General features: G+C 45.6%; 4 protein-coding genes and 1 pseudogene across 5 annotated transcripts; 4 read left to right on the top strand and 1 right to left on the bottom strand.

Annotated features, from left to right (window-relative positions):
* Positions 1–5,620: 5,620 nt before the first annotated feature.
* On the bottom strand, positions 5,621–33,846 carry ZNF398 (zinc finger protein 398). Of its 2 annotated transcripts, none has more exons than XM_060156438.1 (6): positions 33,726–33,846; positions 30,144–30,539; positions 23,642–23,768; positions 22,981–23,094; positions 12,921–13,034; positions 5,621–11,519 (listed from the first exon to the last, which is right to left on the bottom strand). In XM_060156438.1, the coding sequence occupies exons 1-6, from the start codon at positions 33,747–33,749 to the stop codon at positions 10,375–10,377; spliced, it is 1,920 nt and encodes a 639-aa protein (XP_060012421.1). In that variant the 5' UTR covers positions 33,750–33,846; the 3' UTR covers positions 5,621–10,374. The 2 variants fall into 2 exon arrangements, with proteins under 2 accessions (XP_060012421.1, XP_060012419.1); XM_060156436.1 differs by having other exon boundaries at positions 33,699–33,846.
* Positions 33,847–49,368: 15,522 nt separating this feature from the next.
* On the top strand, positions 49,369–61,835 carry ZNF425 (zinc finger protein 425). The gene is given in 5 exon segments (XM_060155927.1): positions 49,369–49,497; positions 53,293–53,419; positions 56,571–56,681; positions 58,908–59,261; positions 59,264–61,835. Coding segments are annotated over 5 exon segments (2,148 nt in total). The 5' UTR covers positions 49,369–49,479; the 3' UTR covers positions 60,802–61,835.
* A 6,428-nt stretch (positions 61,836–68,263) lies between these two features.
* Positions 68,264–86,993, top strand: ZNF786 (zinc finger protein 786). Its single transcript, XM_060156439.1, has 4 exons — positions 68,264–68,400; positions 77,158–77,284; positions 81,698–81,850; positions 83,248–86,993. The coding sequence occupies exons 1-4, from the start codon at positions 68,383–68,385 to the stop codon at positions 85,068–85,070; spliced, it is 2,121 nt and encodes a 706-aa protein (XP_060012422.1). The 5' UTR covers positions 68,264–68,382; the 3' UTR covers positions 85,071–86,993.
* A 7,744-nt stretch (positions 86,994–94,737) lies between these two features.
* Positions 94,738–99,296, top strand: LOC132524080 (activator of 90 kDa heat shock protein ATPase homolog 2-like; annotated as a pseudogene).
* Positions 99,297–106,127: 6,831 nt separating this feature from the next.
* Positions 106,128–124,957, top strand: PDIA4 (protein disulfide isomerase family A member 4). The gene is made up of 10 exons (XM_060156440.1): positions 106,128–106,539; positions 112,321–112,504; positions 113,703–113,908; positions 115,652–115,790; positions 116,764–116,969; positions 117,094–117,252; positions 119,998–120,149; positions 122,106–122,262; positions 122,559–122,792; positions 123,738–124,957. The coding sequence occupies exons 1-10, from the start codon at positions 106,452–106,454 to the stop codon at positions 124,151–124,153; spliced, it is 1,941 nt and encodes a 646-aa protein (XP_060012423.1). The 5' UTR covers positions 106,128–106,451; the 3' UTR covers positions 124,154–124,957.
* Positions 124,958–143,385: the final 18,428 nt, after the last annotated feature.

A 143,385-nucleotide genomic window follows, 5' to 3' on the forward strand; every position in this document is an offset into this window, starting at 1 on the left:
CACCTACTATGTGCCAGCTGCTGCTTGGGCAGCGGGTGGGCTTTGCAGTTTGACATACCTGAGTTTAAATTCCAAAATCACCACTCATTAGCTGTAACTGTGAGCAATTTCACTTCTCTGAGCTTCACTTGGTCTCTTTATATATAAATGAAGAAAATAATGTCTATTCCACAGTTACAAATCAAGTGAGAACAGTGCTTATAGGCACCCAACAAAAGTAATTACCTCCAAAAGGTAAGTCCTTGTAATTATCCTCAAAATAGTGTCTGTCTTCCTAAATGACTAGTCCCTATCTTGTTAGGACAGAGATCTCCAAGGCTGATTATCGCCCTGGGTAGAGGCAGACCTTCCAGAGGGCCACCCCCGACTAGTACTCTTTTGTTCCACTGCATTTAGTATATGAAAGGGCATTATTGGTCCAAGTGAGACATGTACTTAGAGCACCGTACTCAGAAGGACAGTCATCAAGTACTTTCTCTGCTAGGCATACTTCCAGGATAAAGAATGAGTATCTCACAGACTTAATACTATTCTCAAGGAGCTTACAGGTTAGCAAAGGTTATGTTCCCAGAAGCCAGTGATTTTCTTCCCTCTGTTCCTTGGCCATAGGCTGCCCCCGATTGTAAATATCATGTCACTATTATTAGAGGAAACTGGCAAGTAAAAGCTCTGAAAAGCTCCAAGTAAACTCATTTCCACCAGTGAGACACATTTCAGAGCACACATTCTGACCTATACATCAACATCTTCCCTTGTTCCTAGAGGTGGAAGAGAAGCTAGGTTAGTCCCAAGCGTTTAAGCTATCTTTTCAATATAAAGTAGTTAAAATTACTTCCCTTCCTAAGCATTAAACTACTTATAACTACTTCTCTTTTTACACAATAAGATACCACATAGTATATCCACTTTACGTTTCTCCTTCACAGAGGGTGAATTTTGCACACACAGAGCCATCGTACTTTCACCCCTGGCAGCCAGAGTTCAGTTCACTGTCATGAGATATGAGCAAAGCTACTCAGCTCAAACAGGATTTAAATGCACAGGCTTCGTGGTACTAGCATTATCTTATAACTGCCAACCCTAGCAACCACAGGTCACAAAAACCAGTAGTGGATACAGCAGATGCATGGTGACTGGGGGGATTGGGGGACACTTCCCAGAAGGAAAACAAGAAGGGCACGAGGAGGGGGCTGCTGTCCATGGACCATGGACTCCAGTGACCAACAGGCTGATGGGGCTGAGAGATGCGAGGGTGGGAGAGACCCTCACTGGGAGAGGTGTCCAGTCCTCAGACTTGTTTCTGTGAGTTACTGAGTAACTATGAGGCAGTTATCTAACTTTCTGAGGAGGAGAAAGCAACTGGATGAAGTGGATTATAGATGTCAAGTATCATTGTTAATAAACATTTCTCGTAGGGGAAGGACCCAGGGCTGGGCCCTCAGTCTCTCAGGCGGGAATGGGCTTCTTCTCATCTCCTCACCTAGGAATTAGATAGCTTCTGCTCAGGACAGGGTATTGGACTAAAGGAGAGGCCAAAGGAGAGGGCATTCAAAAATGCCAGAACATTTATGTGTTGTGATGGTTGATTTTATGCATGAACTTGACTGAGCCACGAGATGCCCAGAGAGCTGGTGAAATGTTACTTCTGGGTGTCTGTGAGGGCGTTTCCCGAAGAAATTAGCATTTAATCCAAGACTGATTAGAGAAGATGCCCTCACCAGCGTGGATGGGCATCATCCAATCCGCTGAGGGCGTGAGTGGAACAAAAAGGCAGAGGGAGAGCAAATTTGCTCCTCCTTTGAGCGGTCACAGCCATCGCCTTCTGCCCTCGGATATCGCTGCTCCTGGTTTTGGGGCTTTGGACTCGGAATGAATTACGCCACTGCTTTCCTGGCTTTCCAGCCTGCAGCTGGCAGATCATAGGACTTCTTGGCCTCCATAATTGCATGAGTTAATTCCTCTGATAAATCTCTTCTTATATATCTCAATATATCCTTTTGGTTCTGTTTCTCTGGGGAGCGCTAACACACGTGTCTGCCACTCCCTAATTCCTGGTGTTCCCTGTGCACTCCGTGTCCTTTCAACAACTACAAGCTTTATTTGAGGAAGAAATCCTCTAGATTCACGCTTAGCTAAGTGAAGAGGGTAACCAGATCTGCACTTCTACCTCAGTGTCGCTCCTTGCTTAGTTTAAAAAGCAGGCTTAAGGACTGCAATGTAATCCTCAAGCTCTCCTCACCCACTGACATGTCCATGGTTACAACTTCCTTATCTTCACTTTAGGATGCTTTATGCCAACCTCCAAGGAAGGATAACACCTTAGGTTTCAGAGTCATTGACATCCTAAGTATAACTAAAAATCAGAGGCAAGACTATGTGAAGGGGAGGGTCGCTGGGGGTAAGGTGATAAAGCTCCAGGACTACTTAGAAGAGGCAGAAAGTGTTCATGTGGGGAACACAGTCAGATATTTTGTATTATACAGTTTTAAGGTCAATTTGCTCTTGCTAATGAGCTTTCAATATCCTTGCCTTTTTCAGATCCACCTTCTGCCAACATTTTAATTCAAACTTAAATGCCCAAACACACACACACGTATTTTTTTTCCCTCTTTCCCTCTCCCTCTCTTTCTCAGTGACTTCTGAAAATTTCTGCTTTATACCTATGCAAAGTTTGGAGAAAATACTACTTTTTCGCTCTTGAATTTATTCTCAGCCTACTTCAAATAGGCATTCTATCTTTGCAAGTCTTTGCAAGTCTCGACACAGTAGATGAGTGAAGTTCTCTTCAGTTCTTAATGACTCTCTGGCACTTTCCTTGACATGTGACGGCTTGGTGACTGAGTAAGCTACTCGACAGTCCTAAACACAGGCACCAGGGCTCAGAAACCCTTTATGCAGAAGACATGTTTTATGTTGGCGATAACTGCAGTACATCCTCTCCAATCTTCTCAGTGGGCAACCCTTCAACATTTAAGTGTGGGGTGACTAGATATTTTGTTTTGTTTTGTTTGTTTTGGGTTTTTTTTTTCGTTTGTTTGACGTGGACCATTTTTAAAGTCTTTATTGAATTTGTTACAATACTGTTTCAGCTTTATGTTTTGGTTTTTGGCCGCGAGGAATGTGGGATCTTAGCTCCCCGACCAGGGATCGAACCCGCACCCCCTGGATTGGAAGGCGAAGTCTTAACCACTGGACCGCCAGGGAAGTCCCTGGGCTGATTATTAAAATAATCAGTGACGTCAGTGACTGTGACGTCACCACAGTCCCTTTCGGTTCTTCAGCAAACTGCCCTTACACAGAGGTGCTGGCCTCACCACGATGGAGGTTAGGGAGGACGGCGGTGCAGGCACTGGTGCTGTTCCCACCTGTGCTCGTGCAGCGTCCTGTCCATACCAGGTCTCTGGACAGAGCCTGCAGTGGGCACAGCTGAAATGCATGCTGCCTCTGGAGCTCCTAACTTAACTACTGAGATCAGTCAGAACTTTTTCAACAACCATTCCCATAGCCTTATTTCCTTCCGAGTCCTGCCTCTAGAATCAAATTATGTCTTCCCATTGTGGATTCAAAAATCCTTTTTTTCATCTTCAATCCACAGCTCCCTGTTCTGGGAAAGCAGGCTAACTGGTCATTTCCAGTCCAATAATTCACGTTCTCCTTCTATGATCTTCTAAACTTGCAGGCACTTTAGAATCACTTGGGGGAACTTTAAAAAACAAAACATCAAAAAAAACAAAAAACAAAAAAACATCTGGGCTTCCCTGGTGGCGCAGTGGTTGAGAGTCCGCCTGCCGATGCAGGGGACGTGGGCTTGTGCCCCGGTCCGGGAGGATCCCACATGCCGCAGAGCGGCTGGGCCCATGAGCCATGGCTGCTGGGCCTGCGCGTCTGGAGCCTGTGCTCCACAACGGAAGAGGCCACAACAGTGAGAGGCCCGCGTACCGCAAAAAAAAAAAAAAACAAAAACAAAAAAAAACGACAAAACAAAACATCTAGGCCCCATCCCAGATGAATCAAATCATGCCAGGGTGAGCCCCGACATAAATATTTTTTTTAGCTCCCCAGGTTATTGTAATGACCGGCCAAGAACAAAGTAGCATAAGAAGGGCTCCCTGCTGTTCCTCAGATCCTTGTCTGAGCCCCACAAATCTCCCTGGGGGCATAAACATCCCAAATTATTACTTACTAATAATAAAAAATGATTGACTTAACTATTCTTGTTGTTTTATTCTGCTGTTTACTCATTGAGGTTGGCTTGCAGATATTGTTTTTCTTGTATAATTTTTTTAAAACTATAACCTCAAAGCCAAGAACTGATTTGATGTACATAGCTTTACATACATCCTTAATTTTGAATTCTGTTTAAACCAATCTCTCCAGGAATGTGCCTGCCTTTCCAATTTGTTATAATTCCTCATATACATAAAACTGGTTATCTCGCCTGAGTTGCTGATAGAAGTCAGCACATTATATAGGTCACATTATATATGTCACCCTGATATTTTCTGCATCAAACTTTTTTTCGGTCTCTGCCCACACGTACTTCTGTTCTCTCACTGCTTCCCAAATTGCAGTCTCAGGCTAGCTTCCCCCCAGCACAGGCAAGCAAACTGGAAGTGAAGAAACAGCCACTGCCCAGTCTTGACTGAAGAGAAGCATCATTTAAGTAACATCCAGGAAACTGTTTAACTGATCAACAAGTAATTCTCCTGCACCTACTACATCAACACTTTCTTCTTAGGCTTGCAGTATGTTTCAAAGCACTTTTTAAGACCTTCCCTCATTTGAGCCTCACCACACCTCAGGTAAACTTGGTAAAGTGTATACTAGCCTCACACTGCGAGTGAGAAAACCAAAGCAAGAGGCTCCCTGACTTCCTTTTCAGGACCTCTTTCATTACGATAATCCTTATTCTTATAAAAGCATTAGAAGTGCTATATACAAAACGTTTTACATTATACAAAATATACAGGAAAAAGTAACCACTGAATGACCCCAGCACCCTAGAACAACTATTACTTTGGTGTGTCTTCCTATGCTTAAAAGTGCAGTCAAACACATGCTGTGTATTAAAACGAAATTGTATAGTTTTGCTAGAATTTTGTCAGTTTGTGTGGTTTTGGAGTAATCATAATATGGTTAGAATGAGACTCTTTAATCTGTAATAACGCATACCTCTCCAAGGTGTTGATTCTGCTGTGTCAAAGGAATCACTCAATAGGGCAGAATCTGGGGAGAAACCAGACAAGGAAAACAGGACCAGGAAGTAAAATCTTAAGTTCTATGATTTTAGAGTTGGAAGGGACCTTCTACTACCACCTTGTTCAGTCTGCCCATTAGAATTAGGAAAATGAGATCTACACAGTCTAAGTGGCTTGCTCTGTACCAAGCAGGTAGAGAATGTTAAGCTACAACCAGAATCATTTGTAATCCCTTCGCAGGTGGTCTTCCCACTGCACGATCATTCATCGAGCATCCACGTCCCTGACAGCACGTGACACCAGAAGGAATACAAAAGAAGACATGGCCCCAGTTCTTGGGAAGCTTAATTTTTAGACCAGCTTCAAGATTTTACAGTAAATACTGGCTTTGCTAATAGCAGACACAAAGCCACGTAGCCCAATGAGGTTTTACCAAATATTTTATTTGAAATGTAACCTGGCAATTTTAAGAGCATTGCAGCGCAGTACTTTCGAGGCCTCTCTGATTGACTGTATCTCTCTGCGTTCTTCAGTGGGCAGTTGGTCTTAAGGGGCAGAATTATGTTTTGTTTTGAAGAGGCAATTTGACCAAGCTGACAGAAGTCATTGTGTATGTGTGTATAAATAGAATTATGGCCAGAGTTACATATTTAAAAAGAAAGTGGAGCTGGGACAGAAAGGAGGAATAACACCCTAGAAAGTAACAAATTACTTCTTTTGCAAGATACAGAAACAGCACCTTCCAGGTCCTTTTATGCAGGGGCCATGAGCTCTGGTCTAGGATGTGCTGATGAAGCAGAAGCCTTTCAAGCAAGCCTGATACAGGTGAAACAGAGTTTTCCTCTCCTCGCAGTACTAGGAATGCCCCACTGTGCCACCGTTTGCCCATTCCCATGTCAGTCTACCAGGCCCACAGATCCTGGGATCTGGGACCTTCCCGCCTGACTACAGCTGACTGAACCAAGATGAGCATGTAACCCAAGGGCAGCCAGTCCAAGGGTCGGCTGGAGACTTCTGTGGCCTGGTATTGAAAGAGGAGCTGGGCCAGATCCCACATGTTAGAACGTGAACTAAGAAAAGTCAAGAGAATCAGAACCACCTGGTGTCATGGCGCACACAAACTTTTGGGAGCCAGGAGATACAGAAAACAAAGAGTAAACGAACAGGCTAAATGGAAGCAAAAGATGGAAGGCGTAAGCTATGTCATCAAGCAATCACGTGCTTTTGCAGAGCGACCTCAGTTCTCTGCACCTTCCCCTCTCCGGTTGGGCCTGCACCTTTCCTGATGGCTGCCCCCTGACACCTCCGTGTGCCAGGCTCTGTGCTAAGCACTTTCACAGGTTCCCCCCAAACCCTGACACCTCCAAGACATAGCACCATTCTATTTTACATTTAAGGAAACTAGGCTTAGGATGGCTAAATAATGTTATGTTACTTCTTATGATGTCAGGACTTGAACCTAGGTCTGAATCTAGTCCCTGCTTTAAGCCATTAAGCTGTACTAACCCACATGGCATGTCCTTACAAGGCCCAAGCACTCCCTACTCCCATCTCCCACCAAGTTGCCCTAACTTGAGGATCTTTTGCTTGTAAGAGCCTGACACTTCCCAAGTCAAAGAATGTCCTCTGTGTAAAACCCTGCGAGAAGACTGCTTCCTTTGTCGAGTGAAGGGAACAGGGTCAAAGGTGTCCACCGAGCACACAGAAAGAACATATCTCTGATGATAACAGAGTCCCTGGTCTGTGAGAACCTTTCGGGGAGACTTGCTTTTCCTCATCGCTCCTCAGCAGCCCTCAGGCAGCTGAGGAGGATGCTTTTTATTGTCTAAGAAGCTACAATGTGGGATGTGGCTGTGGGACAGCATGCCCGGCCCCTCCTCAAGAGGAAATCGGAGCAGAAATTTGGGTTCTCCATCCCATTCGGAATGAACAGATAAAGGAACTCGGGCCCTCTTTCATCATCAACAAGACCGTTGCCAACTGAGACAGTGAACGTTTATTACTCCCTAGTAAGCCATAAGGTCTGGTCCTGGTTGAGATAGGCATGGACACCCAAATATTTAAAAATGCTCCAAAGAGAAGCCCAGCAGAGTCCCCCAACAGAAAGTCCGCAGACTGTTACTAATGATGAGGGAAGTTATGTAAAGCACTGCTGGGAAGTTACGTAAAGTAGCTAGAGCCCAGCCATGGTGTTCCAGTAACAAATATCCAGCAGAAAAGGTCAGAGTCTTCTTTCACTTTCTGGACAATCAACTCCATTTATGTTCACATCTGTGGCTGAGCCAGAGGTTCATCTTACGGTGATAATGAAAAATCTAGTAAGCAAAGAGTGACTCTGGTTACAGTCAACAGCTGGATCCACTCCAAGGAGATGCTGCCTATTTATGTGATAGTACAGACTTCCCAGCCCAGCGGGCAGACTGATGAAGGGCACGTTTCTAGGTTTTCCTCTTTCCCACTGTGTCTGGTCAGGAAGACCAATCCTCAGTTACTGTTAAGTGTATGGTTTGTCTCAGGAGCCCTTGATGGACCACGTTCCTCCACACACTGGAACCCCTCTGTTGGACTTATCTTTTCCACTGGTCTATTTTACTTATCCACTTTTGAATCTTAAGCAAACAAACTCGAATTAAGAGCTGGCCTGGAGTTCTACCTGGTAGAGGACTGGTGGAGGGAAAGGAGACCAGAATGTACAGTAGCTGAACCCCAAGTTTGTTCAAGGGCTGAGGACTGGATAACATCTACTTCCATCTTTCTGGCATGATGCTGCCCATTCTTTCCTCTCATTCAGCTTCACGGCTCTTGCCTCACTGGTATTTGAACTCTGTTCACTTCTTGCCAAAGTGCGGGCCCCTGCTGGCTACAGTTCCTTGCAAAAGGGACTGTGGGACCTATCTGCAGCATTTTAATCCACAGGTCTCTTTCATTAATAAGCTCTGTGTCCTCAGTAAACCTCTGAGTAAAGAATTTCCATCTCATCCGTCATCACACCTAGTGTAGGAGTGCCTTCTCCAGCAAACCCTGGCGAATGCTCAAATCCATCTGTTCAGAAAAGGGACCTCACCACATAGAGATCTGACTCTTCTTCCTTTTCATTAGGAAGATCAGGATACAAACCAGAGCTGGATCTCACACTCAGGTTCCTAGTGGGTCACCAGTAAAGCTGGAACTCTGGTTTTGGGACCCCCAGAACCCCCCAATTTCCCATGGTATGGGTCCAGATTCTAGCTAGAAAACTTAGTCCCATATGCCAGGGTTCTGTTTATCATCTCTCTTGGTTTGTCCCACACCCTTGCCTTTAGACTATAAGTTATAACAGTGGAATAGGTCTCATACACATTTCTTAGGCCTCCCATGATGCTTGGTGTTGAGAATGTCACAGATGTTCTGTAAATGTGATTATCCTAAGGAGCAGCATGTTCAGACAGAGCATTCCCAGGAGCAAAGCTAGCTGGGGGTGACACTTTTTTCCTAGTGTAGTTACACATAACTAGGCAGGGTGAGGTTTGGGCTGGGTGATAAGGGAAAAAATGGGTCCTTCCCTTATCATTTCATCAAGAAAGTGTCTTGTCTAAATACTCGCAGACCCTGTCACAGCCATCTCAGGAAGATTCAGGGGAAACAGGAGAGTACAGGTACAAACAACTTTTCTGCCCAAGACTTAGGACTTCTGCATTCTCTGTCTTCTACCTCAGTCTCCAAGCAAGAGTAAAACAACAAATCAAACTGATTTCAGTCAAGTTTCAGCAAGAATGTCGCTTTGATTTTGCTGTCTTATTTTGCTTTGCCTGGATAAAAGCCAGAGATAGAGATAGGATTTTGGCAGGAGAAGGAATGTACAAAATTTTTTTTTTTAATTCTAAAGGTTCACTTTTTTTCCTTTCACCAGCCTCATTTTGCAGATGAAAATCTGAGATCTGTAAAGGGAAAGGGGCCCAACTGCAAAGCCACTTGGGAATGGGACCAGGCTCAGATGCTCCCAGGTGACTGACTGACCCTGACAAAAGAACACACGGCAGCCAAGGTCCCCAGAAGCAAAACCAGCAGGAAGAGGCTGTCCTCACCCACGCCTCGTGCTTAGCTCTCAGGGGCCTACGAAGTCCCTCAATCTGCCCATCGCCGGGGGGGAGAACAGACACTCTGCTGGCTCAAGAAAGCGGCATTGCAACTATCATCTCACTCATGAGGAAGTGAAAGGTGACAGTCCATTGGCACTTTCCAAAACTCTGTAATGCTTCTGGAAAGTGCTGTGACCTTTCCTGCTGATGACTGTCAGAATATCAGACACTGGGAATGGAAAAGCCAGCTTGCTTGCTTGGAAACAATAAGGAAGAATATGACATAAGTGACTCTAAGAAACATGGTTCAGGCACAAACTCTAGGCTCTTCTGTCACTTCTCGGGGATCTCTAGCTTTTAAAGCTGGGGCTGAGAATCCTGCTCCCAAATTTTTAACCAGGACCCCGGCAAAGTTTCTAGCAGTTTAAATGACAGTAAAAGCCTGAATGCTTCAAATTAAGCTAGTGAAAGAACTGTTCTCCTTAAGAAGGTTTTAAAGTCAAATTTTTTGCTCATCCAGTATTAAACAAAATATATTAGAAGAATTAATCTAGGAGACCTAGGAAGGCAGTCTTGAGTCATCATTTCGGGAGAGACAGTACCCAAGCACGCGAGCCAACTGGAGCCACTGTCTGGGAGGGACAGGAGTGGTGCCCAGGCTTGGGCACTTCTTCCAGAACCATCCTACCATCAAGGAGGTGATGAAAGGCTCAGTTAAACATTCTCTGCCGCAGAATGGGCTTCAAGCCTTGGAGGCTCTTCCACGCACCTGACTCTACCTACTGATGGATCACCAGAGGCCGAATTACCCTGTGATGGACCACCAGAGGCCGAATCTTGCTTTCCAACCTCTCTGCAACATTCTTATAACTTCTGCTTAGGTAATGTTTTTGAAAAGATGAGGAAGCTGGGCTCTCCTCCAGGTCTTCCTGGGTTTCACAATGTGCTGCTCTTGTGAAGTTCCGAAACTCAAGCACGCCTCTAGTCAAGTGCACAGGACCCCAAATTCACTGACGTGCCAGGCAGGCATTACCACCGGGTTAGCGGGGTGCAGGGGCTTCTGGGCTTGCCTCTTGCCCCGCTGCCAGCACGGCTAACCCTGAAAGGAGAGAGATTTACTAAACCCCGCCTCCAGTCCCTTCCCCATACCACTGATTGGCCTCTAGACCTTCGGTGTTAACGCCCAGGCCAGCGGTTTCGAGCCCAGTTAGGAGGGGGCCCGGGGGGTCCGGCGGCTGTCCAGAGGGGTCACTATGCCCACCACAGCCGCCACCGTGGCCCGAGCGCAGGTGGTCCTTGAGCGTCTGCTTGTAGCGGAAGCTCCTGCCGCACTCGGCGCAGGGGTAGGGCCGCTCGCCCGTGTGGATGCGCTGGTGCTTCATGAGGTGGTGCTTGCGGATGAAGCTCTTGCCGCAGTGCGCGCAGCTGAAGGGCCGCTCGCCCGTGTGCAGCCGCCGGTGGTTGAGCAGGTGCTCCTTGCGCATGAAGCTCTTGCTGCAGTCAGGGCAGGGGTACGGCCGCTCGCCCGTGTGGATCATCTGGTGGCGGATCAGGGCCGAGTGGCCGTTGAAGTCGATGCCACACTGAGGGCAGGAGAAGGGCCGCTCCTGCGCGTGGCCCCGCTGGTGGAGCAGCAGGCTGATCTTCAGGCTGAAGCTCCGGCCGCACTGCGCGCACCGGAAGGGCCGCTCGCTGGCGTGGGCTCGCCGGTGGCTGGCCAGGCGCGCCTGGTCGGCGAAGCGCTTGGGGCAGTCGGGGCAGGGGAAGGGGCGCTCGGTGCTGTTGTGGACCCGAAGGTGGTAGGTGAGTCTGGACGGGTGAGTAAAAGTCCTGGCGCAGTGCGGGCAGGTGGGTGGCGTCTCGCTGGCGGGCGGCTGCGGGCCGCGGTCGGCGTGCGGGGGAAAGTGCCTGGGGCACTGGGCACAGGGGGCCGGGCGCTCCCCCGCGGGGCCGCATTGGTGGGTCAGCAGCATGTCCTGGCTGAGGCTCTTGCCACAGTGGTGGCACGAGAACACCTGCTCCCCGGCCGGAGGCGGGAGGGGGTAGCTGCCCAGCTGAGTGAAAGTCACTTGTCCCTCAGAAGCTTCGGCCAGCTCGGTGGCTGGACGTCCAAACGGCGCCATGGGCGCAGACTGCGGGCTTTTGAAGGCCACGTCCGGAAACGTATCCTTAGCTGCTGCTGGTGGAGAAGAGAAGGTGACGGGCACCTCGGGGCACAGGGAGGCTCTGGCGAGGCCTTCAGCTTTGATGACAAGCTCTTCGTCTGAAAGAAAGGACTCAGAGTCACACCTGTCGACAACAGGTGTCCCAGCAACTCTCCTGTGTCCCTGCCCAGCTCTGACAGGCTGCTCTGAGCTCCCATTGGCCCAGATAAGGAAGTCAGTGGAGGGCTGAGATAATAACCAGGGTGTCTGTAGTCCCTGAGGCCAATGTCGGAGAATTTACTACCGAACCTCTTCAGCGCTTCCCGTTTGGACAGGAAGAACCCTGGCATCAATCTTCCCAGCATTACTTTCATTATGATTCACCTCTGCTCACAGGCTCTGAAATGTTCTCTGTTGCCTATTGTGATTAGGCCTAAAATCATGTATTTATCTAATCTTGTTCCTTTGTATTCTGCCAGGTAAGTCCTTCACTATAGTTAGCTGTCTCTTTACTTTCCTGGAAAATAAAGTACACATTTCTGCTCATATGTCTTTAATCATTCTGCCCTCCCTTTTGTAGAATGCATCTCCTCTCTTCCCATCTCCCCAGATTATACCCAACCACACAGTACCAATTTTCTAAGGCCAATTCTAGCTTCACATCCTAGCTTGCAGGGATCTTAGTTCCCCAACCAGGGATGGAACCCAACCAAGCCCCCTGCAGTGGAAGCGCAGAGTCCTAATCACTGGACCGCCATGGAAGTCCCTTTGCATCCTTCTTTAGGCCTTATCTAAATACCTAAACTAAAACTGATGTGATGTTCTCCGAACTTCTTATTTCTTGTATACAAGTCATCCATCCCACTCACCCTTGACATTTAATAATAGGCATGCCTAGCACTGATATGTGTGTCCCCAATATAAACTTCTTGAAGAGCAGAAACTGTCTTTTTTTTTTCCCCAGGGTCTAAGCACAGAGCATAGAAGTTAAACAGGTTGCATTAAGTTGCATAAACGATCATGTCTCTTCTGACCTTGAGATTCTCTTCTGGTTCAGATGGCAAAATATAGATGGTGCTAAATGTCTTAGAAGACGCGTGTTTCTTCTCATGTCACTGTTCTTCCTGAGGGAGAGCTCTTCATTAACATTCCCATTTGTGCCTCTCCCAAGACACTGCTGTCTCCACTGCTTGTCTCTCCCACCCCCTAGCTTTGTTCTGTCCTTTCTGCATGCTCTTCAAATGTTCTGTCCTTCCCCATCCTCATACTTCTGGTGCATCTGTATGCACTTGTTTTTCTTCCTCGGACACTTCTAATTTGTCTTTACACTTAAGAGTATGTTTTCTCACTTAAAATGTATCTTGGTTTGATTTCCGTTTCATTTCTAACTTACTTGAACATGCTTTTTTCCCCCTTTTCCTCATTCCTCACCCACTTCCTTGCATCCACAACCCGACTTCCTCTGCCGTTTCTTCTCAGTGGTCCTGGCATAAGCTGGGTCTGGGCGCCTCAGTACTCACCGGCATAGGTGCTTTTGCACACGTCACTCTCCTTGGGCTCCTGTGGGGTGCCGACCTGGGTCTCTTCCTCTTGTTTAATCCAAGACAGAATATCCGATGTTGAAATGCCAGGCTCTGTTTGTGGGGAAGAGAATGGCCTTCAGGGCTTGACTCAGAAAGTGGAAATAATCATGTTGGTTTGCTGAATATTACATTTTGCCCAAATATTTATCTCTAATTAACTATAACAACAAAATGAAACTAGCCTTTTAAAAAATGCATATAACATCTAGAGAACCAGTTCAAAATGAAACCAAATTTATGAATCTTTACATGATAGACTCACCTTGATTCACTATTTCCGGTGAGCCCATTTCAAAACAAATCAAAATTTTTATAGCAGAGATGACCCTCTGAAATAATCTAGATTCAATAGTACCTTTCATTTCATTAGCACACTTTCAAAGTATTTTCACCTTTTTCTCTCACAGCTTTTTTATGAAATAATGAAGCAGGGAATATTTTCTCCATTTAAGTAGGGGGGGCCCTCAGGGGTTAAGTAAACTGCCAGTAAGGAAGTATTTACAGTGAAAAGCTATATTATCAAAGATTTGCTTTAGGGGCTTCCCTGGTGGCACAGTGGTTGAGAGTCTGCCTGCCGATGCAGGGGACACGGGTTCGTGCCCCGGTCCGGGAGGATCGCGGCTGGGCCCGTGAGCCATGGCCGCTGGGCATGTGTGTCCGGAGCCTATGCTCCGCAACAGGAGAGGCCACAGCAGTGAGAGGCCCGCGTACCACAAAAAAAAAAAAAAAAAAAAAAAAGATTTGCTTTAAAATACACACACACACACACACACAAAAAGATGAACCGAAAACTTTAAAACAATGTTAATTTGAAAACAAATACAGGGACTTCCCTGGTGGCACAGTGGTTAAGAATCCGCCTGCCAATGCAGGGAACATGGGTTCCATCCCTGGTCTGGGAAGATCCCACATGCCACGCAGCAACTAAGCCCGTGCGCCACAACTACTGAGCCTGCGCTCTAGAGCCCACGAGCCACAACCACTGAGCCTGCATGCCACAACTGCTGAAGCCCACGCACCTACAGCCCGTGCTCCACAACAAGAAAAGCCATCACGATGAGAAGCCTGCGCGCCGCAACAAAGAGTAGCCCCCGCTCGATGCAACTAGAGAAAGCCCGTGCACAGCAACGAAGACCCAACACAACCAAAAATAAATAAATAAAATTGATCCTTTAAAAAAAAATACATTTCCAGAATTACAAAGTTAGGTTTAAGCACAGATCTGACTGCTCAGAAACATTTTTCAGGTTCCCAATTCTGGGTTCTTTCCAAGAGATCATATTACTTCTACTTATTAATGATATATAGATTATTGTTTCCTGAACACTGGGAGTGGAGAGAATAGTATTTGCAAGGCCCTCAGGCCTTGGGGATTCTTCTGGAAAGAAAAAAAGAACAGCCTCTAAAGGCTTTGCACATAACATGCCTCATTTGGTCAGTACAGAAACAGCTGTGCTTGCTATTCCAGCCGAGGTCTATATAGCCTTTTTTGGCCTAAAAGGACAAGCTGGCACGCTGCCAGGGTCCAGAGAATAAATTCAAGCTCTCTATATTATTTATGAAAAAAGCCTTGTAGGAAGGTTATGGTTTTATTCCTAGCAAATGAACAGAAGTCAGTGTTTTGTTTTTTTTTAGAACTCAGTGTTTTGCTCAATGCCTTTCAAATCTGTTAGAGACCACTGAAATCTAAAGTCACCCCCAAAGGAGAAATAAGAGGTTGGACAAGACTAAGGCCCAAAAGACTGTCAGCTTATGCAGAGAGACGGAAAAATACAGGTTTTTGCACACATGGCAGTCTGTCTTTCCAACTTCCTACTTTGAGCTACAAGGCTGAAGTGTATTAACCATAATCCAACCTTATCTTTTTTTCTCCAAGATTTTATAAACACACACATATATAAACAGGCAGTGAGAGACTGAGTGTAAGGAAGTGGATCTTTTAACAGACATCCAAATGATGAACTGTCTATTCATCAAAAATATGAGACTTTTAAAATGCTTAATTGCTTCATTTGTCAATTTTCTGAATAATGAGTTAGTGCTCTAGAACCTCCAAATGTGATTCAAGTGGTTTTGACTTTTTTCTTTAGTTTATCATTATGAACTCACAGAATGCTATACACTGGATGAGTTTCAATCCATTGCAGCCATTATTTTTTTAACCATTTTTTAAATTGAAGTACAATTAATTTACAATGTTGTGTTCGTTTCAGGTGTACAGCAAAGTGATTCAGTTATACATATATATGTATATATTTTCAGATTGTTTTCCATTATAGTTATTACTGAATATAGTTCCCTGTGCTATACAGTAGATCCCTGTTGTTTATCTGTTTTATATATAGTAGTGTGTATATGTTAATCCCAAACTCCAAATTTATCTCCTCCTCCTCTCCCCCCGCTATCCCTTTGGTAACCTTAAGTCTGTCCGTGAGTCTATTTCCATTTTGTAAATAAGTTCAAGTCATTATTCTTTTTAACGCTCAAATTGTCCCTTTTTTGGCCAGCGGGAGCCCCTTCAGATCAGTTCTGTATCTTTTCACATCATCAAACATCTAGTTTCCTTTATTTCTAGTATGACAAACTAGAGCAGGTTCATCTTGTACATTTCCTGCTCCAAGCACACAATCAATAATCTCTCTGAGAAACGGGATTTAGAGACAACAATCTGGATGATAAGGATGCTAACTGCTAATAGGTTGTCACTGCTTCTAGGTCTTTTCAATGGGCAAAGCTATAAAATACATACCTTTTAGAAAAAGGAAAGTGTCATGAGTTTATATTAATATTTATGATTCATATTTAAGATTACAGGGCTTTAATTAAATCCTTTGATTTTATGCTTGTATCTTTTCCCTCTTATCCTGAGAATCTGGGTTCCTAACGACACTACATAATCTTTGCTTTATCTGAATGTACATTTCAAAATAATACTAATATTATTAACAAAAATATGGACTCAATTTAAGATTTTTTTGTGGTATACAGTTTAGTTATTTCAGTGTGTGTTTGATTTTTACTTTTTTTAATGTAAAATATTTACAAAGTTCCAAAATCAAAACTATAAAATAAGGTACATTCAGAGAGGTCTAGCTTCCATCTCTAATCTCTCCCTCCCTGTATAGGCAGCCATTCTCATTAGTTTTTGTTTTAATCTTGCATTGTTTCTTGGAAAAATATAAGCAAACATATGTACATCTTTGTATTTTCCCTCTCCATGAGGTATACTACACAAACTGCCCTGTACCTTCATTTTTTACTTACCAATATATTGTGGACATCTGTCTGTAGCCGTATACAGAGAGCTTTCTCATTCCTTTTTGTAGCTGTACCATTGTTTATTCAAGAGTCTCCTACTGATAGGCATTTGGATTCCTTCCAATCTTTTGTTACAATATTAGTCAGCAGCCAACCATAAAAGCTATGGAGGACTAAAAGAACAAGCCAGTTCTCCAGAAATGCGAGTGGCTATTGTTATTACAGCCACTGGCTCAGTATGTCTTCACTGAAGTTGGGGAACCCCAGGAAGGTAACCCTTCTTTTTGAATAATGATGCTAAAGTTCCTCTGGTCATTTAGCTTACTAGATCAGTAAAACTAAGTAAATATTTATTTTATCAAATAATTGGGTCTTAGCACTGTTGTAACTGAATGCATGTAATATGGTTGTGTCTACTACATTTGGTGGGGGTGGTGGAGGTGTATAACTGAGGACCTTTTGGAAGTGAAATAAAAGGAGCAGGAGTACTGGAATACTCAGGTGGCCTCATGCAGTCACCTGCCTGGTGACGGTAGGGCAACTACTGGCCCAGTCACCACAACAGCACTCAGAGCACATCTGCACAGGCCTGAGGAATCCCAACAGTGGATACTTAAAGAGACACAAATGAAAGTAAAATCATTGGTTTCTGCAAGCAGCAGGCTCTGGAGAAAGCCACAGAAGAGAGAAAAACTGAAAATAGTGATCAGGTAAGAGGAAGTCGATAAATGCTGAGGTTTTAGGTTTGAGGGGTAGTTCAAATAGAAAGGCTGATCCCAAGAAAACATAAAATTTTAATATCTACACTGGTTGAATGTCATTTTAGCTATGAGGAAATCTTATTGTATGTGTGTGTGTGTGCGTATGTTTTAAACAGGTAAGGCCCCACACTGTCTGAAAAGCAGCTGGAACCTTGAGGTTCTGGGATGTATACAAAGGCATTATGAACTAAGTGAGTTAAAACAAGTGCTGAGGGACTTCCCTGGTGGCACAGTGGTTAAGAATCCACCTGCCAATGCAGGGAACATGGGTTCGAGCCCTGGTCCAGGAAGATCCCACATGCCGCAGAGCAACTAAGCCTGTGCGCCACAACTACTGAAGCCTGCACGTCTAGAGTCCATGCTCTGCAACAAGAGAAGCCACCGCAATGAGGAGCACGCTCATGGCAATGAACAGTAGCCCCCACTCACTGCAACTAGAGAAAAGCCCACGCGCAGCAACTAAGACTCAATGCAGCCAATAAATAAACAAATAAATAAAATTAAAAGAACAAAAAAAAAACTGGTGCTGAGATTTGCAGCAACATGTATGCAACCAGAGATTATTATGCTAAATGAAATAAGTCAGAAAGAGAAAGACAAATACCATATGATATCACTTATACGTGGAATCTAAAATATGGCACAAATGAACCTATCTAGAAAACAGAAACAGACTCAGACATAGAGAGCAGACTTGTGGTTGCCAGGGGTGGGGTGGGGGAGGGGTGGGGGAGGGGAAGGGGTGGGGGAGGGGAGGGGGAGGGATAGAGTGGGAGTTTGGGGTTGGTAGATGCAAACTATTACATTTAGAATGGATAAACAACAAGGTCCTACTGTATAGCACAGGAAACTATATTCAATATCCTGTGATAAACCTAATGGAAAAGGATATATAAAAAGAATGTCTGTATCTGTATAACTAAGTCACTTTGCTGTGCAACAGAGACTGGCACAACATCGTAAATCAACTATACTTCAGTTAAAACAAAAACTGGTGCTGAGATTTGAATTCTTAAGCAGAAAATAAAAATACTTGACAGGGCCTTCCCTGGTGGCGCAGTGGTTAAGAATCCACCTGCCAATGCAGGAGACACGGGTTCGAGCCCTGCTCCAGGAAGATCCCACATGCTGCGGAGCAACTAAGCCCATGAGCCACAGTTACTGAGCCTGCGCTCTAGAGCCCGTGAGCCACAACTACTGAGCCCACGAGCCACAACTACTGAAGCCCACGCGCCTAGAGCCCGTGCTCTGCAACAAGAGAAGCCACCACAATGAGAAGCCCGCGCACCGCAATGAAGACTAGCCCCCGCTCACCGCAACTAGAGAAAGCCCAAGCGCAGCAACAAAGACCCAATGCAGCCAAAAATCAATCAATCAATCAATAAAATTATGAAAAAAAATACTTGACACATGAAACTACCATTGGTAAAGATATAAAAACTTTTTTGCACCTTTTGTGAAATAGGTATAGAACTGTAACATAGCAGGTGAATATATTGAGTATTTGTGTAATAAGTTAAAACCTCTAAGTTTTATTTCCAGGATAATTCTTGTTTGCAAATAGGCTAAAATAAAATAAAATAAAAGGACTATCATATTTGGATGTGCTTTAGTCGCTGATTTTGTTTAGGAAAAGGTGGCCTTGCTGGATTAGAGTGAACGGTGATAAAGGAGATAAGGGTGATGCACCCAAAACAATGATGATCAAAGAAGTCTCCTCAGGACTACAAGGTTTGAGAATGAATTTATTTTACTTATAGGTCATTCTAGAATCTTGGCTCTAGTCCATGGCTTCCAAACTAGAAGAAGCGCTAGATAATGAGCTTTTGGTAATTATTCCATCTGAACTTCTTAGTTAAGGCTTTTCTCCAAAGAATTCTAAAATATTGGAGTTCAATATTAAAACTATCAGCAACCAAATAATGGCCACACACACACAGAGCTGGTCTGTATTCTGGCCCTAGTAACAGAGTCAAAGACGAATTTCAGAAATCTCAGGTTTAGATCTCTCTGTATTCTCCCATTCATTACTATTTTCTACTAACTGTAAGCAGTTTTATCTAAGATACTAGACAGCAATGACTGTTCCCTAGGAGGAATAATAATTTCTCTTTTCCTTCATCAGATTCAGATGATGGCGATGGAGACAGAGCATAAAATTAATTCTAAGATATCTGGACATAAAAAGGAGGGGGTGCCACATGGCACTATTGCTATCCCCGAATCTAGTCTACCTATGCATATTTTTTATTTAATTACAATGCATAGTTCTTCCTAAAGCTCTAAAATGGAATACGATAATAAATTATGGGTGTTATTTTATAAGAAATATGGATAAATCCAAACATAATTTTAGGAAATTGTTTCTAAACGTACATCAAAATTTTAATGTAAACACACTGGTCTAATAAAAATTACAAGGTGTATTAAAATTAAACAAAGATGGGGAGTTCCCTGGCGGTCCAGTGGTTAGGACTCCAAGCTTCCACTGCTGGGGGCCCAGGATCGATCCCCGGTCAGGGAACTAAGATCCTGCATGCCCCACAGACGGCCAAAAAAAAAAAAAAAAAAAAAAAAAAATTAAACAAACATGATGATGTTAAAGAAGAGAGAAGCTGCTTGCTCAAAAATGAAAAGTTTTGAATCTTTTTTTTATAATAACAAGATGTTAAAAATGATATAAACGGTTAAAGTGAAGAATAATCTATGAAAAAAATACTTTATTAGTTCTGTCACTAAAGTGGCCCAGCATTAGTATCTACCTGGCATCCGTGTGGACAGTCTGTTATGCACCTTGATGACCAGACAATTAATACTATTCTCTGCCGAAAGGAACCAAGACTTTTTTAATGTGTTGGGGGAAGGAAAATCTAAAATAAGCTCCTGTTAACACAGCAGTCCTGAGACTGCCTATCCTCAGGAGGCCTGCTTGCAAGGTTGTCGCTTGGCTGGCAAATAGCTCCCTATGCTGATATCAAACTTTCCTATATGTTGAGTGCTTCACTGGACCTAAGCTGTTTGTACAAACAGTGTGGTTTATGTTGAACATCCACTTTCCTTCTGGGAGTCTGGAATCTTGGTACATGCCAGACAGAGGGTGCCTACGTGACCAGCCTTGGGTGCTGAGTCCCCAGAGAGCTTCTCTGGGAGACAACACACTGCACGTGTTGTCACAACTCATCGCTGGAGGAATTAAGTGTGTCCTATGAGACTCTACGGAAAGGGGACTCTGGAAGCTGGCCCCTGGTTCCCTCCAGACTTTGCCCTGAGTGCCTTTAACCGTTGCTGATTTTGCTTTGTGTCCTTTCACTGTAATAAATCTCAGCCCTGAGCGTGACTATATGCCGGGTCCTGTGTGTCCTCCCAGCAAACTACTGGGCCTAGGAGAAGTCTTAGAAATCCCAACACAGCCTGGAACATATTTTTTTAAGAAAACGAGTACTGAGGCCGTACTAGAAGGACACAGGAGACACAGCAGATAGTTTAGAAGTCCTCTCACTTGTTGACAATTTGAGCAACCAGAAGAAAACAACTGAATTAAATGAATAAAAAGGCATTAAAGTATAATTAAACCTAAAAGGAGGAAAATACTAAGGGTTCTAAAGGTTAGAAACATATGAATTTTTTAAAGGCTATATATTGATCAGTCCAAATTATATGACTTCTATCCTCAAGTTCTAGTAAATATCTAGGTTGGTAATCACCAATGCAGGCTAAAACTCTAAATAATAAAACCAGAGTACTAAATAAATGCAATGCTTACACTGTTAACTCTAAATAAAAATGTATTAAAGTATAAAGGGTGACTACCCACAAATAGAGTCTTTTTTTTTTAAGATTTTTTTTTTGATGTGGACCACTTTTAAAGTCTTTATTGAAATTGTTACAATATTGCTTCTGTTTTATGTTTTGGTTTTTTGGCCCCGAGGCATGTGGGATCTCAGCTCCTCAACCAGGGATCGAACCCACACCCCTGCACTGGAAGGCAAAGTCTCAACCACTGGACCACCAAGGAAGTCCCCCACAAACAGAGTCTTAAAAACCAAGGTAAAAATAAATTGACAGGATGAAAGCTAAATCGAACTTTCATATATAACCTCAAAACCAAATTATTTATACCTTTTCCATTCATCCCCAAACAATAAAATGATACACTCATTCTTTCTCACTGAGGACTATGTCATGTACCTAACAAAGGTGACCAAGGAGCCATTTCCAATAATGAATTTTTCTGCAATCAAATAACCCACCTTTACTTGTGATATGATTTTAGACTCATTATTTATATCCATGATATAGAGATTAATAAAATTCAACCTGTTACACTGCCTAAATACAATCACCTACACATTCTTAAAAATAGTGGGTAGCAGATATATACATTCCTCAAAACTCAGAGAATGGGACTTCCCTGGTGGCACAGTGGTTAAAAAATCTGCCTGCCAATGCACGGGACACAGGTTCGAGCCCTGGTCCAGGAAGATCCCACATGCCGCGAAGCAACTAAGCCTGTGTGCCACAACTACTGAGCCTGTGTTCTAGAGCCCGCGAGCCACAACTACTGAGCCCGCAGGCCACAACTACTGAGCCTGCGCTCTAGAGCCCATGTGCCACAACTACTGAACCCCGCGTACCTAGAGCCCGTGCTCCACAACAAGATAAGCCACCACAATGAGAAGCCCACGCACCACGATGTAGAGTAGCCCCCACTCACCGCAACTAGAGGAAGCCCACGCACAGTAACGAAGACCCAACGCAGCCATAAATAAATAAATAAAATTAAAAAGAAAAATTTACATCAAAAGAAAAAATATAGGGCTTCCCTGGTGGCACAGTGGTTGAGAATCTGCCTGCCAATGCAGGGGACACGGGTTCGAGCCCTGGTCCGGGAAGATCCCACATACCGTGGAGCAACTAAGCCCGTGAGCCACAACTACTGAGCCTGCGCGTCTGGAGCCCGTGCTCCGCAACAAGAGAGGCCGCGACAGTGAGAGGCCCGCGCACCGCGATGAAGAGTGGCCCCCGCTTGCCACAAGTAGAGAAAGCCCTCGCACAGAAACGAAGACCCAACACAGCCAAAAATAAAAATAAATAAATAAATTTATTTAAAAAAAAGAAAAAATATAAACAAATATTGAACTCTAGGTAAATGATATTCATGCTGAACTAATTAGGGGGAAATGTATTGATATCTGTACTGATTTTGAAATACATGAAAAATAAGATGTATTGATGCAGGGATACAGGGATGCAGGGATGGATATATATGTTATAGGGAAGTACAGTAAAATGTTAGTGATAGAATCTAGGTGATAGGTATCTAGGTGTTCATTGTAAAATTATTTCAACTTTTCTGACTGTTTGAAAATTTTCATAATAAAATGTTAGAAAAAATAACAGTGTATGGGGCGGGGGGTGGGTTGTCAGAGAAGTTCATCTAATAGACACGTCTGGAGGATGAATTCTCTGTGAGCTTTCTATCTATCAAAGAACAAAAATTGCATGAGATTTTTCTGATAACAGAGGTGGGACTTGAGAGAAATAATACAACTGGACTTTGACTAGCAGTCTTCCCCACACAATATCAAGGAGCTGCCAACCGAAAAAACTAGGGAGAGTTAACTAATGATAGCTGGCTCCCAAATTGGGCAAAATCCACTTTGCCCAGGTGGATGCCATCAGGGTCTGCCAGTTAAGTGCGTCCCCGAGGGACCAGGCAGACTCCCAGCCCCTTAGCACTTCTGGAGAGCTGGGCACACATTCCCTCGATAGCCCTTAGGTGTGTGGTACTGATGAGCGAAGGCCTTGGACAAGGTTATCTCTAAGCTCTATTTAAATGCCTGACGACCCATTCGCAGTCTACTTGCTTTAGGACTGAGAGGCTCTAGAAGGCCCAAGCCCTGCTTACCTTAGTTCTGAGCCATCATCTCTGACCAGGAAAGGGAGACAAGGAGTGGATACTCTCTTCTCTCACTCACCTTCAGTGGGATCTGTGGGAATCTCACTTTCCTCTGGCCCTGCCTGGTCCTCTGTATTATGGTCCCCTTCTGGCTGAATCTGAGATAAGACATCAGGTTGATTCATGGCATAATCTAGGAGAGGAAAATGGGAAAGAGGGTATGACAAAGTGATAAATGAGGATGACAACTGATGGCCATAAAAGCTGAACTGAAGGCTGTGAGGTGCAGGCCCAGGGAATTTCTTTCAGAGTCTAGATCACCTCCCCCCATCCATTCACCTCCAACTATGGACGCTATCTATTAGGAAACAAGTAAGAGGAGAGGTGAGGTGTGGGAAAGGCACATGTGCTACCTGGGCACTGCCTGCTACTTCCATGCAGTAAGAGTGAGTGTGCCTCAAGGAGGAGAGGCAAGGCCCTTTCAAGGTGAGGGACACGACGGAAGCCACTGCAGCTGGCACACCCATAACCCATAACCTTGAACTCATTCTCTGTCCCGTGATTTGGCAGAAGGAGAGATCATGATTGCCTATTTAGCAAGGGTGAACTGGAAATCTTTCGCTTGGAACCAGAAGTGTGTGAGGACAGAGTGAAAATGAGGACACTGGAGGAAAAGGGACCATTCTGAGACTTCATGGAGCTGCTGTCACCTCATTCAAAAGATGCCAACTTAGCCTCACCCATGGAAATGAGCGACTCGTAGTTGCCCTTCATGATATTCTTGTAAAGTTCCTTTTGCCATTCTTCTAATTTTTCCCACTCTGGAGTGGAAAAGTAGATGGAGATGTCATCAAATGTCACAGGCACCTGAAATTACAACACTGGGGTTAGTTTCTCTCACTGCAATTTAACCATTCAATAAATCTCTACTAAATGCCTACTAGTTACAAAAAAACCTAGGTGAGATGCTGAAAGGATACAGGCAATATTTAAGACACAGATCTAACCTCCAAGAGTTGACAGTGTTTTCACTGTGATAAACTTTAGGGCTATGAGTTCTAGGAGAGTGTAAACAGTCACTCATAGAGGTAGGTACAAATGCAAAGCAGGATTTAATTCACAGAACTCTACATATTGTGAATATCCGTCAAGTACAAGGCTTATCCTAAGCACCAAGATTATAAATATATCGTTTCTGCCTAAAAGGAGCATATGACTATATTCAAATTAATGACATGGACAAGAAATTTTGGAAACAGAGCTATAATGCGGTTGGGATGAGTCTAGAAAAGATGGGACTTTGGCCAGTCCTAAAAGACAAGTAGGTTATAAACAGGCCTAATGTGAATGGGAAAAACATTTAAGCATGGAACACTGGAGAGTGCATTCAGAGAACAGTTATAGATTCTGCCTAGTTGGAGTCAAGGTTTCATGAAGGAAATGGTCATATACAGGACAGAATCCTCCCACCTTCCAGCACAATTCTGTCTAAAGCTAGGAGCTTATCCACAGGCAAATGGATATGTTTCTCTGGAAAGAAATACAAGAGTTGCCTGGGGAATTCAGGCACCAAGTATGGGCACTATCGCCTAGTGTGAAGCTCTTCTCCTTCTGCCATCGTCATAATGGCTAGCTCTTCCTTTTCCTGCCTGACAGCTTTCAGCAGTTTTATTCTTAAATATGAGCTTATTTCTAAGTATCAGTGACCATTTAGAGAAATCCTGCCACATGATCAAGAAAGACTAAAATAAAAGGAGGGAAAAAATAACTGTGGAAAAAATAGAAATACCTAGGCAACAGAATTTTTAAAAAAAACCTTAATTAGTAATCCCATAAAGAATCGAGAGATATTAAACCCATAAAATAAAAACAGGATGCTACGGGAAAAGAAATAACCAAGAGCAAGAAAGACTCCGTGTAACTAATATATACACATATACTTTTTTCCCCAAATTAAAAAATTCAATAAAAAGATACTCATCTTCATAAACTTAACATATTCTTTAAAATACAAAGGTCTGTACAATTCTATGAGGCAATTAATTTCTCTCTAATTGCTTCATTTGTGCCATCTTTTCTTCCCCAACCATAAATTTTGTTCCTTAGGAGCTAGAACCATAAATTACTCATTTTACATCCTGCTCAGCATCTAAAACCAACTGAGGCAAACGTAGATGCTCAATAGTTAATTTTTTATCTAATCTCACTACACAAAAGATTTGTGATAGCTTACAACAGAAACACATGTGATAAAATAATGACAAAAATAAAGGATTGAGATGGGCTTCTGGTTCAAGATTGTGAACTAAACACACATGTACTTCCCTTTCCACCCAGAGTTCCATTGAAATGACAGTAAATAAGAGCAGGAGGGACTCAATACCAGTACCAAGAATGAGAAGGAGAGGCCGTCACTAGATCAGAATTTCTGATGAGTTTCTCACTGAGACCTAGAGGATGCGCCTGTGCTGGGGTCTAAGGTACGAGGAAGCTGCATCTCTGACAACACACAGGAAAGGACTGCAGTAAGGAATCCAGAGAATTCCAAGCTCAAAGCTGGCAGAGATGCTGAGTAGGGGTTACTGGTTATAAACTGCAGTCTGGAGGTCGACCTCTGGAATAGCGGGGCCCCCTGCCTTGTCCTCATCAGCCCTGGGAAAGCAGCATTTACCCCAAAGCTGAAACCCAGATCTCAACTCTAAAGAAATTAAAAAACCCGCCTGGAGGGCTTCCGTGGTGGCACAGCGGTTAGGAATCCACCTGCCAATGCAGGGGACACGGGTTCGAGCCCTGGTCCGGGAAGATCCCACATGCCGCGGAGCAACTAAGCCCGTGTGCCACAAGTACTGAGCCTGCGCGTCTGGAGCCCATGAGCCACAACTACTGAAGCCCGCGCTCCTAGAACCCGTGCTCCGCAACGAGAAGCCACCGCAATGAGAAGCCTGCGCACCACAACGAAGAGTAGCCCCCGCTCGCCACAACTAGAGAAAGCCCGTGTGCAGCAAAGAAGACCCAACGCAGCCATTAAATATTTTAAAAAAAACCAAAAAAACCTGCCTGGAGACAGCACCCGGTCCCAGTGCGGTGCTGACAACTTAGAGTACCACCTTACTCCTGGCCTCTGGGCGGCCCCCCGCACTGCCTGTTTGCTCCTTGCACAGCACCTTAAAGTGAAGCCCACCTATATCGGGCACCTATGGAGAGAGCCTCTCCTGCAAAGGAAAGATCCTTTGGTTAAACAGACTTACATGGTGGCAGAGAAAACACGCCAGCTTCCTCAAATTAACCCCTTAATTAACCTACAAACAACCAAGGATTACTCGATATTGAAAAAGTAACACTAACAGCATCAAGATGAACACACGCTACAAACAATCCTAGAGAATTAAAAAAAAAAAAAAGCTCCAATACATATTCTCAGAGACATTCAAGTAGATACTGCATCCATTAAAAAAAAATTCAGGCTGCTTTAAAAAAGAAGAAAATAAATATTCTGGAAAATTAAATATATACTTGTTAAAATAAAAGGAAGGCTGGAAGGAAACGTCAGAGAACTCTAGTTTAAAAGGTGAAAAATATGAAGGAAAAGGTAAAGACACAAAGACAATAATCCATCATCTGTCAAACAGTAATTCCAGAAAGAGAACAGAAAAAAATGTGAAAGGGGGAAAAGAAAAATTATAAAAATAGAAGCACAGAAGAAAATTTTCCAGAGTGGAAAACATATCAGCCTTCTAACTGAAAGGTCACACCGAGTGCCCAACAAAAAGTTTAAAAGACCTACACCCAGACACATCCTCAACAAATTTTAGAAAAACCAAGTACAAATAGAAGATAAAATCTTCCAGAGAGGAAAAAAAAAAAAGATTTCTTACAAACGAATGAGAATTGATTTATTAAACTTTTCATCAATGGCATTTGATGTTATGGGACAAAGGACCAATGCCTTTAAAATTGTGAGAGAAATGGAATATTATTCAGCCTTAAGAAGGAAATTCTGACACCTGCTCCAACATGGATGAACCTGGGAGAGGTCATGCTCAGTGAAATAAGCCAGTCGTACGGGGACAGATGTCATACTGCATGACCCTACCTAGATGAGGACCTAGAGCAGACAGATTCACAGAGACAGAAAGCAGAAGCGGGGTTGCCAGGGGCTGGGGGAGGGGGGAATGGAGGGGTTCTGTAGGTGCAGCATTAAAGTTTTGCAAAACGAAGAAGTTCTGAAGATGGTTGGTGGTGACAGCTGCATAACAATGTGAATGTACTTAATGCCACTGAACTGTACACTTAAAATGGTAAATATTTTTTCTTTTTTTCCTCCCCCACAAAATGGTAAATTTTATGTCATATATACTTTACCACAATTTAAAAAATTAAAATTAAGAAAAAAAATTCTGAGGGAAAATTATTTTGAGTTTGGCACTCAAAAGTAAGGGCAGAATAAGAGCATTTTCAACAAATCAAGGACACAAAATTTCTACCTGTGTGGCCCATGTTTCAATCTAGTAAATCTTCGATATATTTCAATTTCATGAAAAAATCTTTGAGAGAAATCACATTATTTTATATATGACTTTGGAGTTTAAGATGGACAGTTTAGGGCTTCCCTGGTGGCGCAGTGGTTGAGAGTCCGCCTGCCGATGCGGGGGACACGGGTTCGTGCCCCGGTCCGGGAAGATCCCACATGCCAAGGAGCGGCTGGGCCCGTGAGCCATGGCCGCTGAGCCTGCGCGTCCGGAGCCTGTGCTCCGCAACGGGAGAGGCCACAACAGTGAGAGGCCCGCGTACCGCAAAAAAAAAAAAAAAAAAAAAAAAAAAAAGATGGACAGTTTCAATGTTATCCACTCATCCAGGTAAGACAGTAAGTAACTTTATGGCAAATATTATGTTTAAATTACCCAAAAACCCTTCTGGAGGTGCTCCAGATACACAAACAAAACACACTGTGGGGAAGGTTCTCTCTAAGAAGCTGACTCTGAGCCCTCCGCCGCCTGCTCACCTCTGCTCCCCGCCCCCGCCAGCCTTAAAGGAGCCTCCATCGCCTCTCTTCCCGTTCGCTCTTCAGCCTGCTCCACCCAGTCTTCTATCCCCGCCTCTGCACTAAAACAACTCTTGGAAGGTCCCCAGCGAGGCTGCGTTGCCAAGTTGTATTCACCATCCTCATCCTTCTAGCCCGCTCAGTAACACGTTAACCCACACGACCACTGTCCCTTGACCCTGTGACCCACATACTCACTGGCCACCACTCCCACTTATGGCGCTTGGTCCTTGGGCTCTTTCTGCTGCTTCTCCACATTCTCTCCCGAAGTAATCACCTCCAGCCTCATGACTTAACAATACAATCTGTACGTCAGTGATTTCCAAATATTTCTCACCTTTGAGCTTCGAAGATCACTTAACATCTCTCCTAAACGTATCCCAGTCATCTCAAACCAATGCTGCCAAAGGAGAACTAATTCTTTCCCACCCTGAAGCATCCCCACCTCTGTAAGTGCCAATACCATCCATCCAGTCCTTCAAGTCAAAAGCCTAAGAGCCCGTGGTTAAGAGCATACTCTCTGGAGCCAACTGGGTCACAGTACAACTCCAGCATTTATACTTACTGACTGTATGAGCTTGGGCAAGTTAGGAGTCTTATTAAAGCAACTAAAGCACTTACAACAGTAAGTGCTCAGTAAATTATCACAGTTAATTTACAGCTCTTGTTCTTAATTCCTCATTCCCTAATTCCCATTAGTAAGTCCTACCGTCAATTTTACCACCAAAACAGCCTGAATCTGTCCACTTGTCTCCATCTCCACTACTGCCACCCTCACTCAAGCCACGCTCGGCCCTCCTACCATTACAGCTGCCTTATTGTTTTCTCCTTGCTTCTGTTCTTACCCCCATGACCCATTCGGCCCAGAGCGGCCAAAGAGATTCTTTCAAAATACAGACCAGATATAACTCCTCATCTAAAAAATCCCCCAGTCTTCCCATTACACCCAAGATAAAGTCCACATTCCTTACCTCGGTCTCCAATGCCCTATGTCAGTGGTTCACAACCGTAGTTGCATATTAGAATTATCTATGGAGTTTTAAGATTAATGATTAGGCCCCATCCTGAACCTGTTACGTCAGAACCTCTAGATGTGATGCCCATCAAAATTTTAAAAGCCCCCCAGGTGATTCCTGTACAGCTAGGGCTGAAAAACACTGCCCTAAATGAGCTGCCCCCTGCTTCTCTAGCCGTGCTCCACTTACTCACTGCACACCAGCCAACTGGTCTTTTTCCTTCCCCTCAGTGTTTCAAGGTTGTTTGTGCCTTTGGGACATTGCACCAGGTATTCTTTACACCTGGGAAGCTCTTCCTCAGATCTTCTCCCAGTAGGTTCCTTCCTGTCATTTAGTCTCAGCCTAAAAATTAGCTACTTTATGAGAACTTCTGTGACATCCAATCTAAAAAATAAATCACCAGATAGCACTTTTATTTTTATCAAAGTACTTAAATGGATTTATTTTGTTTGTTTATATTATCTTTCCCCCTAAAATTTAAGCTCCAGGGGAGCTTACAAGAATTGTTCACTGCTGTGCCTTCAGGAAGTAGATATCAAGCAAATACTAAGGGTTCAAGAAGTATTTGTTGAATGAATGAATAAATAAACGGGCATGTTTGGAAATTAGCTGCCTCCAGGCTGTCTTCCATAGCTCAAGAATGATGTTTATTTCCTGTTGTTTTAGGGACTATTCCCTTCAGAAAGGCCGGGCCCTAGCACTGTGGCGCACTCTGTAAAGGATGCGGAAGGACAGGATCCATGTGGATCCTAGACCCACAGACAGCCCCAAACCTTATATTAACCACTTAACTCCACACCCCTTCCTCTGTCCTCTTTTTTTTTTAACCAGAATTGCCAACAAATTCAAATTGACTGATTTAAATAATATTTACTTTTGTTTCCAAACAAGACTGTAGCAGACAGGTTAATAAAGAAAAAAGTGACTTGGGGGGTAATGGGCGGGAGAAAGCAAAAGAGAAAAAAATCCATCTGCCGGATAGCCAACTTTGGATTGGGAAGAGTTTTCCAATCTGAAGTCTGACACTTCACATGATCACTAAATTGAACGTGGAATGCTTCCAAAATAGATAAAACACAAAACAACTTCTTGGTTCCTTCAGCCAAACTGATTGACCAAGACTACCCCTTGCTAATAGTCTAAGGTCTAGTGGTAGCACTGCGCACGCAGAAGTGGAGGTGTTACCTTTGGGATATCTCCTTTAATACCGGGGGGCAGCCGCAGGATCCAGAAGTTCCTGTTCCTCAGCAGGTTCTCCAAGTTCTCCAGCCGCCTCTGCAGCAGCCCGTACTCCTGCAGCAGGGTCCCCAGCACCGCCCACTTGCCCTCCAGCTGGTTCCCGAGATCAGCCACTGTCTTTTCGCAGCTGGCCAGCTTCTTTTCGGCTGTCCCTGTCCGTCCTTCCAGGTGCAGGAGTCGCCGGCTGTGGACCTCCACCTTTCTCTCGATAGCCTGCACGGCCGCCACTACTGTCCACAAGGAGATGGCCGCAGTCTGCAGGTGTGCTTCATTTGCTGCTGGGGGTGTGGGAAGAGGAAGCGCCTGCAGGGATGTAAGGCATTCGGAGTCCCATTCAGAAGTCTGTGTGCAGTGGAAAGAGGAGATGAGGCATTGAGTGTTAGGAGCCCTGATCCGAACTAAAATGAGATAAGCGCTGCTTGAGTGGCCAGCGGAGATTAATCTAAATATAGTATTAGTAGTGCCTGCATAAGCCTCATCTTTATGGAGCTCATTGACATCAAAAGCCAAGAGAATTGCTTTGGTGGTTGAGGGATGGAGTAGGTAAGACAGTGAACAGGTGAAACTGGATCAAGAAGCAGCCTGGCAGAGCCAGCCACCCAGAGGCCAGGTTGCTGCTGCATCCTCTGGCTCTGGAAAAGCTCTAAGTGCATCAGGATCTTTCCAGGTTTCAGTGAGCTCGGTGCCCTTCTGATAAACCCCTTATTTATTGACTTAGGCTCCGGCCCCATCCATCACCCTGCTGACAAGCCACAACCATATCATTCAGTAGCAGCTGAAAAAGCTGAGAATGTCAAGTGTGGAGAAAGCATGACAGCTATTTTCAAATATTTGAGGGTTATAAAACAGAAGGCAGGACAGACTTGTTTACTCCTATACTGTGTTACTCCAGAGGGCAGAACTAGAACCAACATGAAATTTTCAGGAACGTAAACTCTGGCCTATTTGAACTAGATCTTTCCAAGAACATAACAGGCTGCCTCCTCACTGAACATACCTTGGAACAAAGAGTGTATAGAAAATGAAACTCCTACAAGAAACGGGAGGTTGGGTGAGGATGACCTCTGCAAAGCCTTCTGACTCTACGAGTTTGATAACTGGCTCTTTGGCCGTAACCTCCGGTCTCTGCAGCTCTCCCACCACCTTTTTCTCCTTTCACCTGCTCTGCGATCCCACTGAACCCTTGACTGTTCCATTTGCTCCTGGTTTACCGGCCTGCTCCGGGCTTTGCTTTCTTCCTTAGGTGATCATTTCAGCTAACTTCAACCCCTTCACTCGTCTGCCTTTCTGCCTCACCTGCTCGGCTAACCTCCGGCTTTGAATCAGTTCAATTGTTCTCATTCTCTGTTCCTGGAAGCAGGCTGGTAAGCCCTACGAAATGAAGTCACACAACCAGGTAAACTGGTGTCACCACACACCCACGGTCTCTAAGCTCAGCAGGGACTCAGCACTGTCCTGTGCCCCACACTCCGCTTCCCATTCCACAGCGTGGCCACCACAAGCCCCTGGCCCTCTCCAGCTTTTAGGCTCAAACTAATGAGCCTAAGTATCATCTGGAGGCCCTGCTAAAATGCAAGACTCTGCTTCAGTAGGTCGGGTAGGAAAACTGGGAGTTTGCATTGAAAACAAGGTGATGTTGCTGTTGCTGCTTCAGGGAGCGCAGGCTGAGCGGGAAGACTCCTGTCCGCTGCGGGCCCCTCACTCTCAGGAGATGACGCGGCCTCCTACTTTGAGAAGAGGGTTAGAATTATTAGACCTCAACTCTGTCAACGTTCTCCTCTTTCTCTTCTTTTTCTTCACCCTCTTTCCCACTTCAAACTCATCAGTAGCTTAGTCCATGCTTTTTTCTTTCCTTCCCTCAGGAAAAAGGTTCATCCTATTTAAAATGAATCTCTCCACTTAATGCTCTGAATGCCACCTCCTTCCACATTTTTAGGTACACGAATCTTTCCTCTTGTTTATGGTCAATGTTTCAATCTCTCCCGGGTCTTCTCCATGGGACAGACCTGCACTGTTCAATATGGTAGCCACGTGTGGCTACTGAACACTTGAGGTGCATTTATTTCCATTGAGATGTGCCGTGAGTAAAAAATACACACCAGATTTTGAAGACTGAGTGTGGGGAGAAAATGTAAAACTTCATCGATAATTTCTTAATACTAATCACACACTGAAATATTTTGTTAGCCTTGGGTTAAATAGAACATATCATTAAAGTTCATTTCATCTATTTCTCTTTACTTCTAAAATGTGACTACTGGGAATTCCCCAGCATCCAGTGGTTAGGACTCCCCCCTTTCACTGCCGAGGGCTCAGCAGGCCACTGGGCATAAATAAATAAATAAATAAATAAATAAATAAATAAATAAATAAATAAATAAATAAAAATAATAAAATGTAACTGCTAGAAAGTTTAAGGTTATAGACGTGGCTTCTATTATGTTTCTATTGGACAGGGCTGGCATATAGACACATGATTATCTCTACCATATTGAAAAACAAGATCCAAAAGGGAAAAATAGGTCTGAGGGCACAGATGACATTCCCTCTGCTCGATCCCCCACCCCCACTGCTGCTGCTCCCTTTTTCCTCCTCTTCTTCCCCCCTCTCACTTTCGGGTCACTACTCTGTAGGCCAGTCTGGCTCCTGATCCACTACAATGACTCTCTTTGGGGTGAGCAGAGGCTTCTTAGCTGGCAAATCCAAGGCATCGTTTCCGGTCCTGTTACTTGACTAGTCCCTGCTGGTTCTGCACGGCTCTTGTGTGCAGCGACTGTCTTGGTCAGCTCTGCAGGCTTAGCAACTGCCGGAGCGGGCTTGGCACGCGGCAGGCCTGCAGTAAACATCCGCGTAACGAATAAAACACGCAGAAGGTAATCCCGCCCTCCGAACCTGCACCGCTAGTTCACTCTGCAATCCCGACAGAGGGCCTCCTGCGTGTCCGGCATCGTCACGGGCTGGGCACTGGGGATCCCTGTCCTCCGGCGGTCCTTCAACACACCTAAGTGTTGCCGTCACCACGGCATCTGTGGCTGCGCGAGGCTCACGGAGGCGGCAGCGAGGGTGACTGTGGGGTCGGCTCCCAGGGCTGGAGAATGGCTGATGAAAACCCCAAACCAAGCCAACTCCACTGCCCCGCGTCCGGCAGGCAGGAGCGGGGCTGGCACCAGGCGAGGATCGCTTCACTCATTCCTCTTCCATTGGTGTAAGAGGCTCTCTCCGCTGGAAACCTCCAAACGGGATGGGCGAGCCGGGGCCTCACACCCAGGCGCAGGGACCCAACGATGGGGGAGGGCGAGCTGTCCCAGACCCGCGCTCGGCGTCGGGGTCCCCCCCCAGGCCCCTCCCCTGCCGGCGGCACCCCGGTGGGTGTCTGTGCTCGGCCGTCCGGGCTGCGCCCCGCTCCGGGGCCCCGAGCCTGACAGGCCGGGCTCCCCGCCCTCCTCCCTTCCCTCGGGTCCGACCGCAGAGCCCGAGGCGCCCCGACCCTCCCGGGCTCACTGAGCTCGGCGCGCAGGCTGCCCTTACCGGAGCCGGGGCTGCCTCGGCCATGGTCCTGCGCTGTCCGGCCCGGGCCGGAGTCGCCGCCGCTGCCGCCGCCTCCGCGCTGCCCCACGCAGGCCGACCCCCGGCCTCTCCGTAGGCGGCACCCGCCCGGCCCTGCCTTCCCGACCCGGCTCTCGCACTGCCGTCGGGCCCGGCTGCTCGGGGCGCGGCGACGCGGCAGAGGCGCGGGGCAGCCGGCCGGTGGAACTCGGGTGGCGGGCAGGCTCAGCCGCGCTCAGCCCGCAGCGGCCCCTCAGCTGGCGCTTTGTGGGCACCGAGCGCACCCCAGGGACCGCTCGGGCCTAGACGCGCCGCCCGCCCGCCCGCCGCGGCAGCGCGCCCCCTGCCGGCCCCAGCGGCCACTTGCGCCCCACCGGCTGGCCAGGCTTCGCTCGGCTCCGCTCGCGAACGGTTTGTTCTACGGAACTAGGTGGGTCTTGTTTTCTCACAAACCCCGAGAGTGCTCAACAGATTGGTGCTTACGCCCCAGCCACAAACCAGGACTCATTCTGGGAAGCGTTTTTCTTTCTGGAGGCCCAATCAGCAGGCCCCGTCTGAAGGGAGGCGCCAGGGGGAGGGCAGCCCGATGCAGGAAGGTGGAAATGGGCGGAGTGCGAGGTCCAGGTGCCGGACAGGGCGTAGGGAGACAGTGGGTTAGAATCAGAGACCATGAGGCACAGATATGTGATGAAGACGACGTTCATCACTTGCAGAAATTGCAAATGTGGCTCCCAAGGGGAAGCGGTTCACATCCCACGTGGCCGGTGTTAGGACCAAAACTACAGTCGTCCTTATATCTCGGATTATTGAAGTTGGGGTTTGCTGGGTCTGTACTAACGGACAGCAAAGAACCAAGTGCTATCTACGGAGGTTGTGTATCTAAGGCTGACAGAGCGTATGTTACAGTAAGACAACCACATAACCCTGAGTTTCCAGCAAGGCCCTCCTTTCAAACAGGCTGAACGTGACCCAAAGTCCTCCCAAACCTGTATTTCAGCAAATGAATCGTCAATGCCCATAACAGTTAAAGAAGCTATAAATCACAAAAGTATGAGAACCGTCCTGTTGGGCCTGCTCTTGAGCCTACTAAGCTATTTTTAGACTGTAGCTACACCTGCAGTATGTAATTTGAGGTCTACCTCAAATTAATATATATTTTGGTCAAATGGTGAATGATGGTAAAAAATTGTCATTGTAAAGCAATTATACTCCAATAAAGATGTTAAAAAAATTGCTATTCTCTGAATCAGAATATCACCATAATCGAATGAACTTCTAGAAAAGAGGGGGGAAATCTGAATTTTCTTGGAAAGGAAATTCATTTTTGTAATTTTATTATTAAAAATGTAGTAATTAAAACTTTAAAAAATTTAAAGTTTGAACTTATAAGGCAAGAACAGCAACTGCTGGACACTCCTATGACCATTAAATAGAAACAATTGTATTACTAAATAAGATACTTTCAACTGAGCTTCTTGGGGCATAGGTCTAGTTCTGCCAGTATAATATGGTAACATTACCATTAAATATTCTTTCTTCTAATAGGAGCTTATTAAGGTAAAGATTTTCTCTTTTTTAATTCTTAGCCTTGAAAATTTGGGGGGATGGTGATAGCATTTCATCGAAGCAATTTTGCTGACTGAAGTTTTGTGCACTGTTTCAAGAAAATACATATTTTCAGAAGCAGATTTAAGATGGCCATCATATTTTTAATTTCTAATTCCTTTTTTTAATATCTTTTTATTTTATTTTTAATTTTTGGCTGCATTGGGTCTTCGTTGCTGTGCATGGGCTTTCTCTAGTTGCTGCGAGAGGGGGCTACTCTTCCTTGCAGTACGTGGGCTTCTCATTGTGGTGGCTTCTCTTGCTGCGGAGCACGGGGCTCCAGTAACTGTGGCGTACAGGCTTAGTTGCTCCGCGGCATGTGGGATCTTCCCGGACCAGAGCGCGAACCCGTGTCGCCTGTATTGGCAGGCGGATTCTTAACCACTGTGCCACCAGGGAAGTCCCTAATTTCTAATATTTTAGCCTGTTCTTGCCACTATACATACTCACTGGAGAAAAATTTGTTCTTAAACTTTGGATCTAGAAATGGGACAATGGAGCAATTTAACTGGTTTTCAAGTTAAGAAAATAATTGAAGTTTCCACCTGCATCTTGGCTTTCCTTGTATGCACATCAATTTCAGCATCTTCCTTAGAGTAGAATCAAAAGGAAATCTTTTTTCAGCAGCAATGATGTAGGAAATACTTGCATTCTCAAGGGACATCAATTTATTCAGCAAGTTCCAGCAAACAAACTGCTTTCCATGTAAATCACCATCGGTTATTAGTAAGTCTTGCTACGTTGGTAACGTTCTCTGGAAAATACAGAATTAAGGCCTTCTTTATTCTATAAGCCTTTGACGGATGTAATAGCTGTTGTTCTATCTTGTTGAAAAATTTTGCATATGTACACGACAAGACAATTTCAAAGGTTCTTGTTTAACAAAATTTGTTATTGGTTGAAGAAAAATTGTGGAAGTAGTCTACAATCTTTCTGCTTGAAGCCACTCATTTTCTATTACATCTTTTTAAGCTATAACCATTTTCTAAACATAGAACTGAAGGGAGTAAACAAATTATATGCTTGTACCCATAGCCTTTACCATATTTGCTCCGTAGTCAATAATTTTGTGCATTTCTCTTTACAGATTTTACATTCCATAAATGTTTCTGAAAGTCAAATTCACTATGTGTGTGAGACCCGGGAATCGTTCATCAAGTAAGGAAAGAGGAAACAGTTGAATTAATCATTAATCCTCTATGTTGTCAAACCTAAAAAGATTAAGGTTGATTCTTCATGTCCAAATGTCACACATACCATATACGTACTGTGGTAGCGTATTTCATAATTTCAATAACCTTTTTGTGTACAACAAAATATAAATCAGGAAAAAATTTTTAGGAATGTTTTCTAAAATAAATCAATATTTAGAATTCATAGCTTGGGCAAATCTAAAAAAATCCTTTCTCTTCAACAGCTTAAAATGGTTATAAGTCTACAGTAATTATTTCTACAAGCTTTAAAAAATATTACCCTTCACAGATCCCAAACCACAAGGCATTGTCTAATTAAAAGCATTCTTGTAAAGTCCGTTGTTTAGAGAGAAGAAATGTATTTTGGGTGTCTCATTTTATCTCCTTTCTCCTTTTTTTCCAGGCTCTCTCTATATTTTTAATCATGTCTCAATCAAAGATGATTAATCATATATGTCTTGTACATGACTTTTTTTGTCCTTGTGAAATTTTGAGATAGCCATGTTGACATTCTGCATTTAATTTTACCCTCCTAATATGTGAAAAATTACCAAATAGGGCTTTTTCTTTTTTAGGATTAACAGACCAAATGGAATTTAATTAAACATTAGTTTCTAAAGATTACTTAGTGTTATGAATGCAATTGCACCAAATAATTCTACAGTAATTAGAATTGTGATACAATCTAATCTTTGTTAGTTTTGCCCTGTGGTCATATTTATATTTCTATGAACATCTGTAGGTTCAAAAAGGATATATATATTTTTAAGTTATCTGGATGACATTCTCTCAATATTCATATTAACTCTTTTTTTTTTTTGTTCAACAAATATTTATTATTATTTCTTCTATCCTTAGCACATAGACTTAGTACATACTACTTAGTACATAAACTTAGCAGACAGAACTTAACACATGACTTTGTACATAGTAGGGACTCAATAAGTGTGTGCTGCTGATGGGTTATGGAAAGAATATGGTGGCATGGTGACACCCATCACTGTCCACGGTTTCTGGCAGCATCGCATATTAACTCTTAATATTTGACTATCTGAAAGTTCTCATTTATTACATAAAATCAGCACCTTTCATAATCGGCAATAATTATTGTAGCATTTTACTTTTGCAATATTAAAAATACATTCATATATACCTCAATTGTTAGCATTTCAACATATAAAGCACATCATTGGATTTTGCACTTCTAGTTACATCTAGAATTTCAAGTATTTAAATTTGAGAGCAAATATTCATATACTAACAATGACTGATATGCCATGTTCTTTTTAAATTACGTTTTATTGTAGTATAGTTGCTTTACAATGTTGTATTAGTTTCTGCTGTACAGCAAAGTGAATCAATTATACCTATACATATATCCACTTTTTTTAGGTTTCCTTCCCATTTAGGTCACCACAGAGCAATGAGTAGAGTTCCCTGTGTTATACAGTAGGTTCTCATTAGTTATCTATTTTATACATAGTAGTGTATATATGTCAATCCCAATCTCTCAGTTGGTCCCATCCCCCCCTTCCCCCCTTGGTAACTGTAAGTTTTTTCTCTACATCTGTGACTCTATTTCTGCTTTGCAAATAAGTTCATCTGTACCATTTTTCTAGATTCCACATATAAGCGATAGTATACAATATTTGTTTTTCTCCTTCTGACTTACTTCACTCTGTAGGACAGTCTCTAGGTCCATGACATGCCATGTTTATGTTACTGAAGATTGATGCACTGATGGGATATGATGGAAATCTACCCAACAGCACAGTCTTACTCATGTACAAGTTTAAGGATGCCAGAAATGGCATTGAGTAAGCATTCAACTATTCCACTTTGCAGTGGCCAAGGCTGAACACCACAGCTGAACAGCAGAATTTGGCCAAACACTGAACTTGAAGCCAAATAGAAAATAGTGCACCCCCAGTACATGTGCATGTAGTTCTCATCTGGGCATATGTGAAAGGCCTGGCAGTTGTGCAGTGACCAGATTACTGTGATTGTAGATGGAAATTTCCAAGTCTATTATCCATCTCGATTGGAAGTATGGATGTTATTTTTTATTTAAATATTTTTATATTTATATGATGTAAATAGGTTGAAAATATTTTCTATTTTTACTACCAGTGGCCACCAGAATTCTGAGGCTGACGCCTTTACCTTTTCTTTTTGTCTTTCTCCATTCACGTTTATTATTCTTTTTCTGTGATTTGCAGAATATTTGAAGTATACAGCGATTATAAAGAAGACAAAAGCCACCTATAACTGCACTATTCAGAGATAATCACTCAGCATTTTGGTGTCTATCCTTCCAGGCCTCTTTCTTCTATGTATATTTGTTTGTTTATTTAACATAGTTGGAACCGTAAGTACTGTTTTGCAAGCTGCCTTTATTACTTAATACACTTGAATATCTTCCCTAGCATTAAATATTCTTCTAAAACATAAATGAAATGTTTACATATTACTTCACTGTACAGGTGTTTAATAATTTATTTATACATGTAGGTTCTAATTTTTACTACAACATAAATTTAAGATGATTCTGCTTATCCATAATTTTTATAAGCTTTTTTGATTGTTTTCTTAGATGCAGTTGCCAGGAGTGAGAGATTACTGGGCAAGGGCATGATTATTTTAGACTCTTGAGATATGTGGCTATCCAGAGAAGTTATGCCAATTTACATTCCCACCAGCAATACATAACTCTCACTTTTGTTTTTGTTGCTGTTGTTGTGTCTTTTAATGTTCCAAAGTTTAGCTTTTATTTATTTATTATTTTAAATTTTTTATTTTATTTTTTGGTCACACCATGCAGCTTGTGGGATCTTAATTCCCTGACCAGGGGTTGAACCTGGCCCCTCGGCAGTGACAGCATGGAGTCCTAACCACTGGACCACCAGGAAATTCCCCAAGTTTATTTTTATGTAGTCAAATCTGTCAGTGTGTTTCCCTTTATGCCTTCTAAATTTGTGTTTTGCCATGTTACTCCAAAACTACAAAAATAGTTTTACATTTTCTTCTAGTTGTGGGAAAAATTATATTAACGTCTTTCCCTTTCATGATCTCTTTATAGCAATAACAACTAACATTTATTGAGTACCAAATGTCAGGGGCCATGCTATGCTCTTTACATGTATTATATGATCTAATCTTCTCAACTATTCTATAATAGAGATAACATGCCTTAAAAGTCAAATAATTTGCCCAAGGTCACAGGACTAAGAAGTGGACAAGTAGGGATTCAAATACAAGTTCCTTTGACTTCCCAGTCCAAGTTGTTTTTTTCTTTTAATTTTATTGATATATAGTTGATTTACAATGTTGTGTTTAATGTCTGCTGTACAGCAAAGTGACTCAGCTATACATCTATATATTCTTTTCCATATTCTTTTCCATTATGGTTTATAAAAGTATAGTGAATACAGTTCCCTGTACTATACAGTAGGGCCTTGTTGTTTATCCACAGCCCAAGGTCTTGACTACTCTACTGCACTACTTCCCCCCGTATTTTTTTTTAATATTTACTTATTTGTTTATTTGACTGTGCAGGGTCTTAGTTGCGGCCTGTGGGATCTAGTTCCCTGACCAGGGATCGAACCCAGGCCCCCTGCATTGGGAGCATGAAGTCTTAGCCACTGGACCACCAGGAAACTCCCCATATTGCCTTTAAACCAAATATTAATGTGAAATTTTTACCTGAATGAGGTAAGAAGAGAGAGCCCACCAATCAGAGATGGCTGAGGATGGTTATAGATTTTTCACTGAGAAGACATTACAATTTGAAACATTCAATGATATGCAAAATTGTCTTTTCACTGCCAAGTGTAAACTGATTAAGAACTTTTGGGTTTTGGAAAAGTCAACAATGATCATTGACACTATAACGTTTCTTTCACGTTTTACAATCATTTATGAGTGCCTCCATGTGCCAGATATTGTACAGGGGATAAAGAGTGGAATAAGGTAAACTTTCCTCGTGGGGCTGTAGCTTTACTTAGCAGTGGGAGGTGGCAAGAAAGTAAATAATTTCAACTCAATGCATATTGTGTAATTATGTGACGTCGTATTCATTTCCTAGGACTGTCATAACAAAGTACTACAAGCTGGGTGGCTTAAAACAACAGAAATTTAGTTTCCCACAGTTCTGGAGGCTATAATTCTGAAATCAAGGTGTTGGCAGGGCCATGTTCCCTCTGAGGCTCTAGGGACGGTCGTTCCTTGCTTCTACCTAGCTTCTGGGATTTGCTGGCCATCCTTGTGTTCCCTGACTTGCAGAGGCATCACTATCACTCCAATCTCTGCTCCCATCAACTCATAGTGTCCTCCCTGTGCCTCTGTGTTTCTGCTTCTCTTCTCCTCTTCTTATACGGACACCAGTCATATTGGATTAAGGGCCCACCCTACTCCCATAAGACCTCATCTTTTTGTTTGTTTGTTTTTTGGGTTTTTTGCGGTATGCAGGCCTCTCACTGTTGTGGCCCCTCCCGTTGCAGAGCACAGGCTCCGGACGCGCAGGCTCAGGGGCCATGGCTCACGGGCCCAGCTGCTCCACGGCATGTGGGATCTTCCCTGACCAGGGCACGAACCCGCGTCCCCTGCATCGGCAGGTGGACTCTCAACCACTGCTCCACCAGGGAAGCCCGGGAAGCCCCCATACGACCTCATCTTAACTAACATCTTAATCACATCTGCAAAGAACCTATTTCCAAATAAGGTCACGTTCACAGATACCAGGGGTTAGGACTTCAACATGTCTTTTGTTGGGGGGGGGATATAGTCCAACCTACAACAGATATAAACATGAAATAAAAGCAGCTATAGTAAGTAGCATATAGGAAAGAAACTTTCTGTGTCCTGGGAGTTTCAGGGAAGGTTTCCTGGAGAAGTTGGCGTGATAGCTGAGTCTTGAAGGAAAATAGAAGTTATCAGCTGTCCCGGGAATGGGAGATGGTCATTCCAATCAGAGTGAAGAGCCATGCAAAGTCCCAGAGGTGTGCTCAGCATGGGATATTCAGAAAAGTACATGAGGGGCAGTGCTGTTGGATCTTAAAATGTGGTAAAGTGGGGAGCAGAGCGCAGATGCAGAAAGTTAGGTTGGCAAGCTAAATGAAATCATAAAAGAAGCTTGCAAAAAATTTAAAACAGCAATTAGGTAAGGAAACTGAAAATGAACTAGTGATTATTATTTGTTTACACAACCATCAGGTTTAATCCCTACGTCAACCATATGACATACATGTTTTTTACCCCATAGTTTATGTGAATTTTTGGTGGGCAATTCTCCATGGTGTTTCTACATGTCTTGTAACAGTTTTTATCCTGGACTGGATAAAACTGTTTCATTTCAAGGGAATGTGTATGCAAACAACCTGGGAGGACAGAGACCATGTCTCCCCCTGGGGGAGAAGGCAGATTTTTTTCTTGACAAAGATAGTAAAGATATTGTCTTCCTCCAGGTCAGAGGTTGGACAAGTCGACTAACATCCCCCTTACAAGATTAACATAGGATTGCTAGATTAAATATAAGATGCCCAATTAAATTTGAATTTCAAATAAACCACACGTAATTTTTAGTGTCACTGTGCCCTGTGAAACATTTATATTAAAAATTATTTGGGGGGACTTCCCTGGTGGCGCAGTGGTTAAGAATCCACCTGCCAATGCAGGGGACACTGGTTCGAGCCCTGGTCCGGGAAGATCCCACATGCTATGGAGCAACTAAACCCATGTGCCACCACTACAAAGCCGGAGCTCTAGAGCCCATGAGCCACAACTACTGAGCCCGCGTGCCTAGAGACTGTGCTCTGCAACGAACGAAGCCCCTGCAATGAGAAGCCCGTGCACTGCTATGAAGAGTAGCCCCTGCTCGCTGCAACTAGAGAAAGCCCGCATGCAGCAACGAAGACCCAACACAGCCAAAAATAAATTTTAAAAAATTATTTTTTGTTTATTTGAAACTCAAATTTAACTGGACATCTGTGTTTCTACTTGTTAAATCTGGCAGCCCCAGCGGGGGGCTCCTAGGCTCGCTGTTCCTTGGCATAGGTCCATTGTGTGTGCCTTAGCCACCTGGGCCATATTGTGTCACCCCCAGGAGTGAATTGACCGGAACATGAAGCTCACACTGCCCCCTGCTCTGTGAGTAACAGAGTCCTTTGTCTCTGACCCAGGAATCTCCTGTCTTGTCCAGCATCCATGGAAACTATGGCAGGCTAACTTGGGAACTTGCAAATAGGGTAAAACCCTGTGCAGTTCCTTACTTGACACCAATCCCCTATTGAGGCACACTTAGATTATTTCTAGTCTGAATAGATAATATTGCTTTTATAAGCAATATAGTAACAGACATCCTGGAACATAATTCTCTGTGCATAGGTACAAAACCATCTGTTGGAAAAATTCCTCGAAGTGGAATTGCTGGATTAAAAGGTGTGTACATTTAAAATGTTGAAGTAGGGACTTCCCTGTGGTCCAGTGGTTAAGACTCTGCACTTCCAATGCAAGGGGTGCTGGTTCGATCCCTGGTTGGGGAACTAAGAGCCCAAATGCTGTGCGGTGCAGCCAAAAATAATTAGAAAATAAGATAAAATGTTGACATCTATCAATAAATTGTCCTTCATAGAGGTCATGTTCACAAATTCTCACCAAGATGTATGAGAGTGCTTTTTTCTTCCATATTTGTAGCCCAATGTATTATGAACTTTTTTGATCTTTGCCAACCTAAGTAAAAAGTGGAATCTCATTTAATTTAACTTTGTATTTCTCTTATTATGAGTAAAGTTGAACATCTTAAGCTTAAAAGCCTTGGGAATTTCCTTTTCTGTGAACTGTTCACATTTAAAATATTTTTCTGTTGAGTTGTTGATGTTTTCTTGTTGAGTTGCACAAACTCTTTATATAACACAGCAATTTTTTATGTGTTATATATACTTTCCCTAGTTTGACATCTGCCATTTGGCATCTTGCAAAACAGAAATTTTTTAGTTTTATGTAATTGACATTTTCAGTCTTTTATGATTTTGGGGGTTGGTACCTTGCTTAGGAAGGCCCTCCCCCCTCTTGAGTTTTTTCTTTCTTTCTTTCTTTTTAATCCCTCACATTTTTGGAAGAAGTCTTCATGAAAGAAACAATAACTCAGAGACTTCCCTGGTGGTCCAGTGGGTAAGACTCTGCACCCCCAGTACAGGGGGCCAGGGTTCAATCCCTGGTCAGGGAACTAGATCCCACATGCATGCCACAACTGAGAGTCCAAATGCTGCAACTAAGACCTGGAGCAGCCTAAATAAATAAATAAATATTAAAAAATAATAATAATAACTCAAAACTTCAACCTCACTTTCGGTGCATTTTGCTATCATCTCTGGGGGACGGGGACTTCTGGTTCATTGACACTTTCTTTTTTTTTTTTTTTTTTTACGTAGGTGGTATGACTTTATTTTCTTTATACTTTTGCATTTCTTTACAGAGACCTTCTTTTTTTTTTGCGGTACACGGGCCTCTCACTGTTGTGGCCTCTCCCATCGCGGAGCACAGGCTCCGGACGTGCAGGCTCAGTGGCCATGACTCACGGGCCCAGCCGCTCCACGGCATGTGGGATCTTCCCAGACCGGGGCACGAACCCGTGTCCCCTGCATCGGCAGGCGGACTCTCAACCACTGCGCCACCAGGGAAGCCCGAGACCTTCTTTTTTATGATAAAAAATTATATTTTTGTTTGTGTGGGATATACAGAGTTTTCTGACACTCAAAAAACTTTCCTTCTTATATTGTTCTCAAGCAAATTTTCAGACAATTGCAATGCTCTCAGATTAAAGCTTTTGGTAAAACTCATTATGGAAAGTGATCCAGATCCCAAGTCATTTAAAGAGAAGAGTTTTGCTTATTCTTTCTAGTCTTGCTTAAAGTGGCAACATATTTTGATTTTAATATTCTTTCATACAACAAAGATGTGTTTATCTACTCTGTATCAGATTTTGTACCCTGGCAATACAGCAGGGAACAAAACAAATTCCTGTCCCTATGAAGAAGGACATCTACATTGATCTCTCTCTTTTTTTTAAATTGGGGTATAGTTGTTTTACAATGTTGTGTTAGTTTCTACTGTACAGCAAAGTGAAGTAGCATTCCCTGTGCTATACAGCAGGTTGACACTTTCACAGCACAAAGCACTCACTAACTTGGCACACTTGTGGGATTCCTCAGCATGGACACTGCAGAGACTACCTTGAGATGCATCAGAGGAAACTCTTGACGTATGTCTGGGGTGCTGCAAGTCCCAGGGGAGCTCGCTCTATCATTTCCAAAGTGAGACTATGACACTGGATTTCTCCAGGTTTCATTCCCGAAGAGATAGAAATGGTCACTATCACCAAAACACAGTATAACTGCAACCACAGAACATTTAATTTTGACAAGATAATGAGTAAGCAACAGGGTCCCAAGCCTTCCCCATGGCTAGTTCCCCTGAATCCACATTTTATAAATTTATAGATGCCTCCTGGGGATTTATTTCAGGAACTCCCCATCTGTGTCATTGTTACACTTTCTCCAGCTGTTACGGGGGTAGAGAGCCTCGAACATATATTTTTTCCTCAGTTCACTACAGCTCATGGAAACGTTTCCTCAATGTAAGACTAGGAGGGCCAGATCTTTAGAATGGAAAGGGTGGACTTCCCTGGTGGCACAGTGGTTAAAAATCCACCTGCCAATGCAGGGCACATGGGTTCGAGCCCTGGTCCGGGAAGATCCCACATGCCATGGAGCAACTAAGCCCATGCGCCACAACTACTGAGCCTGCGCTCTAGAGCCTGTGAACCACAACTACTGAGCCCGCGTGCTACAACTACTGGAGCCTGCACCCCTAGAGCCCACGCTCCGCAACAAGAGAAGCCAATGCAATGAGAAGCCTGCGCACCTCAAAGAACAGTAGCCCCTGCTCGCTGCAACCAGAAAAAAGCCCGCGTGCAGCAACGAAGACCCAATGCAGCCAAAAATAAAATAAAATAAGTAAATTAAAAAAAAAAAGAAGGGAAAGGGTAATCTGTTAGGTGATGCATTTTGCCCCATACGGCAGGTGGGAGTGGCTAATACGATTCCTAAACAAAATTCTATGCCAGGCATCTGTTAATATGCAGCTGGGGACCAGACTGCCACATTCTCCCAGAATTCCTAGATTCAATACAGCCTCCCCCATTCATTCCTGCTTAAAAAACAAGAATTTTTCTCCTGCTAATTGAGGAGGAAACATCAGCGTTTGCTTGTAAATAGTGATTCAAATCAGAGTTCAAACTTGACAAATGCAACTTTACAATCTAAGCTGCAGGTTAGGATATGGTTTCTCTTTGGAGGTTGACAGGCACCTTCCTCCTCATTTCCAGCACCATACCAGAAAAAGAACAGTGAACAGTGAATCCCAGTAATTTAAACAGATCCTGGCTTAGCCCCAGAAAAGAAAAAAGTAAAAATAAAACAGAATATTATAGGTAACGTTCTTCCTCCGTGTGTGTGTGTCTGTGTGTGTGTGTGTGTGTATGTGTGTGTGTAATTTTTCAGAATCTTGGGTTTCTCTAACCAGATATTTTAAAAGAACTGGTTCATATATTTTCATTTAAGTGTATATGATGCTTCTCAGTGAAATGAGAAAGGCAGTTTTCCATCTGGTTCTGGGATTTTTAGATCTTTTATCTGCTCCTTTTAAAGAAGGTAATAACAACAGCTGACTTATGTTGAGCGCTTACTATACACCAAGCGCTGCTGGAATAAGCACATTGTAGCTTTTAGTTCTCATAGCGCCCCCATGTGGCAGATACTTCACATCTTGTGTGCCTCCAGTATGTGCTTAGTGGAATGATGGCACTCAAGTCTACTGACTGTGGAAAGCTTATAGAGGTTTAATATTAAAGAGGACTAGAGGAGTCCCAACAGTCATGCAGCAACACTTTCCATTTCCCCACTCGTTGCTTCTCCATCTCCAGAGATTTGATGATTATCTCAGAGGCAGGATGGTTTGAATGTGCAGACATCTATAACTGGACTTTCATTTCCTTCCTGCCTCTGGTCTAAGTTACTGGTTCTGAAACATTTGTGTGTGTAAGAACTGCTGTACATGGGCTTCCCTGGTGGCGCAGTGGTTGAGAGTCTGCCTGCCAATGCAAAGAACACGGGTTCGCGACCCGGTCCGGGAGGATCCCCCATGCTGTGGAGCTGCTGGGCCCATGAGCCATGGCCGCTGAGCCTGCGCGTCCGGAGCCTGTGCTCCACAACGGGAGAGGCCACAACAGTGAAAGGCCCGCGTACCGCCAAAAAAAAAAAAAAAAAAAACTGCTGTACAGAGTTGTATGAAACCATGTGTACAACAATTAGGAGCAAATTGGAAGATGTTTGGGGTAATTTTGACTATATCTGATTTTTGCCTAATATGCTGGATTTTATGCTGAATTCTTAGCGGGGAAATAACACAGGACTGGGAGATTCAGGCTAGGAGAGAAAATAAGACTCGAGAGAAGAAAGCCAAGGAGACTTCCAGGTAGGGTGAAGGATGTGCCTCTCTGCATACCAGACAATCTGAGGCCGAGGGAGGTGGGAGAGGGGCGAGGCCAGGAGGAATGAATGCCAGGTACTGTGATAAAACTGCTTTATCTATGTTCTCTCACTTAGTTTTTATTTTTTGCTTACATATATTTTATTTTTTATTTTATTGAAGTATAGTTGATTTACAATGTTGTGTTAGTTTCAGGTGTACAGCAAAGTGATTCAGTTATACATATACATATATTCATTCTTTTTCAGATTCTTTTCCCATATAAGTTATTACAGAATATTGAGTAAAATTCCCTGTGCTATACAGTACTTCCTTGTTGGTTATCTATTTTATATATAGTAGTGTGTGTATGTTAATCCCAAACTCATAATTTATTCCTATCCACCCCTCCCCCACCAACGTTTCCCCTTTGGTAACCATAAGTTTGTTTTTGAAATCTGTGAGTCTGTTTCTGTTTTGTAAATAAGTTCATTTATATCATTTTTAAAATTAGATTCCACATATGAGTGATATCATATGATATTTGTCTTTCTCTGACTTACTTTACGTAGTATGGTAATCTTGAGGTCCATCCATGTTGCTGCAAACGGCATTATTTCATTCTTTTTTATGGCTGAGTAATATTCAATTTTATGTATGTACCACATTTTCTTTATACATTCCTCTGTCAATGAACATTTAAGTTGCTTCCCACTTAATTATTACAGCGACCCTTCAGATTTGGAAACTAAGGTTCCAAGTGTCAAGTGACTTGCTTGGTGTCACAAAGATGGCGGACGGTATAGCCTATATCCAAAGCCAGGTCTTTCTCACATTAAACTCAAGCTCTTTCCACCATAGGTGGCTTCCTTGTGTAATAGGACTCCCTGAAGTCAGCCAGAAAGAACTCTGGGGAAAATGGAGATGTGCAAAGTTGGTTTGGGGTGGCCTAAAACTTGGGACAGGATAGTTGTGAGGTCGTGTAGGGAAACACCTTCCTCATTCATGGAGAACAGAAGGGCTGACCTGTACAGATGGTTTAGGAAGCTAAGCAGAATTTTACAAAAATAGCTGTATTCATGCCTATTTGTGATTTCTTTCCTTCTGTGTAAGAGACATCCAGAGACTGGGCAGCCATTTACACACCAAGTGTGTAATAGGTAGGGCTGTCCTTCAGGTGCTCACCTTTCTGGTCTCCTGGGAATATCATTTGAATGTCCCAGTAAAAGACATTGTAAGCCCAGAAATTTAATTAGGCTGAAAACTGTAATCATTTGAGGAAAATCCATACCCCCAACTTTGAGGCCCCAGCAGCAGCTTTAGGAGAAATAATCACTGGCTACCACAACAACAGTGACATGCTCATTGGCAGCAGCAGAGGGACAACAGTGGAGACACTACAAGAGTCACTAAGGAAGTTTGTGAGCCTTCCAGACACAAATAAAGAGTAAGGGGTTCCAGTGGCTTTGAAGTCTCAGGAACACTACTAGTTAAGGGCATAAAGCAAATTTCACTGTGATAGAGCAAAGGCTGTCCAAGTAGTACAGATGGATATTAGAATAATAAGAACTACTTCAGATCCATATCTAACACCATAAACTGGATAGTTTTACATAGTTAAATCGTTTATCAAAGAAAATAAATTTGTATTTACTACTCACTGTATATACAGAGAAATTCTAAATACTTAAGTATCAGATTGCATCAAAGACAAAAATAAGTGAATGTGAAAATATACATTTGAAAAATCTTATAAGTCAAGCTACTGAATAAGAAATGTATGAGAAACATCACTGGATTATGTGATGTGACCGTGATGTGATATGGAATTTATATAAATATGTAAGATCATTTTCTAGGATCAAATAGGGAATGAAGAAAGCGTTACAAAGGAGGAAAAACAAATTAATGCATAGAAAAGCCTAAAGCCTCATGGAACTAAATACCCACACACACAAATTAATAGAAGTGAAACATGGGACCTCTCTGCATTATTTCTTATAACTGCATATAAAACTACAATTATTTCAATAAAATTTTTAACTTAAAAAAGCCTATAGCGTCAATAGCAATTAAAGAAAGGTAAATCAGAACAAAGTTAAAATAAGACTATTTGACGTGAAGAGATATTTCACCGAAGAGGGTCTGTGGGTGAGAATTAGGCACATGAAAATGTGCTCGAGGTCCACTCCTGCGGCCGGCACAGCGCGGGCAGCTCCCGCGGCCGGCGTTCGCGCCTCCTAGCCGCAGGAGGCGCTGTGGGGCGGAGCGGCCGCCTGTCCCAGCGTGCACCGCGCCCGGGCCGGGCCGGCTGGTCTGGGCGGAGCGCGGGACCGTCGTAGGGGAGGTGCCGCGGCGTCGCCTGGATTCCCGGGTAGCTGGGGGGCCGGGGTCGGGCGGGACCGCGAGGGGACATGGCCGAGCCGGCTCCGGTAAGAGGGACCGTGGACGATGCGGGCCCCGTCGCGATCTGGAGTGGGCTCCCGGTTCAGAGAGTGAGGCGGTGGGAGCCCCGGCCGGGGATTGTCTGTAAGCAGGACTGCGCTCCGACCCCGGGCCGGAGAAGGCGCGGTCTAGGTGCTCGAGTTGTTGTGAGGTTGATCTGGGAGAAAGGGGTCCGTGGAGAAACCCAGGGTCACGCTTGTGGTCCGTTCAGTTCCCCTGCTGTTCCCGTCCTGTGCGGGGGTCTCTGAACGTCCCGGTTTTTCTTGGGCTCACGTTCCGAGCTCTGCTGACATGGAGTTTCAGAGAAGCACATCTTCATCAGCAAGTGAGGAAAAGTTGGAAGAAGACTGGAGACTGCTCCCTCTAGGAAAAGACGGAAAACTTAACCAGTTTGGGTGGTTATCCTAATTCAGATTTACCACGAATACTCTAGTGATTTAATGGAAAATTTGAACACTGGTTTTAGAGTTTGAAAGACATATCCCAAGCCTAATCCAGGAAACTCTACATTCAATTAAGTTCTAAGTATGCAAGTTCTCCTTGTATCTCCACTGAGATTTCCTATCTAATAATCTCACTAATGTAATGCATTTTCTTTCCTTCTGCTTCTCACCCCTCTCTCCCAGCATTCCTTGGCAGGTACCAATTCTGTTCAGATTTCTTCAGGCCGCCTCTCTTCAACGTCCTGGAATATCTCTCTCTGTTCTGTGAAACTTGGTGGTTTGTAATAGTTCTTCTTTGACTATAAGTTTGAGTCCACAGAAAAAGCTCAAGTGATGTCAGCTTCTTGGCTGTTGTGTTATTGGGGGTAGGCAGGGAGAAATCAGCATTTTTCTGGTTGATTTTCCTTTTCACTGGAGCAGTTCAGTGCTAATTGTGAGAATGCTCACAGAAAAGTCTTTTGTAGGTGGAAAGCACGTGGGTGAGTTGCAAGTAAACAGTAGAGGAATTTCTTTGAAAGTCCCACCTTAAATGCAACACCAAGTTTTAACTTGTTTGTTATACTAGCTGATACTTCAGCTTTGGGCGCCTGTAATAGTTTTGATGATGGAATTTTATCTCTGCAACTTTTCTCTTCAGAAAGTGTCAAGTGGCCCTGGTTGTGGAGTTTCCTAGATTCCTTTATTGGGAGAGTTTACTTTGTAGCATTTGGGACCAACATTTTTCATATACTTGCGAAGAGCCTGAGCTGTCTTGTGAGTTGCCCAGCACTTGCCTTGGTAGGCTCTCATCTACATTTGTAGTACAGAATTTGAAAGGAGTGAAATGGAATCTTCACAAGCTAAATTATATATCTTCTCTTCCTTCCCTATTGTCACAGTGCATCTGTCCTTCGAACCTCCAGGAAGAGCGGTCCTGGTTAGTCAGTACATACCAGAGGTTGTAGATTAAACGTCCATGAACAAATTGTGGCTCGCAGCTGTGTGTTTTGGGTGTTTGTTTGTTTGTTTTTAACTATTCCTTGTTAAAATTGTGAATTTTAGTTGCCAAAATGTAAAAATCAGGAGAGTTCACATAAAACTGTCACATCCAGGGACTTCCCTGGTGGCAGTGGTTAAGACTCCACACTCCCAATGCAGGGGGGCCCGGGTTCGATCCCTGGTCAGGGAACTAGATCCCACATGCATGCCGCAACTAAGAGTTTGCATGCCACAATGAAGGAGCCCACGTGCCGCAACTAAGGAGCCCTCAAGCCGCAATGAAGGAGACTTTGAGCCACATCTAAAGGAGGCTGTTTGCCACAACTAAGATGCAGTGCAACCAAAATAAATAAATAAATAAATAAATATATATATGGACTGTCACATCCAAATGTAAAATGTTAAGCTCTAAGATGACATTGGAGAAAACCTTTGGGACCTAGGGCTTGGTAAAAAGTTCATAGATGTGGTACCAAAAGCACAATCTATAAAAGAAAAAAATGATGAGTTGGATGTCATCAAAATTAAAAACTTTTGCTCTGGGAAAAATTCTGTTAAGAGGGTGAAAAGACAAGCTACGGATGGAGGAGGGCATATTTGCAAACCACATATCTGACAAAGGACTTATATCTAGAATATATAAAGAACTCTCAAAATTCAACAACAACAAAAAAAACAGTCCAATTAGAAAATGGGCAAAAGACATGAAGAGACAGTTCACCAAAGAGGATATGTGGATGAGAAATAAGCACATGAAAAGATGCTCATCATCATTATTCATTAGAGAAGTGCAAACTCGAATCCCAATGAGATCACTGCACAACTATTAGAATGATGAAAATAAAAAATAGCAACATTGGGAATTCCCTGGCAGTCCAGTGGCTAAGACTCCACCCTTCCAAGGCAGGGGGTACGGGTTCGATCCCTGGTCAGGGAACTAAGACCCCACATGCTGCGCGGTGTGGGGAAAAAAAAAAAAAAAAAGCAACATTACCAAATGCTGGTGAGGATGCTGAGAAATGATCTCTCATGCATTGCTGGTAGGAATGTAAAAGGGTTCAGCCACTCTGGAAAATGGTTTCTTAGAAAACAACATATACTTCCCATATGGCCCTGTAGTTGTAGACCTCGGCATTTATCCCAGAAAAATGAAATGTATCCCCACCAAAAACTTGTACATGATTATTTATAGCAGATTTTTGGTAATAGCCCCAAACTAGAAACAACTACATTGTCCCTCAATAGGTAAGTGGTTAAGCAAACTGTGGTATACCCATACCATTGACTACTGCTCAGCAATAGAAAGAAATGAAATATTGATAAGCAATAAACACAGCTTGGATGGATCTCAAGAGCATTATGATGGCTGAAAAATGTCAATTTCAAAAAGTTGCATACTATGACTTTTTTTTTTGGCCACGTTACATGGCATGCAGTATCCCAGTTCCCTGACCAGGAATCGAACCCGTGCCCCCTGCAGTGGATGCATGGAGTCCTAACCACTGGACTGCCAGTGAATTCTCTGACTTCATTTTTGTAACAGTCTTGAAATGACAAAGTTACAGAGACGGATAATAGATTAGTGGGTGTGATTAGGAAGGGGTAGCCCAAAGGAGATCTCTGGTCATGGAATAGTTTTGTTCATGATTGCAGGGTGGTTATATGAGTCAGCACATGTGATGAAATCATGTAGAATTATACACACACTACCAATGTCAGTTTCATGGTTTTGACAGTGTACTATAATGATGTACCGTGTGACCATTGGGGTAAACTGAAGGGTACAGGGAACCCGTCTGTACTACCTTTGAATCTATAATCGTTTCAAAATTTAAAAGTTACTTTAAAAATTGACATATCTGGGGCTTCTCTGGTGGCGCAGTGGTTGGGAGTCCGCCTGCCGATGCAGAGGATGCGGGTTCGTGTCCCGGTCCGGGAAGATCCCACATGCCGCGGAGCGGCTGGGCCCGTGAGCCACGGCCGCTGAGCCTGCGCGTCCGGAGCCTGTGCTCTGCAACGGGAGAGGCCGCAACAGTGAGAGGCCCGCGTACCGCATTGACATATCTGGCGACACTGGCCCAGTCTTACACTGCAGTAATTGTTTGCTGCTGTGTGAAGTATCCTCCTTGAGACGGGACATGTGCTCAAAGGCCTGCTATTCATCCATTCACTTTACTTAGTTCCAACAGACCTCTGTGACCCCTTTATTATGTTCGTGGCACCATCCAGAGATAACTACTTTAATACCGTTCCTTCCTGTCTCTTTTTTTTTTTTTCCTTCCTGTCTCTTAAAGACACGGATGTTGAAAAACACAGTAGCCTTGAAATGAAAATATATGTATGTACTGTTTATGATTTCAGTTTCCCGTGGCATTTGATGATGTGGCCTTATACTTTCTGGAGCGAGAGTGGGAAATCCTGGAGAAGTGGCAGAAGGACATGTATCAGCAGGAAATGAAGACCAATTATGAGAGCCTTGATTCCCTGGGTAAGATGCGTTTCTAAGGAATCGCTTTTTGGGACCCAACCTGGCACTAGTAGGCTTTGTTCCCTTTATTGGCTGTTGGCTGGTTGAATATGATACTGTGCCCAATCCACATTCAGAATGTCTCTTCAACTTCCTGTAATGGCCTGGGAATTTTGTCCCTTTTTATCCGGTTATATCTGTGCCCCTCAGCCTTGTTAACGCTCTGCATTCTCTATCTCCCACTCCAACCCTCCCCCTTTTCTCCCACAGAATTACAAAATAATCTAATTGCCTCTCTCTTTTTTAAGTGTGTTGTTTTATTTCTTTAACTGATACTTTAGTGCCTGCTTATGTTGCCTGAATGAGATGCATCCTTATAAGAACTAAGTCTCTCATGAAGGGGCCATAGTTATTGTATTAAAATAAGCTGAGGACCCAACACATTGCAGAACGTGGATACGACAGGGATGAAAGTTTCCCTGGTAAAGGGAGAGAGAAGAGAGCAGGGGGATGGGATACTTAGATATCTCCAGGGAAGTACTCAGGAAGTGGATTGGAAGAGAAATTTGGGGAGATTGTACCTCACTGCTTACTCATCTTGCTCTAACTCAGTCTTGTGTCATAAAGAATAGTTCTCCTCTTATCAATTTAATAGGTGATCTCAGTATACCTGAAGAATTCTTTCTCTCTTTGGGGGTTTATAATTCTGTCTGAGATATGAATGACAAGAGGGAGTCAACCATGTGAAATCATGGGGAAGAAAATTCTAAGCAGAGAAAGAACTAGTGCAAAGGCCCAAAGGTTGGAGTGAATGAGCTCAGTACATGGTGGGAACCACAGTGAGGCTATTGTGGCATATGCACAGAGGGTTAGCACAAGAGTGATGGGAGAAGAGGACAGAAAGCGCAGCTATGCCGAATTGTGAAGGGCCTCTAGGCTGAGGCGCAGGGTTGGATTTTATTCTAAAGATAAAGGGAAGATGATAGGGGGATTTTTTTTTTTCTGCCACACCACACAGCTTGTGGGCTTTTAGTTCCCTCACCAGGGATTGAACCTGCGCCCTCGGCAGTGAAAGCACAGAGTCCTAACCACTGGGCCACCAGGGAATTCCCATAGGGGGATTTAAATAGAGAAGTAATATGATATCTTTTTTTTTTAATGATTACTTGGGTTGCTATGTGGAAAATAAATTGTAGTGCGTAGAAATAAAGGAGAGAGACCAACCAGGAGCCTTGGCAGTACTGGTGAATCTTTGTGGCAGCTGAACCAGGTATGTAGTAATGAAGATAGAGAGCAGGAGGCAGTCTCCAGATATGTTTTGGAGGTAGCATCCCAGATTTTGCCAGTGGCTTGCAGTGGAGTCCAGTGAAAGAAGAACCAACTTCTAGATTTTTGGCTTGAGTATCTTGATGGCAGTGTTTTTTTGTTTTGTTTTGTTTTAAAGAGCAATGCCTTTTGTTTTTTTAAAATTTATTTTATTTAATTTATTTTTGGCTGCGTTGGGTCTTTGTTGCTGCGCACAGGCTTTCTCTAGTTGCGGCGAGTCAGGGCTACTCTTGGTTGCGGTGCGCAGGCTTCTCATTGCAGTGGCTTCTCTTGTTGCAGAGCATGGGCTCTAGAGCGCAGGCTCGGTAGTTGTGGCCCACAGGCTCAGTTGCTCCGCAGCATGTGGGATCTTCCCGGACCAGGGCTTGAACCCATGTCCCTGGCATTAGCAATGCTGATTCCCAACCACTGCGCCACCAGGGAAGCCCCGATGGCAGTGGTTTTATTCACTGACATGAGGAAGGCTTGGGAGAGAGCAGGTTTTGGCCACATTAAGTTTGAGATGCTTATTAAACATTTATATGGAAATATAAAGTAGATAATTGAGTATGCGAGACTGGAATTCCAGTGAAATCAGGACTGGATTCACACATTTGGGGTCATTGTATAAATGACATTTAAACCACAGGGCCAGTTGGGATCATTTAGGGAGAATTTGTCAATAGGACAGGACACCCCCAGCTGTCCCCAGGATACCCCAACAGTTAGGGTCAAGCTAAGGAGACTGAGGCCAGTAGGGTAGGAGAAACTACAGCCCTGTGCTGATCCAGTGTTGAGTTTTGAGTTATCACAATCCTTGGGCTTGGAGAATCCAGTGTGATTTTCCCAAATTTTAAAAAGCAAACAGTATTATTTGCAAATGGTTTTCTTTACAGGATGTCCAGATCCTAACTCCAGAGATTAGGATTTAGCAGGTCCCGGCTCAGGCCCAGCCATCTACGTTTTTAACAAGTACTTCAGGTGCTGCTAATGCTGGTGGTAACTAGGTCACTTTGAGAAACACTGATCCAAGGGCTGAGCCGTAGGTGACACCACTGCAGGGTATCTGATGCATCTTTAAAATCCCTCCACTACTTTGTAACAACCCCTCCTCCCTTCAGGCTGATGTCATTAGACACATTACTCTCCACTTCTTCATAATCACTGTCATTTAACAGCCTCCTGGTTCCTTCATTACGTTGATCAAGAAAGAATGTGGGCGGGACTTCACTGGTGGCACAATGGTAAAGAATCCTCCTTCCAATGCAGGGGGCCCGGGTTCGATCCCTGGTCAGGGAACTAGATCCCACATGCATGCTGCAATTAAGAGTTTGAATGCCACAACTAAGGAACTGGCAAGCCACAACTAAGGAGTCCGCAAGCTGCGACTAAGGAGTCTGCCTTCGGCAACTAAGACGTGGCACAACCAAATAAATAAATAAAATATTAGAAAGAATGTGGGCACCTCAGTAATTGGTTCCTTAGATGTGCAGAGTCTAATCAGAAAAGTTTAGTCACCTGGGTTCCCTCCTTGACCGCCCCCCCCCCCGCCTCCCCGCCCCCGACTACTTTTTATTTTACTCACATGGTTCTAATAATGATCCCTTTTGAATACTTTCTGCCTGGATCCTCATCATCCCCAACCTCCCTGTTTCCTTTAATTTTGTGAAATATTGTCGGGAACATTTAACAGTTATTCATGTAATCAAGAGTTTCCTTTTTTTTTTTAAACTAACATTGATCTCATGTCTCCAGGAATCAAGGTCAGCCATGAAACTAAAGTTAAAATTAAAAATTAAAAACTAAAATTGTTTTTAGTCAAGTACTCAGGAAACCCAGACTGAGTCTGTGTGGACTCTCTCTGCAGGCTGTATTTCTTCAAAGCCAGATTTGATCACCTGGATGGAACAAGGAAGAATGCTGTTAATCAGAGACCAGGGACACTTAGAGAAAACACAAATGACACTTAGCCTTTCTGGTGAGTAGATGGATTTGAGAGCCTGACTCATTTATTCTCCTAGCCTTGTTTGCTAATCTTTCTGCAGAGTCAGCAGGACGTAGTGAATAAGAAATATTATTTTGATGGAGAATGTTATTTTTTTTCACTCAAGTTGGTAGCAAATATGTCTTACTTTTATAAAGAAGGAAGTTGTATATATTTCATTAAAAAAAAAAAGCAGAAAATGGAACTGCCTTTAAGAGAACAGTAAAGGATCCATTTGTCCAGTCCTGAGGAAAAACCGTCTTCCCCATCACATCATCATGTCCATTTGTGTACAGAGAAATGAGAAGCCTTCCAATTTTGTACAGTATATTATTTTATTGTACAGATTTTTAGAACTTGGGATTTTTTTATTCCTTTTGAAGGATTACTTTTTAATTCCTTGTATCATAAGGAAAACATTTTAAATATATTAATACTTTAAGTATTTAAGAGAATGTGTCATTTTTTAGAGTATGTTAATGCTTTACTAAATGGAGATCTACTAAGTCTCTGGGTATCAAGGACTCTTCTGAAAAAGAGGGAACTTAAATCCAGGAAGTGTGTGACTAGCTCCATCGGAGGATAAAAGAATTCCCAGGAGCTTCATTTCACTGCTACTGTCTATTAATTCACTCATCTAATCAGTATTGTCCCTACCATGTTCATAGGACTATGTCACATATTATTTAGGCCAGGGGTTGGGAGAGAGATATGTATATGTGTTTTCCCACTCTAAGAGTTATTGTCTGTCTTACTGACCTACTGACATGGCAGTTAGGTTAGTCAATTATATTGAACTATTGGATTAGTCAACTATAAAATAAGACTGTATACACTTATAAATAGTAAGTGGCAATGATAATAAAGCGCTATAGGGATTTAGAGGAGAAAGCAGAGAAGAGACAGCAATATCCCAGGAGGACTTCTAAAGGAATTAGGATTTAAATAGCATAGAATGGGCATATTTGGTAAGGCAAAGAAGATTCAACAGGGGTCATACATGAGCTGAGGCTTAGAGGTGGGAACAAGCCTGTTATATTTAGAAAATGGAAGGTGCTGAGTATAGCTGAATGTTATTTGTGGGACATGGTGGAAGATGGGGGGTGGCAGTGGTGGCACATAATTGGTATCAGAGACCAAAAATGCCATGGTGGGAGTTTAATTTCATCCTTTAGAAAGGGCCTGGAAAGGTTTTTGAGTACCAAAGAATGAACGACGTTTGTGGCTGTCCCTAAAAACAAATGTTTCCTTTGTACCAGGTGGTACTCACCCAGTAACACAACTACTCCCCTGCCTGGGATAAACAGTAAGTGATGAGAAATAGGATTCAAGGAGACAGGCAAGTATGCTCTTCTCATGGTCCAGGCAAAAGCTGTGGGTGCTAACTTAGTAATTGACATCATCTAGTTGGAAACATCTGTGTTGTTGAGATGACCTCAGAGCGGAATCAGAGTCCTGCTCTGGGGCAAGCCTGATAGGTGAGGTTTGCTCCCAGGTTAAGAGATTTAAAAAAGGAGAGCTACGTGACCCACTGCAACAGCATGAGGGAGAAAAAGATGTTCTGGAACATAGCAGCTCAGATGATGGTCGGGAATTGTCCTCTCCAGGTGTGGTGGGTGAGAATAAGGTAGCAGCTCAGCTCCCTCTGTACCCTGTCATCATGGCTTTTACTTTGGGAACAGCAGTGACTTTCTTATAATTCGGAGTTCCTTGGGAAAGGGAATTATTTCCACAGTGTTCTTTGTGAATTCAGTAAATTGCCATTTGACAATCCTAAGAAATATATGTCCTATTAGCACTTTTTCAGAAAACTTTTCCTGAAATGTGTGGTGGAAGGGTGCAAGAATATGACCCGAAGCCTTCCTACTTAAATATTGTTCTATTTATTTCACAGATTTAAAGAAATATTATAATGAAATGGTCAGATTCTCAGAGTAACTCATTTTTATTTTCTTGCAAGTTCTGCTTAGCCTCTGAGGGTCCTCATAGGCTCACAAAATGTATTTGCCTGCCAGTTTTTTCACGCTAAGCCTTTTGTTAACAAATGATGAAAGGATGTGCACATCCAAGTTAAACTTCAATATAATTCACCTGTGGCAGGCAGATTCGCAAAGTCATGGGGACAACGGGAGTCCCTTTCCCACGTTGTCAGTGATGTGAAGACAGTCCTTGACCCCGCAGGCCCATCACTGATGAGGGAGGGCCTTTTTGTCTCTCCAGGTGACCAGGGAACTCTCGGGGCAAAAGAGGAGGAATGCCATTTAAATGGTCTCCAAGAGCAGGGCTTCTGTGCTCCCTTATCCAAGGAGGAAAGAAAGATTTTATCAGATCAAAGAGCCGCCTTACAACACCCAAGTCTCCAAGAAACAGAGATTCTAAATAATAAAAGCCTCGACATCACAGCATCTAATCAGGACAAGAACGATCCACGGCATAAGCCAATGGGAAGCCTAGATCGCCTGGAAATTCCACCAGGTCTGAGACTTTATTCCTGCTTTGTCTGTAGGAAGGTCTTCCAGATAAAGAGAGCCTTTGTGAAGCACAAAAGGAACCACCGCGAGAGCCAGTCCTGTCAATCCCGAAGCACAAAAACAAGTCCAGGGGGAAGGCGGAGCTCACGTGACTCCGGGCGGTACCGTGTAAGCAGCCTTTCCGGCGCGGCGCGTGCGAGCAGAGCAGCTGTCTCAGGTGCAGCCTGGCCCTGCACCAGGTGGCTCGCCCGGGCCCGTGGCCCTTCCAGTGCCCCGAGTGTGGCAGGGCCTTCCGGTCCAAAGCCGCCCTGAACAAGCATGTGTGTTCGCCCAGAGGGGAGAGGCCGTTTTCCTGCCGGGAGTGTGGCCGGGGGTTCACCCAGCAGGACGAGCCGGCCGAGCACCTGCGGGTGCACAGCGGAAGGACACCCTTCCAGGGTCCGCAGGGCGGCAGAGGCCCCTCGCGGGAGGCGGCCGCGAGGGCCCACCAGCGGGCACACCGCGGGGAGAAGCCATTCTCCTGTGACGACTGTGAGCGGAAGTTCACCCACCGGAGCAAGCTCACCGAACACGTCCGAGTTCACACGGGGAAGAAGCCCTTCCGGTGTTCGGAGTGCCAGAGCAGCTTCCGCCTCAAGAGCAGCCTGCGGGCCCATCTCTGTCGGCACAGCGGGAGGAAGCCCTTCCGGTGCCCAGAGTGCGGCCGCAGCTTCTGCTGGAGGAACGCCATGGAGGCGCACAAGCGTCTGCACAGCCAGGAGAAGCCCTTCTCCTGCGGGCAGTGCGGCCGGGGGTTCACCCGGCCCTCAAAGCTCGCGCGCCACCGCCGCGTCCACGCCAGGCAGACGGCGTTCCCCTGCGAGCGGTGCGGGAGGGCCTTCCCGCGGCGCTGGGGGCTCACGCGGCACCTCCAGGTCCACACTGAGGAGAAGCCCTTCTCCTGCGCCCAGTGCGGCCGGGGCTTCCACCGCCGCGCGCACCTCGCCGAGCATCGGCGACTCCACGGCGGGGCCGAGCCCTTCCGGTGCCCCGAGTGCAGGCGGAGCTTCTCCTGGAAGGCCTCCCTGAATCTGCACCGGCGGCAGCACGCGGGCGAGCGGCCCTTCCCGTGCGGCGAGTGCGGCAAGGCCTACGCTCAGCTGTCCCAGCTCGCCGAGCACGCGACGGTCCACAGCGGGGAGAAGCCCTTCCGGTGCCCCGAGTGCGACAGGGGCTTCCGGCTCAGAGGGAACCTGAAGAGCCACCTGCTCCAGCACAGCGGCCAGAAGCCCTTCTCCTGTGCGACGTGTAGCCGAAGCTTCGCTCAGTGGTACAGGCTCACGGAGCACGTACGCGTCCACAGCGGCGAGAAGCCCTTCCGGTGCCCCGAGTGCGGCAAGAGCTGCTGCCTCCGGGGAAGCTTGAAGGCGCACCTGCACACGCACAGCGGCGAGAAGCCCTTCGGGTGTGCCGAGTGCGGCAAGAGCTTCCTCCAGAAGAGAAGTCTGGAGACCCATCTGCACCGTCACCGCGGGGAGAGGCCTTTTTCTTGTGCTGAGTGTGGAAGGGGCTTCACCTACCTGGGGGCGCTTAACACCCACATTGCCATGCACGCCAGGGAGCAGCCCTTCAGTCTCGAGGTCACTCCACTCAGAAAGCAGTGACAGCTCTGCGTTGGGGCCATTGGCTCTGTTGGCGCTGGCTGAGGCAGGACGAAAAATTCAGCCAACATGCTTCAGCCACACTGGCCAGCACGGAGCAGGCGGCCGTGAGGGCTCCTTGACGAAGGTTCCAGATAATCCAGGCACAGCGTCTGGAGACTGGAGGAAAGCAAGCTTTTTGTGGAAGGCGCTGGTCATCCTGATGTGAGAGTCAGGTTAGAGCTCCTCCTTTAGCCTTTTTCCCCTCTTTTTTGTAATAAAGTTTCTTGTGACAGAAGTTCCTTACATTATGGGTGTTTTAGTCTGCTGGGGCTGCCATAGGAAAATGCCACAGACTGGGTGGCTTGAACCACAGAAATTTATTTTCTTACAGTTCTAGAGGCTGGAAGTCCAATATCAAGGTGCCAGCAAGGTTGGTGTCTGGTGAGGGCCTGTTTTCCTGGCTTGCAGATGTCACTTTCCCCCTGTGTCCTCACGTGGCTTTTTTCTGGGTAGGGGTGGGGTATCTCTGGTAGTTCTTCCTTTAATACGGACACCAGTCCTATTGGATTAGTACCCCAACCCTGTGACCTCATTTAACCGTAATGAATGAATTTTGGAGAACCTGATGGTATAGCCCTAGACCTGAACAAAGTGAATGAGGAGGCAGAGACTAGGAATGAGGTGCTGGTGGAGCCTCCTCTAAATGGAGAGAAATGCCAAGAATGGGGAAGAAGCATGCCCCCCACCAAATCCAACAGCCAGCTGTTCCTGTCCATTCGCCTGTCTGGCTCTCCTGAGCCACACCTTGTGTAGCAATTTTCTCTGTTCTCTGTGAGGTGATGATGACTTTTAAATCTATAAATCCATGTTCATATTTCCAGATTCCTCCTGATTGTTTCTGACTTCCACAGACATCTCAAACACAGATCGCCCAGAATAAGACTCCTGATCAGTACCAGCCCTCACTCTATACCTCTTTTCTTTACACTCCCGTTTTTCTCACGTCAAAATTACAACTAATCTCCAGAGCTGTAAACTTGATAATGATCCTAGATTTTCCTACACCCAGTCTACTAAATTTCTCCCAAATAAAAGCCCTTCTCTATCTCTGCTGACACTGTATAAGCTCACTTTTGAAAAACTTTTTTTTTTCTTGCAGTATGCGGGCCTCTCACTGTTGTGGCCTCTCCGTTGTGGAGCACAGGCTCCGGACGCGCAGGCTCAGCGGCCATGGCTCACGGGCCCAGCCGCTCCGTGGCATGTGGGATCTTCCCGGACCGGGGCACGAACCCGTGTCCCCTGCATCGGCAGGCGGACTCTCAACCACTGCGCCACTAGGGAAGCCCGAAAAACTTTTTTTTTCAAGTGTTTTTCCTAACAGATTTCCCTGCCTCTGGCTTTTTCCAGTAATACATTATCACTCTTGTGACAAATTGGTTTTTCTAAAATGCAACTCTAATGTTATTCTCAAAAGATATTTTTAAGAAGTTTCCAATTTTGTTATAAGTGAAAACTCATTTCTCCAAAGAAGACATGAGGATAGCACATGAAAAGATGCTCAACATTGCTAATCATTAGAGAAATGCACATCAAAACTACAGTGAGGTACCACCTCACACCAGTCGGAATGGCCATGATTAAAAAGTCTGCGAATAAATGCTGGAGAGGGTGTGGAGAAAAAGAAACCCACCTACACTGTTGGTGGGAATGTAAATTGGTGCAGCCACTACAGAGAACGGTATGGAAGTTCCTTAAAGAACTAAAAAGAGTTATGTGATCCAGCGATTCCACTCCTGGGCATATATCCAGAAAGATCTCATTTGAAAAGATACATGCACTCCAGTTTTATAGCAGTACTACTTACAATAGCCAAGACATGGAAGCCACCTAAGTGTACATCGACAGATGAATGGATAAAGAAGATGTGGTATATATACACAATGGACTATTACTCAGCCATAAAAAAGAATGAAGTAATGCCATTTGCAGCAACATTGATGGACCTAGAGATTATCATATGAAGTAAGTCAGACAGAGAAAGACAACATATGATATTGCTTACATGTGGAATCTAAAAAATGATACAAATGAACTTATTTAAAAAACAGAAATAGACTCACAGACATAGAAAACAAATTTAAAAAACAGAAATATACTCACGGACATAGAAAACAAACTTATGCTTACCAAAGCGAGAGGATAAATTAGGAGTTTGGGATTAAAATATAAAATAGCCAACAAGGACCTACTGTATAGCACAGGGAAGTACGCTAGGTATGTTGTAATAATCTATAATGGAAAAGAATATTATATATTTATATTCAGATATATATATCTGAATCACTTTGCTGTACACCTGAAACTAACACAACATTCTAAATCAACTGTATTTCAATAAAATTTTTTAAAAATTAAAAATAAATTGGGACTTCCGGTGGTTGGGACTCTGCGCTTCCACTGCGGGGGCGGGACATGGCTTCCATCCCTGTTCGGGGAACTTGGATCCCACGTGCCTCGCAGTGCAGCCAAAAAATAAATAAAAATTTAAAAATAAATGCAAACTCATTAACATGACATAAAAGAACCTCTGAGCTGAACTGGACCTGCCTTTTCAGCCTAATCTTGTTACCTATTCACAGTATGAATTTCACTCATACCAGATGACTTTCATCTTTCCCCAATGCATCATATCCTCATGACTGCTTCCTCTGGAATGCCTTTCCTGTCTCTTCTTCTGAACTCCTTCATATCCACCATTCATTCTCAACACCAGGAACATTTTGGGCACGTGCTCATCTCTTCATAGCATCCTCTAAATACCTCTCTCTAATAGCACTCCCCACATTCAACTGAAACCTTCCCTGCTTCCCCTGCCATGCCCCCTGGAGGGCATGGATTTGATCTTGGTTTTACATTTTCTCCATCCAAACCAAGACATTCTCTGGCTTAATGCGTGGATCTGTGATATACCCAACAATACCGTGGTGGAGAAGCACTGAACCGCTGACAGTACTTGATTGTGGATTTGAGGATCCCAGGAGAGGCCACTGCAAAACAGCTGGACAGGAATAGTTAACTGCACACATCTCACACATACACGAACTGAGTCCCACAAGATATCCATCCTCTGGGTGATTGGACATTTAAATTATTTTCCTGTTTTTACTTTTAAAACGGTGCTGCTTTAGAGATTCTAGGATATGGCTCTTTGATATGCAAAAATAGCTCTGAGATAAGAATTGCTGGATAATAGGGTATGTGCATTTTCATAAACAGATATTGCATTTGCCTGACTAACAATGAGATGGAACATTGTCGTGTGTTTAGCACCTATTCGGTTTTTTTTTTCCTTTCTGTGAATTCATAATTTTGCACATTTTCCTCTAGGGCAGTCTATGATTTTTAGCAGTTATTTATGTTTATTTAGATGCTATTCCGTGTTGTAAATATTTTTTCCCAATCTGTGACCTAGTTTTGGTTACTCTATCATGTCTTTTGATCTCAAGTTTTAAATCTTGTTTTTAAATTGAAGTACAGTTCATTTACAATATTATATTAGTTTCAGGTGTACAGCATAGTGATTCAATATTTTTATAGGTTATACTCCATTTAAAGTTATTACAAGTTAATGGCTATATTTCCCTGTCCTGTACAATATATGCTTGTTGCTTATTTATTTTATACATAGTAGTTTGTACCTCTTAATCCCCTTCCCTTATCGTGCCCCTCCCCTCTCCCCTCTTCACACTGGTAACCACTAGTTTGTTCCCTATATCTGTGAGTCCTTTTCTGTTTTGTTATATCATTCATTTATTTTACTTTTTAGATTCCACATATGAGTGATAATATAGAGAGTTCGTCTTTCTCTGCCTGACTTATTTCACTAAGCATAATACCCGCTAGGTCCATCCACACTGCTGCAAATGGCAGATTTTCATTCTTTTTTATGGCTGAGTAACATTACAGTGTGTGTGGGGGGGGTGGGTGTGTGGGTGTGTATCACTTCTTCTTTATCCATTTTTCTGTTGATGGACACTTACACTGCTTCCGTATCTTGGCTATTGTAAATAGTGCTGCTGTGAACATTGGGGTTCATGTATCTTCTCCAATTAGTGTTTTCATTTTCTTCTGATATATACCCAATAGTGGAACTGCTGGATTATATGGTAGTTCTATTTTTAGTTTTTTTTGAGGAATCTCCATACTGTTTTCCACAGTGGCTGCACCGATTTCCATTCCTACCAACAGCATAAAAGGTTTTCCTTTTTTCCACATCCTCACCAACATTTGCTATTTGTAGACTTTTGGATGATAGCCATTCTGACAGGTGTGAGGTGATATCTCGTTGTGGTTTTGATTTGCCTGTCTCTCATAATTAGCGATGTTGAGCATCTCCAGATCTTCTGTCCATTGATGCAAGTGGGGTGTTAAAATCCCTTACTATTATTGTATTACTGTTAATTTCTCCCTCTATGTCTGTTAATATTTGCTTTATATATTTAGGTGCTCCTGTATTGGGTGCATATATGTTAACAAGTGTCATATCCTCTTCTTGTATTGATCCCTTTACCATCATATAATACCCTTCTTTGTCTTTTGTTACAGACTTGGTTTGAAAGTATATTTTTTCTGATATTGGTATTGCTACCCCTGCTTTCTTGTCATTTCCATTTGCTTGAAATATCTTTTTCCATCTCCTCACTTTCAGTCTGTGTGTTTCTTTAGCTTTGAGGTTAGTCTCTTGTAAGCAGCATATAGATGGGTCTTGTTATTTTTGTCCAATCAGCTACCCGATGTCTTTTGATTGGAGCATTTAGTCCATTGACATTTAAAGTAATTATTGATAAGTATGTACTTATTGCCATTTGTTACTTGTTTTACAGTTGCTTTTGTAGTTCTCTGTTCTTCTGTTCTCCGTTTAGTTTCTTCCCTTGTGGTTTGATGATTTTCTTTAGTGGTATGCTTGTGTCCCATTCTCTCTCCTTTTTTGTGTAATTATTGTAGGTTTTTGATTTGTGGTTACACAGGAGTCATATATGTTTACCTATAATAATATCTATTTGTTTTAACCAGGTAGTCATTTAAGTTCAAACACATTCTAAAAGATCTCCACTTTTCCTCGCCTCCCCCACATCTTGTGTTTTTGATGTCATCTTCTACTACTTCATGTTTATCCCTTTACTGATTATTGTAGTTATAGTCAATTTTACATTTTTTGGTCTTTTAATCTTCATACTAGCTTAAGTGGTTGATCCTCAGCCTATACTATATATTTGTCTTTACTGGTGGGATTTTTCCTTTCCTCTAGATTATTGCTTCTTGTTATAGACTCTTCTTTTCCACTTAAAGAGGACCCTTTAACATTTCTTTTAGGGTAGGTTTAGTGCTGATGAACTCAGTTTTTGCTTGTCTGAGAAGTTCTTTAACTTTCTTTCAATTCTAAAGGATAATCTTGCTGGGTAGAGTATGCTAGGTTGCAGGGTTTTCCCTTTCAGCAAAGTTTTAAATTTTAATCTAATTTAATGTATTGGTCTATCCTTTGCACTTTGTACTTTTTGTATCTTAAGACTGTGTGTATAAAAATATTCAAGCAATATTATTTATGGCCACAAAATTTTTAAACTGCCGCTAAATACTTCACACTACCTTACCTGTTACGGGCTTAATTGTGTTTCCAAAAATTCTTTAAAAAAATTTATTTATTTGACTGCACCAGGTCTTAGTTGCAGCACGCGGGATCTTTGCTTCAGCATGTGGGATCTTTTAGTTGTGGTATGAGGAATCTTTCTGGTTGTGGCACGTGGGATCTAGTTCCTTGACCAGGAATCAAGCCTGAGGCCCCCTGCATTGGGAGCGCAGTCTTAGCCACTGGACCACCAGGGAAGTCCCCCAAAATTCATTTCTTGAAGTCCTGACCCCCCAGTACCTCAGAATGTGACTATATTTAGAGATAGGGCCTTTAAAAAGGTAATTAAGGTAAAACAAGGTGTTATGGGTCAGCCCTAATCCAATGTGACAGGTGTCCTTATAAGAGGAGATTGGGACCGAGAACACCCAGACTGAGGGACAACCATGGGAGGTCACAGGGAGAAGCGCAGCCATCTGCAAGCCGAGGAGAGAGTCCTCAGAGGAAACAAACACTGCTGACACCTTGATCTTGGAATTCTGGCCTCCAGAACTGTGAGAAAATTAATTTCTGTTGTTTAACCCGCGGTTAAACAGTCCATGGTACTTTGGTATGGCAGCCCTAGCAGATTAATACACTACCTTAAATTGCAGCCATTTAAAAGTATAATTATGAGATTATGAGAAATATGGAAAACCTTGGTATGGTAAGTGAAAGATAAAAAGACAAAAAATTATGTGTGTCTCAGAACCATATAAAAAGAACATGTCTGTGGACAGAGACTGGAAGTCTATATGAAGCAAAATCGAGCATTTACATTAGAATACCAGAATTATGGACAACTTTCACTTCTTTTAAAATTTGCTTTATTGTTGCTAAATTGTATATATACAGTATTGTTCCTTAAGAAAACCTTTAAGTTAGGGATAGCAATTACATATATCTAAGCAGTTCAACCATACTGGCTGCTTAAGAGTGAAAGGCAGAGTAAATTTAAGATCCATTTCAGGGCTTCCCTGGTGGCGCAGTGGTTAAGAGTCCGCCTGCCGATGCAGGGGACACGGTTCTGTGCCCCGGTCCGGGAGGATCCGACGTGCCGCGGAGCGGCTGGGCCCGTGAGCCATGGCCGCTGAGCCTGCGCGTCCGGAGCCTGTGCTCCGCAACGGGAGAGGCCACGGCAGTGAGAGGCCCGCGTACCGCAAAAAAAAAAAAAATCCATTTCATATTTAGGTTATAGACCATTTCTTGAATTTTATAGACTATGAGTCATGTTCCTAATGTAAGTCCATGGGGAAAGCGATGTCATGACTCTGCCTAACTTCCTGAGGATGAATACCCAGCCTCCTCACCCTTGGCAGGACCATTCTGAGGGATGATCTGCACCCTCTGAGTCCCCAGCAGAATGGACTCCCAGTTGCCGACGGGGGGACCTGCTCGTTAATGCTTAATGCCCCTTGATTTCTCACCTCCCTGACTTGGTTCCTGAGATCACCTCACAGATGACCCCTTGAACCTAATCCTTGACTGGGGTTGGCTTTGGGGAGGAATCAAACCCCTGTACTCCCTCTCATTGTTTCTATCTCAGTTAATAGCGAGTATACTATCCATCCATTTGCAGTTGACGCTGCATTTCCCCCTCTTTCCGTCTGCATCTCCGTCTCCCTCCTCTGGGTCCCCCAAGAGAGTGCGAGGATCGGTCACCCCCGGACGGCTGCGGCTTGCGACTGACACCGGTCTGCACGGCGCGGGCTGCCACTGCAGACAGCGCTCGCTCCTCCAGGCCGCAGGGGGCCGCTGTGGGGCAGAGCGGCCGCGAGTCCCAGCGTGCACCGCGCCTGCGCTGGGCCCGCAGGTCGGCGAGCAGCGGCGGGGTGGGAGGCCGCGGTCGCCGCTGCCGCTGGGAAGGTGCCGCGGGCAGCGGGGACTCCTGGCTTGGCTGTAACCCGGTCCGGGGCCAGGTGGGACCGCGAGGGCCCATGGCCGAGCCGGCTCCGGTAAGAGGGGCTCCCCGCGCGGACGCCCGGCTCGGGGATCTGGGAGGGTCCTCGGGTTCCGGCTCGGCGGGCCGGCATCCTGGGGTCCTCCCGGGGCGGAGGCGGACGGGTGGGGCGGGGTCTGAGGGTCGCGCTTAGCGCCTGCGGTGGGGTCTGGACCCTGGACTGAGCCGGTGAACGCCGCCCCTTGGGCTCGTGCGTGTCCAAAGCCCTAAACAAAGCCGATCGTGGAACTGGCGGAGTCTGGGCCGGGGGCGCCTGTGCGTGAGACGGGCGGATGAGAGATAGGATCGAAGTTGGTCTGGGGCCGGCAATGCATGCTAACTAGTTCAGCCAGTTTTACATTATAGTTGCTGAATTTAGAACAAGTGTTTGAAAAGATTTAAGATTCTGAATGGTTGATATGATGGTTGGCAGGGACTTAAATGGCAGAATTTAACGCTAACGTGTTGAAGTTTGTGTTGAGTGTAAGAAGGAAGGAGGACACGTTGGAAGGAAGAAGATATAAAAACCTAAGTAGGGTACACATTATTTGATTAGTGTTTTGTTGAAATTGAGGTTTTATGTTTTTCTCTATAAGCTTACATATTGAACATTTTTTCAGATTACTAAATGAATTCATGAGATCATTACTTTTAAGATACCGTTAACAATCTCAACAAAAACCATAATACCTAGGACTAAATATATAAAAGATATGTAACACCTTTTTTTTTTTTTTTTGCGGTACGCGGGCCTCTCACTGTTGTGGCCTCTCCCGTTGCGGAGCACAGGCTCCGGACGCGCAGGCTCAGCGGCCATAGCTCACGGGCCCAGCCGCTCGGCGGCATGTGGGATCTTCCCGGACCGGGGCACGAACCCGTGTCCCCTGCATCGTCAGGCGGACTCTCAACCACTGCGCCACCAGGGAAGCCCCTGTCACACCTTTATAGCAAAAATTATTAATAACAGGCATACCTTGGGGATATTTTGGGTTTGGTTTCAGACTGCTGCAATAAAGCAAGTATCACAGTAAAGGAAGTCACGATTTTTTTGGTTTCTCAGTGCATATAAAAGTTATGTTTATACTGTACTGTAGTGTGTTAAGTGTGCAGTAGCATTAAGTCTTAAAAAACAATGTACAAACCTTAATTAAAAATACTCTGGCTAAAATTGCTAATCATTTTCTGAGCCTGGAGCAAGTTGTAATCTTTCTGCTTGGTGGAGGGTCTTGGCTCCTTGTTGATGGTTGCTGACTGATCAGCGTGGTGGTTACTGAAGGTTGGCATGTGGCAATTTCTTAAAATAAGACAACAGTGCAGTTTGCTGCACCAGTTGACTCTTCAGGAGTCGTTTCTCTGTAGCATGCAATGCTGTTTAATAGCATTTTACCCACAGTAGCACTTCTTTCAAATTTGGAGTCAGTCCTCTTGAGCCCTGCCACTGCTTTATCAACCAAGTTTATGTAATATTCTAAATCCTTTGTTGTCATTTCAACAATCTAAATGGCATCAGCAGGAGTATATTTCATCTGGAGAAACCACTGTCTTTGCTTATCCGTAAGAAGCAACTCCTCATCTGTTAAAGTTTTATCATGGGGTTACAGCAATTCAGTCACACCCTCAAGGCTCCACTTCGAATTCTAGTTCTCTTGCTGTTTCCACCACATCTGCAGTTACTTCCTCCACTGAAGTCTTGAACCCCTCAAAGTCATCCATGAAGGTTGGAATCAACTTCCAAACTCCTGTTAACATTGATATTTCAGCTTCTTCCCATGAATCATGAATGTTCTTCGTGGCATCTAGAAGGATAAATCCTTTCCAAAAGATTTGCAATTTACTTTGCCCAGATCCATCAGAGGAATCACTATGTATAGCAACTACAGTCTTATGAAAGGTATTTCTTAAATAATAAGACTTAAAAGTCGAAATTACTCCTTGATCCATAGGCTGCAAAATGGATATTGTGTTAGCAGGCATGAAAACAACATGCCTTATATATCTCCTTCAGAGCTCTTGGGTGACCAAGTGCATTGTCAATGAGCAGTAATATTTTGAAAGGAATCTTTTTTCCTGAGCAGTAGGTCTCAATAGTGGGCTTAAAATATTTGGTAAATCATGTTGTAAACAGCTGTGCTGTCACCCAGGCTTTGATGTTCCATTTCTAGAGCACAGGCAGAGTTGATTTAGCATAATTGTTAAGGGCCCTAGGATTTTTGGAATGGTAAATGAACAGGGGTTTCAACTTATAGTCACCAGCTGCATTTAGCTCCCAACAGAGACTCAGCTTGTCCTTTGAAACTTTGAAGCCAGGCATTGATTTTCCTCTCTAGCTATGAAAGTCCTAGAAGATATCTTTCTCCAATATTAGGCTGTTTTGTCTATATTGAAAATCTGTTGTTTAGTATAGCCACCTTCATTAATTATCTTAGCTAGGTCTGGAGAACTTGCTGCAGCTTCTACACCATCACTTGCTGATGCACCTTGCACATTTATGTTTAGGAGACGGCTTCTTTCCTTCGGCCTCATAAACTGTGCTCTGCTGGCTTCACACTTTTCTTCTGCAGCTTCCTCACACGTCTCAGGCTTCATAGCATTGAAAAGAGTTAGGACCTTGCTCTGCATTAGGCTTTGGCTTAAGGCGATGTTGTGGCTGGTTTAATCTTCTCTCTAGACCACTAAAACTTGCTTTGTATCAGCAGTAAGGCTGTTTTACTTTCTTATCATTTGTGTGTTCACCGAGTAGCACTTTATTTCCTTCAAGAACTTTTCCTTTGCATTCACAACTTGGCTAACTGACACAAGAGGCCTCGCTTTTCAGCCTGTCTCAGCTTTCCATGTGCCTTCCTCACTAAGCTTAATCATTTCTAGCTTTTGATTTAAAGTGAGAGATGTGTGACTCTTCCTTTCACTTGAACACTTAATAATGTAGGGTTATTAAGCGGCCTAATTTTAGTATTGTTCTATCTCAGGGAATAAAGAGGCCTGAGGAGAGGGAGAGAGATGGGCCAGTCCGTGGGGCAGTCAGAACACACACCTTTTTTTTAATAACTTTTTTTTGATAAATGTATTTATTTTTGGCTGTGTTGGGTCTTTGTTGCTGCGCGCGGGCTTTCTCTAGTTGCAGCGAGCAGGCTTTCTCTAGTTGCAGCGAGCAGGGGCTACTCTTGGTTGCAGTGTGCGGGCTTCTCATTAAGGTGGCTTCTCTTGTTGCGGAGCACGGGCTCTAGGTGCGTGGGCTTCAGTAGTTGCAGCACGCGGGCTCAGTAGTTGTGGCTCACGGGCTCTAGAGCACAGGCTCAGTAGTTGTGGCACACAGGCTTAGTTGCTCCACAGCATGTGGGATCTTCCCAGACTAGGGCTTGAACCCATGTCCCCTGCATTGGCAGGTGGACTCTTAACCACTGTGCCACCAGGGAAGTCCCAAAACACATACATGGATTGATTAAGTTTGCCGTCTTATATGGGCGCGGCTCATGGCACCCAAACACAATTAAAATGGTAACATCAGGGCTTCCCTGGTAGCGCAGTGGTTAAGAATCCGCGTGCCAATGCAGGGGACATGGGTTTGAGCCCTGGTCTGGGAAGATACCACATGCTGTGGAGCAGCTAAGCCCGTGCGCCACAACCACTGAGCCCACATGCCGCAGCTACTGAAGCCCGCACACCTAGAGCCCGTGCTCCGCCACAAAAGAAGCCACGGCAATGAGAAGCCTGTGCACCGCAACGAAGAGTAGCCCCCGCTCGCCACAACTAGAGAAAGCCCGCGCACAGCAATGAAGACCCAACACAGTCAAAAAAAAAAAAAAAGGTGACATCAAAGATCACTGATCACAAATCACCATAACAAATACAATAATAATGAAAAAGTTTGAAATATTGTGAGAATTACTAAAGAGTGACACACAGACATGAAGTGAGCAAGTGCTGTTGGAAAAATGGCACCAATAGGCTTGTTCGACACAGGGTTGCCACAGACCTTCAGTTTGTAACAAATGCAGTACCTGCATTTTTTACAAAGCACAAAGCACAGTAAGATGAGATATGCCTGTAAACAGGAGGTAAATCATGCCCATAAATGGGAAGACTAAATATAATAAAGATGATACTTTCCTTCCAAGTTAATATATAAATTTACTGCAACTTCATCAAAATGGCAGTAAGATTTTTGTAAATTATATAAACGGATTCTAAATTTCGTTTGGAAAAATAAAGGTCAAAATATGATGCCGAAAAGAAGAATAACGGGGACTTGCCCTACCAGATAATAAAATTTACAGTAAATCCATAGAATTAATACAGTACTGTTTTGTGCAGGGGTAGACACATGGAGCAGAAGAAACCCAAAGAGGACCCCAGAGCAGAGTACTGAGTTGAATAGTGTCTCCCCCAATACATGTACTTCCCCGAACCTCAGATTGTGACCTAAATAGGAGTAGGGTTGCTGCAGATGAAATTCGTTATGATGAGATCATACTGGAGTAGGACAGGTTCTTAATCCATCATGAGTGGTGTCTTTATAAGAAGAGGAGCAGAGTCACAGAGACCCAGACACACAAAGGGAGAAGGCCCTGTGACAGTGGAGGCAGAGAAGGAACTATGCAGCTGCAAGCTGAGAAATGCCACATATCAACAACCACCACCAGAAGCAAAGGGAAAGGCATGGAACAGATTCTCCCCTAAAGGCTTCAGAGAGAGCATAGCTCTGCTGACACTTTGATTTCAGATTTCTAACTACCAGAACTATGAGAGAATAAATATTCAATGTTTTAAGCCGCCAAGTTTGTGGTACTTTGTGACAGCAGCCCTAGGAATCTAATTCGGAGAACTTCAGAAGTGGTGTTGGGACAACTGACTGTTCCATTTGGAAAAAAACATTAAGGTAGATCATTGCTGTATACCATAAAAAAATTACGTTCCAGATAAATTAAAAATCTAAACATGAAAAGTAAAACTTCAGTCTTTTGGAAGGAAATGTAGGATATCTTCATAATCTTAGCGTAGAAGAAAATTTCTTAAACCACAAAGGGCAAAATGAACTAAGAAAAGATTGATATATTGCATTACAATTGAAAATTTATATACAATATAAATATAAGACAGCTTAAGTAAAAATAAAAGCTAAGAGATACACTAGGAGAACGTATTTGTAAACTAATGTAGTCAACAGTTAATACACAAATTATATGAAGAAATCTTAGAAATGAAAGGACAAATAACCCAGTAAAAATACAGGCAAAGGATATGAACAGGCAGTTCATAGAACTAAAAGCAAATGGTCAATGGATAAAAGCATGAATTAAAAATTGTGACATTCAGACAATGGAACACTATACAAAATTAAAATAAGTCAGTTCTATGTATATCAAGATGGACAGATCTCAAAATGTTGCATGAAAAATGCAAGTTGCAGTATAATAAAGCATTTGTGTATAAAAGACAAAGCAATACTATATATTATTTATAGATACATATGTATATTAAAAAAATTAAAAACATGAGCTGAAAATGTACCACATGCATCAACATGGTTGTGTCTCAGAAGGGAGGTGAATAGGACTGAGTGTAAGAATAAGATTGAAGTGGGGACCGAGGGGGCTTTGAGTTTTATCTGTCAAATTCAATTTCTTGAGAAGGAAATCTGAAGAAAAAATGTTAAATTTGTTAAATCAGTGGTAAATACTCAGATGCTTGCTATAACGTACTCTGTAATTTTTTGGATCTTTCACACTTCTGAAGATTAAAGAAATAAACAGTGAAGCCTTTTTGAGCATTTTTGGAAAACATTTTAAAAGTAATGAATTCTGCCATCATACATCATATGCATTTCTAAAAATCACAGTGCAATGCAAAATCATGCAGTAAAAACCACAGAGCTTATGGGAGAAATGGGGTTAGGTACACAACACTCAAAAAGTTTGTCAGTGACAAGTTAAAAAGAAAAGATAGAAACAATAAAAACAGCACAGTTTTATGCATGTTAAATGATTAAGAAATAATTACCTTAAAAACAATCTGAAATTTGCCTGTGGAAGTGGGTGTAAGAAGGGATGGAGCTTTTGAGTTATTGTGAAGTAGTGGAAGGGACATTATCTGAAATTAGATGGAAAGTTGTAACACCAGGTGTGAATAGGTAGGGCTCACCACAGGGTAATCTGAGGCAGCTGGTGCTTGAAGGGTATGCATGTGTGTGCTTTGTATATTCCTATTCAGTTCAGTTCTCATAGTAGCAACCAGAACTCTAAAATCCCTAGGAATGAATCTGTCAAGAATTATATAAGATCTATATGAAGAAAACAATAAATTTTACTAAAGAAAATTTAAAAATCTAGATAAATATATGTTTCTGGATGGGAAGATCCCATAATTTAGAGACCCACTTCTCTCAAAATTAATTCATATACTTAGTATATTCCTATCAGAATCCCAATAGAATTTATATAAATTTGACAAAATATTTCTCCTGTTTATTTAGAAGAGAAAATAGACAAGGAAGGTCAAGACAGTTTCCTTTAAAAAAATGATCAAGGTGGTGGTAGATGGCCATATCCTCTTAAACAGCAAATCATTTGATAAAACTATAAGAATTAAACAGTCCAGTATTGGAGCAAGAATAGACAAAACCACCAGTGGAACAAAAATATAACCAAGTATAAATGGAAAACTAGTTTATGAAAAAGCAATCCCAACACAATGGTAAAAGAATCATCAGTAAGTTTTGTGACAATTTAATATCTCTTTGGAAAAAGAATTATGTGCCTTATTGTTATAATATACCAGAATATCTTTTATAATTTTAGAATAGGGAAAGTCTTCCAAATCAAGGTACTAAACCCTGAAGCCACAAAAGAGGTTCTAGTAAGTACAACAGTATGAGATAAAAGCAGTGCACGTACTTTGAAAAGAGATGGGGAAATTATCTGAGAACTATGATTGGTTCCACCAAAACCTTAATACTATTAGAATTGATAAACAAATATGGTATATTAATTGGATATAAAATAAGTTTACAAAAATCAGTTTTTTAAAAATACTAGTAGTAATGATTTGAAGTGGCAGAGGTGGTCCCATTTATAATTGTTGGGAAAACTACACAATACCAGAAATAAAGTTCATAAAAAGGATTCAGAACATTTATGAAGAAAATCATTAAGTTTATTAAAGGATAGGAAGCAAGATCAAATGAGTGGTAGAACATGTTCCTAGATGAGCTCAATCTTTCCTAAATACACATATAAATTTAATTAAAATTGAATCCCAATGTACTTTTTTTTAAACTGGACAAAATTATTTTAGAATTTGTAAGGAAGAATGAATGTTCCAGAAATTAACAGCAGTAGCTTGACAAAGAATGGGTGTGGGGGGGCACTTATAACATTGCATAGGTACTGTAATCAGATATGTATAGATAGTATAACAATATATAGATTCACATACATGTGAAAATCTAATATATGCAAAGGTGAAGGTCAGGATTTCAATCTAAGGAGAAAGAGTGGTGCATTTATTAGTGTTCTGTGATTGGCTGTACATAAATAAAGATACCAATATCATCTGTAGAATTAAGCTGCAAATCTAATTGTGAAAAAAATTCAGTAGAATATTTGTATAATTTTTTGATTGTGACAAATACAAAAAATGAAAGTAAAAGCTGGAAACAATATGGAAAAGACTCAGGTTTTAACTAAATAAAAGGGTCAAAATGTTCTCTTTGGCAGAAGAGAAAGTCAAAATACAAATGATAAACTAGAAGAAAATGTTTGTTAACTAGTCAAAGGATTATTAACCCTAATGTAAGAAAGTTAATTCAAATTATAGGAGCCCACTAAAACGTCGAGGAAAGGATGTGAACAGGCATGCACAAAGATAAGTGGAACCCCCCCTCCCCGCCAAATATGAAAATGTTGCTAAGCCTCACAAATGAATGCAAATTAAAATAATGAAGTACAGGGGACTTCCCTTGTGGTCCAGTGATTAAGACTCCGCGTTCCCAATGCAGGGGGCACAGGTTCAATCCCTGGTGGGGGAACTAAGATCCCGCATGGCTCACAGAGAAGCCTAAAAATAAATAAATAAAACAATGAAATAGAATATTTTACCTATCATGTTGGCCAATAAACAAACAAACAAATAAGGTTTCAGAACATCCTGTGCTGGCAAAGGTGTAAAGAAATGTCTCTTATTAGCAAGGGTAAAAGTGCTGGATTCTTTTTGGAAGGCAATCTAGTGGTATCTCGTAAACTGAAGATGTTTCTATCCTTTGATTTAGTAGGCCTCCTTTTTATTTAGCCTTTTCCTGCAGAAGTAAAACCACTAATATATAAGGAAGCATATCAGAGCATTGTTGGTAATTTATAAAGGAAATGGAAACAATATATGTGTCATCAGTGGAGTATGTGTACCCATGGAATATAACGCAATTAACAAAAAACCGATTTTGCCTATGTAAATTGACCTGGAAAGATGACAAGTTAAGTGAAAGAAGTTACACAGTGATTTGTTCCCATTTTTGTTTAAAAAAAGAAGAAGAAGAAAAAGAAAGAGGTCCATGCTATACATATGCATATGTAGTTGGAACAGGCATAGAGAAACAAGTGGAAGGGGTTGGTCATGGTCACCAACAGAACCACATGATGGGAGTCAGGGAAGGAGCAGTTCCCAAGGAAGAAGCTGCCTAACGGACAAAAACACTGTCCACTGCGAAACTCTTAAATTGATGAAAAGGAACTGGAGTTTTGAAGCCATTATGACTGCATGTGTATTATGCCTATAATTTCAGTTACCTCTGACTTTTGAGGATGTGGCCGTTTATTTCTCCGAGCAAGAATGGCGGGATCTAGAGCCATGGCAGAAGGAGCTTTACAAGCAAGTAATGAGAACCAATTATGAGATTCTTGTTTCTCTAGGTAAGAAGTGTTTAACTGTGGCTGAGGCATGGAACTGGGTCTTGTTAGGGGTTTCAGTCACTCCATACTCCTGTTTGTCAGGTAGCCAGATTTCTCAGAAATTAACTCAGAAAGGCATTTTTATGCAGAGTCTTTTGTTAATATCTGTAAGCATTGCTAATCCTTACTCAAGGGTAGATGTTGCTACATGAGAATATTTGTGACAGCATGTAATGTAAGGTGGTCAGAGATGACTAAATATATGTCAGGGCTTTTAATCACTATATACTTACAGGTTGCCATGATTTTTCAACATGGATACATACCTTGCCTATATCCATAAAGTACCCTGTATATCTTTAACCTAGGATGTTCCTACCTGTCAACTTTTACAGTGGTGTCCATATACCTCAAAAAAGCTAATGTTATTTTTCCCTGCAATGAGATTTTGGAAGGCTATACATAGGTGTTTACCCGCAGTTGTTTCTGCATGGTTACGGTAATGGTGTTCTTTTTAGTCTTTTTGCTTACTTAGTCTTTGTATTTTACTATTAAATATGTTTTTTAAAAAAATCAATCTGTTTGGAGAAGCATCAAAATGAATGATAAGTCTCTTGCCTCACCCCTCACTCAGTTAATTCCCCAAAGGCAACCATGTTAATCATTTCTGTTTTAGTTTTTACTGCAGTTTACTACAGTCTATTGTGCTTACACCTGTATTTCTTGGTTATTGAGTTTAACTCCTTACTGTGAAAAATGAGGGTTTCACTTACTTATACTATCCCTCTTCTATCTCCTTTTTCCCCCTTCTTCCGAAATTTTGATAGTTTTTTAAAAATTTTTTTAACTTTAAAAAAAAATTTTATTATCTATGTTACAAATATTTCTTTCCAATTTGTTCCATACACACACACACACACACACACACACACACACACACACACACACACACACACACACATTTGTTGTTTTATCTTTTGGCCACACTGCGTGACTTGTGAGATCCCAGTTCCCCAACCAGGGATCAAACCCATGCCCCCTGCATTGGCAGTGTGGAGTCTTAACCACTGGACTGCCAGGTAAGCCCCTGATAGTTTTTTAATGCCTCTGTTGGCCACCTTTATAATTTAAGTAATAAACTTCTAGATCATGTTTCATGAACTTTACATTATATCTCTTTATCTTTCAGTCTACGAAGGTAATTAGTTCTCCTATATTCCCTCCACTTCTCTTGCCAGCGTCTGACATAATTAAGATTTCCAGTTTCTATACAGTGTTTCTGAAACATTAATACAAGATATTACATTATTTTCATTGTTAGTGAAGAACCAATTAAAGTAATTGAATCAATAGAGGAAAGAAAAATAATCTTGTGACATGAACCCTGTGCCACCCAAAAAGAATGTTCCAAGCATCAAGATCAAATGGATGTGGACTTCTATGGTGGCGCAGTGGTTAAGATTCCGCCTGCCAGTGCAGGGGCCATGGGTTTGATCCCTGGTCTGGGAAGATCCCATATGTCGTGGAGCAACTAAGCCCGTGCTTCACAACTATTGAGCCTGCGCTCTAGAGCCCACGAGCCACAACTACTGAGCCCACGTGCCACAACTACTGAAGCCCATGCTCCTAGAGCCCGTGCTCCACAACAAGAGAAGCCACTGCAATGAGAAGCCCACACACCACAGTGAAGAGTAGCCCCTGCTCGACACAACTAGAGAAAGCCCACGCGCAGCAATGAAGAAACAACAAAAGATCAAATGGATGTGAAGTGGTGTATCAATGTGGGTTTGGTTTGCATTTCCTTAATGGTTAATCATGTTGAGCATCTTTTCATTTGTGTATCTTCTTTGAAGAAATGTCTATTCAAATACTTTGCCCATTTTTATAGTGGGCTATTTGTCTTTTTATTGTTGGGTTATAAGTGTTCTCTATTTGTTCTGAATACTGAACCCTTATCAGATATATGATTTGCAGATATTTTCTCTGTTTCTTGGGTTACCTGTTCCCTTTTTTGTTGTTGTTGTTGTTGTGGTACACGGGCCTCTCACTGCTGTGGCCTCTCCCGTTGCGGAGCACAGGCTCCGAACGCGCAGGCTCAGCGGCCACGGCTCACGGGCCCAGCCGCTCCGCGGCATGTGGGATCCTCCTGGACCAGGGCACGAACCCATGTCCCCTGCATCTGCAGGCGGACTCTCAACCACTGCGCCACCAGCGAAGCCCCCTGTTCCCTTTTTGATGGAGTCCTTTGAAGCACAAAAGTTTTAAGTTTTGATGAATTCCCATTTATTTTTTCTTTTGTTGCTTGAGCTTTTGGTGTCATATCTAAGAAGTCATTGCCTAATTCAGTGTCACAAAGATCCACTCCTATGTTTTCTTCTAAGAGTTTTATAGCTTTAGTACATATATTTAGGTCTTTGATCCTTTTTTTTCCTTCTTTGATCCATTTTGAGTTAATTTTTTCACACTGTGTGATATAGGGATCCAGCCTCTTTTGCATATGGATATCCAGTTGTCCCTACACCATTTGTTGAAAAGACTATTCTTTCCCCCATTGAATTATCTTGGCACCCTTTTGGAAAACCAATTAACAGTAAAAGTCAGCGTTTATTTCTGGATCCTCAAGTCTGTTTCATGGATCTATATATGTCTAGTCTTATGCCAGTACCACACTGTTTTAATTACCATTGCTTTAGGATCAGTTTGTCAATTTCTGCCAAAAAAAAAAAAGGCAGATGGGGCTTGGGGAATATGGTCATCTTAACAGTACTAAGTCTTCCAATTCATGAACATGGGATATCATTTCATTTATTTAGTACTTTTTTTTTTAGGACTTTTAAAATTACTTTGAACAACATTTTATGATTTGTATTCTGTAAGTCTTATGTTTCTTTTATTAAATTTTTTCCTAAGTATTTTACTCTTTTTGATGTTCTTGTAAATGGACTTGCTTTCTTAATTTTTTTTGAAAAATTGTTTTATTTTAAAAGATGCTGAGAGTTCAACCCAGATGAAGACTGAGAATACATGTATGGATTTATTTTTTTAATTAATTTTTATTGGAGTATAGTTGCTTTGCAATGTTGTGTTAGTTTCTGCTGTACAGCAAAGTGAATCAGTTATACGTATACATATATCCCCTCTTTTTTAGATTTCCTTCCCATTTAGGTCACCACAGAGCACTGAGTAGAGTTCCCTGTGTTATACAGTAGGTTCTCATTAGTTATCTTTTTTTTTTTTTTTTTTTTTTTTTTTGCGGTACGCGGGCCTCTCACTGCTGTGGCCTCTCCCGTTGCAGAGCACAGGCTCCGGACGCGCAGGCTCAGCGGCCATGGCTCACGGGCCCAGCCGCTCCGCGGCATGTGGGATCCTCCCGAACCGGGGCACGAACCCGTGTCCCCTGCATCGGCAGGCGGACTCCCAACCACTGCGCCACCAGGGAAGCCCTAGTTATCTATTTTATATATAGTAGTGTATATATGTCAATCCAAATCTCCCAGTTCATCTCACCTCCTCTTCCCCCCTTGGTATCCACATGTTTGTTCTCTACATCTGTGTCTCTATTTCTGCTTTGCAAGTAAGTTCATCTGTACCTTTTTTCTAGATTCCACATGTAAGCGATATTATATGATATTTGTTTTAGGTGTATGGATTTAAATAAAATACAGTGATTCCTTTTTTCATGAGAGCAGCCTTGGAATTCTTTTGGGGTTGAAGTCAGATTTCAGAGGGCTAATGTATATGTCACTCTGACATTTTATCCCTAAAATCCCTCAGCATTGCCCAGCTTATCCTCTTTCTCTGATTTGGACCATCTACTAATCTCCCTTTAGCAATCCATGAAGCATACTTTTGGTTCTTTTAAATATATATATTACTGAAAGAAAGTTTTACTTGAAAGTACACAGCGTAAACAGTTTTTACAGGGAAATGGGTATCTTGTAATATTTTAGTTCGTTCATTTCATTCATTGCAACCCCCTTCTATTCTAGCAGAACTCAACTGTATTTTAGGTTGCGATTAGCACTGTCACTGGAAGTACTTCTCAGAATATTTTAGCTGAAGCTCCAGTTCTTATTTTCATATACCCCCTATTCCCAAGATATCTCTGGTTGTCTCAGGGGTTGTCCCACAATTCTCAAAGCACAATACTGGTGAGTTTTAAGAAACCTGTGACAAAATGCAGCATTGCTAGATATATTGGGACCAAGACAAAATCAAACACAGAGTCATCTAACAGGTCCAGGTAGATTAGGAACCCACTGTTATAATGTGTGGGCAGTTCTGCTTTTCTTTGTGTAAACCTATAATCTATTTTTAAAAATCTCTTCTCATACATTTTCCCAGGAGTAAATTTGAGAATTTAAAAACAGCTCATTGTGCTTTAAATTTAGTGCTCAAGGAAACCGAACTACCCTGTTTGACTTTTCTGTACAGATGATGGACTTCCCAAACCAGAACTAATATCCTGGCTTGAACAGGGGAGAGAACTCTTCAGGATCTGGGGAGAATCACAGAAATCAGGAAACATAATTTGCACCTCTGCTGATTTGCATTTGGATCCAGTTATTGAGGGACAGCTGTTTGTGGGTGAGTATTAAGGAATCAGGGCCCTGTCCTTAAGACATCCCATTCAGGTTTCTTAGCTCCAATTCTCTGACCTTGACTTCCTGTTTGACTGGACTGAGGCTTAACACCTGGTATATTCTAGAGAAAGGCAGTAAAGCATAGTTGTTAGGATTGTGGGTTCTGGATCCTGAGTCTGGATCTTGCCTTTTCCAGGTGACCTTGGGCAAGTTATTCAACCTCATAGTATTTCAGTTTCCTGACCTATAAAGTGAAGATAATAAAAGTACCTACATTATAGGATTAAATGGGTTAATGTATGTAAACTGTCACAATGATACCTGGCAGCACAGTAAGAGTTCAGCAAATATGAGGTATTCTTAGTAGTGGGGGGAGGAATAGAGACTCCTCTTTTGTTTCTTGTCATGATGGGAGAGTCTGAGATTTTTGGATTCTTAAGGGTCAGTATTAAAGTGTGGAAAGAGAAAGTCAAATGGGAGCATCATTCCAAGAAATGTTGTCAGTAGTTTAATTTTTAGCTGCTGCTTTCAGGAGAGTAAAAGTTTTTCTTCACAAATTATTTTACTGTCTGTTAGCAATTCTTCCAAGAAACCTTTTTACAAGGTTGGTAGGAATAGAGACGAGGAGGGAGGAACATCTGGTCTTAGGACAGCTCCTGGAGTATATGGAATCATAGTGTTAGCCAGGGCCTGTCAGTAACACTGCCGTCATTATTTTATCTTTTTTTAAGTCTTTATTGAATTTGTTACAATACTGCTTCTGTTTTATGTTTTGGTTTTTTGGCGAGGAGGCATGTGAGATCTTAGCTCCCTGACCAGGGATTGAACCTGCACCCCCTGCACTGGAAGGTGAAGTCTTAACCACTGGACTGCCAGGGACGTCCCTGTCATTATTTTTTGGCTCCAGGAATGTCTGCGCATCCAAATGGGACAAGTCTGGTGGCCCTGATGTCATAATAATGGTGAACATTTACAGGGAACATGCAGTGTGCCAGGCCCACGCTAAGCCCTTTACCCACGTTAACTCATACAGTTCTCACAACAATCTTATGTATTGTTTCCATTTCTACAGGAGAAGGAACTGAAGCCAGAGATGAGTTTGACAAAGCTTGTACAGTGGACAAATGAGATTCGAACCCAGTCTGATTCCAAAGCTTAGGTCCTACATTTGTGACTTACATGTTCTCTTTTCAATATTATTCTAAGATAGATCTGTTCAGTTTAGTTTCAGCAGACTCTCACCAAACTCCTGGTCATGAAACTGACCCCACTGAAAGGAGCTGCCGGTTTAGTTCAGTGGAAGCTGGGCTTCCAGGCCACCTCAGGTCACTGCTACGGCCACATAAGCCTTGGTCATGTCACAGGATGGGATACTGACTGAAGTTTTCTTTTCAATTTCAGGAAGCCAGCAAGCTGTGAAACCAGGAGAAGCCCACTGCCATTTCCAAGTAGATCCTCTTCAGAGCCAGCGTTCCTCTGAACCCTTATTAGGAAAAAGTGAAGATGTTTCCTTCAGGCCTGACCAAGTCGTCGCCCTCCTGAATCCACAAAGACATGATACTCGGGCTCTAGTTCCAGTAGTCCACAGCTCCAGGGAACCCACCCAAAGAGACACAATCGTAAGTCCCAGGACCCTCGGTCCCCCAGGCTTCCAGGAAACCTCTGGGGAGGGCCTCCAGCACCCTTGCCCTGTCTGTGGGGAAGGCTTTTGGAAAAACCTCTCAGAGCAGCACCAGGGGAGCCACTCGAAGGACCTGCCACACAGGGCCTGGAATCAATTCCGCAAACAAACCGAGGCACAACAGCCGCTGAGCATCCCTCGGGGACAGAGGCATTTCCGCTGTCCAGAATGTGGGCGGGGCTTCCGCCGGAAGTCGTGTTTGCTTAGACCCCTGTCAATCCACCCTGATGAGAGCCAGCTGCTGGGCAGCGAGTGTGAAGTGTACGCCCACTACCTGCGCGCGGGGCCGAGGCCTTCCCAGTGCCCCGGCTGCGACGAGCGAGGACCCTGGGGCCCTCCCGGCGCGGAGAGGCCAGGCTCCCGGAGAGAGGGTGCCGGGGCCGCCTCCGAGCACGCTGAGCTCCTGCGCTCGGGAGAAAAGCCGGGCCTGATCCCGGCTGGCGAGGAGCGCCCGGAGGCTCTCGAGCCCGGCCCCGGCGCGGAGAGGCCGGCCTCCTGCGGCCCGTGCGGCCGGCGCTCCTCCCCGCAGTGCGGGCTTCCAGACCACACCCACGTGCACAGCGCAGAGCGGCCCTTCCGGTGCGCCGAGTGCGGCCGGGCCTCCCGCCAGCACGGGCGGCTGCGGCTCCACCGGCGGCTGCAGTCAGAGGAGCAGCCTTTCGCGTGCCCGGAGTGCGGCCTGGGCTTCCGGCTGAGGAGGCACGGCGGCGAGAGGCCGCTCTCCTGCGGCGAGTGCGGCCGCGACTTCGCCCACCCGTGCAAGCTGCGCGAGCACCTGCGGGTTCACAGCGGAGAGCGGCCCTTCGGGTGCCCTGAGTGCGGCAAGAGCTTCCGCCTGAAGGGCATCCTGAAGGCGCACGAGCGCACGCACAGCCGCGAGCGGCCCTTCCAGTGCGCGGAGTGCGGCAAGGGCTTCACGCGGCCATCCAAGCTGGCCGAGCACTTCCGCGTGCACAGCGGCGAGCGGCCCTTCGGCTGCCCCGACTGCAGCCGCCGTTTCCGTCTCAAGGGGCAGCTGCGGAGCCACCAGCGCCTGCACACGGGCGAGAGGCCTTTCCCGTGCCCCGACTGCGGCAAGAGCTACCGCGTGAAGGCCGACATGAAGGCGCACCGGCTGCTGCACGGCGGCCGGATGCCCTTCTCCTGCGAGTGTGGCAAAGGCTTCGCCAAGCAGTCCAAGCTCGTGGAGCACATCAGGACGCACACAGGCGAGAAGCCCTTTCAGTGTCCCCAGTGCGACAAGAGCTTCCGCTTGAAGGCGCAGCTGCTCAGCCACCAGGGCCTGCACACTGGTGAGAGGCCTTTCCGCTGCCCCGAGTGCAATAAAAACTTCCGGGAAAGGGGCCACATGCTTCGGCACCAGCGCATCCACAGTCCCGACAGGCCGTTCGCCTGTGCAGACTGCGGCAAGGGTTTCATTTATAAGTCGAAACTCGCCGAACACATCAGAGTGCACACGAAGTCCTGTCGTGCCCCCAGTGAGCCTGACGTTAAGCAGAGGCTCAGCCAACTGTTTGCGATGATTGAGGCCGACTGGAGTTGAGGCCGAGGAGGGCGCCCAAAGCGGTCAGCAGAGTCGGTATTGCCAGGGAGTCCACAGCCAGCGCAGCCAAACCCAAAATCTGGTAAGACAGATGGAAGGAACAGGGGCCCTTTTTTGAGCAAGAATGTAATACAGGTTAGGCATGTGAGAAACCACAAAGATTCTCATTTAAAACATCACCAGCTGTGTTTTCTATCCATTGATAGAAAACAGTGGATAGAAACAGTAGATAGGTTTGTTCTTCCCACCATCTTAATGGGTCATTTTCCCCAATGTGCTAATAAGCTAACTCTGAAATCCCAGCTTGAATTTAGACAGCAGGAAATCCCTCCAGTACTGTTCTCAAAGCTAAAAGGATGGGGTGGCTGTTAAATGTCAACTCTTCTTTTTTTCATAGTATGATGATAAGCAGGGGGTTTAACCCAGCGACTTTTGTTGCAGGCCTGATATGATAGGATTTGGTTTTGACTTATTTGAAGCTAATAGCAACAAAATGAGTTCTCCGACTCATGGTTTGTCTATGTGAATGCTGAAGTTTCACAGCAGGTTTCATAGTGATTATGCATGATTACCCTTAAGGAAAAGCTGATAATTCAAGCAAAATTTGATTAATGTGGGTTGAAGAAAATAAAACCAAAGGTGCTAAGTTGTATGGGACTAGAGTTTTGTTTTTTTAAATTGAAGTATAGTTGATTTACAATGCGTTAGTTTCAGGTGTACAGCAAAGTGATTCAGTTATACATACATATATACCTATTTTATTTTCAGATTCTTTTCCCATACAGGTTATTATAAAATACTGAGTATAGTTCCTTGTGCTATACAGTAGGTCCTTGTTGATTATCTATTTTATATATAGTATCCCAAACTCCTGATTTATCCCACCCCATGGAGAGGGGGTAGCTAGAGTTTAGATAAGAGATTGGGACAGGAGGTAGATTTGGGAGTTCCAGAACACAGGTGCTGTTTGCAGCTGAGAGAGTGAGTGAGATTCCCAAGAGTGACTTTCTAGGCAGATGACTAAAGTCTGAGTTAAGACAAAATAACAAAGCTAAACAGCTTTATTAGGGAGCCTGACAGGCAACAACAGTTTCATGTAGAGAGTTTTCAAGGAAACGTTCAAAGTAAACATAATACAAATAGAAGTCGAGGAAAATACCCCATTTGTTACACTAGGTGAAGGCTGTGTGAGCACACAATGTTTATACCCCAGGGACAGAGTTGTACTCCATCCAGAGAATTCCTGACTTTCAGAGGGTTTATGTTTCATTTAAAAGAATGGCTGACCTGAAATTCTAGGGATGATAGAAAATGAGATGTCAGTAAACTGTAATAGACATTACTATAAAGCAATAGTTCAAGATGATTTTCTCTGGAACATTAGCTCCAAGTAAATAAGTTAAACAGTTTCCCCCTACACACACACAGAGTCTATGACTCTCAAGAGGAAGACATAATGTATAGTATATTCTGAATATATTTGACCTTGGGATTCCTTTCTGTCTTTTTTTTTCCCCAAAAAAACCCCACTATGATCTTGTGGACATCAGTAGAGTTCTACAGGACTCATTCTGGAAAATATTACTGAAGAATAGCCCTGGCTCCAGCCAAGTAGCCCTTAGTCTAAGACAGAATATCAGGGGATGAACGCCCTCAGTTTTAGGTGACAAAACAACTTTAAGTCAGAATAAATCTTTAATTGGTTTTAGAGCACCCTTTCTCTCATGTGATAGGACGCTAACAGAGGTGACTGATGATATTAAGAGGTGATATGATTTAGGCAGGTTTATAATCATTAGACACACATGGCTATGTCTGCTGTGTTCACGAGGCAGTTGACCTTACAGTGCGTGAGGAAAGAAGGAGCCGTGGCCCCTGCTGCAGACGAGGGCCTATGGTGAGGGAGCAGGAGGGCGAGGAGGAGCAGGGTCCGTAGTGGGGGAGGGGGAGAAGAAGGGGGCCTGTGCTGGGGGAGGGGAGGAGGAGGATGTGGCAATGAATCATGTAGAGGCTTTGAGGGAGACTGAAGGCTAGGGCCTCCAGTTCGGTGTTCTCACATATTTCCTGTTATAATTGGAGGATCTCAGAGATAGTAAAAGATCCAAAGTGTTTGAATTTTGTTAGAAACTGGAAGGGTTTTGGAGGAAGTTGAGAAAAAGGGCACAACCCAACTAAACCCCAGTACCCTAGGCTGCCCACGCTACAAATGAAAAAGATACCAGAGTGGTGTTTAACAAGTAGAGGGATTTCTGGGAAGGAAGGTATTATAAGCACAGGTTCCTAAAACTTCTCTTCCTTTCCTGCCCAAAATTCCTAAAAAAAAAATATCACTGCTGAGATATCCTGGTGAAATCCCTGAACTTCCAAAAATAAGAAGAAGGAAAAAAAAAAAGTATCCTGTCACCTACAAAGGAATAAGAACTCTGATTGGCGCAACAGTGAAGATCATATTAAAGGGACAGAATGGTTTAAAAAAAAATCCATTTAAGTCAAGAAGACAAGGTCTCTGCTGAGCCATTATTTAACATTATAGAATACATCATATTACTGTGTACCTGGAACATCCAAGAGAATCAGCTAGGTAACTACTACAAGTAAGAAAAATGACCCTATTCACAAGAGTCCAGTTACTGTCTTGATTCAAGATAGGAATCAAGCACACGCTTATGTTTGTCTTCTGCCTCTCAGTATCCCATTGAAATTATAGTAAAGGGATTTTTCTTCAAAGGCTGTAAATCCACAATAAAGAACAATTCCGAGGAGACCATCACCAGATGAGAAATTTCAATAGATTTCAGAAAGTTATTAAAGAATGGTATCTAATGAAGAGGATCACAGGACTGAGCTGAGGGGACTATTGATTTGCTCAGAAGAAGCTCAGCCTGGGGAGCCAGGCAGGATGGAGTCTGGAAACCAGGGCATTAACTGAAAGTCTGTTACAGTGAATAGTCCAGCACCACTCCATCCCTACCACTACCAACACCAGAAGCAGGAAGTGTGTCTGGCAGCTAGGTATTTACCTTGTAAGGGAAAAAAGGAAAGGAACAAAGCATCTGGGGATAACTAGAACAATATGGATGTTGTCTGAGATAAAAGCCCTCCTCATTCTAGCATGACTCCTAAGCAATCAGTCACCTTGGAGTAAACTGTCATACAAGACCCACCCATGGACACAAAGATCCTAATTGACTTGTCTACTGTTGCATTCTCAAATATGGACAGGCAAGATTATCAAACATTTGGAAAAAACTTTTACATGAAAGAGAAAGACCAAGACAAGCAAGAAAAAAAGTACGTCAGACAAACCATAGCTAATTCAGGAAATAAAAGCTATATTTTTAAATCTCTAATAAAAATATTCAGAAAAATTGGAGAACACTTATTATAAAACAAGACATAATGTTATGAAAAAGGAAGCATCTGAAAAGCAAATTCTAGGAAGTTTAAAAAAAGTGACTTTTAAAATAAAAACGTCTCAGGAATTCCCTCACAGTCCTGTGGCTAGGACTCGGCACTTTCACTGCCAGGGCCCCAGGGTTCAAGCCCTGGTCAGGGAATTAAGATCCCGCAAGCTGTGCAGCACAGCCCAAAAAAAAAACCCAAAATAAAACAAAACAAAATCTCATAGTAGTATTAAAGAAATCTCAGAGAAAACAGAACCAAGTTTAACAGATAGAAAATAAGAGTAAATGGGAGAAAATGAATTGTGCAAATACTAGCCTCTGCCCATTTTTCTATAGGAAAGAAATGCATATCTATACATATTATCTTAATCATATATACATATATGACATAAAGGTAGGAGGGGAAGAGAGTGGGAGAAAGAAGCAAATAAAGGGGGGAAAGTACACCAAAAAGCCCCTCATGTGTGATTATGCATCTATATAAAAATGTATGTGATTACAAGGAAACTCTGAAATTTTAAAAAGTAGTAATATAAAAATAAAATACAAAACTCAGTCCTAAAGGAGGGCTGGACACTCCTTTTAATTCTTTTTAGAATTTTAGAGTTTTAAAATTCCAGTCTCTAATATTACAGAGAAGGAAACCAAAGCCACAGTAAGTGTCTCATCCACAATCTCATACCTAGTTAGTGGCAGGGCTGAGACCGTGTGGGTCTTCTGAGCAGGGATCCTTCCATCACACTTAATTGGAAATCCAGGAAATGCATGTTCTGTGGATAAGAAATACTAACTGCTTAAACAAACAAAACCAGCACAGTTACCTAAACCAGGGAAGGAAGATTACAGAGAAAGAGAACAGAGAAAACCACAAGTATTCAGTGTAAAAAATCACATAGGCAAAGGGAGATTATTAGCAGCATCTTGGAAAAGACCAAAGGATTAATGAAAGGGTTCTTTTTTTAAATAGGGAAGAAAAGCCATCAGAATGAATGGAAACCCTTTATGATTTTAGGGACAAAGAGATTATTTAGGAATAAAATAGAATCTTCTTTCTGACTGAACGTAATTCACTACTTCACTCTTGACCAAGATAGCTTCTGGGGGGAGGTTTCCATCACCCTAAAATGTGAAGCTTGGAGTTATTAACTAAAAATCCAGAAACTTTTAGTTATAATTGACAAAGGGGAGTTTATCACCAGAAGTTTTAAAATAAGTTAGGAACAAACCAATCACTCTCATGGAAACTAGAGGGCTTTTTATCTGTGACCCCACTCTATGAGAATAACACCCCCCCCCCGGAAACCAGTGTGATTATATCCTGATGAGAGTCACCTGGTAAAAAGTACAGAAAAGGATGTACTCACCAAACACTTAAAATAAGTTGTTGATGGAGAGGCAACAGTTTCTATTATGCCTGTGTGGTGTATCAAGGGAATAAAAGGATAGCTTCTCACCACATCCACTTGGATGTCTAATAGATTTCTCAAATTCAACATTTCCAAAACCAAACTTATAATTTTCCTCCCTTATCCTGTTCCTTCTGTAGTCCTTTCCATCTCAGCAAATGGAAACTCCACCTTCTAGTTTCTTAGGTAAAAAATCTTGATACTTTCTTTGACTTCTCTCTCTCTCAAAAATCTCACCTAATCCATCAACATGTCCTGAGAATTACATCTTCAAAATAAATCTAGACTCTTAAGTCTTCTTACCACCTCCTCTAAGACAACCTGGCTCAAGCTGCCATCACCTGGTGCCTGATTATTTCAATAGCCTCCTCACTGATCTTCCTGTTTCCACCATTGCCTGCCCACAGTCTGTTCTCCAGAGAGCAGCCAGAGTGATCCTTCAAAAATAAAAGTCAGGTCATGTCATTTTCCTGGTCAAAACCCCCAATAATTTGAGGGTCAACAGATTTGAAGAAGCAGAAGAGACCAAAAAGGAGAGAACAGTGAGGTGAGAGGGATCCCATGAGAACATGGTGTCTCACTAGCCAAGCAAGGAGAGTATTCCAAGAAGCAGGTCTGCTGCTAAGGAGTACAATGAGAACAGGGAAGTGGCCAGTAGAACTGGCAACATTGAGATAAATGTTAACCTAATCAAGAACAGTTTCATTGGGAGCCGTTGGGGCAGAAAGGCAAAACTTGGTTGATTGGTGCAGGAGTGTGAATAAGGAATTGGAGACAGGCTACACAGAAAACTCAAGTTTGAAAGAAGTTTGGTCATGAAGGGGAAAAGAGAATTTGGCAATAGCGGGAAAAGTTATTGATAATGGAGCATGTTTGCATGCTAATGGAGGAGGATTCTGAAAGAGGAGGAAATTGATGTCGAGAGGAAAGATAATAGAGGAAGTGGAGGAATTGGCTTTTGATGAGGGAGGGACATTTTTCCCACAGTAACTGGAGGATAGGAAACGAGGAGGAGAGGGACTCTGTCCCTTTGAACCACTACCGTCTCCCTTTTAGTGTGCACTGTGCATCTGCATTACGTAGACATTAACTATATCCCCTTAGAAGACACAGGAAAGCCTACTCGCCAAAAAAACCTCACCCAATTTCCTCCTGGCACCAGCAAGTTAACCCCTTAGGAGTTAATGTTCCTTTCTCAATCCTGTCAGAGGTCACAATAACCCACTACTTGCCTCGTTGGACTATGTAAACTGTCAATACGGTACTTTGATATATAACCCTTTGTCTCAAAAATCTATATAACTGTGCTTTGCCTTCTGGTAGGTGGAACAGCCTTCAGAACTTTCTGCAAGACTGTCTCCCCTGTAATAATCCTCAGTTTGGCTCAAATAACAATTTCCACATCTTTACGAGATTGACTATCAAGTTTTTTCACTGTCGAGAAGTTTGGTGTACCAAAAATTCAGGCAGAAAAAGGCAACCTTACACATGATCCAATTCCCTGATTTATATGCCCATCAATTTTAGGTCCAACCTTGTGTAACCTCCAAAAGAGGAAGGGGCGGGACTTCCCTAGTGGTCCAGTGGTAAGGAATCTGCCTTCCAATGCAGGGGACTCGGGTTCGATCCCTGGTCGGGGAACTGGGATCCCACATGCCACGGGGCAACGAATCCTCCGCACCATAACTACTGAGCTCGCGTGCCTCAACTAGAGAGCCCGCGTGCCACAACTACAGAGCCCACACGCCCTGGAGCCAGCGTGCCACAACTAGAGAAGAGAAAACCCACAGGCCACAACTAGAGAGGAGACCGCACACCATAACGAAGAGCCCACATGCCTCAACGAGAGGCCACATGCCCCAACAAAGATCCCGTGTGCCACACCTAAGATGTGACGTAGCCATTAAAAAAAACCAAGGGGTGGGGGGGAGCAGAGTTTAAATTGCAGTCCTCCCAGAGCCTGGGAGATACGGACCGGACGCGCAGCGCTATGACCTGCCTCTGGAGACTCTTGGCTCCTCTTGCCTGCAGGCGACGCGGTAGGAGCCCAGTCCCCGCGCCAGAAAGGCAGCGTTCCCAGGATGCCTTGCGTGTCCCCATGGCAACGGCCCCCGCGGAGCGGGGCTGACCAGCGCAGGCCCCACCCCCGAGCGGTCGGTAAGATCGTTTGGTCGTTCGCTGCGGCACCAGCGCGGCGTTTGAAAAGGGTACCCCGCGCCCAACCGAGGCCTGGAATCCGGCCGGGGACCATCCCGGGGCCGGGCTCAGCGGCCGCGCCCCCGGGTCTCGGGCTACGCAGACTCTGCAAGTGTCAGCGGTGACCTCTCGGCCCGGCAGAAGGGGCGGTCCGCGGTGGCAGGAAGAAAAGCCTGCTCGGGCGGGAGCCGGGCCTGGAGGAGGCGCGGTCCGGGATCCTCGGACTGACTGTGAAATCTGCAGCCCTAGCCCAGCAGTCTAACCCGAGCTCGCGCGTTGGAGTCCAGAGGGGGCCGTGCAGGGAAATCCGTGCTTTCAGCCGTGGTTACTAAGTTCCTCGAAGCAGGGACTGATTTTTTTTTTTTTTTTAATCTTTGTTACCCATGCAGTGTGTTTCCACAGTGGGCGCTCTACAAACACTTGTTGAATCAATGAATTAACGAATGAAAGAGATGTACACATAGCCACTGATTTTACAGTCAGCCCAGGGCTTTCTGAGTGTTGCTGTTTCTCTGAAGCTCAGCTTGTGTGCTGGGAGTACTGTTAGTAAGGTACAGAGTGGAAGAAAGAACAGGGAATTACGGCTGAGAAAAGGAAAGGAGTCCCATAGGGGAACATAGAGTATAATACTAAATTGCAATGATAGGGACTGTCACTTCAACATGTAGTTCTTTAGAAAATGATGATGACGGTTGCAACTCTTATTTTAGTTTCAAGTCTCAGAGATTCTCAGGGGTGACAGTAACTCAGTTTCCTGATACTTGGCTTAAATTGAAACAATGTTTCCCAAGAAATATGACAATTAATTTCTTACTGCCTTTTCCCTAACACACACACACAAAATGGTATTCAGAATAAAATCTTTAGGGATCATAATCCAACTCCCTCACTTTATAGATGAGTAAAGTGAGTTACAGAGAGGTTGAAGTGACTTGCTCCAGGTCATATAGCTAGTGACTGAGAATACAGCCTAGGTTTCTTGAGTTCCAGTTCTATGCTCTCCCTCCTTTCTTTCAACATATTTATTGGAACTTCTTCAAAACATATTAATACAGTATTGTTTCTCTTGGGTTGTGGCTGCTTAATCAAGCTTCTGTTTTACATTTTCCAAGTTATCAGGAAGCTATAGGGCATTTTCCTTATTCCCCTTTGTCATCTTCTACAGAAAGTGGTTTGTTTTTCTGGTGCAAATGGTCTTGAAAAAGATCACTGATGATTTATCATTTCTTTCTGACATTTGTAAGATGATCTTGGGGCAAATAGTTTTCAGTTTAAATTTCATTGCAGTGGAGTCGAACTACCAATTGTAGAAGTCTCTGTAAATGCAACATTCTGTATTTCTTAAAAACACATGAATGGGTTTAAAGATATCTCACAGGAAATGCTGAAGACAGTTCTATGCATACTTTATCACACAGTATTTTAACACATTTAAATGACTGTGTCCTATGGTAGGTAGTTACGTGACTGTGTCTTATGCTATGTGCTCAAATGGCTTTTTATTTTATTTTTATTTTTGACTGCGTCACGTGGCTTGTAGGATCTTAATTCCCCACCCATGGATAGAACCTGGACCCCTGGCAGTGAGAGAGCTGAGTCCTAACCACCGGACTGCCAGGGAATTCCCTCAAATGTCCTTTTAATTGAATCAAACTCTTTGTTTCAGGTCAAGTTTCTCCAGTTAGAAATGAGTGTCTGTGGCAGTTCCAATGACTGACTTCTTTATGAGTTCCCCCCATCCCCCCACTGTTCCTGTAAAACAAGGGCCTGTACATTCAGTATTCCACCTTTGTCAGGGTATAAATTTGCTTTGTTTGCAGCAACTGTTGTTTTGGAAAGAGGACCAGCAAAACCATCACAAGCTCTTCTTGGAATTGTATCATCCAAACCTTGCCCATTTTACATATTGAAAAGTCTGGCTTTTCAAGATCCGTGTCGTAACTTCTCGCATGATACGAACAAAGGTAGAGAAGGCTTTTTTTTTTTTTTTTTTTTTGCGGTACGCGGGCCTCTCACTGTTGTGGCCTCTCCCGTTGCGGAGCACAGGCTCCGGACGCGCAGGCTCAGCGGCCATGGCTCACGGGCCTAGCTGCTCCGCGGCATGTGGGATCTTCCCGGACCGGGGCACGATCCCGTGTCCCCTGCATCGGCAGGCGGACTCTCAACCACTGCGCCACCAGGGAAGCCCGAGAAGGCTTTTAAACATTACTGATGAGAAGTGTGAAGCCATCCTGAGACAGAAGGAAACGCGTTTGGGGGTCCAGATGGCAGTGCCCTTTGATGACTTGGTCATCTGTTTCTGAGCCCAGGAGTAGGAGAATCCGGATAAGCGTCAGAACGAATGCTCGTGGTGCATGCTTTACATGCATGGGATGAGGCGTATGCATGAGGCTGCTCTCTCTAGGCATGAGACGTTTTTGTTGAAAATTTGAGAGTAATTCATGAAATCAAAGGCTAAGCAAGTCTCAGCAGGTCATCCATACTTTCTGTTTGCTACTTGGTCAGCCTTTAACGAGACAGCAAACTTGACGTACCCATCCAGCGTCTTTTAAAGTCACAGATACTTATATTTAAGTCACTTTTGCAGTTGGAGATTCAGCATTCAGTGAGTCGTCCACACAGTGGTGAAAGCGTAACTGGATAGAAAATCATGCCCTTAGAGTTTTCATGCTGACAGTGCTGATGTTGAAAGGTAGTAGAAAATGCCACCTATGAGAGAAGAAAACTACCTGTACTTTTGCCATTTGAAAATTATGTCATAACTTCCTTATTCTATGAGAATGACTTACACAGGGGAAAAAAACACCCTCCTTCCTGATGGATATGAATGAGGAAGGATGCAGCCCTAAGAAATGCTGAACCAGCACATGGAAGCGAAACCTTGTCCTGGTAACATTGTTTGAACCCCACATTAAGTGGTCCCTGAACTTATCCTACCCGACTCTTCACGTATGTGAACCAGTAACATTTTCTTACTGTTTAAAATGTTTTGGAATTGCATTTCCTCTTACAAAACAGAGTCCTAAGAGACACAGAAATTGTTAACAGAATGAGGGTTTGTGAGTAACAGATCCTAAGGCATGAAATTGGCTGCACAGAAAAAGAATGGGAGGAGTGATGACTGTCCGGGCTGAGAAGGTGACAGTCTTTGTTAGGTAGTAACTGTCACCTCTTCTGTCTTGGGACTCAGACCGTGTACATACTAATATGAAGCATTAGGGACTTGGTAGGGAGAAAAAAATTCAGATGTTGCCGCTTGTTTTCAGCCCTCAATAAGTTTCTAAAAAGAAAAGAGACAGTCTTAGGCTGTCAAGACCTTGATACTTTTCAAGGTTACAGGGCAGTTATTTTGTAGAATGTCCCTCAATCTGGCTGTACCTGATGTGTCTTCATGAGTAGGCTCAGTTTATTTGCCTTCAGAGGGTTAGCCAGGATGTGATGCTGTGTTTATCTCACTGCATCTTATCGGGTGGCGCATGATTTCAATTCGTTCCATTACTGAGGATGTTCATGGTGATCACTTAAGGTAGTGTCTGCCAGACTTCCCTATGAAGTTGCTTTCCCCCCTCTGTAATTAACAAGTAGTTCATGATTTTGTGGGAAGGTACTTTGAAGTCATGTAAATATCCCATTCCTCAGCAAATTTTCCATTCATTTAGCCACATATTTTATATCTGTATGGACTCATAATAGTTTCCTATTTTTATTCCTATTTTGTCCAGTGGGTTATAATTCTATCCGTATTTATTTTGAGGCTCTCATTGTCCTAAATTTGGCCAGTGGAAGCCAGGCTTCTGTGTCCTTTTGACTTGTTCTCATCATTCTTGAGCAACTTCCTTGCTATATCTGTCACAGGTTGTTCCAGGTGTGTCTTCTATTTACCCTGTTCCAGCGCTGCAGTTGATAATTTCTCCCAGGACCCCTGGTTCCTTGTAACGGAGAGTGGGTTAGAAGCCAAGATCCGGCACTAGTTGTGCCCATTGCTATTTGAGGATTGCTACTCCCAGACCCTCTCAGTGGACAGAGCTAGGACATACATACATATAACACGTACACATGTTTACATTTACACTTATTTCCACATCTATTTTTATGAATGATTCCACACCAATACCACTACCACACCAGTGTCCGTTCTAGTTTTGTCCCTTCCCATATCGGTAATTCTCATCTCCAAGAGTGAGCCTTGCTCCCATTATCTGTAATATATTTATTTATCTGATCAGTCCTCCTGTGAGTAAGCCACCTCATGGGGCCACTGCCACCCCTTCCCCCGAGCAGAGCCCCAGTGGGGCTCTGACATCCTGCTCTGGGCCACCCCACCCCCTCCCATCCCCACCTGCTGTAGATGCTTACCTTACTCAGCTCTACTTAATGATTTTGGAACTGAATTGTTCAGGAAAGGAAGGGAGGAGAAAGAGGAAGGAAAAGAAAGAGGAGAAGGGAAGCAAAAGGTGGTGACACTATTAATGGAAATGGTTTAGTTGACAAAATGAATCAGTGTAGAAGTGAAAAAGATCAACAGAGGTGATAAATTTAATATGTGAGCGGATATAGGACTGAAATCAACCCCCAAACTGAATCTAGTACAGATCTGAAAGTCATTTAAATAAAAGTGATTCTAATGCTATAAAATTAGGAGTAATTTACTAAGATCATAAACATCAACAGCCAATTGCAGATGGCCATGGGCTGGGGTTTGGAAAGCACACCCAACCCAAGGGCAGCACCAGGAGGAAGGGCAGTCCCAGTCATTCAGCAAACGTCGATGTGGCCGGGTATTGTCCCTGCCCTCGAGAAGCTCACAGTCAAATGGAGAGAAAGACGAATAATGGGCAGATATAGGAAAGTGGAATAAGCGCCAGGCGAGAGGGAAAGCAGACGCGTGAGGACAGCACCCAGGAAGGGCACTTAACCCACATTCAAGGGGTCAGGGAAGTTGTCCCAGAGAAACGGCACCTCAACTCAGTCTTGACCAATGAGAAGCAGGTTGCACCTGCCCAAGAGGTAAACTTGAAGTTGATTAAAGTGCAGGTTAGACAGTCTAATGAGAACCAAGGAGGAAAGCAATGCATGTTTTCGATGAAAGGGCTTCATGTGTGGTTTATGATAGAAGGCAGATTCCAGTCATTGGAAGGAGGTAATTAAGACTAACACATGTTGAGAACATCCAGCCCTTGGATGATAGGAGATGTTGCCCACAGTCCTACAGAGGGAAGCCAGGAGGGGAACAAGAGGAGAAGCAGGTTCAGGGACGTGGCAGTGAGCCAGGGCTTGACAGAGCGGGATACCACCAGCTGGTCCAAGGGGAAGCTCTGTGAGCTCCTGGCGGGCACTGCTGTGGAGAATGAGGCTGCCGGTTGCGAGATCAGTGAGCTGAGGCAGGTGGAAGGTGAGGCTTCCTGCAGCCGCGGCAAAGGAAAGCTGATTTTCCTCTATGAGTGGAACATCACATTGGGCTGGAAAGGTGTAATTAAAGAAGCTGGTGCGAAGCACAAGGGGTTGATAGAAATACCCAACCTGTCTTAAGAAAATGAAGTAGATGACACTGAAGTGAACGTGAGTAAAAAGAAAGGAGATGGGGATATACTTGAAAGATCTTATGAAAACTGCAGACACCGCCAAGGTCAGGGAAGCCCTTGGAGATTACCTGAAGGCACTTAAGTCGGAATTCACAATGGGAATGATTTTACAAACCAAAGCTATGGCAACCCAGGAATTGACTGTTAAAAGGAAACTGAGTGAGAATACCTTGCAGATTCAGGCCTCCTCTCCAGTGGCACTGGGTGTAAGGATTCCCACTATGGCACTGCACATGACGGGACTGTTTGACACAGCTATCGAGCAGCTGTACAGAATCTTTACTGTGAAAGATTTGGTACAAAAATTTTCTAAATCTCCTGCTGTATTAGAAGCTGAAAAGGGAGGGAAACTCCAAATGTTTGATGGGAACATCACCGGTAAATATATAGAATTGTTAACAAATAAAAAGGTCATCCTGAAATGGAGATGCAGGAACTGGCCAGAACACTAGGCACTAGTTGCACTGACTTTTGTGCCTACTCTAGGGCAGACGGAACTACAATTGGACCGTGAAGGAGCTCCTGCCTGTGAAGAAGAGAAACTCAAATTCTGTTGGCGGAAGCAGCATTTTGAAGAAATAAAAGGTTTACTGCAGCTGAGAAGATTTTATAAGGGCATTACTTTTTGTAAGCAGAAAAACATTTGGTAACATTTGGTAACAAGTGGTAACATTTACCACTTCCCTCTATCATTCCTTTAAAAAAAGAAAACAAATACTCTTAATTTATACTGGATTAAATCCATGAATTTATAACAGAATAGAAAAAAGAACACTAACACGTGGGACAGCTCTAGCCCTCCAGCCGCCCCCCTCCCGGACCATGTGCCAGGTTCCCCACTGTCTTCGGGCATCTGCTTCCTAAACTACAACCAGTCACCTGCTCCGCTGTTTTCTTGGACCATGTTGTCCAGGCCCTTAGAGAGCAGTTGGAACAGCCTTTTGGTTCTGAGCAGCCCAGCCCTATCGTTTGGGTTAGATGCCGATGAGAACTCTTCCCTGCAATATTCCTGACGTCGTTTCTCCTGGAGTACTGTTTCTACTACTATCAGAAAACAGACACCTCACTGGGCTTTTTAGTCATGTGAGAAGTGTGGTAAGATGGGTACCCCAGTTCCAAATAAAGCTTACAGTGCTGGAGTGTGGATGGTTTTATTTCCCCTTCCTGGCATTGAAGGGTCCTCAGGTTTTTTGGGTTTTGTTTTGATTTTCTCTCTCCCAGTGTCTTGTGCCTTTAGTAAAATATGGGAACTTTGGCGCCCCTGGACGTGCTTTCAGACACAAAGCTGAAGGCAACCAGTCCACCTCATTGTGACCTTTCGAGGTGAGAAAACACACTATTCCCAAACCGGGCTCAATATCCCAGATTGAAATGGGACAAGAGCTGCTCACTCTTCCAGGACAGAGGGGAAAGGGAGAAGACAGAAAGGGCAGTTACCCCCGTGCTGGGAGGCTTGGATTTGAAGAGCATCAAAGTGTGGCTGTTTTAGGGTAAGAAAGAGTTGGAGCACTGACATTTGAGTGTGTGCATTGAGATTACATGAATTGCTTTTCTTAAGTCTTCTTGTCATAGTGGCAGCATGTAGAATTCTGTGATTCCAGCCTGTAAGATGAGGCCTTTCTTTTTTTTGTTTTGTTTTGTTTTTTGTGACGCGGGCCTCTCACTGTTGTGGCCTCTCCCATTGCGGAGCACAGGCTCCGGACGCGCAGGCTCAGCGGCCATGGCTCACGGGCCCAGCCGCTCCGCGGCATGTGGGATCTTCCCGGACCGGGGCACGAACCTGTGTCCCCTGCATCGGCAGGCGGACTCTCAACCACTGCGCCACCAGGGAAGCCCTAAACTCTTTTTGACAATAAAAAAAACCTTTTTAAGTACCTCATGGAAAGTGCATATTATTCTCTGTTGATAAATCTAATATATATTGTTGCTGTTCCTTGTCTTCTTGTTCTCTCTTCCATGAAATTCTTCTCACTGCAGCAAGGTGATCACTCTTACTTCTCTTGTATCCTCTGACAATCCCTAAAATGTTGCTTTCCAAACTTTCATCCTCTACTTTCTTCTCACTCAACATCCTCTCCATGGGTGATTTCATCCACTCACACCTCACTTACCCATCACATACTGGCATTTCTCCTAAGCTCAAAACCCACGTTTACACCTGCCTACTGTAGCTCTCTTCTTGGATGCTTCACAGGCATCATAAACTCAACACACCCCAAACTGAAATCATTCCCGGCTTCACTCCTCCTCTCGTCCCTGCCTGACAGTAACATGTTCCTCCTTATCTGTTCCCCATCTCATTGAAAGGCACTACTAGCTGCCCTGCTGACCCTTCATTCCTCTTCCCCATATGTCTTGGTCAATCACCAATTTTTACACTGATTCCAGTTCCTTATTATTACTTTAATATTCCTACGTTGCTTCATCCCCGCTACCACCACCACCTCTCACCTGGATTAGCACGAGACCATCTCCTCATGGATAGACCATCTCCTATCCAGTGTTCCTGACTCCAGTCAACTTCCACTGCCACATGCCCACCAGAGTGATCTTTATAAAATGCAAATAATTCCATGCCACTCCCCCACTTAAGATTTTTCACTGACTTCTTATTGCCCTCAGGCTAAAGGCTTTTATTTTCTGGACCCCTGCCTCCAGCTTCATCCCTGTTGCACCTCCTCCCACTATATCTCAGGTTTACTAAATAACCTGCCTTTCTCCAAATTCTCCATGTTTCGGTTATTTGCATGGGCCTCGCTTACATAGATTATCTCTCACTATAGATTCAAGCTATATTATGTTTTCCATCCTTCATGTTCCAATTCTTTGCATGGACTTCCCTATATCCACCGTCTCCACCTGTGTAATTCAAGATATAAAGCCACACTTAGGGGGAAGTTTATACCTACATTAGAAGATAAGAAAGGTCACAAATCAATTACCTCAGCTTCCATTTTAAGAAACTAGGGGAAAAAAGAGTAAGTGAAACCTAAAGTAATCAGAAGGGACATCCCTGGTGGCACAGTGGTTAAGAATCCACTTGCCAATGCAGGGGACACGTGTTCGAGCCCTGATCCGGGAAGATCCACATGCTGCAGAGCAACTGAGCCCGTGCGCCACAACCACTGAGCCTGTGCTCTAGAGCCTGCGAGCCACATCTACTGAGCCTGTGTGCTGCAACTACTGAAGCCTGCGTGCCTAGAGCCTGTGCTCTGCAACAGGAGAAGCCACCGCAATGAGAAGCCCATGCACCGCAAGGAAGAGTAGCCCCCGGGGCTTCCCTGGTGGCGTAGTGGTTGAGGGTCTGCCTGCCGATGCAGGGGACGTGGGTTCGTGCCCAGTCCGGGAGGATCCCACATGCCGTGGAGCGACTGGGCCCGTGAGCCATGGCCGCTGGGCCTGCGCGTCCGGAGCCTGTGCTCCGCAACGGGAGGGGCCACAACAGTGAGAGGCCCACGTACCAAAAGGAAAAAAAAAAAAAAAAAGAGTAGCCCCCACTCGCAGCAACTAGAGAAAGCCTGCATGCAGCAACGAAGACCCAATGCAGCCTAAATAAATAAATAAATAAAATTTATTTTTAAAAATTTATCAATATCAGCAGTAAGAGAAGTGACCTCACTACAGATTCTACAGTTATTTAAAACATAAAAAAGAATATTATTAACAACTTTATGACAATAAATTTGACAACTTATGTGAAATGGACAAATACCCACTAATTACCAAAGCTCCCTTGAGAAGAAATAAACTGAATAGCCTTAGTATTTATTAAAGAAATTGAATTTATAGTTAAGATCTTTCCCACCAAGAAAATTTCACTAGAGAACTTTACCAATTCTCTAGTGAATTGGTAAACTATTCCAGAAAACTGAGAAAGAGAGAATACTTCCCAACTCATTCTGTGAGGCCAGCATTACTGATTTATCAAAGCCAGATAAAAATATAACAAGAAAATTAAAGACCAATATTTTTATACATAGATATATAAACTCTTAATAAAATTTTGGTAAATCAAATCCAACAATATATAAAAATGATAATACATCATGACCAAGTGCAGGTTGTCTCAGGAATGCAAGGTTGGTTTAACTTTTGAAAACCAATCAATATATTAATCTATATGAGCAAACTAAAAAAGAAAAACAATATGATGTATTCATGATTTAAAAAAAAAATCTCTCAGAAAACTATGAATTAGAAGGGAACCTCCTCAACCTCAAAAGTGCATCTGCTACAAACCTATAGCTAACATCAAATAATGGGAAAGACTGAATTCTTCCCCTGATATCTAGAACAAAGCAAGGATATCTTCTCTCACTACTTCTCTTCAGCATTGTACTGGAGATTCTGGCCAGTGAAATAAGGAAAGTAAAAGAAATGAAAGGCATCCGTAACAAAAAGGAAGTAGACTGTCTTTATTTGCAGATGACATGATTTATGTAGGAGATCCAATGGAATCTAAACAAAGCTACGAAAACTGCTGTGAGTTTAGTAAGGTTGCAGGAGACAAGGTCAATATACAAAAATCAATTGTATTCTACATACTTTCAATGAACAATAGGAATTTGAAATTTCTAATTTCAAGTGAAATTTAAAGATTCACTTAAAATAGCATAAAATAGGGACTTCCTTGGTGGTCCAGTGGTAAAGAATCCACCTTACAATTCAGGGGACACACGTTTGACCCCTGGTTGGGGGAACTAAGATCCCACATGCCACGGGGCAACTAAGCCCGCACAAGCCACAACTACTGAGTTCGTGTGCCTCAACAAGAGAAGAGAAAACCTGCAAACCCCAACTGGAGAGAAGCCTGCCCACTACAATGAAGAGCCCACGCACCACAATGAAAAATCCCGTGTGCCTCAGTGAAGATCCTGTGTGCCACAGCTAAGACCCAACGCAGCCAAAAATAAATTAAATAAATATATAATAAATAAATCTTTAAAAAAATAGCAAAAATAGGGCCTCCCTGGTGGCGCAGTGGTTGAGAGTCTGCCTGCCAATGCAGGGGACACGGGTTCGGGCCCTGGGCTGGGAGGATCCCACATGCCGCGGAGCGGCTGGGCCCGTGCGCCACAGATGCTGAGCCTGCGCGACTGGGGCCTGTGCTCCGCAACAGGAGAGGGCCGCGACAGTGAGAGGCCCGCGCACCGTGATGAAGAGTGGCCCCCGCTCGCCGCAACTAGAGAGAGCCCTCGCACAGAAACGAAGAGCCAATACAGCCAAAAATAAATAAATAAATAAATTTTAAAAAAAAATAGCAAAAATATATGCAAGATTGCACACTGAAAATCACTAGTCACATAGTAGGTACACAATAAATACTGAATGAGTAAAAAGTTGGTAGGGTCTAAACTCAAGGCTGTGAGGTCTGACTCCAGAGCCTCTACTCTTAACCTTTCACAGCAAACACAGTAAATATTTTTTTGTTTCTAATATAAAGGTATTCTGTCTTTAAGTTTTACTATTTAATTTCCACAAGGGCATTGGTCTCTTTAGTAACAGCTACCAAATGTCTGGAACCTAGCATTTGGTGACAATACTACTAAAATAACATCAGTTTGAGTCTTAAAACATCTTCTTAAGAATTCGTTCACCATAGAACAATGAGAAATGGTGGCCAAGACCACTGGCTTAACAAACAAACAAAATGGCTGTGCAGGTTACCTATATTTGCAAACTTGGAAAGAATGTCTTATCACAGACAATCTCCTGCAAAAATGCTGGCTTAGTCTTACTCTCAATGTTTGGCCACACTTGTAGTGTGAACATTTTGCTGTTTTGAATCACATCAAAGGCAGTAAATACTCCAAGCTATTGGAAGATTCAATAAAAGTTGCAGTAGCTGAATATCATTACAACCTAAAAGGTAAGGATAGAGTCTGAGTACCATGTCTCAGCTACGAACAGGATGGAGTTAACGAATATGGTAGGCATTCTCAGGCAGCTGCCTGAGCAGCTAAAGGAGGTCTGAGTGTGTGCATGGGACCTCATTTCAGTCTCTCATCTTCATGAGTCAAGGTGGACCCTTCAAGGGAGAGCTCAATTCCTTCAGAAGACAATGTAAGAGCGTGAGAAAATGAGTATGATGTGATTTTAAGTTAAAATTGTAAGCTAGAAAAGTACATGCAGATTGTATCTCTGGCTACAGTAGTGTTTGCCTGAAGAGGCAGAGATTTCTGAAAACGAATCCCTTTATTTCCGAAAACTTCAGCTTTTCTTTCCCCTTTCTACTGAAAGGGGACTATATCAGAACCATGGGAAAGATAGTCAGGACCATTCCTGAGTTCTCCAGCACATAAAAGAAATGGTTTCATCCCACAGGGTTTAATTCCCCCAAAAGATTGATCATAAGCCTCATGCATTCAGGGCATGCAGATGTGCAGCTGCCTGGTTTCAGTTTACAGTTTTCTGACCATATATTGTTGGCTTGTGAAAACTGACATAAGTGCCAAGATTGGTAATGATATTGTCACAGATCCACCTGGAGACTATATAATGGGGAAGATTATTTCCCCGTAGGCCTCTTCTCTAGAGAGTGCTATTTGGGAGAAGAGGGAAGCACATGCTCAAATTGATCTATAAACATAACCTAACAGTGTTAAATGGCAGGCCTGAGGACAAGCCAGGGGCCAGTTCTGTGTCTTAAAGGCAGCCTCCTATGTTCACAACTAGTTATAAAGATCTTGGAGATAATCACAAAAATCTCTCTCTCCATTCTGACCCTGAACACAGTGGTCTGCAGCCTACTTGTACCCATATAACCAAACCTGGTGATATTTGGGGATAAAGAAAAAGTGAGGAGCTTTTCAACTTGATAAACTAATGTTTTGCTGTTGAATGAACTGTTCATTCATTGTTCATTGCTCTAAATGTTTTTTAAAAAGAAAATATTACTTTAATTTCACAAGTAATATGTTACTGATTTCATATATATGTGTTTGTATACATACATATATACTGCATTTTGAGAGGTTTCCTCTCATACCTTGGATCAACAAAGGGTCTTAGTGAAATTGATTGTATTTGTCCCACTTCTGGGCAAATGGTATTCTCAATCCTCAGTTTAATAAGGATTCAGAGGAAACTACCAAGAAAGATAAAAATTTTGGCTGGGCACACTATCTTTTTGAAGAGTTTCTTTTTTTTTTTCTGTGGTACGCGGGCCTCTCACTGTTATGGCCTCTCCCATTGTGGAGCACAGGCTCCGGACGCGCAGGCTCAGCGGTCATGGCTCACGAGCGCAGCCGCTCCGCAGCATGTGGGATCTTCCCGGACCGGGGCACGAACCTGTGTCCCCTACATCGGCAGGTGGACTCTCAACCACTGCGCCACCAGGGAAGCCTCCTGAAAAGTTTCTTAAAATGATATTCAACTGTTTGATATTCTACATTCAGAGCATTCTGATAAATCACTTAGTGCATACTCATCCTGTCGTTACAGTTAATTGAATAATGTCTTCCTGCCCTACAAAATTGAGGGGAGTACCATCAGATTCAATAGTTCAATAGAAATTTATTAAATTTAATAAATCAAATAAAAAACTTTCTAATTACTAAAGCCTGTGAGTAGTTAGCTTTCTTTCTTCCTGACAATCTGTATACACAGAAAAATACTTCTGGACCCTCGAGTTTTGTTAATTTGACCTATTTGTCTTCCGTAACTCTTCAGGCATACGAATCCACAGGTGTTAAAGAAATCTCAAACCCTAAAACACATCACGGCTTGACGTACAAAAATCATTATCTATATTAATCTAGTTTTTTTCCTCCTAAATTGTCAAGAGGGAAGACCTCAAGCCTATATTTAGACTTGTGTAAACCTACAGATTTTGCGTAAAATCAGGAGAAACTGATAACATGAAGCAAAGTTTAGACACGCACCTGATGGCCTGCTCATAGATGAAACCCTAGAGAGAAGCTTCCCCAAATCCTAGTTCTAGATTCACTTTTACTGCATGCGACCCCCGTCCCTAGGCCAATTTGTGTTTTAATCCAGGAAAGAAATGCCAACTTTCATTCGCGCAGGCATAAACCAAAAAGACCACGAACATGAAGCCGACTCCGGAGTCCCGTTCTCTCTCTTTCCCACCAACAGACTAGTTCGGGCCTCTCCGCCGCTTCGCTCTTGAGCCCCCCCATCCCCACCCCGCCGTCCCCCAGAGTTGCGCACACGCACCCTCTCACCAACGTTCTGCTAAGGACACGTGTTCTTCCTGCCCAGATCAGCAGCCTGGAGCCCCGCCCGCCTCGCATTTCCAAGGCCCCGCCTACCGCTCCACCGGCCAATTGCTCCCGAGGCGTAGCCCGACCCCGCCCCTCCGGCCCCTGCCCGCCGCTTTTGTTCTCCCCCGCTCCCTCTCTCAGCCTGTGCGCTCCAGGCAAACCGAGTGGCAGCCGCTGATTGGAGGCCGCGGCGCAGCCAATCAGAAGGGGGCACCTCACGGTAGCGCTCTGATCTTTAAACGCCGGAGCCGCGGGGCCTGCGGAGGAGGCCAGGGAGGAGGATCTGCGCTGAGGACTGTGCTGGGGACTGTGCTGGGGACTGTGCTGGGGAGCTAGGACGCGCACTTTGGCGCTCGGACGCGCACTTCGACGCACGCGGCCCCCGCCCCAGGTCGGGCTGGGATTGGCCGGTCCGCGGCTTCCCCGCCCCCAGTCAATTGCCGGCTAGGTCTTCCGGGGGGGGGAGTTTCTTTCCTTACCTCTCGTTTCTTTTCGCGAGACCGGAGCCAGAGGTTTGGGATCGCTCAGTGGCCGTCGGCGCGAGGAGGCCGAGCTCCGCACCGCCGCGATGAGGCCCCGGGAAGCCTGGCTGCTCGTTCTGCTCTTAGCCCTGGCGCAGCTGCTGGCAGCGGCGAGCGCAGAGGGCCCGGATGAAGGTGAGCGGCGGCGGGCCGGGCCTGTGGGCGGGGTCGCCGCGCGCACCGCCGACGTGCTGCAGTTTGAGGGCGGTAGCGGGGGACAGCATCGCTTGGGAGATCCGGGAGAGGAGGGCGGCGAAGCGGCCGGGGCTGCCACTGAGGCTTGAACGCGGACAGGATGTAAAGTGCCTTCTTTGCATGCTGGCTCCTTCGCCGTGATTCTGCTCAGGTTTTCCTCGAGTCCAGGCTGACTTCCCGCTCCTGGGAACGGGAGCTTGGGAACTGGTTCAGCATTTGAGGCTAACACGTCCAGGGAGTGTGAAGGGAGAGGGGCCTCTGGTTTCAAAACAGATTTTAGAGAAGGGGCGAGGGCACGAAGCCCCAAGTGGGAGCTCTCGGGACAACCGTGGGCAGCAAGCATTTTTCGTCTCAAAACTGTGGTTTGTAGGTTTGGATATAAGTAACTCAAGGGTTCTGGTTTGAGGGAGAAAGGAATGGCTTGGTTTGCATCTTTTGGAAACCGGAGATAGCATTCCTTTTGCGAGCATTTATTCAGCACCTACTGTGTGTGCCGGTCACTGCGCTGGGTTGTGGGAGTTAAGGATGAGTGTGGCCCCTGCCCATAAAGCGCCCGCTCTGGGAGGAAGGTTCGCAGCTACTAGTCATCACTCCTGCATTTTTCTTTGAAGTCGGCTAGCTAAAAAATGGTGTAAGAGAACTTGGAAAATTAGAAAGTTTTAGTCAAGAAAAGAGTGCTAATTCGTAGAGAATAGGGCATCGCATTACTGGTCTTAAACTTCTTCCTCTCTGGCCTTTCTCTAGGTGACTAGAGTTTTTTCCTGTTGAGTTTGTTCCAATATAAATAAACCCCTTTTTCTAACGTTAGTGTGTAAAGGAACTGTGAACTTTATACTCTTTTAAACAGCTTGAGTAACTTTTATGCAAGTCAATGATTCAAGAGTCTTTACCCACATAGAAAGGGAGGTTAAAAACCAACGCTTGGTGAGAAGAACACCTACCTGCCAACAGGAACTAGAGAGTAGTGTCACCTACAAGTGTCTTAGGACCTTTATCCAAATCACCTGGTGCTTATTTAAATACAGAGTCCCAAAATACACCCAAGCGGACTGCAGCAGTGGGCCCTCGAATCTGTATGTTAAACATTTCATTGATTCATGGGCAAGGTAAACTTTGGGAGGTACCTTAAAGTTTGAGGACCAGTGGAGATGGAGGGTAGTTTTTGGAACGTAGCCAAAGAGCAAACTAGCTTTGTCTTGGTTCTGATCCAGTGATTCTATTTTGCGGGGATTCTTAAGAGGCCTGGAAGGGTGGCAAACATGGGTGGACACCAAGGGCTATTAGGAAGAGTGAATCTGTCATTTTGGTCACAGGTCGCTAATGCACTGGAGACCCTGGGAAGTAGCCGCCTCTGGGGTGAGCCCGGGAATCTCTGCAGTTGGGTAGGGTGGGGCTTCTAGTAGTTACCTTGACTCTTTCCCATCCCTGGATCTTCACGTTCAGCTTCTATCACAGATAACCCATCCCGTGGATTTATTTTAGGGCCACACTTGCCTCTACCCCAGATGGTCCCTGTCCTTAGGGGGTTTTCCCTAAGGAAAACCTTTTTTTTTTTTTTTTTTTTTTTTTTTTTTGCCTCACTGCTGGGCATGCAGGTTCTTAGTTATTTTATTACTTATTTATTTATTTGGCTGCACCGGGTCTTAGTTGCAGCATGCAGGATCTTCGTTGTGGCCTGTGAGCTCTTGTAGTTGCGGCATGTGGACTCTTAGTTGCGGCATGTGGACTCTTAGTTGCGGCATGCGGGATGGAGCCTGGGGCCCCCTGCATTGGGAGTGCAGAGTCTTAACTGCTGGACCACCAGGGAAGTCCCTTGCTTGCTTTCATTTGGGATTGGTTTAGATTTTAAAGTAAGTGGAAATTCACTTGGGTACAGTGCTGGGGAACTGTCCAGTTGCCCCTCTCTTTTCCTTTCTGGGAAGTAATTATCAAACGAGTCCGTGTAAAACTTGGAGCATCCTGGGAAGAAAATCCTATGTGTCACCATGGCATAGCAGCTGAGCGGTCAGGACCCTCCACTCAGTAGCCTTGTGCCTTTGGGCAGGTGACTAAAGCTCTCTGTTTCTTCCTCTGTAAAGTGCATGTAATGTGTTTCCCTCGGGGGATGAGAGAGTGTGCTTAAGTGCCCAGCACGGTGCCTGGCGCATAAAACATATCAGTTAAATGATGTTATATCTGATAACAAATTTCTCTTTTTCTATTCAGTATTGACCTAATGGTAAGATTTACCCAACTTTTATGGGCACCTCCCTGGTGGGGACTGGAAGACCGGCCAGCTGAGGAGGCAGATGAGGACATGCTGTAAGGAGCCGCTGGTGTCCAGCCTGGGCAGGATCCAGTGTTGTCAGATGTACTGGTGGGAGTGGGCAGGGGTTGCAGTGACCTGGTTAGAGGAGGGGCCTACATTTCAGGAGTGGCCTTACTGGGTGGGCTAAGCAGGCTGTGGAGATGATGCAAGAGGCTTCACTGACTACACGCAGGGGAGGATGGCACCCTTCCAGAAGGTGCTGGAAGGCTTTGGATATATTTCTATCCTAGAATGTCCAACTTTAAAAGTGAAGCCCAGTGAAGAGTGGTCTCCCCATTAAACTGAGATATTTTCCTTGTCCGGATGTGTGGGGTTTTAGTCCATGGGAATATAGAGCCAGCACCTTCTCCAGTTGCAGAGGAGTCAACCCTGGGGATTGTCTGCAACTTGGGGAGGAATGGAAAGGGGGGGCCACGCCTTAATGCTATTAAGGATCCTTAATTATGTAGGGAATGTTCTGCCATTTTGTTTATCCTTAAAAATATAAACTCAAAGTCAATTTTTTAAAAAGTGTCAAGAAATGAATTCACTGTTTGGAGCTCTGTCCCAGGATAACTCATGGACCCCCATTTAATCGTGAGAGCCCCATTACCAATAGTGCTCTCAGACCACTTCGGGCTGGGTGTAGGTAGGAAAGCATCTTTGCTTTTCCATTTTGTAAAATTCACCTTATCCCTGTGCATTGAGCAGATAGACGAGTCCCTCTTCCTCCCTGAGCTGTGTTTCCTAGCTTGAAGAGGGGATTAAGTTCTCCCGAGCCTTCTTTCCACCCTTCCTCCAGTCTTTCCGTCTGCCCGCAAGTAAACTTGATTCTCGGACTGAGCTGAGCAGCCAGGCGGTGAGAGTGGAGATGCACTGCCTGGGGCATCTACCTAACTGCCCACAGCAGGCCTTCCGGGCCGTGGGAGCACCCAGATCTGGGGCAAGGCGTGTGGTGCTTCCTAGGTCCGCGACAGGAGCAGAGAACCTGCATGACATCCCCACATTAAGGCCCCGGGTTTGCAGCCCTGATGTGGGTCATTTTGGGTGGGACTTTCAGGTGAGGGGCGGTCAGACTAGCCTTTTGAAAGCCACTGTGACAAGGTTCTGCAGGCCGACATGGGTCAGCTAGTACTTATCCTGCAAGTTTGTTGTAGGCAGTGTTCCTGTACCAGGAGCCCCTAGCCAGCTGGCGTAAACCCGGAGGTTCTCAAGCGTTACGTCCTAGGATTCCCGAGGACCTGGGTGTATCGTGTTGGCTGCCAGTCACCAGTGGAAGGGGATTCAGTGTGACGTGAGTGTAAAGAAACGAGCTGAGGCCACAGCCCTGAGAGGTGGCGTTGGGGTTGAGCCCAGGTTGTCTTCCTCTGGGTCCTGCCCCCTCCACGTCCAGGGAGCCTCGTTCTCATTGCTCTCCCCAAGCCTCCTGCTGACAGTGCTGGGGGCCTGGGGCTTCTGCAGGCCTGACCACCCTGCAGGGTCCCTGATGAGGAGCAGGGAAGTGGCGAGGTGGCTGGGGAGCTCGGGGAGGGCGGGAGGAAGACTGCAGGCAGGGCTGGTAACCTGCCCCAAGAAACATGGGAGTCTGCTGGGTATGTACTCCTCAAATTGGTGGGTGTTCTTTTTGGATTTTAGAGCCGTTTCTCCTGCCCGCGCAATGGAGGAACTTCTGCCTTAAGTTGGGGGTCGGGGGTGTGAAAGGAAAAAGCAGTGGGTGTTTGAAGGGACAATGTGGAGGAAAGTGGGGCTCAGCGGGGTAGGGTGGGTTTTTGGTTTACTTTTGACAATTAGTGTGCAGATTGGTAGATTTTAATGATACCGAGCAAAGCGGCCACCCTGCCCAGACCAGTTCCTGGGTTTTCTGAGCACCTGCAGAGCCAGCACTGGATCAGTTCAGGGGCGGCTAAGATTGGTCAAGTCCCAGGGGTTCCCGGATCCCGAGGGCAGGTTTTCGAGCCCTGACCTCAGTCCCGCTGTCGGTGTTGGTTTCTCTCCTGGGAAGCATCTCCAAAAAAAATAACTGGCTCTGAAACATTCTGCCTTTGGAGTTGATGAAATCGTGCTGGCTGCAGTTCTGTTTGCTGGCGTGGTAGCAGCTGGGGAGCCTGGGTAACGAGAACTGCCGTTCAGGATTTCTGATACCTGTAGTTCAGCAACAAATTCAGTTGAACCTTGATAATAAGATGTGCTCATATGCTTGCGTTCTGGAAAGAGTACTTTGCTTCCAGGCAGGGCATCCTACAAAGGTACGAACAGGAAACAAGTGCTGGTTCTCAGCTTTTCATTCTGGAGGATGGAATCCTAATCCATTTCTGAAAGGGGTGGCATTTTTACCTCATACACATAAAAAACAGCCCCACGGGTGTTACCGTCCTTCAGCAAAGGTTGAAATGTGAAGGGAGGAGTGTGGGGCATCATATTTTACTTACGAAGTCAGCCCGAGTAACCTCCGGGGTGGAAAAGTTGAGACCAGTACTTGTTTCCTGTTTGTACTGATCTGGGGACCAGGCAGTCAGTCATTCATTGGGCAGGGGTCGGGGGGGATTAGATGCAGTCCTTCCTGCCTGTGGAAGCAGAGAGGGTGAGGAAGAGGAATACGTGTGTGAAAGTTAGCCTGGCCCTTGAGCACAGACGTGGGGGGCCCACGAAGTGAGGAGCCTGAGGCGCACAGCGTGCATATGGGTCAGGAGGCTTGCGCGGGGCGGCCCGAGGGGTGCATCAGGTCTGTGCCTGGGGAGCAGGACGGCGGGTTCTCTGTACCTGGGCTGGAGGCCTGCAGAGCAGGGCCAGGGAGGGAGTGCTCTGTCTGGAGAGGGGGCTGGTTCTGCCCTCCGAGTCCTGCTGCAGTTTTTAGACTTTAAGTTCTAGACCTGTAGTCAGTTTTCAGCCATCTTTTAGGCATGACCTCCCTTTAAGTGAAATCTTAAGTGGCCACCCGATATGCAAATTCCTGGGGTTGGGGAGGCCCCCAGGGACCACGCAGGACTCGTGACCATTTTGAGGGTTTTGGGTTCTAGGGAGATTTTTTTTTTTTTCTTTTTAAGTAAAGTTACGTATTTATTTATTTTTGGCTGCGTTGGGTCTTCGTTGCTGCGCGTGGGCTTTCCTCTAGTTGTGGCGAGTGGGGGCTCCTCTTTGTTGCGGTGCGCAAGCTTCTCATTGCAGTGGCTTCTCTTGTTGCGGAGCACGGGCTCTAGGCACGCGGTCTTCAGTAGTTGCGGCACGCAGGCTCTAGAGCGCAGGCTCAGTAGTTGGGCGCACGGGCTTAGTTGCTCCGCGGCCTGTGGGATCTTCCCGGACCAGGGCTCAAACCCGTATCCCTTGCATTGGCAGGCGGATTCTTAACCACTTTGCCACCAGGGAAGTCCCTCTAGGAAGATTTTTAAGGAGGAGGGTCACCATTTTCCTAACCAGTGTGGGTATTTTCTGCACAGATTCTTCTAAGAAAGAGGATGCCATTGAGGAGGAAGACGAGGAGGAGGAAGATGACGAGGACGAGGACGACGGCGATGACTTGGAAGTTAAGGAAGAAAACGGTGTCTCAGTCCTAAATGACGCGAACTTTGATAACTTTGTGGCTGACAAAGACACGGTGCTGCTGGAGTTCTACGCTCCATGGTGAGGACCCCGCTCCGCCCCCCTCAGCCAGATGGACCAGGGGTTCCTCTGTGTCCCAGGCTGGACCCCTCAGAGTCATCCGGACCCCGCAGGGTGGGAGTGTCCGGGTGCAGGAACCCAGACTCCTGGTTCGGGAGCGCCAGGGGCTCAGCATTCTGCCAATTTGCATTGAGCGTCTGACGAGCCAGCCCTCGCAGACCGCGGGCCCCGCTCGTTTCAGATCCAGTGCTTAAAAATGTGAACACGTCCTCTGCCAGTTACAGCTGGGGGCGGCTAATGAGCTGTGATGACACAGAGACCTGCGTGGGTGACAGGCGCATCCCTCGTTACAGATTCCGCCCTCCACCCCCTCCTCCTGCCTGGAGTCTGGTGGCTGCCCAGTGCAGCCCCTGGGGCCTCCCATAGGAAAGGTGCATGGGCCCTGGGGGAGCAGCCCCTCTTTTCCCATCTTTCACCCTCACGGGGCAGCCAGTCATGACTCTTGGGCTCCTTCCCCCCACCTCTCTTCTGCTGTTTTTTCCATCTCATAATCCCGTCTTCTTTTTCCCCTTTCTCCTGCCCTCCTTGGTTCACTTCGGAGACAAAATAGTCAAGATATTCTTACGTTGTTTGTCTAGCACAGTGTGAGATGCTTTGTAAAAGTATCTAAACAGACCTTAGGACAGGCCTATGAGGTTACACTGTTCCTGGTTTATAGATCAGCCGTTCTCAAACATTTTGTTCTCTCAGGACCCCTTAACACTTAATAATTGAGGACCTCAAATAGCTTGTTATGTGGGTCATGTTTATCAGTAGTTACCGTATCGGGAATTAAAACTGAGAAATAGAAAAGGCCATCTTTAAATAACAGTAGCGCTCTTACATGTTCACGTCAGAATGCTGACATCATCGTTGATCACGTAGCCTCTGGAAAACCCTGCCGTATGCTTCTGAGAGGAGTGGAAAAGACGGCATCTTTCAGGAAGAGTTTTCTCCTCACACTGGGGTGTAGAGATGTTGAAAGCATGTTCCCTCAGCAGAGCTGAGTTTCGAACCTGGATCTGTTTGACTTTCAGCTGCCTTGGCCTCCCCTGTTTTGTGTTTCTTGTCAACTGCAAACATTTCTGGTCCCAGTGTCCCCGTTTGTGTGCGTGTTGCTGGATTTAAGTCTCCATGGATACAGTTAACCTGCTGCTTCTTCCCGAAATCTAATTCTCAGGTGCGGGCACTGCAAGCAGTTTGCTCCAGAATATGAAAAAATCGCCACTACCTTGAGGGAGAATGACCCTCCCATCGCTGTCGCCAAGATCGACGCGACCTCGGAATCGGCGCTGGCCAGCAGGTTTGACGTGAGTGGCTATCCCACCATCAAGATCCTTAAGAAGGGGCAGGCTGTCGACTACGAGGGCTCCCGGACCCAGGAAGGTGAGCGGCTTCTGAGCTGCTGGTGGAAGTCGGGGACAGGGCTCCCTCCCCCTGGAAGGGAAAGTGGAGGGGGTGATGGGAGGGGAATTTGGATATTAGAAAGGAAGCCGAGCTGAGTGGACGGGGAGTGATCCCTGATGGAATGTTCGCGGAAACTTGGATCAATGTAAACTTGTCCTTGCATGGGAGGGGGTATCTTCTTCCATTGGCGACCATGAAACTCAAGGTCTGGAGCTGGTGTGTTACAGGTCATGGGTCTTGGTAGTGCTCTGGAGCGATGCTTCTGAATGTCTAGCTTGTATCCGACTCACGGGGGGTGGGATGGGGTGGGGTGGGGTTGAGGGGGCTCGTTTAGACAGACTGTCGAGCCCCAGCCCAGAGCTTCTGATTCACTAAGTTTCAGGTCTGGCCCAATAACCTGCGTTTCTTGCGAGCTCTAAGGGCTTGCCGAGCGTGCAGGTCCAGAGCCCCCATTGGAACCACTGGTGTGCGGAGCCAGACAGTGTTTCTAAAACCAGGCCCGATGGGTCCCTGCCTGGCTCACATCGGACACTAAATAAGTTTCATTAAATGAATGAGAAAATGACATTGTGGTAGCCTTTAGCGTATCTCTTAATCACTTAAGAAAAAAGATTGCTTTGTGCTGCATTTTCCATTCCCAGTATAGCGTATTAGAAATAGCACTGAATAGGTTTGGGGTCTTCATTGCCATCACGTAGCCCTGTGTCCCCCACAAGGGCCTCCCTTGCTGGGCCTTGGGCTCCTCATCACAGAGTGTGAGGTCATGTGGACTTGATCTCAAGGTTCCCTTTGAATTGGTACGAGAGTCTGTCCTGTGATAGACTTGTATATTTGGAGGTCTGCGCTTGACACCTGCCAGCTAGGGACGTGGCCCAGTTTGGAATCTTGAGAGCAGAGTTTGCCTAAGTGGCCTCCCCAGGCACCAGCCCTCCCAGTGCGTGTTAATAATGGGGCTCGCCTGCGTTGATGGCCCCAGGGCCTCGGCTCTGCCTACACCGGCAGGTGCTGCTGTGCGCGCTCCAGTCTGAAAGCTCGTGCTTTGCGGCAGTGGGTCTCAGACCTGGCTCCTTGGTAGATTCTATGGCAAAAAAGGAGAGAAAAAGTTTGCAGCCACTGCTCCTAAGAACCCCTTGGAAAGTGCTTTGCGAGAATATATTCAGTGTCCCAGGCCTGGCGTTGAATCCATCTCCGGGGAAGCAGGCCACAGAAGGGCCGTTCGCAGTCTGCAGCCTGAGCGGCGTGGGAGCTGCTGCTTCTCTTTTCATTTTTCTCCAGTTTGGTTACGTTTTATGATGCGTGTAACATGCCAGTGCTAGATGTGCGTGTCTAAATACATATGTATTTGTACGAGTTAAGAGGATGACCCCAAAACTATTAATAGGCATGTGTGGTCAAACACTGGGAGATGACCTCTCGAGGTTCAAGTGCAGTTAGAACCCTGGCGTGTTAGGAACGGAAGTCTCATTCGTCGGGTTGGGCTTGGACTGTCTCGAGCAGTCCGCAGCGGGTGCGTGTGGCAGTGGACCCATGACGGACAGCTGCTGGAAACAGTGGGCCTCTGGCTCTTAACTGTGCGGAGTGGCCCTGGCTGTAGATGTGATTGGATTTCAGGAAATCACATGGGTCCTGTTCTGTGGCCCCGCTCTCTCTCTTCGCCCCTCACCACCTGCCACCCCCGGAGCGGGCGCCTGCATGTGCTCAGTCTTGTGTTGTTTCTTCCAGAAATTGTGGCCAAGGTCAAAGAGATCTCCCAGCCCAACTGGACACCTCCACCAGAAGTCACACTCGTGCTGACCAAAGATAACTTCGATGAGGTGGTGAATGACTCAGGCATCATTCTGGTGGAGTTTTATGCCCCGTGGTAAGATGGTGTCTATCACCTGTTATCGGATACTGGTCAGGCCCGTCCTGACCTGTGTTCGGTACAGGCACGGGCCGGGGGTGGCAGAGACAGACCCCCGCACGTGAGGCAGGGCTAGCCGAAGAGCAGGCGGGTGCAAAGTCCCCGCCGTGCACAAGTGGGCAGAGTGGGGCGCTGCGTGTTCCGAGAGAGGCGGTTTCACAGAGTCTTTCCTGGGGGGTAGGATGAGGCTAAAATATAGGCCTGAAGCGTGGAGCCTGCAGGGGAGAGTAAGCCACGTGGGCCACATAGGGGGGCCACCCAACAATCTGGGGCCCCTCGGAGCTGGAGGACACGGCCGTGCGCCAGGCAGTGCCCGCTTCCCCCCCGGGCCTTGCTGCCTCCCTCCTGAGATGTTTGGACCTTGGTTTTCTCTGTCTTCGTCTCTGCTCTCGACTGTTCTGGAGTGAATCTTGGAAGTTGACCCTGACTCTTGCTTTACACTCAAGACGTGTTCCCTTCTTGTGCCGGAGCCCCAGGGCCCCTAGAGCTTCCTGCCTTTTGTCCCTTCCCCTCACCGCCCCCTTCGCAGGCTTGCATCCACTTCCTGCCCATCCCTTGTGTCCCAGCTCACCGTAACGTCCTGTGTGAAGTCACCACTGACTGGTATCCTTACCTGTCCCAGCTCTCCCACCAAGAAAATTGTCTTGGCTTTTCCCACGTCTTACCCCATGTCACGGTTATGCCCCTGTCCACCCATGTCTCGGGTGTGTGTGTGTTGTGTGCGTCCCCCCACCCCCATGAAGGAGGAGGCCACATCCTGCTGGCCCCTGGGGCAGGCCCGGGCCCTGCCCTCACCCGGGGGCATCCCGAGGTTGGCCGGATCTCTCCAGTCGCCCGCCCGGGAGCGCAGGCTGGGTTTCTGCGCTTCACTTACCTGGCAGGTGGCATCCACACCAGAACAGGCCCCTGACAGAACTGCTTCCTCTCGCAGGTGTGGACACTGCAAGAAACTGGCCCCCGAGTATGAGAAGGCCGCCAAGGAGCTGAGCAAGCGCTCTCCCCCAATCCCCCTGGCGAAGGTCGACGCCACCGCAGAGACAGACCTGGCCAAGAGGTTTGACGTCTCCGGCTATCCCACCCTGAAAATCTTCCGCAAGGGAAAGCCCTTTGATTACAACGGCCCACGGGAAAAATACGGTACTGCCACCTCCTCTGGCCTCAGTGGGGAGGGAAGCTCCTGGTGCGTGTGGGCGCCGGCAGAGCTGTGGGGACAGCGCCCTACAGCCCCAAGCGGCCCCTCAGGCGTGTGCTCTGCTCCCAGGGATCGTCGACTACATGATCGAGCAGTCCGGGCCACCCTCCAAGCAGATCCTGGCCCTGAAGCAGGTCCAGGAGTTCCTGAAGGATGGAGACGATGTCATCATCGTTGGGGTCTTTAAGGCGGAGAGCGACCCAGCCTACCAGCGGTACCAGGACGCTGGTAAGGAGTGGCCCTCTGGGCAGGGCAGAGTGCCCAGGCCCGGGCCCTCTGAGGTTGCTGGGGAGTCTGCTGCTTCTGTATAAAACTCCTGGGCATCGACTTAGGGGATGGCTTGATGGGAGAATTGAGATTGCATACGTGGGAACAGGCTTTCCTTTCTCGGCTTGGGGCTTGGTTCTCTGTTGCTTTCATTGCACGTGGGTGATATGATCTCTTACCAAATAGATGAGAGGACTGCACAGTCCCCCTCCTGGCCTCTGAGAGGAGGGGAGGGGCACAGTCAAGTTCATCCAAGGTCATTGTCTACCTCCCGCCCCTTCCAGGGGCCCCTTCCCAGATCCAGTCCCTCTGCCAGGGGTAGGGTCTTGACCGGAAAGTGAGGGTTTCTGCATCAGACCTGGGTTCGAGTCCTGGCTCTGCCAGTGTTCGAATACTGTGACCACAGTCAGTGACTTGATCAGCTCGGAGATCTCACGTCCAACACGGTGACCTGTCCTACTTGGAAGGTTGTTACATTAGTTGAGATAAATTGGAGGAAGTGCTTAGCAAAGTGCCTGGGGATGCTGACTGCACACTGAATGCTGGTCTTGCCGGTCCGGGAGGCAAAGTTTATCACCAGCAGCTGTCAGTGGTGTCCCGTGGGGGCTGGCGTCCTCGCTCCCCGGACGGTCCCTAGGCCATGAACAAAAGATGGCTTTTCAGGGTCGGTCAGGATCCTCTTGGTCCTCATCAGCTCCTGAGTGCCCTCCACCCCTCACCCCACGTCACACACACCAAAACAGTTTGCTTTTCTACTTCGAAGGAGCAATTATGATCTGCTTGCCACTTAGTGCTAATCTCTGCTGCGCAGTCACGGTTGTGCGTTTGTCAAATGCAGATTAACGTTGTAAAACATACAGTAGAGCTAAACTCTGTGCTTCCTCGGTCTTCACTGATTCAGTCAGTAACCTTGTCACCCAGTTGTGCTAGAAACTTGCAGAGGGATCCCCTAGCCCACCCAGGGCCACAGGCAGCCACGGAGTCCCCAAACCTACACATTTATGTGCATGCAGATCCCTGGGGATCTTGGCAAAATGTGGGTTCTGGGGCTTCCCTGGTGGCGCAGTGGTTGAGAGTCCGCCTGCCGATGCAGGGGACACGGGTTCGTGCCCTGGTCCGGGAGGATCCCACGTGCCGCGGAGTGACTGGGGCTATGAGCCATGGCCGCTGAGCCTGCACGTCCGGAGCCTGTGCTCTGCAACGGGAGAGGCCACAGCAGTGAGAGGCCCGCGTACCACAAAAAAAAAAAAAAAAAAATGTGGGTTCTGGTGCTATACATCTGGGTGGGCCCCGTGCTGCCCGTCCAGCTGCCTCACTTCCAGCCTGACATACGTGTGACCCCACGTGGCCGGTCAGGTTAGGCTCGGGCAGGGGTGACAGTCACTGGGCCTGGGGTGTAGACTGTGGGGAAGGAGCCAGAGACAGTCCTGGAGATGCAGCGTGGACGACAGGGAAGCTGGTGGGGCAGGAGCAGAGGGGAGGCTGGCGGGAGGAAGGGGTCTGTGAACGTGGAGGGCGGGCAGGAAGTTCTTGTCGGTTCTGTCTCTGCACCCAGGGCCACCTGATAACAAATACCCGGGGCGCCTGGCGGCTTAGAACGGGGGTGCCTTCTGGGTGGGCCACCTTGTTTCATTCTTCCAGTGGTCTGAGAGGTGCCCTGTCCTGTTTCTACAGAGGAGGGACTGGGGCTCGGGGAGGTGAGTCACCGGCAGGCCTGAAGTCACACAGTCGGCAGGTCGAAAATTACGATTTCAGTCGAACTCTGTCTCAGCTTCCAGAAGCTGTGAGCTTGTCCAGGTCGCCCCTGCCTCCTGCAAGACACGTACTGTGCCCTCAGCCACCTGTCCCTATATATAGCCAGTCGGAGGCTGCCCTCGGGTGGGGCGACGCCTCACCCGGTGCTGGGACCACACTCCGCTCAGGGTGCGTGTGGATGCCTCAGCGAGGACAGAGCAGAGGGACTGAGGTGATTCCCCTGGGGGGGTCCGGGGCAGGGGTTGACAGGCCGGCCCACGGGCCAAATCCGGTCCTCATCTGTTTTTGTAAGTTCCCTTAGAACACAGCACACCGGACGGTTTGCACGCTGATCAGCACAGAGCTGGGTCGTCATGACCGTGGGGTCCACAAAGCCAAGATAGTTCCTGTCTGGTCCTTTCCATAAAAGATTGCCAGCCCCTGTTCTAGAGTATCCTCAGTCAGTGGGGGTGCATTGGGGAGTTTCCCGAGATTTAAAGTATGTACAGCAAAAGAACCGCAGCCCACAGACAGGCCACCCAGCAACTCGAGGAGGAGCAGTCAAAGCCCTGCGAAGGGTGCTGGGTGTGAAAACTCCCTGTGGGGATGGAGGGCTCTTGTGACGGACGCAGGAGGATTTGGGCTGTCTGTCCAGGGTTATGTGCTTCTCAGCATCAGAGGCCACAGATGACCGTAGCGCCTGACAAATTAGCTCTGAGTTTTTCTGTGAAGGTTGTTTATTTTTAAAATAAATTCCAAGATATATAGATTTTAAGGGATTACATCTATACCAGGTTGTAAACTCCAGACTCCTTTCAAGTGTTTCAGCTCTGGATATAGTCCACACGGCGTTCGTGGTTAAGAACACTATTTTCTGGGCGTTTGCTTTGACTGATGGTGGGTAGTGAGTTGAATCTAGATCATTTAAGCAATTTAGTAAATCATGTATTTGTTGTTCTGTTAATTTTTCAGCTAACCACCTGAGAGAGGATTACAAATTCCACCACACTTTCCACACTGAAATAGCCAAGTTCTTGAAAGTCTCCCCGGGGAAGTTGGTCATCATGCAGCCTGAGAAATTCCAGTCCAAATATGAGCCCAAGAGCCACGTGATGGACATCCAGGTGGGGGAGGGATGCCAGCCCCGGGGCATCCCATCGGCATGGTCTCTTGGTCAGGGTTCGCGGGAGGGACGGCGGTCGGGGGTTGGGGTCACACATACCTCGTGGGTCGTGGGGCCTTGGCCCCTGGCAGAGCTCCACCTGCTTTTGCCAGAAGGGTTCCCCCGGTCTTTATAGCTCCTGGCAGGCCAGCAGCGGCCTGCGTGGCTGGTGTGGCTCCTGGCCAGGACGTGCTGGCTGCTGGGTCTGAGCCAAGCCTCACTTGCCGCCAGGTGGCTTGGGCGCTGAGGCCTAGGAAGCGATGACGGGCCTCTCTGTTCACTGGGTGAAGCTGTGGGACGTGGCATGTGGACTTGGCCTTTCTTTCCTCTATGTCCCCCCACTCTCGGTCTTCCTAAGGGGGTGACACACTCATCTCTAGAGGGGCGGAGGGAGTTCGCAGCCCAGGGTGAGCCTGGGTCCAGCTCGGTGTTCCGACTGCTTCACAGGGGCTCCGCACTCCACTGAACAGATCTTCAGGTTTGGAAAAAACCTTACACCTTGAATCCAAATATTTTATTTGATAGAACGATGCAGAGAAGTGAGCCAACAGGCTGGAGGTCCTACAACCAGTTAGGAGCAGACTAAGGGGAGAATGCAGGTGTGCTCCGTCCCCAGCCAGGACACGTGGGAGAGGTCTCATCTCTCCCCCTGCCCTCCAGCTTCTCTTTTTAGCATCCAGAGATACTGGCTCTGGGTCCGCAGAGGGGCCCTGATGGTACAGTTCTGTATGGTGTGTGTGCTCCTGGGAAAGGGGGGCTGTCTGCAGCTTTCAGTAGATTCTTGAAGGGGTCCTTGACCTGAAAAGGTTGAGATCCACAGTCTGTTGTACACATCACTGCTACTTTGCTCTTTTGGTATTATTTATATACCGTCATGGTTGCAAAAATTATTTCAGGCTGCTTTGTAAAAAATGCACACAACAGATAAAATGCGACTTTTAAAAAATGGATTTAAAAATTAGGACAAAGGGAAGACAAGGGCAGGACAGGTAAGATGAAGCCAGGTGTAAAGTCAGCACAGGCAGCACTGCTGTGAGGGGAGCCTGTTGGCTGCAGACGTAAGCGAGGAGGGCTCTGGCCTTGAGTTCAGATTCGGGCCCGCGGGGGCCAGGTGCTCAGCGCGGGAGCACATTTGTCCTGGGTCCCTCGGCTTTGAGCTCACCTCCTGAGTGGTGGTTGGTGCAGGGGCCGTCCTGATGAAAGACACCCCACAGCCCAGCTGCCCTCTGCCGCGTCCCTGCTGCCTCCTCCCACCTGGCCCGGCCTGCCATTTCTCAGCGCCACCTGGGGCCACCTCCTGACCATCCCTGCAGATGGGACATGGGCCCTAGGGGGAGAGAGCAGTGGTCGTCCATCACTTCCTGCTGGGCAGGCAGCCGCACCTCGTTGGGCCTCGGTTTCCTCACCTGTAGAGCGAGGTGGCCGTGCCGCCCTCACGTGCAGCTGTGTGGCCCCATGCTCTTCCTGAGAGACACTGCCCGCACCCCTGCCCCTGCCTTCAGTGTCGCGGCTAGTCAGGGGCAGGCTTTCTCCAGGCGGAGCTCAGAGCCCCAGCGGCGCTTCGCATCACGGCACCGTGTTCCTTGTCCGTGCAGTGTCCCAGAGAGGCTACTGTGAGGATCAGACCAGGGGAAGGTGGGACCCTGTGCCCAGTGTAGCCCATGTTAGCGCCGCTGTCATCTGGGAGCCGGGCCTTCCCCCAGCAGAACCTGATTGACCTGGACCGCAGGCCCCCACCCAGAGGGAAGGGCACGTGGCCTCTGCAGTTGCCCAAGAGGCTCACTTCGGGTTCCCTGGAGGAGGGGCCCCAGCATCACTGGGTGGACTTGAGTGGGGCCCCTGTGCCCGTCTCTTGGAGCAAATGGCTTTTCCCATCGACAGCAACAGACAGCTGCACCTCACCTGCCCCCTTTTGCAGGACTCCACGGAGAGCTCGGCCATCAAGGAGCACGTGTTGAGGCACACGCTGCCCCTTGTCGGCCACCGCAAGTCTTCCAACGAGGCCAAGCGCTACTCGCGGCGCCCCCTGGTGGTCGTGTACTACGGCGTGGACTTCAGCTTCGACTACCGCGTCGGTGAGGCCCGGGTTGGCGGCTGGGGTGTGTGGTTACTTACGGCTTCAGGGGCTTTTTCCTCCCGGGCTGTGTCCCTACCCCCTTCCCTCTCTGCTTGAGCACGAGGGGAGCTTCGAGTCGAGTTGGGCCCTCTTAGATTAGAGATGCGGGGGCGATCGGGCGAGGCCAGCTCCCAACCCCGACCCGCCTGCGGGCAAGGGCCCTGGGCTGTGGCCCGAGACTGGTCCGGGGTCTGTGCCCGGCATCTGGAGCCTCAGCCGCTGCGGCCTGGCTCACAGCCCTCGGTGCCCTTTCAGCCACTCAGTTCTGGCGGAACAAGGTCCTGGAGGTGGCCAAGGACTTCCCCGAGTACACCTTTGCCGTGGCCGACGAGGACGACTTCGCCACGGAGGTGAAGGACCTGGGGCTGAGTGAGAGTGGGGAGGAGGTGAACGCGGCCATCCTGGACGAGGGCGGCCGCAGGTTCGCCATGGAGCCCGACGACTTCGATGCCGACGCCCTCCGCGCCTTTGTCAGCGCCTTCAAGAAAGGTGAGCCCCCCCATCCCATCCCCCCACCATCCTCCACCTCCGTGGCCCCACCGGCTGGTTGTCGGGGGCCTGGCCCAGGCTTCCTCCTGGACCCGAGGGATGGGAAGATGGGGATGGAGAATGCCTGTTCTTTTGCTTTCTCTCTCTCTTTTTTTTTTTTCGTAATAGAATAAAAGGCAGGCGTCTTGGAAATTTCAAGAAGCCTTTTTTTTTTTTTGCGGTTACGCGGGCCTCTCACTGTTGCGGCCCCTCCCGTTGCGGAGCACAGGCTCCGGACGCGCAGGCTCAGCGGCCATGGCTCACGGGCCCAGCCGCTCCGCGGCATGTGGGATCTTCCCGGACCGGGGCACGAACCCGTGTCCCCTGCATCGGCAGGTAGACTCTCAACCACTGTGCCACCAGGGAAGCCCAAGAAGCCTTATTTTTAAAATATGTAAAGTACAACAGGCTTTTGGACTTAGACGTAAGTTTCATGTATGAGGAAAACTTGCTTTGGCATCAAGGTGAGCATCTTTCTCACCTGGTTGTGCACATGGCCCCGGGTCCCCAGCGCTGGCGGCTGACGGGCAGACCTCCTTGTCCGTCACTGCTCAGTCTACTCCCCACCGTGGCTTCCAGCCCGCGGCGCCCACCCTCCTAGTAACCCCTCTGCATCGGGAGCATCTCTTGTGACAGCCTCACTGAACAGGACCCAGCGTCTGCTAGGCCTTGTGGGGAACCACCTGCACCCTCTCTGGCCTTTGCAGGGACTGGGAAAGTAGAAGACATGAGGAAACCGGAGAACTGGCGGTGGGCTTCTGGAGACAAGGCCCTGGCTGGCCCTGGCAGCGTCTGACTTGCCATGTCCTGCACGTCAGGCCAGCCTCACTGCCTGGTCCAGTCAGAGCCGCCAGGGTCGGGGCTTTTCGGCTCTCACACTCCTCCTCTGCTTGCTTTCCTCGGCAGGAAAACTGAAGCCAGTTGTCAAATCCCAGCCGGTGCCCAAGAACAACAAGGGGCCGGTCAAGGTCGTGGTGGGGAAGACCTTCGACTCCATCGTGATGGACCCTAAGAAGGACGTCCTCATCGAGTTCTACGCGCCCTGGTGCGGGCACTGCAAGCAGCTGGAGCCCGTGTACACAGCCCTGGGCAAGAAGTACAAGGGACACAAGAATCTGGTCATCGCCAAGATGGACGCCACGGCCAACGATGTCACCAACGACCGCTACAAAGTCGAGGGCTTCCCCACCATCTACTTCTCCCCCAGCGGGGACAAAAAGAACCCAATTAAATTTGAGGACGGAAACAGAGATCTGGAGCATTTGAGCAAGTTTATAGAAGAACATGCCACAGAACTGAGCAGGGCCAGGGAAGAACTTTGAAGGCCTTGAGGGTCTGCTCAGGGCAAGCGCGGCAGGGACCAGACAGCGAAGCTTCCAGCACTCGGCATTGGAGCCTGAGCCAGCTGCGAGCCCAGTGGGCTTGCTCAAAGGCAGTCTGTCAAGGTGTTTTGGTTTGTCTTGTGTTTTAATTTTTTATACTTTGGTATTTCATCTTATGCTCTGATACTGAATAGATATGAATGACTCAGTAGATTAGTCCAGAATTTTACAGAGGATACATCTATTTTTACCATTATTTGGGGTTTGATTTTTTTTTTAACTTTTTCACCTTCTTTAATATATTTCTTCAAAGCAGACCGTTGAATCTCTTCTGTGTGAATGTTTTTCTCTGTTTTTAATTTAAAATTTAAGAAGCCTTTGCCAAATCACGTCGACTTTTCCTTTTTGTTTTATTGTCATCTGAGGAAAGCTTAGCTGAAGATGGGACTGTTGGTGTTTGGGTTTTTTTCTTTCTGTTGTGGCACAAAGTGAGAACTGTCGCCGAGTACCCTGCCGAGGACGTCATTTCAGCCCGACTGATCTGCCCCCCGGTCCAGGGAGAAACAGCATCTCTGCGGGCCTGGGCGTCACCGTGCCTTCTCCTCCCGAATCGAGGACCGCAGGCAGGAGCGTTTCCCAGGTGCTCCCAGACCCTGATCCGAGGCTCAGCCTCCGAGAGGCCGCCTGCCTCTTCAGAACCGCTGTGGCCAAGGAGAGATGAGCTAGGGCACAGGTGGAGACTTTAGGGTGATAGGACGATAGGGTAGGCTGTTGTGATGGAATAAAGAAAGGATTCAAAATGAACCTCCATCACCGTCCTAGAGAACATGGTCCCGCCCTGGAGCCTCAGCGTGCTGGAGATGGAGAGGCCGGGCCTGGAGGGGAGGCTCCCTGCCCGGCCTGCCTGAACATCCAGGGGTGGGGTGGCATCCCGACCCGGGTAGGGGCATCGATGGGCTCTGCTCTTGGTTGTTTGTGGGTGGGCAGTGGTGCACTCTGTCGGGAGGGGGCAGGGGTGGAGGGCAAGGCCCTGAGCACTTCTGGAGGCTGGAGGGAGGGGACAGGACAGGACAGGACAGGATGGGAAGCTGGACCGGCCTGCAGGGTTCTGGGCGATTTGTGTGATGTGAGCTTCATTCTGGGAGTTCATTCACCGACATGTGCCGTCCCCGCTCACCTGTTCCTAATTTTGCTGAAACGGAAATCGTGAGCTGGGGGCGTCTCTTCGAGCAGTGGCTGGTGGGTTTGCTGCAGGGGTTGGGTGGGGCAAGAAGCAGCCCCAGGGGAAGGCACAGCCGTGGTGGGCCTTTCTAAATGATCTGCTTTCAAGTTGAGTCTGGCCAGGGTGGGCGGGGGTGTCTGGTAAGTCCTCAGCATCCCCAGTGTGGCAGGAAGTCCTCTGCACCCTCCTGGATGCCCTCTTCCCTCAGGAGGACAAGCAGGCCCCCTTCAGAGACTTCGTACCAGAAGCTCACGGGAGTGAAGGTGGGTGTGGGGCTTGAAGGCTGCGTTTTTCAACCGAGAGGCACACTCCTCCAGCACCGCCTCGGGCTTCCAGGCTGGTCTGGGAGACCTCACACAGCACACGTGAGGCCTGGGCTCTAGGAGGGAATTAGTGTGGTCTCATTTGAAGTGAGGTGTCGGGAAAGCCCTTTTTGAAGTGATGTTTGAGCTGAGACCCAAGGATGAGTTGGCTGGAGCCTGGCTGAGGTTGGGAGTGAGTCATTTCTCAGTGTGTCCCGGGACGTGCAGCGTTGACACTACTTGGATGTTTGTCAGAAATGCACGATCTCGGGCTTGGCCCCAGACCTGCTGAGTCAGAATGCATTTTAAGAAGATCCCAGGAGACTCATGCCTAGTGAATGCAAAGGCCCTGAGGCAGAAGTCAAAATGTATCCTCTTCTGAAATACAATCTGGAAACCAAGTTGCCCAATGGAGTGTCAGGTAAACTCACCCTATATCGACTGTAGAGAGTAGCCCCCGGGAGAGAATCTACCCCAGGCTGGTTAGGGAGCTGACAGGTTGCTAAAGGAGACAGGTGAGTCAGCCGATGACAGTCCAGTGCGATCAGTGCCAGGGTAAAGATGTGCAGGCCACGGGAGCCCAGAGGGCAGGCACCGGCCCAGCCTGGGAGCCTGAGCAGCCCTTCAGAGAGGCTGACCCGGGAGCCACAAGGAAGAGGTGAACTTTCCAGGCTGAGGCAAAGCAGGTGCAGAGGGACAGAGGCGAGGGACGGAAGCAGTGATGCGCAAGGAGGTGGAGCTGGACCCGGAAGAGGTGGGTGCCCTAAGTCAGGAGTTTGACCTTGCCCTAGAACTTTGCAGGGAACCCCTGATGGTTTTAAGCAGGGAAGTGCTGTGATCAGATTGAGAGATTAATCATGGGAGTGACGGGTAACATTTATTGGGCATTTAGCAAAAGCCAGACCCTGTGTCCAGCAGTTTGCCGGATTATCCCAGTGCAAGTGATCTGCAAGGTAGGTGCTCTTGTGCTCACTTTACAGCTGAAGAAAGGAAGGGGGCATGTGTCACAAATGCGAAGCTGGGGTGTGCTTCTCCCCCCCCCCCAGTTGTGCCATTGCATCTCCCTTGTAGACAACGCAGTCTAGTAGCAGGGGAGCCAGGGCCGGCTGCAAAGGAGGGTGGGCTGCATTTTGAGTACTGAGTGGGCTTCAGCTGTTAAGGGGTCTGCAGGAGCCGGCGCTGATGGGAGGTTGAGGGTGGGTGAGTGGACGCAAGAAGACTGGTATCACATCCAGTGTCTGAATCAACTTTTTGTTATTTAATTATGAAACATCTCAAGCATCCACAAAAACGGAGAGAATTGGCTACTCGGTGCCCTTTACTCATCATTCACCTAAAACAATTACCAAAATTTTGCTACATTTTCATATCCCCCCTTCTTTTGGCCACACCCAGTGCATGTGGGGTCTTAGTTCCCCGACCAGGGATCGAACCTGTGTCCCCTGCATTGGAAGCACAGAGTCTTAACCACTGGGCCACCAGGGAAGTCCCTCATGTCCCCCCACCCCACCCCGCACCCCCCACCCCTATGACAGCCAAGACGTTGTTTCACCCCTGCACTGGAGAACGCATTGTCCTACAGGGCCTCGGCGCCTTTTCACAGCCACCAAAATAAGCCATAACTCCTCAGTACCCAGTCCAGATCCCCCAATTTTCTCAGACATCTTTTTGCAGTTGGTCCGTTTGAATCATCAGCACTGCCTGCCTTGTAGTTTTGTCTCTTAAATGTCAGCTAGAGCACTTCTGTCACCTCTTTTTTCCCCACAACTGTCCCAGTTTCAGAAGAAAAAAAACGACGAGAGATCTCTTGGGTCACGTGTTTTGCACGAGTTTGAGGAATGTTCGATGGTCGCTGTCTTGGTGGTGTGTCTAGTAGGTACGGAAACTGGCGAGGTCCGGACGGAGGAAACAGTAGCAAGTCTTATAAGATTGATGATCGGTGCCTTGGCCGCGTGCCTTCTAGGTTCCCGGGACCCAGCATCCGTTCTGAGTCATCAAAGCTGCAACCCAGGCTGACTCTGCTCTCAGGCTGTGTGGCTTTACATAAGTTACTTAACTCCTCTCAGAGTTTGTTTTCCTGTCTGTAAGGTAGAGACACAGCCTCCTTCGCAGGGTATTCGTAAGAATCCAATGCAGTAATGTGTGCACAGGTTTCCGCACAGAACCTCAGCCACCCTGAGACGCAAAATCTGAGGCCTCTCCCCTTTTTATTGGAACTGCTTATCTCTTTGTCTCTCCCGCCTGTTCTGATGGGCCAGGATGGAACCATAGATCAGACACAGGTAGACCCCAAATGGGAGGGTGTGGGTCTGTGTGTGTATAAAACAGATTCCTGAACCCTAATTCTGGCCTAGGGAATCAGATCAGCAGTGTTGCTGCGTACTTTCTGATTTCAAAAACTTCCAAATATGATCACATTTCACCTGAAACACAGGCAGGTCAGGTATTATGACCTCCATCACATAATAAAGGAGGTGGAGATCAGAGAGACAATAATTTGCCCAAAGTCACACAGTAAATTGAGAAGCCAGAAGGAGAACTCAGAACCAGTGTTGTTTCTACAGCAGCATCTCCCAAGGTGTGTTGGCAGAACACTCATGAAGGAGACTAACAGTCATGACGGCTTCATTAACACTGGATTCTGTTGGTAATTTGGCTTGGGAAATACTGGAACTAAAAGATGCTTCAATGGGGTTCTTGTTGAAGAAGCTTGGAGCCTGTAAGGCACCAGCGTGCTGGAGACTCCAGGAGCAGGTGGAACTTGCCCTGGCTTCTCTCCTGCGCGGATCCTCAGGGCTCCACCTTGACGCCCTCTCCTAGTGCCAAGCCTCGTTAGTGCATTTTACGAGAACACGTGAGCCCTTGGCTCGTTCCCCAGGCCCCGAGGAAGTACTGGTGCCTGCCTTCTCTTCTGTATCCATCCTCCTCAATGTGGACCCACCCTAGGGTGAGGGATGTGGGCCAGGAAGTGCTCCAGGAGCCCAAGGACAAGCCTGACCCTTGAGCCCATCTCGGTGCACGTCAGTAGCAACGTTACAGGTGTACTTCCCCCCATCTTCAGAAGAGCCTTCAGTTGGAGCAAAGGAATTAAACCCCGAGAGGCACGTTACTGTGTCTCCTTGATTCCTATTATGACGAATCAGAGGTACTGAAAATGAATTATCTGGCACCTGTACTATGGTAAAGCATTGCTCCTACTGTAAGTCTGTCCTGTTACCCACATGGCACTTGGCCAGCTGTGCTAAGCACCGGACTTGGGAAAGCTGAAGTGAGATTTGGGAGCCCCCAGGGCCGAGCCCAGAATGAAACACCCTTTGAGTGAACCGGTGGAGAACCTCAGATCCTTGGGTCCACAGGCTTGAGGGCCAGGCAGGGAAGGGCTCCGCTGCCCTTACCTCCCCCTTCGGAGTCAGCCCCAGACAGAATGAGCACGGCTCTCTAAATCGTCGTGTTCCCACCTTAGATTACGGAGATACTGGGGCAGAGAAAGGAGGACAAAGGACCACTTGTTGGCAAAGACTGAGAGAGGGCCTTTTAGAAAGCAGTGGCTGTGGCTGGGAGAAGAAATGTGGAAAACGAGCTTCTGTCTATTCCTTCTGGCGTTTCTCAAAAAAAGAAGTGTGAGCTCAGCTCAGGTTGGATTGAAAACTGATGCCTCTAGAGACTTAAAAGGCCTTCGAGCTCAGTGTTCAAGGGACCTGGGTGGTAAGTTGCGTGCATGAAGGGGCTGGATGCGGGCGATAGGGAGTGGTGGTGACCAGGGCACACCTGAGATTCCGTGTCTCACCTGAAGGGGGCGCTTGCTGCCTGTAGGACTCTGGGCCTGCTGTTGCCATTCTGATTTTTCAAGAAAAGCCAGACATTTTAAATGTGAAATCCCCTAATTTTTAAGTGTCAAGTCTAATTCAGATTATCGTATCAATACTGTGTGGGCCAAAGAAAAGGCATCTGAGGGCTGGGCTTGGTTAGAAACTGCAGATCTAAATAAATCCTACCCCCCCACACACACTTTTTTTTTTTTTCTTGCGGTACGCGGGCTTCTCACTGTTGCAGCCTCTCCCGTTGCGGAGCCTTCCGGACGCGCAGGCTTAGTCGTCATGGCTCACGGGCCCAGCCGCTCCGCGGCATGTGGGACTTTCGCGGACCGGGGCACGAACCCGTGTCCCGTGCATCGGCAGGCGGACGCTCAACCACTGCGCCACCAGGGAGGCCTCTCTGATGGTTTTATAATCACAAGAAATCACTAGCACAGAGGATGCCCTGAGTGTAACAAAGGCTTAAAACTCGAGTTCTTTTAGAAAAGCTGAAGAGTTGAGTCTGGTGGTGGGATTTGGGCTGAGTTCTTAGGGTTTGGGTGGGTTGCCAGCCGCACAACATGGTCTGTGCTTCAACGGCATTTGAACATGACAATGGCCACCTGGCCGGGCAGAAGTGCTGCCTTTCATGGATTACCTCAGCACGTGCCCAGCGCGGCTGTACTTGTCAAAGTCCTTCCTATTATTTCTCTGACCCGCCCCGGAAGCACACCCAACTGCCTTTTGGTCACCCCAAGGCTGATTTATAGGTCAGGGAAGGTCCCTGGGGGCGGGATTAGCTGGAGGCAAGCCCACCCACTTCTGCTGTTCCCACCAGAGCCTCGGCACTTCTAACTCCTGCCTTTTTAGGAAACTGAGGCCCAGAGAAGAGGCGGGCCTGGCCTAGGGCACTTCCAATCATTCAAAACTGCGAAGGGTCGGGAGCTACCGTCAGTGATTCTGTTTCAGCGCCTTGCGATGTCATTGCTGAATTAGCCCAGTCTCAGGCTCCTGATCCTCTGACCTCGTGGCTGCCAGGCTCCGCCCCCTCACGGGGCCCTGCAGACTGAAGGAGCTGATCAGATTGGGGTCTCTGCCTACCCCTCAGCCCCTCCTTCCTGGCTCCCCTCCTCTGGGTTTGAAAACCAAAGGTGTGAAGAAGGAGCCTGTTGCTTTCAGAAAGGGGCCTTTACAATCACACTTGCCACATAGGAGGTCAGAGAAAGGTGGGCCTGGCTCTTCGGAAAGGCTTTGAGAAAACTTCCCCAAAGGAGGCGAGATGGTATGGGCAGGGCCAGGCTGGAGGGAGGGCAGTGTCCTCCCATGAACCTCTCAAGGGGGCCCCGTTCATCCAAGCTGGCACCTGTGGCCCTTCCCTCCGGCCCTATGAGGCTCTGTTTTTAAGGAAGACATATGCGGGGGCAAAGGAGAGGGCCTTCCTATAAAAAGGATGAAACGTGTGAGGGAGAGAAGACTCAGAAGCCGGGCTTGTGAAAAGGAGGTGTTTAAGGCCAGCCCGAGTCCGTTCAAATTCCAGAGAAGTCTAAGGAGGGCAATTTTTATGGATTTTTAATTCTCCTGTGTGGGTTAGGAAGGGCTGCCTGGGATGGAGGGGGTGTGGGGTACAGCGTCCTAGGGAGCGCCAGGGAGTCACCGAAGTCGCTGAAAATTCCTATCCCCGTGCCCACCGGTGTCACCAGGTCGGCAGGTGGCAGCACCTTGAGTAGGACTGGGGGGAAAGCAGGCCCTTCATGTTTTGAGGGATTAAGCGGAAAGCTGCCAACCCGTGGACACAGATTCTCGGGGAGGAAGGGCCCCCTGGTCGGGACCCAGTGTTCCAGCTGTAGCCTGGGAGTGTCAGTTACGTGCTCTGAGTGGCTGAGGGCTGCAATCTCAGGGGCCTGAGCAGGGAGCGCCCGGATGGGCCCATCCCCACTCCTGGGACCACGCCAGCCTTTACAGCTATCTGGACAGAAAAAGCAAATCCAAGTGGATACCAGTGTCATGGATTGAATGTTTCCCCCCGACATCTCTATGTTGAAACCCTACCTCCCAATGTGATGGCATTTGGGAGTGGGGCCTTTGGGAGGTAATTAGGTTTAGATGTGGTCCTGAGGGTGCGGCTGCCATGGTGGGATTAGTGTCCTCATAAGAAGAGAGAGGCCAGAGCCTCCTCTCCATGTGCACTCACCAAGGAAAGCCCACGTAAGGACATAGCAAGAAGGTGGCCATCTACAAGCCAGGAAGGGGGTCCTCACCAAGAACTGAATTGATTAGCACTTTGATCTTAGACCTCCAGCCTCCAGACTGTGAGTTATACCTGTCTGTTGTTTAAGCACCCAGTCTGTGGTGTTTTCTTATAGCTCCTGAGCCAACTAAGACAACCAGTATTATTGGTCTGACTGTGCACAGTCCTCGTGCAGTGGGCCACTCAGACCCCAGGAGCTCATCAGATGGGTGCAAAGGCAGACGGACCCCCCCATGGGACTGTGGAAATCCTGCCTGGGGTGTCTTCTATTTCATTAAAAAAAATTGTTATTTAGTTTTATTTTCACAATTCAAAGGCAGGAGGGACTAAAGAAGGGAGACGTTTGATTTTCAGCTAACTCCCCAGGTGAATGTCAGTGAGTCAAGAGACACACGATTTCTCTCTACCCAGGTTTCTGGTATTCATACGATTTTCAGTGTCATTCCCACAGGTTTTTTTGTTTGTTTGTTCTGGTTCCCTGTCTATTTCCCCATGATCCAGGGCTGTAACATGTGAGCAGGCTGAGAGCAGCTCAGACACGAGGGTCGATGCTGTGCCCTCCCTGAACTCTGAGACCCGGTGAGGGAGGTCTCCCGACCTCAGTGCCCCAGGTTTGGGGCTTTGAAAAACCAGGAACCTGGGAAGGTGTGTGGTGGTGACCGCAGGCTCCCGACTACTTGCCTGTTGGGACAAATAATCTTGCTGGATGGTGGGCCCCATCTTGGAAAGTGACGGGGGAGGGAGAGAGATGTGGCAAAGATGGGACCCACCACAGATAGGTTTTGAGTGAAGGGAGGGAAGAAAAGTTTGAGAGAATTCACCTGGCCTGGGAGGGCACATAGATGGGGAAAAAAAGACAAGAAAAAAAGACAGGAAAAAGGGAAAATCCTGCTTTCATAAAGCATTTTAGGACTGTTTGGAGAGGCATCTTTTTAAAAGTAATTAATTAATTTTTTTTTGCTGTACGCGGGCCTCTCACTGTTGTGGTCCCTCCTGTTGCGGAGCACAGGCTCCGGACGCGCAGGCCCAGCGGCCATGGCTCACGGGCCCAGCCGCTCCGCGGCATGTGGGACCTTCCCGGACCAGGGCATGAACCCGTGTCCCCTGCATCAGCAGGCGGACTCCCAACCACTGCGCCACCAGGGAAGCCCTGGAGAGGCATGTTTGATAAAAATCAGGGCAAACTGTCTTCTCTTTGCCATAACTTAATTGATTAGAACTTCAAGACAGACACAGTCAAAAAGGTTTTCAACAAGGTACCTCCATTGTCTACTTTAACATTAAGAAGCAACCCTGTATCACCCTTGCAGATGCGCCCCTGCAGGTGGGCCCTGCCTGGTCCAGCCCGCGGACACAGCCTCCTGGGAAGGAAGGGCCTGCAGGCTGCACTGTGTGCACCTCATGTGGTTGACCAGGCCCACAAGTCCAAGTGTTAAGGGGGCACGAGCCTTGGCAGACAGCCCCCAAGCCGCCTCCGCCTTCTGCAGGGCTGTCCGCCAGGGCTACGGGAGCCCCAGGGGAGGCTTCTGAGCCAGCTGGGCCAGGGGAGCCAGGGTCCCCTCGACACTGGGGTGACAGGAAGCAGGGAGTATGGTGGACATTGGGGATCGAGCTGGACCTGGAATCGGAGACTCCCCCCCTCCAGACTTGTCTGGGGCCACTGAGCTTACTAACAGGGCAAACTCCCCATCCACTTCCAGCCCCATTTTTCTCAGCTAGAAAACTAGAAAAAATATTGTCAATCCTACTCCCTTCACAGGATTGTCACGGAGACCAAAGCTAATGGGATACTGTTAGTTGAAAGCATTTTTGCAAAGTCAAGAAAGTGTGAGGAAATGTATGTCACCACCTCGGTCACTTTCCCCTGGGTACACTCTAGTTTGCCAATGTCTTTTTAAAAACGGAGCCCTGGGATTAAGAGGTACAAATTATTAGGTATAAAATAAGCTACAAGGATATACTGTACAACACGGGGAATATAGCCAATATTTTATAATAAATATCAGTGGAGTATAACCTTTAAAAATTGTGAATCACTATACCGTACACCTGTAACATATAATATTGTACATCAAATATACTTCAATTAAAAAAATAAAAATTAAATTAAAAAAAAATGAGCCCTGGGCTCTGGGTACCACCTGACCAGAGCATACCTCAGGGGGACACTCGGATTTGCATTTTTACTTTGTGAGATTCTCTTATCTGGTACCTGCTCCGATTTTCTTTTTGTTTTTAACTGAGAAGGGAAACTTCAGCTGTTAATTTGTATCTGTTGTCTTGTTAGTTTGTATCTATTAGTTTCTCATTAGATTGTATCTGTTCAGCCTGGGAAAATGTTTCTGAACATTGAGAGCTAACCTTCTTACAGGACTTTTTAATGTGCCCGAGTGAACTCTCTCCACGGCTTCTCACTTAATTCTCCCAACCTCCTACAAGATAGATACTCTGATTATGCCCATTTTAAAGGTGGAGAAACTGATGCTCAAGCAAGGTAAGCAACTTGCCCAAAGACACATGGCTAGTAGGTGGTGAAAACTAGGACTCAAGCCCAGATAATGTGATATGAGTCCACGCTGTCAATCTCTGGTGCCTTCCTGATTCTCACAGCATATCACCTAATGTGTCCTCAGTAAAGGTGAATAGCTGCCTTTGGTGTTTCATTCACGTGAATGATGAAAACAGGTTAGACAGGGTCTGGCCAAGAAACAGCCCCATGGGACAGCACCAGAGACACCCCTCTCCCAGGATGGCCTCAGTCCCCAGCAGCAGCCTCTGAGCCTGTTGTCGAGTGGACTTCCAGCCCACATAAAGGCAGAAGAAGAGATGGGAACAATTTAGTCAAGCCGTGCAATTAGAAACAAAAAGAAATTAAGTTATTTTGATGTGTGACTTTTTCTTGTTAATTTCAAATTGGCTCCCAATATACATCCACCTCCTAAATAATCCATTCTAGAATTTTACTGGAGAGCAACATCTATTTAGAGATTGTAATTTATGAACATTTTACTCTCATTTTCCCCCGCTTGAAAATTAGGACATTTGCTTGTGTCTGGTTTTCTGGGATTGTTCATTTTCCTTAATCTCTTTCACTCACTCATTCACTCAACACATTTATTGAGCACCTGCCATGTGCCAGGCACTGGGCTAGGCACGAGCGGGAGTCAGACAGGCATCCAGCAATTCTGCTTTCACATCAGGGGTAACAGGTGTGTTTGGTCTGGGCCTGGAGATGTGAACTCCCAAAGGGGCAGCTGCCTGCCCTCCTGCTGTGGCCTTCCTGCTGAGAACTCTGCTGCCCCTCTGCCCGGGAATATTACTGACCTGGCTGCCCCAGACACAGCCCTGCAGTCCTTTTGCTATTCTTTGCATTGGGGGTGAACCTCAGGTCTCTCTGAGCTTTGTCTCTCTGATGCTTTTACAGAAATCTGTTCCTCTTGCCTTCGCTTAAAGTCATCTTCCTTTCTGACTTTCAGCTTCTGTCTTTTGTCTCTTTAAATTTTGAAATTCTCAGAAGCATCCAAGATGTTTGAGTGTCTCAGGTGACTCACCTTCCCTTTCCTGTGGTGGTTTCTGTTTTTTTATCAGTTGGGATTTAAAGAAGAGGAGCAGATCTTGAGCAAGGAGGAGGCCCCTCCGCCCTTCGGAAGGGAGCCGACTCCAACATATGAGAGCGCTGCTTCCGGGGTTGCGGGGCTCTGCCGGGGTTTACAGATGTGGAGAAGCACAAGACTTTATCTGCTCTGGCTCACAGAGTTTTCTCCAGACCTCACTGAGCTGTCTCGAGGGTCACATGTGGTAAATAGACAGAGGAGGTCAGCGCTGAACGGACAGCTCTCCCGGATCCTGCGGAGTCGCTCCAGAAAAACCAGACTGAGGAGAGACGCCCTAGTGACGAGATGCTAATTTTGCATGTCTCTTTCCCAGGGTGCTCAGCAGTGCTTCTGATTCTTGTTGTTAAATACATTTATGCTATTTATTGATAAATAGGTGCTTGGGGGAAATCGTTAGGGGATGCATGTCATACATACTGTAAATGTTGTCATTCATAAACGCCAACTGGAATATCACCATAAGGTAAAAATGAACAGTTCCCTGGGCTTTAAATTCTGTACGCAGCCAACTTCAGAATCGGCTGGTCCGAAGGTAGTGAGTTATCTCAATTGATTGTTCACAGTCAGTAACAGATCGAACTCCTCGTTCTACTCTTTCCCCCCTTCTCACTACTGCACTTGACTAGTCTTTTGTACAGCTGCCCCCCCTTCTAGGTGTTAAATATGTTGCTCTTGCTTTTATCTTAATGTGAAAAATTTGAAAGTTAACACTATCTTATCACTGAGATAAGAGGTGGAAATACAAAAAAGAATTTTAGAATAGCCCCTTCTCTGAAGAAGCTAACAATAAGTTTGGGGAAACCCATCACAGAATCCTCCTCTGCCCCAACACACACATATAGATATAGTAAAGATAGTATATATTCTAAGAGGTCAAGGAAAGGAAATGGGGTAATGGGGTGGGGGTGGGGGTGAATAAGGATTTTATTTTTCCCACTTTTTAGTGGAGTGGGGTTTTATTTAATTTTTACATTCTTTAAATCATTTGCAAAAAAGAGGAAATCGTCTTTAAAGATATGTAAGGATTTTTAAGTGTTTTGAATATCAACAGGATGAGAGATTAATATTTGATAATAGTCACAACACTTAACAGACAAAATTAAGAGACATTTCAAAGTCAACAATACTGTTAAGTTCTGAAGATAGAGATATGAACATTCTCAAAACATGTTGGAGGAGGAAAAACCAAGTGCAAGAGTCTGGAAATAGAGAAGAGAATGGGAGAAGGGCAGAGTATATTGTGGGACTCCTGGGTGGGGCCTTGGAGCCAGTTTCTCATCTTGGTTCTGCCTTTACTCTCTCGTGTAACCTTGAGAAAGCCATTCAGCCCTCTTCTTCCATCTGACACTGGGGGTCATAACAGTGATCTTCCTAGCCCTTTGCTAGATGGAAATGTAAATTCCTAACAGCACCGGCAGCAAGGCATAGTACTGTGTAACTGTCACAGATGTGTGTATAATAAAGGAGACTATTTGGTTTGTCCTTATAAGTGGAGGCGACCCAAGGTGCGTTGAGAACACGTTGGATTTCTCTGGCGCTTCCACTAGAACCATCTTGTTTAGTTGACCTCACAGAGAGGTAAGGCGGTGTTAGGAGTACCACCATCAGGAAGCCAGGGTTCCCTGTGTGGGTTCTCAGTCTGGATCCTGTGCCCAGCCCTCTGTAATGGGCATACCCTTAGAAAGTGAACCGCCTTAATCACAGTGGACTGTTCAAGCCAATTGATGATGCTATGATCACACACCAGCAGTTGACACACGACTGTTGTATCTGAGAAATAATGATAATAAGCGATCTTGCAAGAGAATAACAGCCGATGGCCACAGTCAATGTTCTGTATGTGCCAAAGAAAACCCTTACGTTTGTTTTGTATTTTATAAGGTGCAATGTATCTTCAAATATTATTTGTTTTATTTAATATTCTTTGCAACCCAGTCAGGAGAGATGGCAGACATTATCATTTTACAGATGAGGAAACTGAATTTCTGAGAGGTCACACGGGCAGCTCAAGGTCAGCCAGAGTTCATAGTTCATGACTTGCAGGACCAGAAAAATCCTATCTTTCTTCTTCAAGAGTTCTCCCTGCCACCGCATGATGAAAAACGGACAACAAAACAATGGCAATAAATCCATGAAACCAATTGCTGTGGTGTCCTGGTCAATAGAAGCACTGCAAAAAAATGAAAAATTAAAAAAAAAGATAGGTAGATACATGGACAGATAATAAATGAGACAGACGGACAAGGAGAGAGGGAGAGAGGTAAGTACTTGATGGAATAGTGTGACATGGACATGAAGAAGCTAAGAAACTTGAGAGCAGAGTCAGTTTCTCCGACCTTAGGAAGCTCTCATTCCACAGGTGAGGGGACTCCACAATTCCATCAGTCTTGATGACATATGTATCCTGTCTCCAGAAGATTCCTAACCATGTGATAGTAACTGCAAAGCAATAATGAATGGCCAACGAAACAATAAGGCCAGCCTAGATTCATACATTAACTCGAGAAAGGAAAGAGTTTGGGGTTAGTTCTTTTGTAAGACTTGTGCGACTAAGATAGGGTTGCCAGATAAAATACAAGATGCCTAGTCGAATTTGAATTTCAGATAACAAGTCTTAGTATATAAGTATACCCCCAGTATTGCAAGGTATATCCTGCTATCATTGCAGACACCACAGTTTGAAGCCAAAATATCCTTGATTTTGCAAAAGCCCGCATTTCCCACCCTAATACCCAAATCTTTACGTTTTCTTAGAAAAGCAAAGGTTAGTGGACCCAGGGCTTAAGCCGGTACGATGAACCTCTTGCTCTCTCTCCTTCACACCTCAGGCACCCAAACCTCTGGCTCTCCTTTTTCTCAAGGAACAATCCGGAGACAAGGGAACCTCTTTTCCGGCGTCCTTCCTGCAGACTCATGAACGGGGCATCTGTTGCGGTCCATTAGTCATCCTCGCCGGCAGACGGGGGTGCACAGTGCATTTTATGGTGTGTTTAAGAAACGGACTTAGTATTTGGCTGTCCTGTAAGATTAAAAAAAAACAAAGAGAAAAAGAAAATCTTTTAAGACTAATTCTCCATTTCCATCAGGCGGTATAAAAGGCTAGTCAAGTGAAGCAGTGGGAGTGGAGAAGGAACAAAGAAATCTGTAACTGACTGTGATCAATTAATTGTAAACACCACTGCACGCGGACCAGCCAATACAAAACTCTCCACCGCTGCTTATATAAAGCTCTAGAATTCTATCCCTTCTACGGTTATGGTGATTACCTATAGACCGGGGGGGGGGGTTCTTTTTAAAAGCACAAACATACACCTCATATATCAACCGTATATTTAAAACATAAAACCATTAAGCATATGAACTTCGTCAAGAAAGGAGGCTTTTCCTCTTCAGTGGAATTCAAACAGCTCCAGGCGGCCCTGCTAGAGCATTGTGGGTGATTTGCATGCAAAACGAGCCGCGGCCAAGGCGCCGAACCGCGAAGGTGGGTCCTGGCGGGTCTGTGAAGCGTGGGGAGCCCCCTGGTTTGTCTTAAGTCTCAAAGGGCCGGGGCGTTTGCGTGGGGCGGCCTCGCGCGGGCAGGTTCCGCTTCCCGGACCCCACGCCCCGCGTCTCGGGTTGGGATACAGGGAAATCGCCCGGGACGCACTGCGGGGCTTCACCCTCCCGAGCCGGAGTCTTCGGCCAGGAAGCCGAGCCGCCCCAGGCTCCCGACCTCCTACCCGGGCGGCGGGGAGCTCCCGGCGCGCTGCGCCCCGCAGTCTCCGTGGTCGTTGCCTCCTGTTCTCCGCAAGGGCTTTTGTTTTTAGGAGAAATGGGGACTGTCTGCTCTCCGGGAGGGAGATGGGGGGGTCCCTGTCCTCACAGAAGGGGAAACAGTGAATTTCGTCCCTGGCGGCTAAAACAAAAAATGTGTTTAATTAGCAGTGAGTTTTAAAAAAAGATGCCTGGGAGAAATAAGGCGCATGGTAACTGGGGGCAGGAGACCGGGGCTGGGAACTTGCCTCCCTTTTCTGCCGCAGAGCGGCCCCAGGGTCCTGGACCTCCAGCCCCGCACCACTGGCTGCACGGTCTTTTCAAAGTGCAAGTCCTTTCCCCCGTAGCTTTGAGGAGGGCGGGAGGGGGTCTTGTCGTACAGAAGCGAACAGTGAGAGCTGGGCGCGCAGGGCAGCTTTGGGGCAAGTCACCACTGTCAGGTTCAGTATCAGGGACCAACTACTGGACCCCCCGGAGCAGGTCATTTTGAACACTTCTCTCTGTGCGTCAAAATTATTTTCAGTAATACTCATGTAATAATCAGTAATAATCACTGTTTCCTCTATTCGTCCTTTAGCTGTAAAACAAGCAATTAACAATTTGAAAAAAGGAAGAAATGTCCATTTTAAAGATTTTGCCAAATTCAGTAAGATAAGTTCATGTATGAATTAAGATTTGCACTTACCAAATACAAATATTATACGGTGCAGTTCCCGCTGTGTCCCTGCTTTAAATAGTGTGTTTAAAATTTTATATTAAACAAATTCAAATTTAAAACCAATTTAAATCAATTTATTTGAAATTAAACTTTAAAATTTATTTAAATTAATTTAATTTTCAATTAAACTTTAAATAAATGAAAATTCCAAGCGGTGACATACAATGAAGTAACTCAAGTAATGTACTTTTTTCTGAAGAATCACTGTTCTCTGGTGTTTTGGGTTTTCTTCCCCCTTTTTAAAATAGACTTTATTTTTAAGGCAGTTTTAAGTTCACAGCAAAATTGAGCAGTATATACAGAGATTTCCCATGGACTGGCTGCGACCACATAGGTACAGCCTCCCAACACTATCAACATCCTGAACCAGAGTGGTACATTTGTTACAACCCACAAATTTACACATCATTATCACCCAAAGTCCATAGTTTGCATTAGGGTTCACTCTTGGTGTTGTATGTTCCATGGGTTGGGATAAATGTTTAATGACATGTATCAATCATTATAATATACAGAGTCATTTCACTGCCCTAAAAACCCTCTGTGCTCCAGTATTCATCCCTCCCTCCCGCCTAACTCCTGGCAACCAGTGATCCTTTTACTGTCTCCATAGTCTTGCCTTTCCAGAATGACGTATAGTTGGAATTATACAGCATATAGACTTTCACATTGGCTTCTCTCCCTTAGTAATATGCCTTTAAGTTTCTTCCATGGCTTTTCATGGCTTGATAGCTTATTTCTTTTCAGTGCTGACTAATATTTCATTGTTTGAATATGCCACAGTTTATCCATTTACCTACAGAGGGACATTTTCCAAGTTTTGACAATTATGAATAAAGCTGCTATAAACATCTGTGTGCAGGTTTTTGTGTGGACATCAGTTTTCAGCTCCTTTGGATAAATACCAAGGAGCATGATGTTGGATCACATAGTTAGAGTATGTTTATTTTTGTAAGAAATTGCCAAAAAAAGAAAAAAGTAATTGCCAAACTCTTCCAAAGTTGATGTACCATTTTGCATTCCCACCAGCAGTGAATGAGAATTCCTGTTGCTTCACATCTTCACCAGCATTTGGTGTTGTCAGTGTTTTGGATTTGGACCATTCTAACAGGTGTGTAGTAGTGCCTTGCTGTTTTAATTTGCAATTCTCTAATGACGTATGATGTTGAGCATCTTTTCATATATGCTTATTTGCCATGTGTATATCTTCTTTGGTGAGGTGTCTGTTTGGGTCTTTTGCCCATTTAAAAATTGAATTGTTTGCTTATTGTTGGACTTTAAGAGTTGGACTTTGGATAGGAGTCCTTTATCAGATGAATGTCTTTTGCAAATATTCTCTCCTAGCCTATGGCTGGTCTCCTCGTTCTCTTGATAGTGTCTTTTCCAGAGCAGAAGTTTTTAACTTTAATGAAGTCCAGCTTATCAATGATTTGTTTCATGGATCATGCCTTTGATGTTGTGTCTAAAAAGTCATCACCATCCTTAAGGTCACCTAGATTTTTTCCCTGTGTTATCCTCTAGGAGTTTTATAGTTTTGCATTTTGCATTTAGGTCTATGATCCTTTCTTTAAAAAATTGAAGTGTAGTTGATTTACAATGTTGTGTTAGTTTCTGGTATACAGCAAAGTGATTCATATATATATTAGATTCTTTTCCATTAATATTTATTACAAGGTATTGAATATAGTTCCCTGTGCTATACAGTAGGACCTTGTTGTCTATCTATTTTATATATAGTAGTCTGTATCTGCTAATCCCAAACTCCTTATTTATCCCTCACCCCACTTTCCCCTTTGGTAACCGTAAGTTTGTTTTCTATGTTTGTGAGTCTGTTTCTGTTTTGTAAATAGTTCATTTGTATCAGTATTTTTAGGCTCCACATATAAGTGATATCATATGATATTTGTCTTTCTCTGTCTTACTTCACTTAGTATGATTATCTTTAGGTCCATCTAGGATCCTTTTTTTTTTTTTTTTCCCGGTACGCGGGCCTCTCACTGTTGTGGCCTCTACCGTTGTGGAGCACAGGCTCTGGACGCGCAGGCTCAGCGGCCATGGCTCACGGGCCCAGCCGCTCCGCGGCATAGTGGGATCTTCCTGGACTGGGGTATGAACCCATATCCCCTGCATCGGCAGGCGGACTCTCAACCACTGCGCCACCAGGGAAGTCCAAAACCTCGATTTAAATTGTGAAATGTAATTTGCTGTGAGGACCATCTCCTGGATACACCGGTAGCCACTTATATGTAATTGGGACCCTCGCAAAAACACCTTCTCCCTAACAATTTAATCACAAGGCAGCAATCAACATATTGTGACTGTTGGCAATCAATCAACTGCTTTAGAACCTTATTTTCCTCAAATGTAAAAGGAGGAATTGGTCTAGAGCCCTCTAAAATGCATCTCTAAAGTTATGTGATTCCGATATGATTTAAGTCTTCATTATGGCTTTATTGACATATTCACACACCATAAAATTCATCCTCTTAACGTGTACAATTCAGACCATTGTAGTGTATTCATGGAGTTATGCAACATCACCACTATCTAATTTTAGAACATCATCATTTTCCACCCTCCCCCCCAAACCCCCCATATTTACTAGTGGTCACTCCCCCTACTCCCTGGCAACCATGAATCTACTGTCTCTATAGATTTGCCTATTCTGAACCTTCATATAAATGTAATCATACAATATATAGGCTTTTGTGTCTGGCTTCTTGCACCGTTTTCAAGGTTCTCCCATGCTGTGTCAGGCATCGGCAATCCATTCCTTTCTATGGCAGAATGATATTCCACTGTATGGACATACCGCATTTCATTTCTGTATTCAGCAGTTGATGGACATTTGGGTTTTACTGTTATACTAATACTGCTGTGAACACCTATGTAGGAGTTTCCAGTGTGAATTTAAGTGGTTCTTTATTTTGGCAGACCTTGATATGCTTTGTGGGTCAGTAGATTGCAGGAGATAAAAGACTCTCCACGTCTGCTCTTCAAAATAAGAGAAGGATAGCCCACGGGGAGGCATAGACTGAAATACTGATACCTATTTGTTGAGTGATTGAAAACAAAGATGTAGTGCAAAAGAATCAAATGATGGTAGATGGTCAGACTGCCCTCCTCAGGTGTGGATGATCCAAATAGGGTAAATCATTAAATCTTAATATCCCATGAGTACCATGAATGGAAAAATGGAAGAGAGAATGAGGAAAGTGTTCAGAAAAACTCCCTGTTGCATGCACAATTTATGGGACATCCAGAGCCTCATAGTATAACTCCTGGAGCATCTCAGTATAGTCTATACTATAGTCTCTGTATGAATGGCACCCCCTGGAGTTGTGCAGTGCACAGCCTGCCCAGCCATACACTGTGGCCATGGGGAAGGTCATCCTGGAAAGGCTCGCATTCTCAACAGGCTCTCCCTGTTTGCCACGCCTGCACAGCAAGAACCTAAAAAGCATAGGGCCAATACCAAGGATTACATTTTATATTTTAATTAAAATATGACTTCCCTGTAGGCTGATTTCTTTCATATCCTATGTACCTTTGCTACTTTGCATAGTGTAATCTAACCT

Source organism: Lagenorhynchus albirostris, chromosome 8 (genome assembly GCF_949774975.1).
Source record: "Lagenorhynchus albirostris chromosome 8, mLagAlb1.1, whole genome shotgun sequence".
Taxonomy (NCBI): domain Eukaryota; kingdom Metazoa; phylum Chordata; class Mammalia; order Artiodactyla; family Delphinidae; genus Lagenorhynchus; species Lagenorhynchus albirostris.

Excerpts from the sequence above, each read along its gene's own strand:
- ZNF398 (XM_060156436.1), bottom strand. The coding sequence starts at position 33,749 with ATGGCCGAGGCAGCCCCGGCTCCGGTAAGGGCAGCCTGCGCGCCGAGC. Across the intron at positions 30,540-33,698 it reads CAGCCTGCGCGCCGAGCTCA|ACTTCTGAATGGGACTCCGA; the intron begins GTGAGCCCGGGA and ends CACTGCACACAG. Across the intron at positions 23,769-30,143 it reads TTAAAGGAGATATCCCAAAG|GTGCCTGTGACATTTGATGA; the intron begins GTAACACCTCCA and ends TTGTAATTTCAG.
- PDIA4 (XM_060156440.1), top strand. The coding sequence starts at position 106,452 with ATGAGGCCCCGGGAAGCCTGGCTGCTCGTTCTGCTCTTAGCCCTGGCG. Across the intron at positions 112,505-113,702 it reads CTGGAGTTCTACGCTCCATG|GTGCGGGCACTGCAAGCAGT; the intron begins GTGAGGACCCCG and ends TCTAATTCTCAG. Across the intron at positions 117,253-119,997 it reads CCAGCGGTACCAGGACGCTG|CTAACCACCTGAGAGAGGAT; the intron begins GTAAGGAGTGGC and ends TTAATTTTTCAG.
- ZNF786 (XM_060156439.1), top strand. Across the intron at positions 77,285-81,697 it reads TGAGATTCTTGTTTCTCTAG|ATGATGGACTTCCCAAACCA; the intron begins GTAAGAAGTGTT and ends TTTTCTGTACAG. Across the intron at positions 81,851-83,247 it reads TGAGGGACAGCTGTTTGTGG|GAAGCCAGCAAGCTGTGAAA; the intron begins GTGAGTATTAAG and ends TTTCAATTTCAG.